At 42.1% G+C, this 143731-nt stretch overlaps 4 protein-coding genes across 13 annotated transcripts; 1 reads left to right on the top strand and 3 right to left on the bottom strand.

Moving 5' to 3' along the window:
* Positions 1–10991: 10991 nt before the first annotated feature.
* On the bottom strand, positions 10992–53114 carry UTP18 (UTP18 small subunit processome component). 2 transcript variants are annotated; one of them, XM_044248656.1, is made up of 14 exons: positions 52776–53114; positions 50406–50518; positions 48941–49039; positions 44567–44634; positions 40288–40376; positions 38057–38182; positions 37564–37738; positions 32889–32989; positions 32146–32236; positions 28640–28763; positions 19413–19587; positions 14033–14175; positions 11969–12007; positions 10992–11182 (listed from the first exon to the last, which is right to left on the bottom strand). In XM_044248656.1, the coding sequence occupies exons 1-13, from the start codon at positions 53112–53114 to the stop codon at positions 11983–11985; spliced, it is 1668 nt and encodes a 555-aa protein (XP_044104591.1). In that variant the 3' UTR covers positions 10992–11182; positions 11969–11982. The 2 variants fall into 2 exon arrangements, with proteins under 2 accessions (XP_044104591.1, XP_044104590.1); XM_044248655.1 differs by having other exon boundaries at positions 11954–12007.
* Positions 53115–53171: 57 nt separating this feature from the next.
* MBTD1 (mbt domain containing 1) lies at positions 53172–120409 on the top strand. 8 transcript variants are annotated; one of them, XM_044248652.1, is made up of 18 exons: positions 53668–53872; positions 54513–54576; positions 55809–55862; positions 78897–79098; positions 86673–86812; positions 88112–88226; positions 89288–89370; positions 98660–98777; positions 101654–101788; positions 102080–102168; positions 102373–102607; positions 103222–103277; positions 103620–103724; positions 108420–108567; positions 109446–109528; positions 110009–110243; positions 110739–110816; positions 119234–120408. In XM_044248652.1, exons 4-18 carry the CDS (start codon positions 78945–78947, stop codon positions 119350–119352), a joined length of 1893 nt encoding a protein of 630 aa, XP_044104587.1. In that variant the 5' UTR covers positions 53668–53872; positions 54513–54576; positions 55809–55862; positions 78897–78944; the 3' UTR covers positions 119353–120408. The 8 variants fall into 8 exon arrangements, with proteins under 8 accessions (XP_044104586.1, XP_044104588.1, XP_044104589.1 ...); XM_044248651.1 differs by lacking the exons at positions 53668–53872; positions 55809–55862 and adding an exon at positions 53172–53585; XM_044248650.1 differs by lacking the exon at positions 55809–55862.
* Positions 120410–126660: 6251 nt separating this feature from the next.
* Positions 126661–130815, bottom strand: LOC122906568 (nucleoside diphosphate kinase B). Its single transcript, XM_044248660.1, has 5 exons — positions 130730–130815; positions 130342–130470; positions 129439–129540; positions 128618–128730; positions 126661–126917 (listed from the first exon to the last, which is right to left on the bottom strand). The coding sequence occupies exons 2-5, from the start codon at positions 130465–130467 to the stop codon at positions 126800–126802; spliced, it is 459 nt and encodes a 152-aa protein (XP_044104595.1). The 5' UTR covers positions 130468–130470; positions 130730–130815; the 3' UTR covers positions 126661–126799.
* A 3799-nt stretch (positions 130816–134614) lies between these two features.
* LOC122906567 (nucleoside diphosphate kinase A) lies at positions 134615–142077 on the bottom strand. 2 transcript variants are annotated; one of them, XM_044248658.1, is made up of 5 exons: positions 141973–142077; positions 139762–139891; positions 136900–137001; positions 135766–135878; positions 134615–134925 (listed from the first exon to the last, which is right to left on the bottom strand). In XM_044248658.1, exons 2-5 carry the CDS (start codon positions 139885–139887, stop codon positions 134808–134810), a joined length of 459 nt encoding a protein of 152 aa, XP_044104593.1. In that variant the 5' UTR covers positions 139888–139891; positions 141973–142077; the 3' UTR covers positions 134615–134807. The 2 variants fall into 2 exon arrangements, with proteins under 2 accessions (XP_044104593.1, XP_044104594.1); XM_044248659.1 differs by having other exon boundaries at positions 139762–139905; positions 141973–142039.
* Between the last annotated feature and the right edge of the window lie 1654 nt (positions 142078–143731).

Below are 143731 nucleotides of genomic sequence, written 5' to 3' on the forward strand. Positions count from 1 at the left end.
CCTGAGAATATCGACCCAGAATGACCAGCAGCAAGACATTCTGTTACAATGACCCCGGACTTTTCAAGAAAAAAGAAAAACCTTGTACCATCTGGAAAATCAGAGCATTGGACTTCATAAGGGAAAGAAAATCAGATTATTATGAGACTTTCCAACAGCAACACTTTATGCCGAAAGGAAAAGGAGTGACGTCTTTAAGATACACGAGGAATGGAAGTAAGATGCCAAGACTTTGTGTCTGGTAAAACTAACCTTCAAGCGTTGACGGCTGTCAGCATGAGAGCTGAAACTGGGCCCCCAGACAGGGTGGGCAAGGAGAGTCAGAGGGAAAAGGCAGGCCGTCCCCCAGAGCCCGGTGCAGGGTTCCTAAGCAAGGTTAACTTCCTTCCTAGGCTGGTCTCAGGCAACTGCAAGACGAGCAGATCTCCACCTCCACCCACCAGAACCTGAAAAGCTTCTGTGGAGGCCTCCGCGGGGTTCAACCGTGTCTCTGGTCCAGATTGCAACAGACTTTGGTCTCAAGGCTGCGTCCTGCCGCCAGCTTCCAGGGTGGGCGAGGCCAGTGGGAGGCCCACTCCAAGGACAGCAGAGAGGGTGAGGGGCTTCTGTTGCCCCAGCTCACAGGTGGACCCATGATCACATCCTCTCAGTGACCTCTTCCAACAAAGACACAGACCAAACTTACTAACATGCACTAAATTCACCGCCCCACCGCCAGTTCTGTCTACGGAAAATGTTTAGGCACAGAAACCAACCTCAGTAGCAATAAGCAACACTAGCAACCAGAGTATAAGTTCCTAAAATACAATTACTCATTCGAAGAAAGCAGTGATTGTCAGAGATACAGCTCCCATGAGGTCTGGAGCAGGAAATATGCAGGATGAACCTGGGACATTCTGTCCTACCAAACAGCGAGAAAACAATTTAAAAAACCACTAGAACGGGCGCCTCGTGGTTCACTTCATTAAGCGTCTGCCTTCGGCTCAGGTCATGATCTTTGGGTCCTAGGATCGAGCCCCACATCTTCTCTCTCTCCTTCTGCTGCTCCCCCTGCTTATGCACTCTCTCCATCTGTCAAATCAATGAATAAAATCTTTAAAAATAAAATAATACAATAATAAAAAACCACTAGAGCAAAATTAACAACAACAAACCACTAGAGCTTATCGAAAGGACTCAGGAACAAATTTGAAGAAGCTTCCACTGGCCCAAGACAACAAATGCAATGGATTAAAACCCATCAAATATATTTAAATCTATAGGTTTATAATTATATATATGTTATACTATATATAATAATTAATATATTATATATAAATATATATTTATATATAAATATATATAAAATAATATATATATATAAAGATTGGAAACCATCAGAGGATGATAAGAAAATAACTAGTCTTAAAAACTGGTCAATAGGGGGAAATACCTCAGCATTTATCCTGACATTCCTATATGACTACTTACCAATACGTGATAACCAAATAATAAATGAGGGTATTGCTCTACAAAAGTTTTCCAATTAATAAATGAAAAAGAAATAATGGAATTAGAATATGACCATTTTGCAACTATTAATGAACTTGGGCATAAAAAGAAAGACCAGCAGACATCATGCATCTCCCATAGGCATGCCTAAGACTTCAGTCTAAGGCTAAAGAAACTGCCCCTGAGTTTTGATCCGAACTCTGATCTAGTTTACTGGGAATACGGTAAGTTTACTGAGGAATATGCTTAATTAACTATACTATGAGCACGCCATCAGCAAAGCCCAGACTGTGCAAAACTCTGCAAGCCAAATGGCTAGAATTTTTCAACAGATAATTCGTAAAGGAAAAAAAGAAGATGAAGGAGGAACTAACAGATTGAATGAAACTTGCAAGATATATCACATTTTAGGGGGATGCGTGGGTGGCTCAGTTGGTTAAGCGACTGCTTTCAGCTAAGGTCATGATTCCAGGGTCCTGGGATCGAGTCCCACATCAGTCTCCTAGCTCAGTGGGGAGCCTGCTTCTCCTTTTCCCCCTCCCTCTGCTGCTCCCCCCACAGCCCATGCTCTCTCTCACTCTCTCTCTCAAATAAAAATGAAATCTTAAAAATAACAAAAAAAAAAAAAAGAAATCACATTTTTTAATCAGGTAAGACTAACTGACATTGTCCATTGTCCAGGAGCACATATTTGCATAAGAAAATGAAAAAAATCAAAGTAGTAGCTACTATACAAATCAGGAGAGTGGTTATTTATGGGAAGAGAGGGTGTTGGATTGGGACAGTGCACGTGGAGGGGTTCTTGGTGCGGGAGCAGAATTTTATTTCTTGACCTGGGCGGTATTGACCTTATAATAATTCATTAAACCATGCATTCGTTACGTGTGGCTTTTTGTATGTGTTTTCTTTTTCCATAAAGAGCTACAATATGCTTTAGTAATGAGTCAGTTAGGGATTTTCACAAAGGTTCAATGAGGATATTAACCGATAAAGGTTTTTGTAAGGCAATATAGCCGTATCTATCTATATTTCAAATTAACACCGGTCCCATGGGCTTCACAGGGTCAGAAGAAAATAAAATAATGAATGTGGCTCTGGATGGATAAATGTGAAGGTCTACAGACATGCCCAGCTAAAGATGAACACAGGCTAATCAAGCCCCTACTTAATGTCAGGGACAGTACTTCGGGACACACTCTGGACACATCCACTCCCTGAGCCCTTTACACATCTCTGTGAGATAATTACCATCATTTCCAATGTGGCAACAAAGGCTCAGAGGGGTTCAGTGACTTACCCAGAGTCAAACAGTCAACTTGGCCAGGACTATAGTCATAGCCAAGGGAAAGAACTTCTCACTTCAGAAATTAGGTCTCCAGACATAAGGGAACAAGGAAACACTAGCATCTACCCTGTCAATTTATCAAACAATGAAGAAGGATGAAACCCAATGATTTACTGAACAAAATGTAATGCTCCTGGTGACATATACGAGCAAGAAGCCCAGAGGTCTTGCGTGAGAAATTATCCTTTGTAGAAAGTGCAATAGTGTTAAATTCATTAGTAGTATCTTTTCAGCAATACCATAAATATTTTTAGAACATCTAAGTATTAAATGATTCTGAAATTTTTAAATGCATGATCATATAGATAGGTCCTTGAAGGGACTCAAAGTAAATCCACTTGAAAGACAACCAAATGAACGCCCAGCTAAAGATTCAGTGCACCCTCTCTAGGGGTGAAGCTACCAGCCTTATAGCCTCCGAGCACACTTGCTGATCCCTCCTGAGAGAGACCTAGCATCCTCCATCCACAGGACCACCACGTCTTAGCAGTCTCTGAGCCACAGGCAGAAGTCTGGCTCTTGGGTTTCTGGAGATGAGCACCAGGCAAAATTCTGGCAGGAGGAGGAGAAGCCGAAAAGAGAATTCACAGACATGAAAGTGGGTCAGGCAGGTCCCCAAGGGAAATACCATTCATTCCAAAGGCCATTGTGAGAGCAGAAAGAGCACGGAACTCAGAGTCAGGACATCTGGGGTCCTGACACCCATTTACTGGATTTGTGACCTCAGATCAAGTCATTTAATCTTTCGGAAACTGAGCCTTCCCAGGGTATAAAAGGGTTAATAGCACCTGCCCTGCCTACCTTTCCAGGCTGCTGTAGAATCACAGGAGAAAATAATTATAACTTGCAGTTATTGGATGCTTGCCTTGTGCCCAGCAATGGGGCGTGGCTTTGTATACTGTCGTGCCTCTTAATTCTCCCCCACCCTCTGGAGTGGCTCTGTTGGCGTCCCTCTTTTCCAGGGAAAGAATCTGAAGCTTGGAGAGCGTCACGGATCTGGGCTATTTAAAAGCAAGTTCACGGACTCTGTGCTCTTGACAGTTAGGCTATACTGCCTCCTGGTGCCCATCCCAAAGAAGGCCCTGTGTCTTTAAAACCAGGCAACAGAAGACACTTGGGCTTCTTCACAAGCAAAGCAGAAGGGAGGCTTCAGAGACAGCTCCAAGCCAAGACTAAGGGGCACAGGGAGCTCTAGCAATGTTGGTCCTCCACACCGACATGACAGAACAGCTTTGCAAATAGCACAAGTGAGCACTGCGTCTTCTCTGTGTCCCACCCCTGCCCCCAGGGGCAGCCAGCGATGCTCTCTGGAGAGGAGAGAATTTCCAGGGCTGCACAAGACAGTCAGCTTTTTGCAGAGGAGACAAGAGGAGCTTCTCAGAGCACAGACTCAAGGCATTTGTCACCCTCTGGGTGATGAGACAGCAAGCCCCACCGATGGTCCCCACAGCGACTGTGGAGCACGGATACCACAGTAGAGAACGCATGACACGCAGGGGCAGTATGAAGACCTGGTCCAAGGTTGGCTCTGACATTAACAAGTTGTGTGACCTTAGGTATCCGCTGTTGGGACCCAATGAGCTCCAAGTGCCCTACTGAACATGTGACTCCCATAGTCCCATCTTCTCTGCCCCACCTGGGCCATGCGGTCCCACGACAGAGGAAGGGACTCCACTCTTACGATGTGTCTGTAATGTGCAATGTACTGTCTGTCTTTTAAAAATAATAATGGCAGGGGCACCTGGGTGGCTCAGTGGGTTAAAGCCTCTGCCTTCGGCTCGGGTCTTGATCCCATGGTCCTGGGATCGAGCCCTGCACTGGGCTCTCTGCTCAGCAGGGAAGCCTGCTTCCCTTCCTCTCTCTCTGCCTGCCTCTCTGCCTACTTGTGATCTCTGTCAAATAAATAAATAAACTCTTTAAAAATAATAATAATAATGGCAGTAATAGAAGTTTCCAAGGGCTTCCTCTGTGCTGGACTCAATACTGAAGTGTCTTATGAATGTTGTAAAGATAAGTTATCCAGAACTGGGAAATGAAACAAAATGATTTCTCTTTCCAAGTCATGTTGGGGCAAAGAAGGGGGGCGGGGTGGGGCAGAGCAATCAAAGAGGTTCAAGGGAGACCCAGGAGCTGCAGGGAGGACCCAGGCTGCCACAGAAAGAGAAGCAGTCAGGTGAATGCACAGGGATTCTTCACAAGAGGTTGGGGATCCCAGAGAGCATTCAGGGCATGCCTTGGGGAGAAGGGCAGTGAGGTGGCTGGAGGGCTGAGGGTGATATACTCCTGTCCTGGCCAACTCCTACTCACTCTTCCAAACCCAACTTCAACACAGCCTCCTAGGGGAACTGGGGGCCAAGTCAGGTTTCCCCCTCACGCCATGTTCCCAAAGTGCTCTGTCCATCCCCTGTGACTACACTCTTGGAACTTGTCATTATCGGTCTAAGGTGCAACTCATCCTCCAGGAGGGTGGGAGCTGTATCCGCCCAGGACTGCTGGGAATCCTGCATGAACAGAACGCCTCACACACATGGTGGCTCAGCTGAGATGCTCTGGGGCTTGAGATGGGGGTGGGGAGGGGAGGGGATAAATGATCTGAAAATCCACATGAGAAAGCAACAGGAGGAAGAAATTATGTTTGAAGAAGTAGGGGTGTGAGGGGAGAACAGCAGCGTATAAAATAACAGAATACCATTTTGCTGGAACTTCTGGAAATGTTATTTCATTTTACTATGCCAGGCTTTCTGATGGGGAGGCAGGACCTACAATGAGGGAATTTTATCACTGCTTAGCTGTCAATGAGAAAATGCCTTTGCCGGCTGCTGGCTGATTCAAAGTTTCACGGTTTATTCTCAACTCATCATCTATTTTAAAAACTACTGACTTGGGCTTTGCCTCTGGCTTCCTAATAGTTCATCTCTCCTTATGCCTCAGGATTCCCTCTTACCCTCTACTTTACAATTTAACCTCTCAAATAGTCCCAGTTCCAAATAGTCTCACCTGCTGCCTACACACACCATCAAAATACCTTAGCAGTTTCATCATTTCTAATTTCAGGTTATACCTTCAGATTTGGCTTCTCACATCCGAAAACAGCACAAAAACCCTTAGTCGAGCCATGTATCCTGATTGGGGATTCAGGAACCGTGCTTTTGGTCATTTCCCCACATTTACAGAATATGTTCTGTCCATAGTTAAGTCTGATTTTTTTTAAGCTCATAAAATTATACATCTAACATATGGAGCAAGCATCAAACCAAATGTTGGAGGGACAGAGATGAATTAAGTAGTAACAGGAGAGAAACGTCTTCGCAAATAGGAAGGAGGGAGGGGAGACTGCTCTGAGGAACTGGTATTAACTTCTCTTAGAGACTGTGTGAAGGAGAAAGCGCTCGTTGCCCTTTTTCAGTGGGTGAAATCAAAAATCACAGCACAAGCTAGAATGATAGCTATCATTTTTCACTCATTAGGTTATAATAATATCTCGTGATAACATTTTTACCACCACTTCACTGGGAATTCTCTCATTGACTGTCAGTGCGCATGTCACTGTCACTGACACTTGAGAGAAGAATTTCTATCAAAAATTTTAATCAAAATTTTAAACGTGTTTATCTGGCAATTTAACTTCAGGTATCTGTCCTGGAGAAATACCCATGCATACAAAGAGACCAGTATAAGAATGTTACTCTCCTCCTCAAAGATACAAAACCCATTAACTACCCCCTCTGCCAGATAAGTGAAATTAAAAGAAAATAGCTCTTGGAGAGTATTAAAATCTGGGACCATTCATGTTTAAAAATAAAACAAAAAATTTAAAAATTTTTTCTTAAATTATAAAATAAAAAGCACGCATGCGAGTACCCATGGCAAACAGTTTGTTTTCTCCCAAAAGTCATTTCCCTGCCCTCCTGCAAACAGATGCCTAGCGCTTCCCCCCCCCCCACCCAAGCAACAGGCAAATAGCTATGTGCTCAGGGACAGGAGGCCCCACTGCCAGCCCATGGGATGAAGCATGATCAGTTTTATGAAAATTCATCCTTTTTGATAGTAATTGGTCTAGAGCCTGTGACCCTATTCTGCCAAGGAAACATGAGGGAAAGTCTGCAGGGAGAGTTCTAGGAGAGACTTTCTCCTTTGATCAAAAGGAAGAGAGGTGCCTGAGGGGCTCAGTCAGTTAAGCATCTGACTTTGTCTCAGGTCATGGTCACGGCATCCTGGGATCGAGCCCCATGTTGGACTCCCTGCTCAGCAGGAAGCCTGCTTCTCCCTTGACTGTTTCCCCTGCTTGTGCTCTGTCAAATAAATAAACAAAAAAAATTTTTAAAAAGAGACCATAAAAGCAAAGAAACAAATACAACAAAGGGTGTAGGTACTGTGACAGAAGTCCATCTCCATCTTGCTAGATGCACCGTGTTTGAAAGGTAGAGAAAGAAAAGGCAAGGAGGAAGCATTGGCAAGAACAAAGGTATGGGGGAGAAAAATAGCTGGGCTTATTCAAGGAAATTTCAAGTAGCTCAAGATTTCTGGAGCACAGGGTAAGCGAGGATGCTGGAGAGATGGGAAGAGGCCAAGATAATGGGCCTCTCTACCAAGCAAAGGAGCTTGAGTGTCATCTTACAGGACTGCGGTTGTGATTACAATGGCAGCGTCTCACACTCACTGACAGCTCGCTCTGGGCCAGGGGCTGTTTGGAGCCTGGTAACTAGTCCTAGAAGGCACGTCTGTTATTACGCCTTTTCCATAGTTGGGGAAACTAAAGGGTTTGGGAGAAATGAGCTGTTTAGGATTTTAAGCAAAAGGAGAGTGTTAAGATTTGTATTTTTGAAACACATCTCTATACGTACTCAAATATTTACAGATGAAGTGATACATCTTGGCTGGGCTTCAAAATAACCAGAGAGCTTGTGGGCGGGACATGAAGATTTCCAGGAGCTGATTATTGTCGGAGTGGAGTGATCCTTCCAAAGAGATTTATATTAGTATCTCTCCTTTTGTATACATTTGAAGTTTTCCCTAATAATTTTTTTTTTTTAAATCGTTGATGGGGTGACTCATTTGGAGAAGTGGTTGCCTTCAGCTCAGATCACGATCCTAGGGTCCTGGGATCGAGTCCCACATTGGCCCCTGGCTTAGCAGGGAGCCTGCTTCTACCTCTTCCTGCTGCTCCCCCTGCTCATGCTCTCTCACTTTCCTGTGCTGACAAATAAAATCTTAAAAAAAAAAAAACAAAAAAATCACTGACTGAAGTATGAACATCCAATTGAAAACCATGAAGCAGGAAGTAATGACGCCCAGCCAGGGGATTAACAGATGAAAGCTGATCAGAGGTGGGGAAGCAGCAGGACAGAAAATTAAGAGGACTTTTGAGAGAAAAATTAAATTGCTTGGTAACTAGGGTTTGTGGTGGAAAATAGAGAAAAATCTCTGGTTTAAATCCAGTCTCATGTACCTAGCTTAAAAGTGACTGGGTTAATGGAGGAGCTGTTCACATTAAACGGAATACAAAAACAAGCTTGGGGAAGTGGAAGGAAGGGTGTGGAAATGTGTTCAGCTGGGGTGTGTCAAGTTTGCTGTGGCAATAGGTTGGGTCTCCAAACTAATGGCCCTTTTGTGGAAGACCCTTGAGTATATACCCCCCCAAAGAAACTATCTGTTTACAGATTATCCACATGATCTGCAGTATAAACACATTTTGCACAACACGGGAGCTCTATTTCCTTCCCACAATCATGCACCATATACTGTGAGTAGGCATGCTCTGTCTCAGTGATCAATGTAAGGATGATGGCTTTAGGGACTCAGATGTTCAACCTCTCTGAACCTCAATTTATTTCCCTATAGAAAGGAAGTATCGGGGTGCCTCAGTGGCTCAGTAGGTTAAGCATCGGACTCTTGGTTTCAGCTCAGGTCATGATCTCAGGGTCGTGAGATCGAGCCCTGTGTCAGGCTCTGGGCTCAGCGGGGAGTCTGCTTGAGATTCTCTCTCTCCTTCTGCCCTGCCCCCTGCTCAAGCACGAAAATAAATGAATAAAATCTAAAAAAAAAAAAAAAAAGTTGTGACTATTAAAAAAAAGTTATCACTTTCCTTAAGAGGAACTATGTGAATTTCATGAGATTACATGTATATACTGACATCAGCAAAAGTATAGCGCCAGGGGCTCCAAAACGCTGTTCCCACCCCACGTTCTACCTTCTCCCCACGCCTCTTGTCCCAGCCCCCATATCCTCATAAGGGAATAGATGATGCTTGTGTCTCATGCAATTTGTGATGATTTTGGAGATGTACATGGGAGGCCAAGTAACCAATCGGGAGCTGATTACAAGTGTGGCAAGCGCTTCCCTTCACGAGCATCCAGCCACACCCGCTGGCTGAAGCGCAGAGACGCTGGCTACAAGCCCTCCGGTGGGCCACACATTCTGTGCAGACTTGAAAAGGGCCCCATTATCCTCACCAGAGACACACGCATGCACACTTAGCACCTGCTGACTTCTCACCTTGATTTGTCCAAACACCACCACCGATTTCAACAGACTAATAATTCTTTAGTTAACTGACCATTAGTGGGGCTAGGGGAGAGAGGAGTAGGATACACCAAAGATCTCAACTCGTCATCACTCCAGATAAACGGAGCACATCCTGCGAGGCTCTGGATGGCAACATATCACCCCACAGCTCAAAACGTCTGCACCCGAACACACAGAAGGCACATCCATGCTATTGTAGCAAGTGCCAACAGAGAACTGTGTAAATGAGATCATGACGGTGGCTCTCCTCTCCTCGAGGACACAGCCCGGCACCAGCAACAAGAAACAATAAGAGCCTGACTCAAATTCCCAACTCCCTTCGAGGGTATATAAACATTAAAAGACAAGACGCAGATTCAGTGGCATATCTGTCTGGAGAACAAAGAGCACATTTATCTATCTTAGAGATTAGAACTGGGGATTCTTTGCTCTGCCCCTAAGAGAGTGTAAAAATGATCTAGAGGCATTAAAAAGTAGTTAAGATTTCAACTCCGACTTCCATCATTTTCTCTAGAATGATAAATTCCTGTAAATCTTTACACTCTTAGGAACTGAAAATCGTATGCAGAATAAGCACATATAAGGCTTGGTATCCACATGTGAAATAAACAATGATGTAGCTCAAGTTAAACACAAAGTGATGGTAAACAGCTTATAGAGAGCCTTGCCTTTGCAGACTCCCAGTCCAATGCTGCCCTCTAGCACTTCTCGAGAGGAGTAAACACTAAGAAGTCCACTTGTTTCAGGACTGAAATTTTTAGCACCAATATTTACTATGAAGTTGTTGCCAAGAAGAGGGGACAGGAGAGGGCCTCTACAATTACACACAATAGCCCACCTTAATAGAAAATGTCCTTTCAGAAAGATCCTGTCATTCCATAACATACCATCTAGGGCTGCTCTAGGTCACCTGGAAAGGCCTTGAAGATGCAGAAGATGCCCTTCCCTGAGCTGTTTGTTTGAATATAGTTAACTGGGATCCATTACTTCTTTGGGCAGAGTCAGAGCCATTCTTTGTCACTGGAAAAACTTCCTCCTCTAACTTGACTTTCTCAGGTGCTCACAAGGAGGTGGGGTGAAGGTTCGTAGCCCCTACTTGATACTTTTCACAACTAATACTCCTTAAATACATGGTCTAATATCAGTTTAAAGCAAGGTTATACTACAGCCAAATTGTGCAACCAAACTGCCAACCCCAGAACCTAAATTAAATGGAACATTTAAATTGATGTACTAAATATTTCCAGGAAATCGGTAGGACACATGTGCCAGGATTTCATGGGACCCCTCTCCAACAAATACCAATGATAACGATTTGAAGTAAAACGTCCAAAAGTCTTCTCATTTCCATTATCATCATTTCAAGAAAACCTGGAAGTTCAAAATTCATTCCATGCCATTTTCTCACTGCTCTCACATGAAGCCAAATGACCTTACTAGCTCAACAGAGGTTGTTAGCTGATACCCTGAAATACCCTGAAACATGGAGAGCTCTCTGCTGGGAAAGGGGGAAATAGCAATTAGGGTAAACTGAAACAGAAGAATATCTGTCTGTATTATTCCTGGCTACAGACAGGTGTTTCCAATCTCTCATGTTCAGTCTGAAAAGAAACGCATCCAAGACAGTGTGTTTGTGTGTAGGTGGGAAGGAAAGAACATACATTTATTTTCAAACAAAAGTTGCTATTTGTTTATAAGACACCTCTGTTGACTTAAATAAGCACAGCTGGCTCGATACATCATTATACACATGTTATCACACATTCAGAAAGCTTCTGAGAAGATATATTGAGACAGGTTTCTCTTGTGGCTCAACTGGATCTGAGAAAAGAACAGAAGAAATTACACACTTGATTTATGGCTGCTGGTCACCCACAAATGTACGTGCTGGCTGTGTAACTGGGGAGGCAGGACAGCTAGGCTGCTTTCCCCTCTTGGCTAATGTGGTTTGGCTCAATAACTAAGCCTGTATCACTCCAGAGTCTCCTCAATCTATAGAAAACGTTCACGAATTTCAGAAAAGAGACGAAAAGGCCAACTGCAAAGCTCAACCTCAGAACTATCACATCTCCAAGTCAAAGATCAAGCCACGGAAAGGGAAGCATGTCCCATTGTTTTAAATACTGGGCAGCAATACTAATGACCAGCCATCAACTAGCTCTGTGACAAGCTACCATTAACTAGCCACGGGGCAGGCTACTTTTAATCTCTCAAGAAACACACAAAATAAGGGGTTTTGAGCTCATGGAAGCTATAATTTTATCTGAAGATATCTCTCTTGTGATTATGTCTATCCTTTGTGGATTAAATGTTCAGTAATAACAATTCTGATGACCGTTACTGAACACCATATTAGAGATCAGACCTCAGAAAAACAGATCCAGACTGTTGTGATTTGGAATAAAATTGCCCAAGGAAGGTTCAAGTCCAACTGGGCTCTTCCTGATCTACTTCCATCCTACTCCCCTACCCGAAGATACAGCAACCCAGTGGCAAAGAAACAAAGACCAGACAATGTGGTCCCTCTGCCAAATGACAGCAACAGATGTGAACCCTAAAACCTGAAGAATCAATAAAAAAGGATTTTCTTACTTCAAATATTCTTACTTCAAATATTCTCTTCAGAATTCTGAGTAATGGTGCAACCTGAAAAAGTAAAAGACAAATTATCTAAATAACTTTGAAATGATTACCCAGAGTACTGTCAATGAAAATGACGTTAGAAAGATTTTGGGGGGAAAAATGTAATCATAATCATTCTCACGGGGCAGCTAGGTTAAGACTTCTCAACCTGACATCCTGAAGGATCCTAAGGCTAATTCCTCAGATTTCAGTAAAAGCATTAAGCTTACTGCAAAGCATCAAATGGACTGTATGAAATACCTGCTCAGCCATACCCAGCAGACGTGTCAGTCCAAGCCACTTGCTAGAAATAGTCTCACTAGACAGCAATGCTCTCGAGAAAACTCTAATGGCCTCTGGTGCTTAAACTTAGAGGAAAGAGGATTCAATTATAATAAAACCAAAGCTTTGGGAGAGAATTTCTAGGTGCAGTAGGAACCTGCATTCTTTTTATAAAACCTGAACTGAAAGAATCACTCCAAAAATGACTGGGACTGAGAATGATGGGATCTATCAATTTCCCAGTGTATCCATTTTCCTTTCAAAGTAGAACTTGAGACCATAATACTGTTTGCTATATCCTCTCTTCACAATTATCTCCTCAAACCCAATTTATAATCCTCCTTTTCTTCACACCTGATTTCAGTATTTTGAAAGCAGGCCTTCTCTGATACAAACATAAACACAGGGTCCTATGTAGCATTCACCACCAACACAAGGGAGCAAGGACAAGTGCTCTGAGTGAAGTCACAGGCTCCCAGCTCCTCAGCTCCCCGGGAAGAGCCGCCTTGTCACCTGCATCTTCTAGCAACCGTGCAACCAGGGTTGGTTTGTTCCTGCTTTATAGCCAAGCATGCGGAGTGCAGAAAAGAAATGGATAGAGCATAACTTTTAGACATCTCTGTGGCTGACACCCTTATTTACAGCCTACAGCTGGCAGGGAAGCAGGGAAAGCAGCACCTCTTTCCGAAAACAAATAAAACAAACAAAAAATCACTTAAATCCAATGGAGTAAATAGTGAATTGTCAAATCAGCAAAGGTTAATCTAAACAGAAACCACCAACATAGTGGCAATACTTTTAAAGTGGCTACTCTTCCTCAAACTGACATTCTCAAAACGCAGCTTACCACTCCCTAATAAATAAAATTTTTTTAAAGATTTTAATAATTTATTTGACAGACAGAGATCACAAATAGACAAAGAGGCAGGCAGAGAGAGAGAGAAGGGGAAGCAGGCTCCCTGCTGAGCAGAAAGCCCAATGCAGGGCTCGATCCCAGGACCCTGGGATCATGACCAGAGCTGAAAGCAGAGGTTTTAACCCACTGAGCCACCCAGGTGCCCCCCCCAAATAAATACATTTTTTAAAAAATTAATAAATCTCCAGGTGAACTTTTCTGCTAGTCACATTTTATGGTTAAAAAAAATGCATTTCAGGGGCGCCTTGGTGGCTCAGTGGGTTAAGCTTCTCCCTTCGGCTCAGGTCATGATCTCAGGATCCTGGGATCGAGTCCCGCATCGGGCCCTCTGCTCAGCAGGGAGCCTGCTTCTTCCTTTTTCTCTCTCTCTGCCTACTTGTAATCTCTCTCTGTCAAATAAATAAATAAAATCTTTCAAAAAAAACCAAACAAACAAAAAAAGAAAAATGCATTTCAGGGGCGCCTGGGTGGCTCAGTCAGTTAAGCATCTGCCTTTGGCTCAGGCCATAATCCCAGGGTCCTGGGATCGAGTCCCAAATCGGGGTCCCTTCTCCCTCTCCCATTCCGCCTGCTTGTGTTCCCTCTCTGTCTCTTTGTCTGTCAAATAAATAAATAAAAACTTTTAATAAATAAATAAACACAATTTGTTAGATAATTAAGACAGTCCACTTAAACACACTATAATTAATAATTTATCTGATTATTAATTAAATAATTAAAGTAGCTGATCAATAAACTATAGAATTAATAAACTACACGTAAACACAGAACTGGGAATGTAACAGCAGTATCTCTTCATATTTTCAGGAGGTGACAGGTATTTCTGATGTTTAAACACAAATAATACGTACCTATAGAGCAGAGCCTTGCCCTTTTCATTCCCCAAGGCAAAATACCCACTTCTGGGAGAAAAATCCATGGTATGAACAAGAGAAACAGTTTTCTTTTTAATGACTGGGAAGTTTGAAAATACTGTACAGGAGGGAAGGTGAACCTGTAGGAAAAAACACAAAGCTTTAAATCACAACAACTGTGAACTCATCTTTCTTAAATTTTAGGCTTCATCTATATTTCTGCTGGAACAAAAAGTTCATTTTCATTACAGTACACACAATGTACAATTATCTCAAAGAACCAAAGTGTCCTGAAATTAAAATTGGCTCTTCCATGTGCTATTGACTGAGAGGGAAAGGAGGTAAGAGAAGAAAGTATCTATCTCCTTGATCCTTCTAATCTAGCATCTAGTATGATGTTCTACGAGACTCTGGTGTTTGCTGAGTGAATTAAAAAAAAGAATACACTCAAGTAAAACGTCAACAGTGGTACCCATTAATGTTCTAACTTAACAACCACAGTGAACAACACTAAAATTTGGTCACAGGACACAGATACTTTAATTATGAAGAGTCTGATTTTACATAACTGAGGCCCAGGAAAGGCCTACCCTACTATTCCAATAGCATATGATTTCCTTTCTACAATTTTCCTTTCCAACCTCTGTTATGTATTCCTTGCCTTTTCCAATCTCCTCTGAAGGACAAACTCATGAGAAAACCTGGTTCATCGAGTGCAACTGTGTTCTGATTTAAACAGAGCCAAAAGCTGACTTCTGGGCCACGCCTACGCAAGAGGAGGCACAGTCTCTTTCTCCAAGAGAGTCTACTTCTGGGGAAAAGGAGCCCAAGCCCCAGCCCAAGGCTGACACAAGCCTTCATCCAATTTGTGGATAAACCAAACCCCGGCACGAAAACAGTCACCTGAAGGAGACTGGAAGGTCAACAACTCTAGCTTTCAAATACCCTCCACGTCTTCTAAAAAACACAGCCCCTGGGGCGCGTGGGTGCTCAATGGGCTAAGCCTCTGCCTTGGGCTCAGGTCATGATCCCAGGGTCCTAAGATCGAGCCCAACATCAGGCTCTCTGCTCAGTGGGGAGCCTGATTCCTCCTCGCTCTCTGCCTTCTTGTGATCTCTGTCTGTCAAATAAATAAATAAAATCTTAGAAGCAAAACAAAACAAAAAAAACCACAGCCCCTTCGTGTTCCGGCACATGCAGACAGCTAGCACCCAGCTGTTCACCCTGGTGGTCTGTCACCCGCCACACTTTCAGATGAAGCTTGAAGACATTCAACCAAGGTGATTTTCACAGACCAGCCCTGGATAAAACCCAGTGATATACACACCTAGTAAACAGGTTTTGATTACTCATTAGGCCCTCTTCCTTCTGGAAGAGACTTCCTTCTAGAAGGCCTTTCGTCAAGAAAGTACAGCGTACAGTGAATCTCCAAGCCATCTCGATTATTCTCGACTTTTTCAGAAGGCAGGTTCTTCATGCACGGCATGGCATCAAGGCAGAGGCATCAGTACTAACGAGAACTGTCTAGACCCATTAAAGCCACAGAGTTGGCAGTACCTAGACTTAATCTTCACTTTTTTTTTTTTTAAAGATTTTACTTATTTATATGACAGAGAGAGATCACAAGTAGGCAGAGAAGCAGGCAGAGAGAAAGGAGAGGGGGAAGCAGGCTCCCTGCTGAGCAGAGAGCCCGATGCAGGGCTCAATCCCAGGACCCTGAGATCATGACCTGAGCAGAGGGAGAGGCTTATTAACCCACTGAGCCACTCAGGCACCCTTGATCTTCACTTTTAAACTTCTTAAAAACCACTCTCTATAAAGGTTCCCTGAAAAATTCATTTAAAAAAAGAAGTACTTAATAAAGCAGAGTAGTTATTTTAGGAAAGAAGCCCCAATATAAATATTGCAGAATTTATTTACACTTAGTTTGGCAATGTGGAAATTATATGAATTTGGTAAGTGGTTGGCTTCTCAATTGTGTTCTGCTTAGACTAGCAGAAATCTGCATCCTCCAAGCATGTGCCAACTTTGAACAGGTGATCTGAGGCCTCATGGGAACAGACAATCAGGAAATCACCATTTCCTACAAGTGCCAACAAGAGGACTGTCCTATGTCCAACTTTTGCTTCCTCCCTATATGTCACCTGGTACTTGTACACTATGCCCCAGATATTTGCTCCTTAACTTTGCTGACGTGACTTTGAAGTCTGGAAGCCGCTTTTCTGACTCTTCCAAAACAAAACAAACCAGAACCACCTTTCCACTTGAACGATTTCCTAAAGATAATTAAACCACGCCCTTTATTTTCTAAACTAAATTAGAAAAAACAGTCTCCTAATTTGGATTCCTGTAACTTCATACTTGGGTCAACTGTTTATTACAACTAGGGAGCTCAATGTGAGGCAAAAATTGGGGCAAAAAACACATTTCAATTTTTTAAACCCCATTTTTACCAGAAGGTCACGGTGTTATTTTTGTAGCCAAATGAACAGAAGAGTATCAGAAATACTGTGGTAAATACACACACTTAATATTTAAGTATGTGATATAAATGGTGTCTCCTCACAACCCACACAACCGTACACAGCAGCCCCAGCTTCACACAACAGGCTAGGGTGCTCCTTCTGATGGAGGAGGAACCCCATCTCATCAACAACTTATTTTTACATTTTACCTCCTCTAGATTTGAATATCAAGAGCAAAAACATGTTTACAGTGGTCTTCCAAGAGACCCAGCTGTATCTATTTCTGAAGTTCCCCAGTGGAGTCTCCCCCTGAATCAGCACTTCTTCCCTCAGACAAACTCCCACCCACCTGCTGAGAGGAAATTCTCTTTATGGCCCTTGTATTAAAAGCTATTATTGAACTGTTAATTTAAAAAAAAAACCCACGGGCTCCTCAGTGGCTCAGTCGATTAAAAGGCCAACTCCTAATTTCAGGTCAGGTCATGATACCAGGGTTGTGGGATCGAGTCTCTCCCTCCCTCTGCCCGTACCCCCCACCCCTGCCCTGTGCTTATGCGCGCTCTCTAAAATAAATAAATCTTTAAAAGAAAGGGGGAAAAAAACATAAAAACCTAACTTCTTTACCTCAGAAAGTTCTCTTTCCCTCCAACACCGTATCTGTCATTACATTTAAGGGCCTAGGTATCAAAATTCAATAAGTAAAAAGCTCACTTATCCTTATTTAATGGATAAGAAGCTCCACAACTTCCTACTACATCAAAGACTGTAGATGCAGTAACAATTTAACTTCTGTGTCTCTTACCGGTGCAACGGCTCTCGGATTTACATTCACTGCTTTGTGCTGGGATAACAGAGCTGTTTGGATCATTCCGAGAGACTGCATTTAATGACACTAAGGCTGTTTCACTGAGGCATTCTGAGGCTGCCATGCCTGGCTTCTTTCCATTAGATATTATGGTTGACTACCATTTAAAAAATGGGATTTGGCTGTTACTAATGAATTCCTTGTGTGATTTTGCCACAGTAAAAAAACCATAAATGCTGCCGTGATCACTGAAGCAAACGAGGCAGAACTAACTACTAGGCGTCTCACAAAATGTATTATGTCAACAGGAGGTGGATCCCAAGGTTTTCTAAAACAATTTACTACCATTAAAATGACAAAAGGTTAATGTGTGCTAGTCCACTACTCCCATTAGAGGAACGGGTATTTTAAAACCGACTTGAATTAGAACCTTCTCATTCATCAAAGGACTCATTCAGCACAAAGGCAATGAAACACAGTACTGTACTTTCCACTCTTCCCAACAGAATCCTTCTTCCCTCCAAGAAAAGCTTATGGAGAATGCCAACAGATACCACAGACAACAGCGAAGCTGCTCGGTGTGCTACAGGTAGGACTTCACCTCCTCCTCTGTGCTACCTGCCATCAGAAGTTCTGCACACCTTCTAGGGAGCACAGGAATTCAGCTGGAAAACCACGGATGTCCCAGGAAGAATGGAGAACCTAGAAGCACATGCCCTTTACTGGCTGTTGACTCTGGGGGAGTTAATCCTCGGAGGACTGTTACTTGGCGCACAATTTTTTTGAAGACCTCTTTGTAAATCTTTGTGATCTATACACTACCACAAGAAGCTAATAAAGTATGCAAGACCCTCTGGCAAGTGAGCGAGATAAGGTAAGAGTGTCTGTAGGGTGCTTACAGTCTGGCGGCATACGCGTCATACCGCCACAGGCAGCACCACCATTCAGAGCTCCGGGTCATGTGGGTACCTGGTGTCTGCGGCAAAGAACGGTTCAGTAATGAAGAAACCGGTTCTGCCTACAGCATAGGAAGCTTCAGAGATGCAGGGACGTGTCAGCTGGGCTCTGAGGTTGGGCAGAAAGGAGTTCAGACAGACCTGAGGCTGCTATCCTCAGAAAGGCCTACCTGCAAGGGTGGCCCTTCGATCATGTTTGGCAACTTAACTGGCAAACAGTTCTCTGCACTGATATGACACTTTCCCTAATGGATAAGGATGGCTCACCAGGCCTGAAGGATTTGTACAATGTGGTTTCTGCTGAACACCTGCCTTTACTTCAGGGAGCCCATAGGCAGAGGGTAGCTCCATGATCAAGTGCCAATAAAGACCTTGAGCACAGCCCCTAATGAGGGACTGCCTGACAGAACACACCCCACCCACGTGATCACAACTTGCTGGAGGAATGAGACATGGCCTTGTGACTCCACTAGGAGGGGTCCTTTGGAAGCCGGTGCCTGGTCTCCTCCAGACTTTGCCCCCTGTACCTTCCCCTGGCTGATTCTACTCGCATCCTTTCCCTGGAATAACTCTCAGCCATGAACAAGACCATACACTGAATCCTGTCGAGTCCTAAAAAATCAACAAACCTGGGGGAGGTCTTAGGGACCGCTGGCAGGGAGGCAAACGCACAAGTACGAGCTAGTCGTTTAAAGTGTAATCTGCTTACACAATCTGCTTTCAAGCTCAATTTATGTTCAAAATCTAAGAACTGCCTCCCCTCCTCCATTATGACGGCAGGCCTTAAAAAAGGCAGGTATTAGTAAAGAAAATTGTAGAAAAATAAAGTTCTTGCCGTAAAAAAATTCCTTAAGGCAAATTTGGGGGCTACTGTGCATCACCACTTCTACAACCACACCCCCAAAAGCCCCAATACTTGTAATTTCTACATCAAAAGAAGCTACTCTTTTTAAAATAATCCAACACTCTACTCTCCTACTATCTTTCCATGTTTTCAACTTAGTTCTAAGATTTTGGGGGGAGGAAGGAAGCTAATACATATCCTTCAGTACATTTCAAATTTTTTTTTTTTAAATTAGGTTCCACATCCAGTGTGGAGCCAAAGGATTATAAATGATTTTTTTTTTTTTTTAAAGATAAAGATATATTACCAATCTGACCGCTTCTTTCATTTCTTCTGAAGCAATTGCCAAGATTTCTGTAGTAGGATTGAAGCTCAGAGAAGTAACACCTGTAACCAAGTTCATTATAGCTTTTATCGGCTTTGGATTTGTTTCTTGGAGACAAGAATCTTGATTGTATATGTTTACCACTCCACAATTAGAACTGCGAAAAGAAAAGGGAATACAACAAATTTAAAAAAAAGAAAATGGCTTTCGCAACCTAAATGAATAGACTGAACGCAACACACTGATACCTGTAGCAATCACAGCATATTGTGCTACAAAGGGACCAGGGCTGTAGGGTTTATCCCAAGGCAAAAAGCCAGACACATTCTACCAGTTCTACCGCAATCTTGCTCAACTCTTGTTAACTCCGATGGCTTTTCAACTGTGAGCTAGAGAATCCAAGAAAGCCTAGATTCTCCATTATTTATTCTTTCAATAAATATTTACTGAATGTCAACTTTATGCCAGGCACTAGATGCAAAGGTGAACAAGATTGAGACCAAAACTGCCACTCCCACGGTGTTTATGGCCAACCAAACATTTGAAAATGAGAATGAGAGCTGCCCTTTCCCTATTTGAGTTCCTCTTTTCTCTTTTTATTCTATATTTGTGAGAACTGCCAAAATGGTGTCCAGCAGCATCTGTAACAAATATCTAAGTTCCGCTCTCCTGCGAATATCCACAGTCAAGAATTACGGAGGCAACCATGCACTCTGTTTACAGCAACGAATTACATCCTGTGCTCATAAAAAGTAAATCCTGATGACCTGCCCATTAACAGAATCATTCACAGACAGGAACTTTCAGTAAATGTTCAGAAGACTCCTGTTATGGGCACCATTTATAAGGAACAGGGACTAGGTACTTGTAACTCAAATACTTAGATCAAACTTCATTAGCAAATGCAACACAAACCTGAAAGATGCAAGAGCTAAAGCCTCAAAGTCACAAGGGTGACACACGGACCTTCCACTAAATGTGCTCTCACTCCCTCTCAAACATCCTCATTTATTCTCTCGGTACATACCGCCTGCCTATAATGAGCCAGACACACTGCATTAACGAGACCAACTCAGGTCACACACAGAGTTCTACACCTGAATGACAGCCAACCACACAAACGAGATGTAAGTGCTTCGCAGTCCTCCAACTACTTACAGAGACATTTTCTCATTTGATTCTCAGAACCCTTTAAGAAGAGGTAACCATAAGCACTTGAGAGACACAACAAATATTCTTGGTTTATTTAATTTTGTTATGGACTGAATATCTGTGCCTCACTAAAATTCCTATGATGAAATTTAAGCCCTCCCGCCCTTATTAGGAGGTGGGGCCTCCGGGAGGAGGCCTCTCCTCTGGGAGGAGATTAAGGTCATGACGGTGGAGCCCTTATAAAAGTGACCCCAGAGACTCTCTCCCTCTTTCCACGTGAGGACACAAGAAGTCGATGGTCTGTAACCTGGGAGAGGGTCTCCACGGAACCCAGTTGTGCTGGTACCCTGATCAGTCTCCAGAAGGAAGAGAAATAAATTTCTGTTGTTTATAAGCTACCTTGTCTGTGGGTATTCATTACAGCAATCTGAAAGGACTAAGACAAATTTCCTCTTTTCCTTATTTGTATTTTTGACTTGGATCAAAATATCTACTGATTGTATTTATACCAAATCTTTTTTCTTGCTAAACACTGATTTATGGCTAAATCCATCTTAATTAAGGACAAAAAGTTATAATCCATATGGCTCTCTTCTAAACATCAATTTTTTTTTAAAGATTTTATTTATTTCTTTGAGAGAGAGAGGACAAGCAGGGTGATAGGCAGAGGGAGAAGCAGGCTTCCAGCTGAGCAGGGAGCCCAACATGGGGCTCAATCCCAGACCCTGGGATCATGACCTGAGCCAAAGGCAGATGCTTAACCGACTGAGCCACCCAGACACCCCTTATATCGAATCTTACCATCATGAATGTGAGAGGCTCCTTAAATGCCTACCCATTCTTATTTGACTATTGATTAAATTTATGGAAGAAAAATGGCACAAGTTGATCACTTTGATATATGGAAACTTATTCTATTAGTGATATTTCTGCTAACAAAATATAATTGATTCTTGGGCACCTGGGTGGCAGTTAGTCAAGCATCCAACTCTTGGTCTGGGCTCAGGTCATGATCTCAGGGTTGTGAGATCCAGTCCCACATCGGGCTCAGTGCTCAGGGCGGAGTTGGCTTGAATTTCTCTCCCCTTCCCTCTCCCTCTGCCCTCCCCACCACTCCTGCTCACTCTCGCTAAAATAAATTTTAAAATCTTTATTAAAAAATGGATATAACTGATTCTAATATGTCACTGAGAGTAATCAGTATTTATTGAATGTATTAATAGTTACTTATTAATATATATTATATATTTATGTAAATATAATGTAATATACATTACATGAATACAATCAGTATTTATTGAATGAGAACTGTATATCCAACACTATGTAATACAGGAATACAAAATATCAGAAAGAATTATCCCAGAAAAAAATATACCTCCATGAAATAGCCAGAAAAACAAGAGAATAGAATACAGCACACTAAGGTCTGTCTGGGACCTATAACATCAAAGAGAAGGAAATCAGTATGAGGTGAAGCTGGACCAGATGAAACTTTGTGGACAACACAGGACTCGAGATGTGGAAGGCAGACACTAAGTCAAAAAACAAACCAGGGACAGCGCCTGGGTGGCTCAGTTGGTTAAGCAACTGCCTTCAGCTCAGGTCATGATCCCCGGGGTCCTGGATTGAGCCCCACATCGGGCTAAGCCTGCTCTGCTGGGAGTCTGCTTCTCCTTCCCCCGTTGCCTGCCACTCCCCCTGCTTGTGCTCTGTCAAATAAATAAATAATCCTAAAAAACAAACGAAAAAACAAACAGGAGAACACCTAAGTGGCTCAGTCAGTTAAGTGTCTGCCTTGGGCTCAATTCATGATCCCAGGACATAACCTAAAGAAGCAGACATGACTGCTAACCTTCCACCCACAACCACAGCTGACTGGGCTAGAAGCAAGTTCCTGCGTCACAGGCAGTCAATCCATTAGCAGATCAGCAACCACAGAGTGTCCCAGTACACAAAAATCTTCACAAAGAGGAATGATGGCACTTAAGCTGAATCAGGGTCTGTCTTATGGATTAGGACTGGGAACCACAGTGGTGGTGGGTGTGAAAGCTAAAAAGGCATAAAGAAAGAGACACAGGGGCCACAAAGAAATTAATATTATGAGCAAGAAGAAACTATAAAGTAGAATAGTAGTCATCAATGAGCGACAATTCTGCCCCCGGGAGGACATTTTAATTGTCGCAACTAGGGGATCACCATAGCCATAGACAGCCTACAGAACTTAAAGCAAACAGGCTGAACACAGAACTCAAATCCTCTCCTCTGCTGAATAAGCTGAGACTGAACTCTACGGACTTTCTTCTTATACTCAGTCATCTCTTTCTCCATGGACTCTTGTCCCCAAAGTTTTATTTCCCATCTACCTCTACATCTAGCTTTCATTCACATCTCACTTACTCCTATGGACCACCTAGCTCCATCACATCTAAATTAGCACCTTTAGGGGCACTGGGTGGCTCAGCCCTTAAGCATCTGCCTTCGGGGTCCTGGGATCGAGCCCCGCACTGGACTCTCTGCTCAGCGGGAAGCCTGCTGTGTTCCCTCTCTCACTGCGTCTCTCTCTATCAAATAAATAAATACAATCTTTTTAATAAATAGATAAATAAATAAGTGCCTTTACTCAGACACACCGCACTTCTAACTCTTGTGGACACGAATGCACGTCTTCCCACACTCTTCCTCCTCCTCTTCCCCCCTCATGCAAGGACAAGCCCACCCTTCCAACTGCTCAAGCATAGAGCCTGAGAATGTCCCTGCTTCTCTCCCATCCCAATTCTCTAAGCAGCTTTGATCTACATCACAAACATCATTGCCTCTCTCATGTTCCCATTCCCACTGTCCTTAGCAATGGCCCCATTGCAATGACCTCAAAGCTCCCTGCACCTGTTGCCCCCCAAAAGCTGTCATGGCAATTATCTACTTCAAACCCTAAAATCTAGATATGATCATGACTCTCCTCTACTTAAAAACCCTTGATGTTTTCTCTTTCCACTCAATGTAATGTCCACACTCTTCGACACAGTGAGAAGACCTCTAGAAGTTGTCCCCCTCCTGCTTCCCTTTGTCACTGAAGCCCTCAGGAGTCATCCCATCTGCACTCCATTAAGAAATCAAATCTGAATCCTCTCCCCTCCATACCTTTCCTTTCCACTACCTGCAACACCTTTCTCTGAATCCTATCTGGCCCTCCAAAAGCTTAGCTCGAGTGCCAATACCTACAAAAATACTTTTCCAGGTGACCATTACAACAGCCTTCACCCAATCCTTACACTTTTAAGAGACACTGTATCTCAACCGCAGACCTCCTGATGACTTGTCTGGAAAGAGCCATATGGATCCATCTGTCCTCCCCATGGGACCATGAACTATGAGAATGCGACGGCACGCTGTCATTCTTCTGTCTCAAAATCCCTAGCTAAATGGTCATGTTTTTATAAGTGAGAAAACCAAGGCAGAAACACATCACCGAATAAAACAGGTTTTTCTGACACTGTAAAACATGTATGTCCTGAAGATTCTCTAGATGAACTAAAATGAAAATCATTTTATATGTTCAAGGAGAGAGTTAAAATTAAAGGACTATTAACTCCAGGCCCTAAATACTAATGAATTTCATATTTTCCCACAGCCCTGAATTACCCAGTATTTTCTGAATATAAAAATCAAAACCTTCGGGGGTGCAGTGTGGAAAGAACACAGAATTGGGAACCAGACAACCTGAGTTCCAGACCCAGCTCTGCCAATAATCAGTTTAATGAGTAACAACCAATAAAGAAAACTCAAATTACCCAATTCTTAGACCTCAGCTTCCCTATCAATAAAGGGATTGGACTGAACTAGCTTGATTCAACACACCTTCCTGTGATGACAGAAATGCGCTGCACCTGCACTGTTGACATGGGCGCCACCAGACACACGTGTGACTACCGAACATTTCAAATGGGGCACGTGTCACTAAGGAACACATTTTTATTTTGATTAATTTAAATTTAACTAGCCACATGTGGCCAGTGGCAACTGTGATGGACGTGCAGGATTAGATCAAGATGCCATCCAGAGGGGCACCTGGGTGGCTCAATGGGTTAAGATGCCATCCAGATACATACAAGGGAGGGAACAGAAACAGGACAATAAAAACACTGAAAATATCCTACAGCACAAAGATGAAAGAGACACTGGGTTATTAGCTTTAAGTTTCAGAAGACTAGCTCCCATATTTTCCAAACCCAGAGAGGTGACTGAAATCAAAAAAATCCTGAAGCAAAGTCTTAAGCTAAGGGCTTAAAACCCAGATGTAAGTAGGAGAAACAGCAATCCAAGGTACATTTAGAGATTTAGAGAGATAAAAGATAAAGCTATGGAAAAGCTGAAACACAGAATGCTTGAAGTAGATCTTCCAAAGGGATTATATACACAGCACAAAAGGATTCATACTCAAGACAAACTGTGGACTATAAATTCTCTGCTTCTTGTAAGATTTTTTAATTTACAAAACTCCTAGTACACTGTACCTTCACATATTTAAAAACACAAACACAGGGAGATGTACTTTCAAAACAGATGTAAAGGGGTTAAAAGCTCCGGCTTTGCCGCCAGACTATTTGGGCTGTAACAGCTGGCTTTCCCTTACTCTCTGCGATCTTAACCAAGTTACCTAATCACAGTGCCTCCACTTCCACACCTATGAGGCAGAGAGATTAGTACCTATATTGTGAAGCAGGAAATGAGAGTTACTTTATATGTAAAAAATATATATACACACCCACACACATATATAATCAAGATACACACACATATGCACATACATAGTTACATAAGAAAAACAACATGGTAAACGCTGGGGAAAATTTTGCTGCTAAATCTCTTTATTATAATTATGATTCAAAGTCTAAAACTACTTAGATGGGAACCACAATAAAAAGGTAATTTTATTTCTTTCATTTTTTTTTTAAAGAATTTAATTTATTTGAGAGCAAAAGAGATAGCGTGCACAAAGCAGGGGAGGGGCAGGGGAAGAAGGAGAAGCAGACTCTGCAGAAGCAGAGCGGGGAGCCTGATAAGGGGATTGATCCCAGGATCCTGGGATCATGACCTTAACCGAATGAGCCACCCAAGTGCCCCAAAAAGGAAATTTTAATTTGTGTATTTATAAGAAGCTGATGAAGACTACAGTCAACAAATCTCTCATCACTGATAAAACTTTGATTTGAAAATACAAAAATAGGTATATCTATGGCATTGGCCGAAAATCCTCACAATGCAAAGGCCCCAATGTGGTTTGCAACTTGCACCACTAGTAAAGGCAGGAGACTAATCTCGTGATCTGGGCCATGGCTGCAGCGGGAGACACTCCCAATCCCCCACTGTAAGCAGAGAGACTAGAACAATAAAACAAAACAAAAGAGATTCTCCAAGTTACCTTACATGGTCATCTGAATTTGGTGAGCTGCTGTCTGAGGTCCTACAGGCCCCTGCCCACAAAGCGCCATCACACACAACAGAGAACATGCCATGTCTCAATTCTTTTCCACTCTTCAATACACAGTGCTTTGTACCTAGTGGACAGTCACGTGTCTCTTTCTTTTTGAACTAACTGACTTCCAGACCAGCTAGGAAGTCACGAAACAAGACACCCTAAAGCACTGACACAAGATGCAGCAAAGGTACACTCTAACTACAGACTGCACCCCGCCCCTGAAACCGTGAGACCGCAGGGTTCCAGACAACTCTGTCAGTGACTCCAGTGGTCTCTTCCAGGACAATCCTGCCATCAGTGGATGTCTACAGAATGAAGGGTAGTCCAGAGATTTCCCAAGTACGTTCTAATTCTGACGTTGCAGGAATTAATATGAAAGCTTTCTAAAAGTACATAGCAATCCTTACATTAACAAATGGTATAAAAACAGTAACGTAGGGCACCTGGGTGGCTCAACTGGTTAAGCATCTGGCTTCGGCTCAGGTCATGGTCCCAGGGTCCTGGGATCGAGTCCCACATCAGGCTCCCTGCTCAGCACCAAGTTTGCTTCTCCCTCTGCCCCGCCCCTGCTCATGCACTTGCTCGCTCTCTCAAATTAATAAATATCTTTTAGAAAAAAACAATAACATAAATGAACAGAGCTCTCTATTTTCAACAGTTTCCCTACTCCCCTATCAGAGCAAAACTTCAAACAAAGCATCTACCTTATGTCAGGACACTGAATCAAAAGAATTACAATACAAAACATGAGTTTTTAGATCAAAGGCATCAACTCCTAAAAGCAGAGGCCAAGACAGAGGGGTTTCACAGCAGTACTAGAAGGAGAGCAGAGAGGGCAGCAGAGGGCAGAGAGAGGAGGCGCAGGGCAGAGATGGAAGAATGAGGAAGAAGGGGAGAGAACGCCAGCCAGCCCAGTGGGGTTCAGCTTCCCCTGCCCCTAGCTTCTGTACTACCAGTAACTCTTCCCCACCTCCCTAAAAACCTCAGAAATTCCTCTAACAAGGTTAAGGCCTTTCTCTACAGGTATAACAATAAAAAACTAATAATTTGACCAAGCACATCAGAACCAGAATTCCATTACACTGAGCACAATTAAAATCAAATGAATTTAAACTAGTATTAGATTCTTTCCTTTTTGGGTCCTTCAAAGGGCCCAAAGACTAAAATAATAAAAATAATTCAAAAAAGAAAGGCAAAGGATCAGAAAAAGACTAACTTCACAAATTTAAATGAAGGTCATTTGGGGGCAATTTTTGCTTAAAATTAGTTTCAAATCAGTCCTCATCTTAAAGGAGTTTTAGTTCCAGAGGGGGGAAAAAAACCCCCACAAAACAAAACAAAAAATAAAAAAATAAAGGAGCCTTAGAGCCAAAAGTTCTGCCAACCATGGGCTGCTGCCACAGTGCACACACTCTGGGCAAACACTGGGCTCCCCCCTCCTCCCCAAGATATCCCTCCCTCCAGGTCTGTAGCAGGTATGTTGACTAGGGAGAACACAGGACAGGAAGGGGTCTTTGTCAAGGCCTTGGTTTTGACCTGATCTCTAAACTCCATAGCCTGGTCCTACTATCCTTTCCCCCATACCCCAAAGGTAGGAGGTAACCAATTTTCAAATGGTGGTGGGGATGTTTATGAGGATTTGCCCCAATTTTAACCTTGAAGGAGGGAGTGAAGAAAAGAGTGGGGACTATGCTGTGCTTCCAGATGGCATCTCTCAAACAGGAAGATTCGACTGAAGTTGTGTCTAGTCTAAGAAAGTCATAAAAATCCACTGTTGGAAGCTCTAAAGCTACAGGGACTGGTAAGTGATTTGGTCGGTAAGATAATTCAGAAATCCAGGTAAGTCTCAGAGCCATCTTTCCCCCAGTGTAATAACCATTTTCTTCCAGTGGTAACACAGTAACATGTTCCAGATAATATTTTCAAAGTTTCCACAATACTAATGAACAGTATTTCTAAGGAACCTGTGTTTGATTTGTACCACTAACCAAAGAAAAACTGCTTAAGTACCTTTAAAACTTAAACCTAAGGCTTAAGTTATTCTGTTTCCTTGTCAATGGCAAGAAGCCAAAACAGCAATAAGAAAACTTGATGTGATCAAATGAATATGCCATATATAAGGAAAAAATATAATGACATAAGGCAGTCCTGTATTTCCTTGTCAAAAGTGCTCATATGCCACCATTAACATTATTAAACATTGCATTAAGATGATAAAATGCAAAACACCTGGGTGTACTACTAACTCTCTATTACTGAAGAGTTTATACACAGAACTACTTAGGCACTATTTAGTATATTTCTTTTTTTTTTTAATTTTACTTACGTATGTCTTTTAGAAAGAGAGAGAGTACAACCGTGGAGAAGAGCACCGGGAGAGGAAGAATGTTAAGCAGACTCCATGCCTAGCACAGAGCCTAATGTGCGGCTCGATCTCATGACCCCGAGATCATGACCTAAGCCAAAAATCAAGAGTCGAATGCTTAACTAAGGCACCCAGATGCCCCTAGTATATCTGATTGTTTAGCATTTTCTCACTAGCACATGATTAAGGTCACAGAAACCTCTTTATACTTACCCACAAGCCACATACTGCCCATTCCTAGATGTGGCAATGCTTAATCCATATAAACTGCCTTCATCAACAAATCTGTTAAGGCATTTTCTAGAGTTCACATCCCAAACATAAACTTCCCCATCGCCTGCATGAAAGAGCCAAGAAAGGGTTTGGTTAATTTCTTTTTTAAACTCGAAAGCCAAGTGAACTTACCATTCTTAGCCCCTCTTTAATACTAGAAGTGACTACAAACAAAAAGTCACTATAAATGTCCTAGATCTAAAAAACTGGCCTAAAAATATTTCTGGTAAACATTCCCATATATAGAAAACTGCACACTAATCAGTAGTTAATAAACAGTATCTTTTAGTTTAGAGTGAAAATCACAAACTCTTGGCTTGAGTTGAACTTCCAGAAAAAACTTTTACATTTCACTCAGATGAATTATGGGGAGAAAATCTGAAAAAACAAAAAAACAAAATACCCACCATAGTAAGTTCCAACCTCCATCAACAGGCACTAGAGCACCTCCACGTGAGGCCAGGATACTGACACCAAATTGATGATGTTAGTCATGATGAAGGGAGAATGAAGGGATCCAGACCACGAGGGAATTATAATTTAAGATACATACCACTTACCTACTATCAAGTAATTTAAACAATAATAAATGCCAACTGTGAGGGGCCCCTGGGTGGCACAGTCGGTTGAGTCTCCAACTCTTGATTTCAGCTCAGGTCATGATCTCAGGGCTGTGGAATGGAGCCCTGCTCTGGGCTCTGTGCTCAGAGGGGAGTCTGCTTGGGATTTTCTCTCTCTCTCTCCCTCTGCCCTCCCCTTGCCCCCCTCTCAAGTGCACGCACTCTCTCTCTAAATTAAATAAATAAATCTTTAAAAAAGTAATAAATGTCAGCTGTGACCAATAAGCACAAACAGTTTAGAGAAGGGAAAATGTGTGTAAGACTGAGGAGTATGTTAAATGTGAAGGGAACATGAATACTTTCATGACAGTAAAGACCATCGGGGAGCCTGGCTGGCTCAGTCAAAAAAGCATGCAACTCTTAATCTCGGGTGTCACGAGTTCGAGCCCCACACTGGGTAAAGAGATTACTAAAAAAATATAAACTTACAAAAGAGAAGAAAGAGATGACTATTGCCAAAATTCGCCCTCATTCTTTTTTCTCTCCTCTATATGCCCTGATACTGATGATCACTCTCTTCCTCACACGCCCATTTAAAGATTTCTTAATGACCCTACACTCACCACAAAGGTGTTCCTCACGCACCCATTTCATCTCTGCCTTTTCTGTGGATATTGCACTCTGGTTCACTTTTCTAAGATTTTATTTATTTATTTACTTATTGGGGGTGGTGTCAAAAGGAGAGAAACAAGCAGATTCCAAGCTGAGTGTGAGCTGATGCAGGACTTGACCCCAGGACCCTGAGATCATGACGGAGCCAAAACCAATAGTCGGTCACCCAATGAACTGAGCCACCCAGGCACCCCTAAAGTTCGCTTTTCTGTATTTTTATCCTCCCAATGAGAATTCAATTAAGCTCACTATTTCAACTATTTCCTTGACAAAGATTATTTCCCAGGCTGACATGAGGGTGTAGATTAAGTTGTAGTAAAATATATTTGAAAAAAATGAACAGGGTCAAATTTGAAAATCTTTCCATCTGTCTGTACAGTAATGTTACAATAAAAGAGGGCATTTTAGTTTTACTATCAGCCCAGCTGGCAATAGACTAAAGCAGGAAGAAAAGGGATCAACGGCGGGAAGGTCATCTAGATGTTACCAAAGCCAGACTTTGGGTTACTCTTACCTATGCTTTTAGGACCTTTATTATGGAAAATAAGACCTCCACAATAATGACCAAATCTGTAAATATTTTACATTTGCATCTAGTTCATACAGAAATTTTAGTATCTCTGACCCTCCATATCTCTTCTCTCCCACTCTGACCCTCCCAGGATCCGAGAGCCATTTCATTTGGAACACGGGACTCTGACTCTGAACCAGTTAAGTGTCCAACTCTTGGTTTCGGCTCAGGTCATGATCTCAGGGTCCTGGGATCAAGCCCCATGGCTGGCTCCCTACTCAGGAGGGAAGTTCCTCTCTCTCTCTCTCTCCCCCCCGCCCCTCCCCCCACTCGTGCACTCTCTAAAATAAATAAATAAATCTTTTTAAAAAAAACACATACACAACTTTTTAATCCAGTTATAAAATAAGTCACAGAGACAATGTACAACATGGCGACCACAGTTACTAATATAATAGCGCACATCTGAAAGTTGCTAAGAGAGTAGATTTTTTTTTTTTAAGATTTTTTATTTATTTATTTGACAGAGACATCACAAGTAGGCAGAGAGGTGGGCAGAGAGAGAGAGAGAGGAGGAAGCAGGCTCCCCGCTGAGCAGAGAGCCCGATGCGGGACTCGATCCCAGGACCCTGAGATCATGACCCGAGCCGAAGGCAGCGACTTAACCCACTGAGCCACCCAGGTGCCCAGAGAGAGAGTAGATCTTAAAAGTTCTCATCACAAGAAAAAAAATCCTAATTATGAGTAGTGACAGAAGATAACCAGACTTATCGTGGTGGTCATTTTTAATATACACCAATACTGAACGTTGTACACCTAATATGTTGTATGTCAGTTATACCTAAGAAAAAAAACTAACGCTATGTATTTTCAAGTGCTGCTAGCTGAGGTATAGCAAAAATTCTGCCAAAGAGCCCCATAGAGACTGGACAATAGTAGTCACAGGCAGAACCACTTTGATGTCTCCCACTACCAAGCATCATGAGCTATACTGAGATTACAATGGTCCCAAGATCCTATAGGAAAGAGACTAACAGCCCAAGAAGGCACAGGACAATCAGAAAGACAGGAGAGCAGAAAAGTGCCAGATTAGAGACTGTCAGGGGTGAAAGCGCTTCTACTGCACCACAGGAATGTCAGAGGGTGAAACCCGAATTGTTTTCAGTCAGTAACGAAGAACATTCCAAACACTATCCAAGTGCAAAGGTACTGCTAAAAGAAAAAGGTGACTTTCAAAAGGAAAGACTGAGCATGAATCATCTTTTAAATAACCATTTTCTTCCTGTCTTTTCCCCATACATGGTAACATGATTAACTAGTTAGTAAATAAGATGGCAAAAGGCAATGACAAAAATCTAAAAATAAAAATTACTTTCTAACACAAAAAAATCTAAACTCAAACACTGTTTTTGGTTAAATCTGAAATGTGAACACATCCAAAGCTTTTAAAAAGCTTTAGGTTAGGGATGCCTGGGTGGTTCAGTTGGTTAAGCCGTTGCCTTCGGCTCAGGTCATGATCCCAGAGTCCTGGGATCAAGCCCCACATCAGGCTCCTTGCTCAGCAGGGAGCCTGCTTCTTTCTCTGCCTCTGCCTGCCACTCTGCATGCTTGTGCTTCTCTCTCTCTCTGTCTCTCTGAAAAATAAATAAATAAATGAAATCTTTAAAAAAAAAAAGCTTTAGGTGATCATGTCATTAACCCACCTGAAGAGGCGTATAGTTTCTTGCTATCTGAAGAGAACGTGGATGCTGCAACCCTTCCATTAATTTTCATGCTACCAATCAGTTCTTTGGTCTGAAAGAATAACAAATATTACTTATCCAATTGTTAGCAGGTACATGGAAGAATCACACTGGGAATAAAAACAATCTAGTTCTGGGCGCCTGGGTGGCTCAGTGGGTTAAGCCGCTGCCTTCGGCTCAGGTCATGATCTCGGGGTCTTGGGATCGAGTCCCGCATCGGGCTCTCTGCCCAGCAGGGAGCCTGCTTCCTCCTCTCTCTCTGCCTGCCTCTGCCTGTTTGTGATCTCTGTCTGTCAAATAAATAAATAAAATCTTTAAAAAAAAAAAAAATCTAGTTCTGGTTTGTAGCACCTACTAAACTTTGTCCCTATACTCACAAGTTCTCCCCAAGTCCCACTGTGCCCCTCCACTCAGATGCAGATTTCGTTCAAGACTATCCCTACCCTGGGGCGCCTGGGTGGCTCAGTGAGTTAAAGCCTCTGCCTTTGGTTCGGGTCATGATCCCAGGGTCCTGGGATGGAGCCCTGCATCAGACTCTCTGCTCAGCAGGGAGCCTGCTTCCTCCTCTCTCTCTCTCTGCCTGCTTCTCTGCTTACTTGTGATCTCTGTCAAATAAATAAATAAAAATCTTTAAGAAAAAAAAAGACTATCCCTACACTAATGCCTTATCCTGGAAGAAAAAGCAGCCACTACTAATGGTTGACCTTCATTGACAGCAAATGAAGATATCCAGCAACACCATTTATCAGCAAGAAGGACCCATCTGGAGACACTTCGAAGCTCCTCACTATCTTCTCTTTCAAACCTGAGAGAAGAGACAAATTAATAAAGATTAATATGATTTTCAGTGATGTTATCTTTCACTGGCAATTGAGAATTTCTTTTAAAATATCTAACTGCCTTAAACTAAACCAAAAGTAGGCTCAGACTCTGAATAAGTCTGACCCTATGCATCACTGAGTATGACCCAAGTATAAGGTCATTACCAAGTGCTTCCTTTACCTGTCTTGGTTAACAGTCACCATCTGAACTGCGGCCAAAGATTCAGCTCTCTGAACAGTAAACATACCAACTAATTTTCCAAATGTGAACGGTGAAATCTGTAATTAACTAAAAGGATAAATTATAATTCTTTGTCACAAAGTTCATTACCAGGAGGGAAATGTACGGCCATCAGAAACAGCTAAAACATAGTAATATGTACAGACTAGTTGCTGGTCACCAACTAAACACCCCATGACGAAGGAGTCTAGTCTTAACTTCATGGATCCAAAAAGGAAAAAAAGAAAAAAAAACCCACAAAGTGTCAGTATATTCAAGAGCTGATTAGTTTCCCAAAATGTGACTCATGCAACCTAATCACATGACCTAAGAATATAAACCAGTCTATTTACTTACTTCCCAAAGGACACATTCCTTTCCATTCCTAAAAGGCTCATACTGACCATGCAGGAGACTCCTTCCATCAGGACTGCTTAGTGAGGAAACTTACTCATTACTAAACTGCCTGACAGAAAGGGTGCTGAAGGAATAGATACCACTGGCCCCCTGTAGGGAAGGGAAGCAGGTAGCCAGGGAAACGGAGCAGAGTCAAGTTTTCCCTCTTCACCCTTTTGTATGTATTGGATTTTTGCACCACATGAATGTACTGCTTGGTCAAAAAAAATTATTTCAAAAAATATTTAAGTTACTAAGTTAAAACATTCATCAGAATAAATAAACTGAGAAAACTCTAGTGAGAAATCCTTGTTCCCCTACAGGAAAATGCTGGCTAAGGCTGCCACAGACCGCCTCCATCCTACGAACAGTTTTCATCCAGATGGTTCACAATCCTACAAACCGGGCCTCCCACTCAAGTGCTGCCCACTAAGACTATACCCTAGGTCTCTGGAAGGAACTCAATCCAGACACGTATTTCCAGCTAATGGGGTTCACTCTGAACCTACTCCTCTCTAGGGTAATTTTCATCCCCCTTTCTGGGCAAGCCTTCCGCTTTGACTACAATATACAGAAACAGCTCCATGCATAAATAAAATCCCATCACATGATGAAGCAGGGAAGGGAGGCTAGATCTCAAAGTGTTGGGCTGCAGCCAGAAACCACACCCCACCCCCAACTTAACCCTACTGACACAGAACTGGACAGGAGGAATGCAAGAGAGAACTCAGAGGCCCACAGCTGGGGATCCCCACAGCCATGGAGGGCTACAGACTGTGTACATGGATTGTCAGAACAGCAGAGAAGAGTTCCCTCACACTGTGCACACAGACCCAGTGTGGCAACAATGAGACAACAGCCAGAGGGCTCGTTACATCAAGCCTGCTCTCTGGCACAGGTGGCTCGAAGATCTCCTGCTTGTAGCCTAAGGAATCCAGTTGTTCTGAGGGAATTCAGGAGAGGAGAGTGTCTTCCACAAGGAAATACGAGACTTGCGGCGAATAAAGACAGGAGGTTGATATAGAAAGTAAATGAAAAAGCCACCGCATTTTCATCCAAAACTTACAGAATACCAGTAATATGTATACAATTTTGCTTTTAACCTCGCAAAAAATAATAAACACTAATATCAATATCGTAATTGCTTTTTACAAACACTGAACCTTCCAAAATAGGAACCAGACAAAACGTATGACCTTGAGAAAGAAGATACTATGCTTTGAAGATGTCAGATATAAATCTTTCTGTAAATCTGTGAATGACATTTTTAGGTCAACTAAAGAGCAAGTGGTAAGAAAAAGAATGGCTGGGGTGCCTGGGTGGCTCAGTGGGTTAAGCCTCTGCCTTCAGCTCAGGTCATGATCTCAGGGTCCTGGGATCGAGCCCCGCATCAGGCTCTCTGTTCAGCAGGGAGCCTGCTTCCCAACACCCCCCACCCACTCCATCTGCCTGCCTCTCTGCCTATTTGTGATCTCTCTGTCAAATAAATAAATAAAATATTTTTTTAAAAAAGAGAGAGAAAAGGAAGAAAAAAAGAGAAAAAGAATGGACAATTTTATTACAACAATGCCAGGTTCCCCAAAACGGCAAGTGGATTTGCTGTGCTGGGATAGACCCTACGCTGCTTTTACTGTGGGAGCAGCCCCCACCAAGTGCCACAAGTGCTCAATTACCTCTTTTGAACAAACTAGAGGGAAGGAGAGTTGAGGGGCGGGGGGATGGGTGAACGAGGTGATGGGGATGAAGGAGGGCCCTTGTGATGAGCACCAGAATTGTTGAATCATTATATTGTACACCTGAAACTAACAAAACACTGTATGCTAACTAACTGGAATCAAAATAAAAACTAGAAAATAAAACTAAAAAAATTAAAAATGATCTCTTTTAATATTTAGGACCCTCGACTTTATAGAAAGAGAAAGCTGAAGCTCAGATATTACCAAACCATAAGGCCTATAAGCAAAATGGCAGCCTAACCAACTAATTTTATTCCCAAATGGTCAAATTCCTTATGTGTTTACCTAGAACAAGGTATCTCTCTTATGACTTGTCCTTCTAAATGATGCAGCAGAAATTGCTTCTGGAGTCTCAATTAGTAATCTGGGGTTCCCAACCTTTTCATGTGTCAGTCTGTGGTTGTTCAAAAACTTTTATAACCAGGGGTGCCTGAGTGGCTCAGTGGGTTAAGCCTCTGGCTTCAGCTCAGGTCATGATCCCAGGGTCCTGGGATCAAGCCCCGAGTCGGACTCTCTGCTCAGCGGGGACCCTGCTTCCTCCTCTCTCTCTGCATACTTTGTGATCTCTACCAAATAAATAAATAAAATCTTTAAAAAAAAAGAAAATTTTTATAACCAAAGGAAATGCTAAACTTCAGTTCTATGTTGGTGAAAATAGAGATGTAATGTTTTTCCCATATGACTTCACTGGCCTCTAAATTCTATCAGAGAATGTTGAAAATCCATGGACCCTATTATGAACCCCATTGGGTTAATGGGAAAAATCACCAATTCAGAATTCTTCAGAATGCATCAATTCTGCACTCCTCATTTTTCAAACTTACGTTTAAGACAAAGAGTTTACAAATGTGTAAGTTTGCATATTCTAACCAATGTCCTTAATTAATTTTGAGTGAGTTAGGAGTATTTCATAATGAGATTGAAAACAGCGTTCAACAACCAACCCCACAAAAAAAAAAAAATACATTTACTTTAGCATTATCATCATTACTGCCAAGCTATGCCTGTGGAGGAAAGAACACAGAGGGTAAGATAAATGCCACATCTTAGAAGAAGGTGGCGATCAGATGCACACTCCGGCGTACCTGCAGATCCACCGTCAACATCACTGACTATATCTTCACCAACCCCGGAGATCTGCTTTTCCCAAGAGGATGTAAGGCAAGGACAGACAAAAGCCCACTCCTTTTCATTAGTGGAATAATATGTGAAAACAGTTAACAACTACATACTGTTTTCTGCGTCAGTATGGGGAAACTGCACTTGAGCCAGATCCCCAGGGGACTCCTGTGCACAGTAATGTCTGAGAGGCCCTGCTGTAAAGCACACTTAAACTACGAATCCACTAGGAAAGGGTCACCGAAGTTGTCAGGAAACACAAGAAGCAGAAGACTGGAAACACTGATGATAAACCCCATAAATGTTTCTGAAGCTGAACTTGTTCACTTTGAACCATTAGCAGAAAAAAGGCTGTACAGAGCTACCCCTTTCCTTTACAGCCCCAAACATACACCCAGTTTAACAGGGAGACTGCCAGGGAGCCACAGCGCTGTTATCACCGCCTCCCAGGGCGTATAGCGCTAACCCAGCCAACCCACCACAGGGCTTTGGTCCACAGAGGGTTCCTGAAGGTATCACCGGATTTTGCGGTGATGCGGGGAGGGGCATGCAGGAGAAGAATGGGGAAGGCAGAGGAAGATAAATTTTCAAATAATAAAACATTTTCTTAAGCAGTCTTGAAAATACATTATGATCTCCAAAAGCAGTGCTTTATTTCCTTTAAACATAAACCAAATATCTATTATAATAGACACCAGAAGGACAAGAGAGAATCCAAATCTCCAGAAGACTAGAGAGGGGAGATACTCTGTCTGAGGACTTGGGACTCGGGTCTTCTAGCTCCCAGGCTCTTTCTGCAGCATCACCTGCCAATCTTACAGCCTTGTGTTTGCAACTGCTTTCCTGCTCAGGGAGATACAGATTCCCAAATTCCAGTTTTCCCAGAAGTGCTCAATAAAAAGTTTACTATTTTCATTCAAATGTATCATCTCAACACAGTGACATTTTCTGAATACTAAAACTAAAGAGATTCTTATTTTTAAGAATTCTGTGGGGGAAAAGTGGTCATAAACACTGTTAAATGAACTCAGCTGTGGGGCTGACAGGGCAGAGGGGTGATGGGCAGCATGTTCGATAGAAACCTTACCTCTCACTTGATGCACAGGAATTAGCTTTCCAGCCAGCATATCATAGACATAAAGAACCTTGCTGTGGATGCTCGTGGCTAAAACCTCTTCTCCAGTAGCACTAAAACAGGCCTTAAATATTGGAAACTTCTCCAAATAGATGCTCTGGATTTTAGGATTTGTTTTTCCATCAACCTATAAGGAGAGGCAAAACGTTCCTTTTGGTTATTTCCATAGACTGTACCCTGTGAGTAAGTACTTCTCACCACGAGTTTCCATTTAAAAAATGCACAGCACAGGGTGCCTGGGTGGCTCAGTGGCTTGGGGCCTCTGCCTTGGGCTCAGGTCGTGATCCCAGGGCCCTGGAATCAAGCCCCGCATCGGGCTCTCTGCTCAGCAGGAGGCCTGCTTCCCCTCCTCTCTCTCTCTGCCTGCCTCTCTGCCTACTTGTGATCTCTGTCAAATAAATAAATAAATAAATAAATAAATAAATAAATAAATAAAAATACACACCTGAAACAGCGACACAGCATTATCTCGCGCGGCAACCATCACAACCTGCGCACAAGGATGGAACTGCACGGACGAGATCCGAGCCGTAGTAGGACGTTCCGCATTAGCATGGAGACAATTCTTTACCTGTGGAAAAAGACAGTGACAACTCTATCAATTCAAATGAGTTAACATTCTTTTTTTTTTGAAGATTTTATTTATTTATTTGACAGGAAGAGAGAGACAGCACGTACAAGCAGGCAGAGCAGCAGGCAGAGGCAGATGGAGAAGCAGATTCCCCGTAGACCAGAGTGCCCAGATTCAGAGCTTGATCCCAGGCCCCTGGAATCATGACCTGAGCCGAGGGCAGATGCATAACTGAGCCACCCAGGAGCCCCAACATTCTTTTCTTTAAAGCATGAAGGAAAGAAATTCAACAGAGCTTATGCTGAGAAGGAAGTACACTGGTATTATAACCACAAGACCACAGCTCTACTACCAACTAGCAAGTCATTTTACTAAATAATAATCCATTTTTACCATCTTTCTAACAAGGGGATGAAATAGTTAAGGTCTTGGGGGGACCAGGACAGTCATTTCCTCATGATATACCATACAGATTAGGAGACTGACTTCAAGGATATTTTACATAAAATTGCTACTCTAGCATTTTTGCATTCATGGCACAAAATAAAAGGCACTCTGTAATCGTCCCCATGGTTCTGTGGTTGGCATGGACAGCTATGTTCTCCTCTCAGAATACATGGTTCCTAGCTTAAAGCAATGATGACCTCATACAACATGCATTAGGCTATTTTCAGTTATTTCCTAGTTTTTACAGGTTGCTCTCTCTCCGTTAAAAACTCAATTATAGGGCACCTGGGTGGCTCAGTTGGTTAAGCAACTGCCTTCGGCTCAGGTCATGATCCTGGGGTCCCGGGATCGAGTCCCGCATCGGGCTCCCAGCTCCACAGGGAGTCCGCTTCTCCCTCTGACCTTCTCTCCTCTCAGGCTCTCTCTCACTGTCTCTCTCTCAAATAAACAAATAAAATCTTAAAAAAAAAAAAACAAAACAAAAAAAAACTCAGGGGCACCTGGGTGGCTCAGTCGGGTAAGCCTCTAGCTTCCACTCAGGTCCTGATCTCAGGGTCCTGGGATCGAGCCCCACATCGGGCTCTCTGCTCAGCAGGGAGCCTGCTTCCCCTCCTCTCTGCCTGCCTCTCTGCCTACATATGATCTCTGTCAAATAAATAAATAAAGTCTTAAAAAAAAAAACTCAAAGGAAAAAACAGAGTACTAGGTTTAGGTTTTGTTTATAAGAAACGAACTTAGATTCTTACGATAACTGCATTATCAGTGGATGTGAATCTACCCTACGAAGAGCTGACTGAACTGTCTTCATAAGGTGGAGGAAACACAATCACTCTGTCTCCTAGTAATCTGCCCAAATAGGGTTCCCTCCCCCATCTAAAGGATGCTACCATTTTATAAAGGAGAAAAATATCTGTCAGAGATCTGTAACAGATATCTAACTGAAACACTGGGCTGGGCAGGTACTTATTACCACAATGAACAAGTCAGATACAGTCTCACTAGTGCAGACCACTTTAGACAAGAGAGCCAGGAAGAACCTTCCTAAGTGTCATCTGAGCAGAAGGGTACGGACAGGTTTGGCCATAAGCAGTGCTTGAAGGACAGACAGGCAGAAGCAAGAGCAAAAGCTCAGAGGCAAGAAAGGACTTGGTGTGCTCAAGAAACAAAAAGAAGGACTGAGGGAACCTGGGTCAGAAACAAAGGGGAAACTTCTGGGACGAAGCTCAGACATACGCAGACACCAGATTATGAAGAGCAGTGGAGACTGTGATAAAGAATTCAAAAGTTTTCAAAAAGCAATGAAAAGTGACATGACCTGATGTTTTAGAAGCCCATCCTAGCTACTACTAATGAAGAACAGGAAGAGGTGATTGGAAGTGGGAGATACCCACTTCCAAGTCACCAAGTGACTGCAGTGCATGAGCTAACAGAGAATGGCAGCATGAACCAGGCTAGTGCCCAAGGAAACGCAGGGAAACGCAAAAGGAGAAATCAAACAATTGGTAAAAGATCCCTGGGAACATAATTTAATCTTCTTGATCATTTCTGCAGAAGAGTAATAAATGACAACAACATGTTTAATCCCACAGAGAACACAAACCCACACACTAGGTGTCAGAGGTAGTCAGCTGGAGGGGCCTAACTTGGCTGACTCTCACCTTTAAGATTCCTTTAGGAAGAGAAGCTGATGTAGATATGAAATTCCCAGTCCTTTGCAACAAATCATCTTCATCCTCTTCACTTTCACCTAAGTCAAACAAACCCACAAGGCTGAGTTTTAGAATCAATGAGATGGCCATTACCTTCCCCAAACATCTCTATATTTCAAACTTCGACTCCCCCCATTCCAGCCTCCAATCTCAATCACTTTATTTCAACTGCAATTGGTAAAAGTAAAACAAACTAAATTTGAAAGGGAGGGGAAAATAACACAGAGTCCAATATATATGGTTAAATACAAGCTTGACTCTGGAATGAAAGATATACATTCACAGACAATGACTAAAACAGGATGAAAATAATAAAAGTTGAAGTCAGTATTTAATTTAAAAAGAACAACTCATAATTATGGCAAAATTGGCAATAAGGTGGACAGCAGATCTGGCTTAACCCACATGAACAAGGACTAGTACTTCTAGTTGACTGAGAGACCAAGATCAGCAAACTGTGTATCAGAACTTCAAAGAGAACAGGGCTGCTTTTCTCCTGAGGATTCTAGTAAAGAGGGCCAAGAAGCTGAGCAACATTTTTAAAACACCCACATGGGGGACATCTGGGTGGCTCAATAGTTAAGTGTCTGCCTTCAGCTCAGGTCACGATGCCAGAATCATGGGATCGGGCCCCAAACTAGGCTCCTTGCTCACCAGGGAGCCACTCCCCCTGCTTATACTCTCTCTGTCAAATAAATAAAATCTTTGGGGCGCCTGGGTGGCTCAGTGGGTTAAGCCACTGCCTTCGGCTCAGGTCATGGTCTCAGGGTCCTGGGATCAAGCCCCTCGTCGGGCTCTCTGCTCAGCAAGGAGCCTGCTTCCTCCTCTCTCTCTGCCTGCCTCTCTGCCTGCTTGTGATCTCTCTCTCTCTGTCATTAAATAAATAAAATCTTTAAAAAAAAATAAAATAAATAAGTAAATAAAATCTTTTAAAATTAACTAATTAATGAAATAAATAAAACACCCGCAGGAAGAAGAGGGTAAAAGCCAGCACTAAAAGCCCTCTAAGATTCTTAAGGGGGTCTGGTAAACCATCAGGCTTCTAATTAGAGCCACAGAAGTCTACACCAAGGATTAAGGGTGAAATCAAAAAATTTTAAGAATTATAGGAAAATCCTCCACAGGGGCACCTGGATGGCTCAGACAGTTAAGTGTCTGCCTTCTGGCTCAAGTCATGATCCCAGGGTCCTGGGATCAAGCCCCTGCTTCTCCCTCTCCCTCTGCTTGCTCTCTCTGTCGAATAAATTTTTTAAAAAAAGAAAAAGAAAAGAAAATCCTCCATAAACTGAAACCCAGCTTTGAATCCTTACCATCTCTCACTTGAGTAAGATGCTGTGGGACTGTAGTGCCCCTTACCCAGCGACTACCTAGAAACAAATGCACAAATTCTCTGGAGAAAGATATCCTTGTCCTCTTATTAAGCAGCACTATTTTTTATATACTGTGCTCAGCACCCAATGAAATATAACTAGGTTAATAATGACAAGGTAAGGTAACTTGACTGAAAAACCTAAGGAATAACAAACAATTTTCATAGGAGATCTAAATAACTGTGTTTTTCAGACTTAAGCTTTTAAAGTATTATGTTTAATATTTTCAAGAATAATGAATATTCAGATACTGAACCAGAGAACTATACCACTAAAAAAAGAACCATATGTTAATTCTAGAACTGAAAACTACAGTAGTTAAAATTAAAATCCCAGTGGTGTTTTTAACAGCATATAAAAATTAGCTAGAGAGACAATCAGTAGTCTGGAAAATAGATCAGAAAAAATATCCAGCCTATACTACAGAAAGCAAAAAGGATCAAAAATGCAGAAAAGAACACAAAATACATTTAAAAGAATAAATAAAAACATTCAACGCACACCAACTGGTGTTCCAGAAGAAAAGGAAGACTGAACAGAAACAGTATTTGAAGAAAATTAGTGAGATTTTCCAGAACTTAAAAAAGACATCACACTAGATTCAAAAGCACTGTGAAGACCAGGCAGAATACAAAGCAAGCTAGAAGGATCAAAGGTTGGGGGGTGAGGGGGAGGAGATAAATGAACAAAATAGCAATAATAAAAGAATCCATCATGTTAAGGAATTATTGTTAATTTCCAAAGGCCTATGATGATAGTATTCTAATTATGTTTAAAGTGGGGAATATTTCCCTTTTAAAGATACTGTGCAAAATATTTACCAATAAACATGTAAAGCTAGGGTTTGGTCAGCACTGTGCCAATAAGAAGTACACCTTGAACAAGTCACTTTTATCTTTTTGAGCCTCACTCCCTTGTCCTAGGTAGTACACCAGGATATCCTAATGGTAGCTGACTGGTTAATAAGTGACCTAATCCATTTCCTTTTTCTAATGAATACAAAGACAAACTTCATTTCCTGGGAGTCCATGAAGTTAACGTGGCCTTGTGACTGAACTCTGGCCAATAAATCTAAGTCAAAAGTCCATGTACCACTCCCAGGACAGGCCAATAAAAGTCTCTTTTGGGTGAGCCACTCACTCTTGCCCTATAAGCCACCTGGATGTCAACCTCGGGAAACTGAAAAATCCAGCATGAAGTTGGCAAAATCTCTTGGGTCCCTAAAGCACACCAACCCCTCCTCACCACAATTTTTACATGCATGAAAAAAATAACTTCTATTGGATTAATCCACTGGGACATGAAAGGTTTTCTGTTTCAACAGCCAACATAACCTTACCTATTAATTACAAAGATCCAAACCTTCCATGAAGGGGCACCTGGGTAGCTCAGTTGGTTAAATGTCTACCTTCAGCTCAGGTCATGATCCCAGTGTCCTGAGACAGAGCCCCGTGTTGGTCTCCCCGCTCAGCGGGGAGTCTGCCACTCTCCCTCTGTCCCCCACCACCCCTGCTCATGTTCTCTCTCAAAACAAGTAAAATCTTTAAAAATAAATAAATAAAATAAAATGGCCTACGAATGCAGCATTCTAAAATGGATAATAAAATTACACTTCATCGAGGAGGGCAAACTGGTAACTAAAGAGGTTAGAATCATATATATAAAAAAAGGTTAAAGGATCAGGGATGTTAAACTTGGTAAAAAAACAAACCTGGAAAGATATTTCTTCAACAACAGAGTTTTACATGAAACAAGAAGTAAAATAAACTGTACACTATTTTTAGTTTTTTTAAAACTGTATACTTTTAAAAGGTAGGACTACAGAGTGTAGGGAGGTAAAGCTTGAAACTGGAAAAAAATTCTAACAATTAATCCTTTAGAAACAGAGAAGAGGGAAAACCAGTCCAGTAAACAGCATTATTTGATATGTTTAAGCAGAGGCTGAATTACCATCTAACAGATGCTATAGAAAAAGATTCCTGCAGTGGATAAATTCAGGCTGTATCACTAAGATTCCTCCCACCTCTAAAAGCATCTGGCTGGAAACCAGAAGGTAAAATTTTGACTTAGTAACAGATTGGGTTTTCTAGCAGAATTGCAGAAAACAACTGGTTCTTTAAATGGGCTCCTTGTACTTGAATACCATGAGGCCTGGACTCAAAGGGCCGAGAAGAAGGGAGGGAGAGGTGGTAGAGATAATCAAACAGAGGCTCATCAGAAATCAAGGATGCTAAGAAGAGAGCTCCTACATCGTGTGGGAGGATATACTGCAGACTCCCTAAAGGATTTCAAAAATCAATTCCAAGTCTAAAATGTTTAACTGCAAGCACACAAATCAGATCTTGGGAAGCTATCCACATTTATAATACCCAAACTGAAGGATCTAAAAAGGAGAGAATAGTTATGGGACAAGCCAAACTTAAAATCTGGAGTTAAAGAATAGGTTTTTACAAAGTGACAGATCATCTGGGCCCGACTGGACATGTGCTCCCTAGATATCCCATTTCCCAGCAGACAGCCATACTAGCTGCCAATAACTTCAGAAGGAGCACTGGATGAAGAACCGTTATTTTTCTTTAACCCCATGTCATAATGCAACATAGCTCTATTATGAACCAAACAACATAAAATTCATGCATTATTGCCCATACAACAAAGAACATACTACAAAATAAATCTTACATATTGTAAAAGAGCTTCCCTCAGAGAACTGGTAGACTTTGAAACCAAACATTTAAAGGCGGGGGATGGAGGGACATATTTGAAACATCAGGTTTTAACAAGCCTCATGAGAAAGCTCATAGAACAGAACAGGAATAGAGATTCGTTTACTAACTTAAACAGGTATCAGCACTCACCATCTGAAGATGTCTTCCGCTTACCAGTCTCTGCCCAGGCAGGTACACCCCCCATGGCATGCTGGAATCTAAGAAAAAATACAAAAATGAAATTTTGTGTTGGCTAATAAATGTTCACCAAACTTCAAAGACTTAAAGGGTATAAATTAGCTCATCCTTGAAAGCATGTATACAATCTCTGCCAAAGAAATTATCATCTTGGGGCGCCTGCATGGCTCAGTGGGTTAAGCCTCTGCCTTTGGCTCAGGTCATGGTCTCAGGGTCCGGATCAAGCCCCGCATCAGGCTCTCTACTCAGCAGGGAGCCTGTTTCCCTCCTCTTTCTGTCTGCCTCTCTGCTTACTTGTGATCTCTGTCTGTCAAATAAATAAATAAAATCCTTAAGAAAAAATTATCAACTTTAACAGAAAAGCTACTCACAAAGAATAGTCCCAACTTGCCAATATGGGAAACTTTTGTGAACCTCTAACTGTATGAACTAGTCTTGGATATAGAACACCTGGATACATATTTGTTAATTATTTTTGTCTAGTTACAGGTCTACTTATTTGCTCATATCAACACATCTCAGATCTTGGAACTAAGTGAAGAACTCTATATGTGGTTATAAACCAATGCTACAGTAACAGAATAATCTTAAAACACATCTGAAAGACTGGTAAGAATATACAAAACACAATCACATATCCTTTGAATAAAATTGGGAGCATTTCACTCTGGAAAAAAGCTAGCTTTATGAGAAGCATACTCTGAAGTGCTGGTTTCTGGAAAAGTGCAGAGTCATTCTAATAGTTTATTACAGAAGTGCAGACAAAATCACCAAACTCAGCCCACTGGCCATAAACAACTAGAAAACGAGACAAAACATATGAAACTGTTTTCAAAAATTGGAAAAAAACATAAGATTGTGATCCCTGAGAGAAAGGAAATAATAAGGTGAGTGCTGCCATCCCAGGATCTCCCCCCGAAGGCAATTTTTTGAGACCCTGGCACAGAACCAGTGAGAAAAAGTCAGACTTGAAAGAGGCTGAGAGAACTGGAATTTGAGGGGCACTGAATAACAGAAGAAAAAAAGAAACAGCTCCAGGTGCCTGGGTGGCTCAGGTTGTGTGACTGACTCTCGATTTCAGCTCAGGTCTTGATCTCACGCTTTTTTGAGTTCAAGCCCCAAATTGGGGCTCCATGCTGGGTGTAGAGCCTACTTAAAAATAAGAAAAAAAATTTAAAAATTTTTAAAAAGGATTCGCCGTATTAAAATATACATGAAAGAAAAAAGAGTAAATTTTTTTGAAAAAGCAGGCACCTAGGAGGCTCAGTCAGTTAAGCATCCAACTCTTCATCTCAGCTCAGCTCTTGATCTCAGGGTCGTGAGTTCAAGCCCTCACATTGGGCTCCATGCGGGGCATGGAACCTACAAAAAGCTCCAAAATCTGCACTGGGGTCCACAGACATTTTTGCTGAATACTAAGCTGTACATTCACAGGATGAAACTCCATGAGACCAGGCAAAGAACTAGCAGGGAGCTGTAAGCTGAATAACAGCAGAGTTCAGACACTTGAGTTTCAACCAGTCATGGGAAGGTCCTTAATAAAAACGCAGGGCATTCAGAAGAAATGGCAAAAGAGTCTATCTTAGACATGGGGCTAAACCAGCCTAGAGCAAATGCTCCTCTACAACAAAACTAAAAACAAATCCTGAGAGGATCAAACTAATCTCCAAGCCAATCAACTGCTTGACTAGACAAAGTCACTAAAAGTACTCACTCGTTCAACATTCACTCATTAAACACTCATTAAAAGCCAAAATCAAAATCCAGACACTGATCAATTTACCATTCACACTGCCCAAAATCCAATCAAAATTTCTAGACATGCAGGGAAGCATAAAAATATGAACCACAACCAGAACAAAAATTCAGTCAACAGAAAGACACAGAAATGACAGACTTAAAAGAATTAGCATATAAGGACTCTGAGTTCAGAGCCAATACAAATGAGAAAATGCTCAACATCACTCATTATCAGGAAATACAAGTAAAAACCATGATGAGATACCATCTCATACCCATCAGATGGCTAAAATTAACACAGGAAACAACAAACATTGACAAGGATGCGGAGAAAGGGAAACCCTCTTGCACTATTGGTGGGAATGCAAACTGGTGCAGCCACTCTGGAAAACAGTATGGAGGTTCCTCAAAAAGTTAAAAATAGAGCTACCCTATGATCAAGAAATTGCACCACTACTACCCAAAGAATACAAAAATACAGATTTGAAGGGGTACATGCACACTGACGTTTACAGCAACATTATCAACAACAGCCGAACTATGGAAAGAGCCCAAGTGTTCACCAATTGATGAACAGATAAAGAAGATGTGCTATATATATGCATATACATGAAATATTACTCAGCCATCAAAGAATTAAATCTTACCATGTGTAAGAACGTGGATGGAGGTAGAACGCATTACGCTAAGTGAAATCGACAGAGAAAAACAAATTCCGTATCATTTCACTCATACGTGGAATTTAGGAAATAAGAGAGACAAATTTACAGGATGGGGGAAAAAAGAGAGAAGGAAACAAACTGTAAGAGATTCTTACCTATAGGAAACAAACTAAGGGTTGATGGAGGGAGATTGGTGGGGAATGCTCTAGATGGGTGATGGGCATTATGGAGGGCACTTGTTATGATGAGCGCTGAGTGTTATACGCAAGTGATGAATCACTAAATTTTGTTTCCGAAACTAATATCACACTGTGCGTTAAATAACTAGAATTTAAATAAAGGTTTAGAAGAAAAATAAATGAGGTTAAGTTAAAGTACCAAGTTTTCAAATACTCAATGTTCAAATACTTAAATGTTCTTGAAAGTTAAAACCAGTTACTTAATCAGTATAATGTAAAATTAAATTTTTAAAATTTCTATTTTTGATGGGAACTAAAATGTAGGACACTAAGTAAAGTAAGTCAGTCAGAGAAAGACAAATACGGTATGACTTCACTCATGTGGAATTTAAGAACTAAAACAAATGAACACTGGGGAAGGGAAGGAAAAATAAAGTATGCTAAAAACAGAAAGGGAAGGGCGCCTGTGTGGCTCAGTTGGTTGAGTGATGACTCTTGGTTTTGGCTTAGGTTATGATCGATCGATCCATCCTGGGATCGAGCCCCTCGTCAGACTCTGCACTCAGCACAGATTCTGCTCAGGATTCTCTCTCCCTCTGCCTCTCCTCTCCCCTGCTTGAGCTCTAAAATAAATAAATAAAATCTTAAGGAGAAAAAAAAAAAAAACAGAGAGGAAGGCAAAACACATGAAACTCTTAAGTACAGAAAACAAACTGAGGGTTGCTGGAGAGGAGGTGGTCGAGGAATGTGGTAAATGGGTGATGTGCATTAAGGACAGCACTCGCAATGAGCACTGGGTATTGTGTGCAAGTGACGAACCACTAAACTCTACCCCTGAAACTAATGCTACACTACACATTTACTAACTTGAATTTAAATAAAATATTGAAAGAAAAAATATTTCTGAAGATCTGTAAGTCTGAATTGGAAGAATCACAATGAAATCATCATTTTATTTATTTTACTTACCAAAATTTCTTAAAGAAAGAAAGACTTTTTTTTAAGATTTTATTTATCTGTTAATTTAAGAGAGAGAAAGAGAGAAAGGAGTGGGTGGCCAGGGAGGGAGAAGCAGGCTCCCTGCTGAGCCTGGTGCCCAATGCAGGGCTTGTTCCCAGGACCCTGAGACGACCTGAGCCTAACTCAGAAGCTCAACCAACTGAGCCACCTGGGCGCCCCATGAAGTCATTATTTTAAAATATACATATATTTCCCAGCTCTGCTTAACTAAAAGAACCTAAAAGTAATGGAAAAGAGATGGTTTACCACATACAAACAAACAAGCAAGTAAGCAATACCATCACTGATTATATGTGGGTGGTAGGATTACAAGATTTAAAAAAAAAAAAATTTTTTAAGATTTTATTTACTTATTTGACAGAAAGAGACACAGCAAGAAAGGGAACAGAAGCAGGGGTTGTGGGAGAGGGAGAAGCAGGCTTCGGGCTGAGCAGAGAGCCCAATGAGGGGCTCAGTCCCAGAACCCCGGGATCATGACCTGAGCCAAAGGCAGACGCTTAACGACAGAGCGACCCAGGCACCCCCCAAAAACTCTTTTGTACTTGTATTCCCTCTCCCTCCAAAATATTAAAACTTAAACCATTTCTTCCAGTAGCAATGTTCTTACTACTTCAAAATGGAAACTCACTACCCAAGAAATTGTTCTAGCCAAAGACTCAGTGAATCCAAATAAACCACTCATTGTAAGTTAAAGCTTGGTAAATCACAAAGAAAAGAACACTTACTCTTCCTTAAGTCTCTTTTGAAGCTTGTCTTTTGAAAGTTTACTTTCACTGGCATTTTTCATCATATCTTTCCGGAACCGATTGCTCAACATGTCAACCCTATTAAAAACAGAACAACGGTATGCTTTAAACAACCTTAAAAGATTTGTCGCAACTAGTTGTTGCCTTTAAAAATTTGAGAACACATGGGGGTTGGGAGAAGGGGGGTAGGGTTATGGACATTGGGGAGGGTATGTGCTTTTGGGTAAATTGGAAGGGGAGGTGAACCATGAGAGACTATGGACTCTGAAAAACACTCTGAGGGGTTTGAAGTGGCGAGGGGGTGGGAGGTTGGGGTACCAGGTGGTGGGTGTTATGGAGGGCACGGCTTGCATGGAGCACTGGGTGTGGTGAAAAAATAATGAATACTGTTTTTCTGAAAATAAATAAATTGGAAAAAAAAATTTGAGAACACATTTAACCAAATATAGGTCAAGACCTGTGAAGTGTGCAATATCAAATACACATTAATTTTTGAAAAAAGATAAACACATAATAGAGGATGCTCTGAAAAAATACCAATGACTAATGACAAAAATCACACAAATAAAGAAGTTACTTCCCGCCCATTAAACTGATGAAGTCTAAAAAAAAGATAAGCAGTGTTTTTAAGAATGGAGTGAAATGGACACCTTTCAATGGGAAGGTAAACTGGGAGAACCTCCTGGTCAGTCTGGCATTTTTATCAAGACTCTGACACATGCTCATGCCCTTTGATTAAGTAATTCCACCTCAGAAAATCCTTATAGAAGCAATTAGAAAGGAGAAAAAGGTTTATGCAGAAAAACATTTGTCTCAACATCAACTTATCAAAGGGAAAAATAGGAAAACCTATCTGACAATACCTACATAAACTGTAGTTAATTCATGTAATAGACTATAATACATTTAAAATCATTTATAAAAGTTTTTATTCTTAAGTGGGGATAAACGTTTGCAAGGCCATACAGTTTCATCTCTTAAAACCATAGTACTGAGTGTGTTAGCTTTTTTCCTAGCCTTTTCTCAGTTTCAGACATTGTGCTAAGAGCTCCATACACGTTATTTCACTTAATCTCAAGAACCTTCTGATATTACTATTATCATTATCTCTGTTTGAAAGAGAAAAGGCAGGTTTCAACCTTGCCCTTGATCACTCAGGAACAGGCCACATTAAAAGACAAACTCAGATGGGACACCAAACACTATGCTTTCTTTGCCATTCAATACAGCACACAAGAGAAGAGGGCAGGAGAGAAGAACACCAACACATTAACAGCGGTTCTCCCTCGATGTGTGTTTATGAATGACCTTTTCCTTTCTCTGCTTTACAGTATTTTTCAAATCTTCACGTAATCATGTATTTGTAACGAGAACTTCTTTAAAACTTACAAAATGTTATTTTAAATATCCAGAGGGAATCTGGAAGAAAAAATAGGCAACTTACATTTCATCATTCTCATCTTCTTCATCCACCCAAACTGGCTTCTTTTGAAACAGAAAATTATCTTTTGCTTCATTCTCCACTTCTGAGTCACCCGAGTCTTCCTGCACTTGAACCTAGAGAAGACAAATGCCCTCAAGCACTGAGTTTTTCAGCAGACGCACACATCTTACAGTTGGAATCCTTCTTAGGCCCGCTGATGGAGTAATGAGACAGAATGTTAACCACGGCAAATGCTGGAAGCAGAAGAGAAAATGCGGAGAGGAGAGAATGGCACCATATGCTGAATAGGCAGGCTGGATGAAAAGTCAAGGAGTGAAAGCTGACATGCTGAAAAGGATCAAATAAGATGAGAAAAACAAAAGGTAAGTTGAAAGAGGAAAATGAGCTGGAAAAATCCCAGAACTACAGAAAGCATGGGACCAGAGGCAGACTAACATCAAAAATTATGTGACTGGGGATGCCTGGGTGGCTCAGTTGGTTAAGCAGCTGCCTTCGGCTCAGGTCATGGTCCGTCCCAGGGTCCTGGGATCGAATCCCACATCGGGCTCCTTGCTCAGCGGGGAGCCTGCTTCCCCCTCTGCCTCTGCCTGCCATTCTGCCTGCCTGTGCTCGCTCTCTCTCCCTCTCTCTCTCTGATAAATAAATAAAATCTTTTTAAAAAAAAAATTAGTGGCGCCTGGGTGGCTCAGTGGGTTAAGCCACTGCCTTCGGCTCAGGTCATGATCTCAGGGTCCTGGGATTGAGCCCCGCATCGGGCTCTCTGCTCAGCAGGGAGCCTGCTTCCCTCTCTCTCTCCCTGCCTCTCTGCCTACTTGTGATCTCTCTCTGTCAAACAAATAAATAAAATCTTTAAAAAAAAATTTAAAAAAAAAAATTATGTGACTGAATAATATAAGTGGCATTTCATTATTCTTAGACATACTGCTTCTCCATTGTTCATAACAATTCTTGATCCTCTACCTTAAGAAAATTTACCCTAGACTATTAAATCTAATTCTACACCACAGAAAACTCCCAGAAGTTGAGCTCGAGCTTTCCCCAAAACCGCTAATAGACACGTACAAATATTTTCTCGCTCTTCTCTTACCAGCCTATGATCCTTCAAAGCCCAATAAATCCCACCTCACAAAGACTGTTCCTTTGTTCTCTACTATAAAAAGTCCCAAAGGTCAGTTTTCCAGTAACAGTTCTCTATCTGCCAAAGAGATTTCTGCAGGTTCCCTCATAAGCACCCAAAGGAGATACTGACAATCAAATGACACACTGGCCACTTGTGAGGTCAGTATTCATTCACCAAACAGTATTCTCGGTGAGGCTTTGCTTGGCCACGTCACGTAAAATTTCACTGGCCTCTACACACACTTGTCTTCCTTTCCCTAATGCTTTTTTTTTTTTTCTCTTCAGCACATGTCTCTGACATATTTGCATTTTACTTTATCTTCTTTTTGCAACACTAGTACACATGGTCTAAAACAGCAAGGGACTTTTGTGTTTTTCTCCATTGCTGTGCCTCCTCCATTGCCTAGAACAAGGCCTGGAACTCCCTATCTTGGAAGAAATATCAGGTATAGCTTAAAAGAGATAATTAAAAGTGGCTCCTAAAAAGTGACTTAAAATGTGCAAAGGAAGGGGGGGCGCTGGGTGGCTCAATGGGTTAAAGCCTCTGCCTTCGGCTCCGGTCATGATCCCAGGGTCCTGGGATCCAGCCCCAATCGGGCTCTCTGCTCAGCCAGGAGCCTGCTTCCCCCTCTCTCTCTGCCTGCCTCTCTGTCTACTTGTGATCTCTCACTGTCAAATAAATAAATAAAATCTCTTTTTAAAAATGTGCAAAGGGGGTAAAAAGGGACGATAAAAAAGCAAGCAGGGTTTTCATTGCCCGAAAAGATATGTGGCCCCCAACAAACGAACAATGATCTGGCGAACAGACAGATGCACGATGATTCTCAGAAGCTGGCGAGTCCATCACTTGGGAAGCTGTTAAAAACGCACATTCTGGTTCCGTAACTCCTGAATCCGGATAAGGTACTGAGGCAGGGAACTGAACGGCCACAAAGAAAGAAACACAGGGTTTCGATCTGAGCCGCGACAAAATGCTCACGACTGCCCTGCGCTACACAGACGTGTAGAGAGCCTGCTAGATACCCGGCACAGGGGCTTCCCCGCCCCCTCCACCCCGGGGGCGGAGAAAAGCAAGGTCTCCGCCCAGTGGAGACTTCCAGTCTGGCCCCCGTCGGCGCCCGCGTTCTCGGGCGCCCGCCGACCTGAGCGCTCCCGGCGCCGCAGGTCGCCCAGGCTCCGCCCCCGGAGGCTCACCGCCCACCGTGCGCCCCGCCGGAGCGCGCCCAGCCCGCGAGCCGCGGCCTCCCTCACCCGCGAGCCTTGCAGACGCCGCAGCAACGCGTCCTCGTTGTCCTCGACGTCGCCGAACACCAGCTCCTCCAGGCACCGTTCCACGGCCGGTTTGTCCTCCTCCAGCGTCAGGCGGTTCCGCTGTCGGAGCCGCCTCTCCTCCTCCGCCGCGACTGCGATCGCAGCGGCCGCTGCGCTCGGCCGGGCCGGCGGTTTCCGCTGGGATGAAGGAGCAGCCTTTCGGGGCGGCCCGCCCGGCCCTGCTCCGGCTCTCCGGCCTGGCTTCGTTCGGTTCTTCCGATCCAGACTCACTCCGGGTCTCCGGTCCGGTTTCGTTCGGCTTCTACGTTCTGGCGGCATCGTTGGGTTGGAGAAGAAACGCAGGCGCTCACGTGGAACCTCGCTGCGCGTGCGCCGAGGCAGTTCGCTGTCCGCGGCCGCTGAGGCCCCGCGGGGTCGGAAGGAGCCTGCGCGGCCTGTCAGCACGTGACCAACACTCTCTCCCTACGTAACGCCCACTCCCCTCAGCAACCCCTCCCCGTAGGGGAGTTCCTCCGGGAGGACCGATCTTCCGGGTGGAGGGGGAAGCGGCGTGACTGGAGTGGAAAATTTTTTCCAACACAACTTCGCAGCTGCAACTGATTGAAGGGAGCACAAGAAAGCAGGAGTATAGGCTGGGATGACTGAATGAAACTTCTGCTCTTCTTCCTGACTTTTTAACCACTCGACTTAACACGAGCCGCGGTTGCCTTTCCCACCCCCTCGTCTTGGTACGGCCCTTGGAGTACGGAGCCTGCAGAGGGTCCCACGCTGGAGGAGAGAGAGAGGAGGGTATGTAGGGAAGTGGGCCAATCGGGGCGCGGGTCACGGCGCAGGCGCGCTGGGGAGGGAGGGCTATGCTAATGTTGTTGATATCCTGGGGCCACCCGAGTTAAAGGGGGGAAATCCGGGGGCTGCCGCAGCCGCCGCCGGTCTGGGCACAGCGGGGCCCCCCCCCTGTAGTCGCCGTAGTCCCAGGGAGAGGCGCCTGCCCCCAGCTCGGGGAGGGGGCGCCGCGGGCCCGGGGAGCACGGACAACCCCTACCCATGAGGCCCTGATGGAAAACACAAAGGATCTGGTGAGAGCCGAGCGCGGCAGCCGCTTTGTGTGCCAGGTGGGGGGGACGCCTACAGCTCCCAGACCCCAGCAACCCCTGCAGCTCCCTGACCCCCGCTCCCAGGCCTGCTTCTCCATCCCACGCCCCCTCAACCTCCAGAGTCCCCCTCCCCCTACCGGCCGTTAAACGATTCGGGGGGTTCCCCTCCCCCCACCCCCTCAGCCCCGGGCTTGGCGGGGGTTCTCTCTACTCCCTCCACTCTTTGGGAGAAAAATTTTAGAAGAAAGTTTTTCTCTGCGTCCCGCCCCCCCTCTCCCTTCAGCTCTGGCTGGTGTGGGGGGAGAGGGAGGCTGGGTTGGAGACTTTTCCTTTTTTAGCCGTCCAGGGTGGTAGAGTGGAGTCGTCCCTTGCCCCAGAGGGGCCTGGTTTGGGTGCTTTGCGGGGGAAGGTGCCTATCGGCTCCGGGGCGAGTGCCGCGAGGCATTTCGCACGTGGAGGTGGAAATATTGAAAGGGGGCGGGGTGGGCACGTGTGGGAGGGAGAGGTGGGAGTGGTGTTTGGGCAGCAGCCACCTGGGCCGCAAATTGAGAAGGGGTCTAGGTCGGTGGGCTTTCGGGACCGTTGCGTTCTCTTTTGTGAAATGAGAATCCTAACATTTCAGAGTCGGAAGAGACATTAGAGGTCACCCAAAGCAGCCGTCCCCTCTGCAGCCTCTCTGACAAGTGGTAGGTAGTCTGGTCTCTGCTTAAACCTTTAACCAACACTGAACGCTCTCTGCTGCCCCGGAAAGCCCGTTCCTTTTGAATTGTTGTTTGCCTACCCTTATTAGACCCTCTAGTCTCATTCATGTCCTTGTTAAGTTGCTCCCTTTTTTACTTCTCAAATTTTCTCTCACATCCTCCTCACCCACCCACCGCTCATTGGCCTATATTTTGTGTGCCAGGAAAGAACAGCAGGGAAGTGGAGGAAGGAGGATTTGAGTGAGAGTGAGGGCCAGCTGAAAACTTTGCTGGGTCATTTTCAAATGCGCTGGCTTGTATGCCTGAGAATGGTTGATATTTTCTACAGGAAGCTTGGGAATTACAGTCTGGCTGTTTTCTCTCACTAGTGCATCTGTCCGAAGGCAAAAAAAAAAAAAAAAATCAGCAGCAACTCTGTATTTCTCCTCTCTCAAAGTGCATTTGTTTGTGCCTGAATTTTCTCTAAAGCTGTCTAAAATTGTCTTTGGGAAGTAGTACTGAGGCTGTTAGAAGCATCTCTTCGTACACGGTGGCCAGTACTGCGCCCCTCCCCCTTCCTTTTGACCTGTGTCTTCCTTTCAAACTGGACTTCCTTCTCAAGTCCCTCCTTCACAGTACTTTCATTTCTTTTTTATTACTTACTTCTGTGGTTCTTTGATGAGATTTGAATTTTTTGTAGCGCTTTTATTTGCATACAGTTTGCAATAGTTTTCATGGTCTTTACATTAGTATATGCCATTTATCACTCAGTCGTTGAGGTGGTTCCCTTTCTGCTGTTGTCAGTTAAGGTTTTTCTAATGTTCTTCATTTGGTGAGCTGTGCTGCCTCCAAAAGTAATCTTCATAAAATCTGCAGGGCACTTGTTTTTTCTCTTCCTAATAGAGTGAAGTGGAGTCAAGACGTAACAGATAAGATGTAGAAGTAATGATCTGGTCTAAAAGCCAGAGAATAAATTTCCTTTTAAAACTACCAGTACCCTGTTTAAAATACTGAAACATTTTTCTCTTTCCTCCTGTCATGACTTGAGACTCTTGTTCTGCTCTACCATACTTAGACTCTATTTTTTTGTTTCCTCAACACCAGTGAGTGTTTAGAAAGAAAATAGCTGGTTTTTTGTGGTTTTTTGGTGTTTTTGTTTTTTGGGTTTTTTTGTTTGTTTGTTTTGTTTTTTTGCACCATTTCTTTCTCTGAATAACAAGTACCTTCTATTTATATAGAACCCCATCTCAGGGTTTCTGGCTGCCTTGCAAATTACAGCAAAACTGTCTTGAGTAAGTATTTGTTCATAAGTATCTTATGTTGGGCCATGTTTTTCAACAATCCGGTTTTAATTTTATAGAGTTTGATGTCAGTTTCATCTTAATCTAGTGACTAGAATTTAACATGGAAATTAATAGTAGGTATAGAAAAAAAACTGATAGAGCTGTGTAATTCTGTCTTTAAAGTTCTAATTACCATGGAGTTCCAAGTTATTTTCCTGCTCACTTTAAACATGAACTGTCATGACTTAAGCTGACTGACTTTGGAGACATTTGCATTCTGATCATACTAGACAGGAACAACTGGTTTTATTTTTAAAGAAGACACTGTTGAATTTTTTGTGACTGGTTATATGTTGTCCTAGTTAGAGTCTAAACCTTCCTACACAGATGCTTCTAGGCCCTCAAATTGTTGAAAATATAATAGTCAAAAGAGGGTAGAGCTGTAGATTACAAGTGAAAACAACATATTAATGTCATAAATACAAAACCGCTAGATTACTGAAAGCCAGGAGTGCTCAGTGGTTTGAGTGATCACATTCTAAAATTAGTCTTCACTATTTTTTGGTTGCTCTTTCTCAGTTTTCATCTTTAAAATGTTTGCTGAATAAGATGTAACCTTTTCACATTTAAATATTAAGGTTAAGCCAGTTAAAATGAACATTAATTTCAGGGTTTCGATTCAAGAGAAAGATAAAAACATGAGGTCAGTAGAAGAGGAAGGAATTAAAATAAGCAAGATAAAATATGCCTCTTAACACTAGGGTATTGGTAACTGTCCAACACTACCTTTAGTTTTGTGCAAAAATTGCAGATTGGTTTACATTTAATCATTTTTTTTTTTTTAGATTTTTATTTATTTATTTGACAGACAGAGATCACAAGTAGGCAGAGAGAGAAAGAGAAGGGGAAGCAGGCCCCCGGCTGAGCAGAGAGCCCAATGTGGGGTTAGATCCCACGACCCTGAGATCATGACCTGAGGCATCCAAGCATCCCAGTTTACATTTAATCCTTTTTTTTTTTTTATACATTTAATCATTTTAATGACTTTTTTTTTTTTTTTTAAAGATACACACACATACTCTCTTAGACTTTTGCATCTTACTTTGCTGGAAATAGGAAAGGAAATAATTCCCATATGAAAAAGCCTGATTGAGGTGGGATGAGATGATACAGTAAGAGAGGTACTGGCAGACTAAGATAGTGTTTCAGTTCTGCCACTGACTAGCTTCATAGTACTTGTCAGATGAGATCCTGGGCCTCATTTTCTCATCCTCATAGTTGAAGGGCTGGTCTAGAAACAGCATTGTCCGATAGAGCTTTGTATGGTGATAGGAATGTCTTACGTGTGTGTTATCCAGTGTGGCAGCCACTAGCTAGCTACACATGGCTGTTGGACACTTAAAAGGTAGCTAGTACAACAGAAAGACCCGGTTTTTCCGTTTGATTTAACTGGTGTAAATTTAAATAGCCATAGGTCTGCAATGTTGGACATGGCAGATATACAAGAGCGTTTTCCATACTTAACTACTCATTAAAACAACCTCTTGGGGCTCTTGTAACCATACAAAACCTCTCTCCCGGTGATTATCATTCAGTAGGTGTATAGTGGGGCCTATAGATGCATGCCTGACAAAGTTTTTATCAGATTGCTTAGGGAGGTACTCCAGTTCTCACTTTAGTATTGATGACTTAAAATGTAATGTAGTGGAAATAAGCTCTGGACAAAGTTGGCAAACTGGCCAGGCTCTCTCTCTGCCACCTCCTGACCTCTGATCTTAAGTAAATTTTGTAACCTCTTCAGGCGTCATCTTTCTCACCTAACTCTGGATTGAGCTTCAATTCCCAGGGTTTCTGTAAGCCAATCAGATGTGATAACCAGCATACAAGAAATTGCGAGCGGCTGTAAAGTATCAAGATGTCTTCTCAAAATCCCTTTTTCTTTTCCCTTTTTCACAACTAACCTGTTACTACTTCTTATGGAATAGGTCCCATACAGTAACTCACTTAATTTAGTAATTTTTTTTTTTTTTTAAGATTTTTATGTATTCATTTGTCACAGAGAGATACACAAGCAGGCAGAGAGAGGGGGCCGGAAGCAGGCTGCCCGCTGAGCAGAGAGCCCGATGTCGGGCTCATTCCCAGGACCCTGAGATCATGACTCGAGCCGAAGGCAGAGGCCTAACCCACTGCGCCACCCAGGTGCCCCTAATTTAGTAATTTCTTGTTCCCCCCAACTAGAGTTTGTAATCTGTGTCGAGGACATGTACAGTAAATCTAACACTTTGTTGTATTTCTGTTGCTTAGCATAATGATCTGTCTGTATTGCTCAATAAATATTGGATGATATAGCCCATTGTTTTACTTTTAATTTTCAAAACTTCAGTTAGTTGGTTGCAAATAACCTCCTCCTGTACACACATGTGTTTAACCCTATTTTTAATTTTTTCATTATTAATACCCCATGGTTATTATTATCCAGTGAAAGTGTATCTTTTACACGACCAGCTCCAAATATATTTTCAAAAGATAAACACCATAGACACCTGGGTGGCTCAGTGGGTTAAGGTTAAGCCTCTGCCTTCGGCTCAGGTCATGATCTCAGGGTCCTGGGATCCAGCCCCGCATTGGGCTCTCTGCTCAGCGGGGAGCCTGCTTCCTCCTCTCTTTCTGCCTGCCTCTCTGCCTTCTCTCTCTCTCTGACAAATAAATAAATAAAATCTTAAAAAAAAAAAAAAAAAGATAAACACCAAGAGAATATCATCACCTTAGGTCAGTGTTTTTAGGTTATATCAAATCTGATTAACTTATTTTTTGCTGTGTTCACATACTAACAAATGAACTCATTTGATTGCTGAGCCTGCGTTTGCACTACAGCCCCAGCTTTAGCACGAATTCTGTTATTTATGGTAGAGAAGATAGCTAATGATGATCTTAAAGTCCCTCTCAGCTACTGCTTTTCAGACTTAATTTTGATGCGGTCATCTTTTTTTAATTAGCTCTTAGGTTCATAATTAAGGATTCATAGCTTTTTTCTGAAAAACTGAAAGCCCATTTATGTTAGTTATTTTATCAGACATCATTCCTGTTGTGGTATGTGATGTTTTCCTTATTTAGAAGAGAGGGGAAACTGATACCCAAGTAATTGTTACATCCAAAGTCATAGTGTGGAGTGATGGAACCAGAACTTGAACCCAGACAGAAATGTGTATTTCTTGTATATCCAAGAAAACCTTCCTTTTGCCCACTGTTGCTTTAAGCTATAGAATACTGTTGTGTAGAATATTGTCCTCTCCTGTCATTCCCTGGTTACTTTTCAGTTTCTTCAAGGTAGTTATTTAGTATATTACTGTTGTCAGTTTTCTCTTGATTCTATCATTGACATGAATTTATTCTTTCACATTGGTCTTGTGGAAAACAAAAACCCAGTAATCTCAAGTCCTCACCATTTACCATCCTCCTACTAGTAAGCTGGGAAAGAAGAAAAGCATTTCTCTTAAGGCCTGTGAGTTGTATCGCCATGCCAGGACTGCTTTTCATCCTGATGGTAGAATGACAAAAACCAGCAAGAGCTAAATAGCTCTCTAGCTCGTACTGAGTCCAGGTATCATAGATCCCTTAATTTCTTAGTTTTAACTTTGTGAGTTCACACATAGAACCTTCCCAAATTCAAGGGTTTAGGACACTTCATGACAAAATCCTGGGAAATTATGTGGGCTACTGAACCCTATTGGTTTGGATAATGGAGGGTTGATTAACTTAATGATGAGTTTATTCATGTTGAAATTATGCTCTTATTACTTTGTTGTATATTTATTTGTACTTGCATTTAGAATCTCAAATATTTTTTGTAAAATTTTGTTGAAGTTTTACCTTTCAACTCCTTTGTAGATTTTATAGGGTGGAAGGTTCATCAGGGTGATAATTACAGTAGGGAAATGAAATTTAACTGTGATCTGTGACTCTTCCTTACATTTTGTCACTATGAAAACCTTTTTATTTTTTCACTATAGAAGTACTACACATTTGCTGTTTAAAAAAAGAAAATGAAAACCATAGAAAAGTTAAAATCATCCTCTTATTCCATTGTCAGCCTGTTAATAGCTTAGCTGCTCCTTCTAGGATCTTCCTAAATGCATATGTGAACATAGATACATTAGTCTGTGCGTATACAGCATACGTTGTTTCTTTTAATAGAAAGTGAGTCATGCCATTTCTATTTTGCGATTTATTTTTTGCCCTCAGTATCTTGCCTGTTACTAATCATTACCCTACTGGTGGTTAGATGGCCTCCAGTTTCTCACTATTAAGTTATTGCTTTAAGAAACATCTTTCCATATAGATTTTTGTGTCCTGTGAGTATTTCTGAAGGACAGATTTGAAAAAGTAGAATTACATGTTCAAAAGGCATACTCCTTTTTTTTTTTTTTTTTAAAGATTTCACAAACAATGTCAGATTGCATTCCAAAAAGATGGCATAAGTTTTCCTTCCTATCAATATCTGGGCTATTTCACACTTATATTTGATCATACATACATATCATACAAGATATGCCAGATATCATCAATCTCTCCATCTTTATCAGCTTAATGAATTTTAGGAAGGTAATTTGTGCTTTGTAGAAATTGACCTTTGTTTTTATAAAAATAATAAATGTACTTAATAGTACAATGTTTTGGGGTTTGTTTGGTTTTTTTTTTTTTTAAGATTTTTATTTATTTATTTGACAGAGATCAGAAGTAGGCAGAGAGGCAGGCGGGGGCGGGGCGGGGGGAAGCAGGCTCCCTGCTGAGCAGAGAGCCCGATGCGGGGCTCTATCCCAGGACCCTGGGATCGCGACCTGAGCCAAAGGCAGGGGCTTAACCCACTGAGCCACCCAGGCGCCCGATAGTACAATGTTTAACAATGGTAAAAGTGCCCCCCAAACAGGATCCTTTGCAGCAGTCTCTTTCTCTTCCCTATACATCCCTCATAAAACAAGTACTTATAATTCTTGCAGTTTTTTCACCTAGAATATATCTCTATAATTCTAAATATTAGGCATACATCACTCAGCATATGAATCCTAGGAATTTTGACTTTCTCTGTGGTCCATATATGCCCATACCATATATACGCAAATATTAGGTGAGGTTTTTTCTCCTCCAATCATCCCATCATCATCTACTCAAGATCTTAAATAGTCACCTAACATGATTTTTCACTTTTATTTTGAAGAGCAAAGTGTTCAAAAAGGCACATTGCTTGAAATAGTTTTATTTGATCCTTATTACCTATGCTTATAGAAGGTAGCTGACAGAAAAATAATTAAGGAAAAAAAGAGAAAGGTTGAAATTAAACATAGATCTAAGATTATTTTCTTGACTCATATTGCTAGTATTCATTTTAGTTGTATGACCTTGGACAAGTTGCTTAGCCTATTTAAGCCTCTGCTTCCTCATCTATAAAATGGGAGTAAAAATAATTGTGAGGATTTAAATACATTACCATAGGGCGCCTGGGTGGCTCAATGGGTTAAGCTGCTGCCTTCGGCTCAGGTCATGATCTCAGGGTCCTGGGATCGAGTCCCACGTCGGGCTCTCTTCTCAGCAGGGGTCCTGCTTCCCTTCCTCTCTCTCTGCCTGCCTCTCTGCCTACTTGTGATCTCTCTCTGTCAAATAAATAAATAAAATCTTTTAAAAAAATAAATAAATACATTACCATACATTAAGTGCTTAGAATGTGCCTAGCACATACTGAGCATCCTACAAATATTAGTTATATTAATCATAAGAGACCTTTTACAAATCACTAGCAAAAATAGTCCAGTAAGACACTATTATGGGATTTATGAAAAAAACTCCCATAGAGCAAAATGTGTTTCTGAACCAAATTAGATGAAAATGTAGACGACTTACTCTAGGAAACTGTTAGGTGATACAAAAAGTGAATCTAATAATGATAGGTAAAGTGTTTCAGAAAATGGGAAAACCAATGTTTCTAAGATAGTAATACTTAAATATGTGTGTGTAGACTTAACAGTTTTGGAGAACAGTGGCAGCAGCCTGATCCTATTTTCCCATCCACCTTTCTGTAAACCTTTAAAGCCAACAGAGAGTGCATATCCATCACACATCAGGTTTCAGCATTATTAAGAAACAGGTTACCACGACCTTCAGATTACCTCTAAATAGAGATATAAATCAGATTCCAAGAACTTCTTCCCAATCCTGTGGACATGAAGAGGAAGAGAGAGAAGGCTTAACAGGTTCACTGATAGAATTTAGGGCCATGCAAGACTTCGATGTAGCCCAGAATATCACGTCCAAAAGAGAATCCGCCACTGAGGTCCAAAGTATTGAACACAGCTTTGAAATTTGGTAGTTTGCCCCTTTAGCCACAGCTAGGGGCTTGAAAGTTAGCAGTGCCCAGAATCGGTAACTTCAGTTACAAGCAGTACTTTATAGGGAAGGGGTGGACACATGGCAGTGAAGAGAAAGAGGGAAGAGGAGAAATTAATACTCTTTCAGAAAAAGAAAGAGAAAGTCAACTTAGGATTGTTCTTGAACCAGGAACTTGACCGTGAAATGAATGGCAATAGGAATGAATGGACTACATGTAGACAGAATACATAGGAATGATTACTGCAAGAAAAAATGTGAATCAGAACATCTCAACTGGCGAAAATCTTCCCCTTCACCACCCAAAAAACATAAGGCAGAAGAAAATTGACACAACACTCAAAATGAAATAAAATGTCCTCAAACCATTGTTTGGGGGGACGCCTGGGTGGCGCAGTTGGTTAAACGACTGCCTCCGGCTCAGGGCGTGATCCTGGAGTCCCGGGATCGAGTCCCACATCAGGCTCCCAGCTCCATGGGGAGTCTGCTTCTCCCTCTGACCTTCTCCTCGCTCATGCTCTCTCTCACTGTCTCTCTCTCTCAAATAAATAAAATAAAAAAAAAAAAAAAAAAAAAAAAACATTGTTTGGGGATATGGGGAAAAAAAGAAAACCTTGAGTCAGAAATCTAAAACTAAGAACAGAAACAGCAAGAAACAGGGAAAAGATCAGAGTATATTAAACTCAGAAAAACAGGGGGCACCTGGGTGGCTCAGTGGGTTAAGCCTCTGCCTTCGGCTCGGGTCATGATCTCAGGGTTCTGGGATCGGATCCCACGTCAGGCTCTCTGCTCAGCAGAGAGCCTACTTCCCCCTTTCTCTCTGCCTGCCTGTCTGCCTACTTGTGACTTCTCTCTCTGTGTGTCAAACAAATAAATAAAAATCTTTAAAAAAAAAAAATCAGAAAAACACGTATCAGAACTGAAGACTAAGTTGTAAGGTTCATACCAAACAGATTAAAATGCAGATGTAATAAATGACATGGAAGAGCAGCAGGAGGACGGTCAAGAGAATGAAAATGAGATTATTTTTTAGTTGACATTTTAAGTGGAAGATGGGTCCAAAAAGTCTAATGTGTAGTTGTTGCCTCTCAAGAAGGAAGAATAGTAAAGCCATAATATCCAAGAAAGCTTTCTGGAAATGAAGATCTGAATCTCTATATCAGAAGTTCATACCAGAAGGTAAACTGCAGGATACATTCCAGTAAAGCTGTAGGACTTTAAAGATACCGAAAAATTCTCCAGGCTTCCAGGTGAAAGATGAAGTACATTAAAAAAAGGCCGGGGAAGTGGACTGGTACTCGATTTCTCAAAAGCAACATACAAAGCAAGACAATAGTGGAGTAGCATAAGGAAAGAAAATGCTAAGCAAAGATTTTTTATATCCGCTCAGCTGTTTTTCAAGGGTTAAGACAATAGAAAAGGCTTTAAACATGCCAAGAATTCAGGGAATACTGCACTCACTAGCCCTTCCTGAGGAAACCGTATGGGAAATTTTCTGCAAAAAAGATGGATAGTGATTGCATGTGTATTTGCACTAAGGTTAAAATTAGGAATAGGGACATAAGTAGAATAGTACATAAATGTTACAGGTTCTGACAAAGTAGAAAGGGCAGCTAAAAAATGTGGGAGGGGAAAGGAAAAGAACTAAGACTAATAATTATAGATTAGTTATCACAAGGGACTCATGTGAAACTAAAAGCAAAGATTAGCTAAGGAAAATGATATATGGAAACAAAAGATTTAAAGGTGAGCTTTAGAAAAAAAAAAATACAAACCTTTAGAAACACTGAAATGGGGGCGCCTGGGTGGCTCAGCGGGTTGAGCCGCTGCCTTCGGCTCGGGTCATGATCTCGGGATCCTGGGATCGAGTCCCGCATCGGGCTCTCTGCTCTGCAGGGAGCCTGCTTCCTCCTCTCTCTCTCTCTGCCTGCCTCTCTGCCTACTTGTAATCTCTCTCTGTCAAATGAATAAATAAAATCTTTAAAAAAATTAAAAAAAACACTGAAATGTTTAAAAGGCCAAAGAAAACCATCATAGAGAATCATGATGCCCACGGTAATTATAACAAAATAATATGACAGAATTGAAGTCAAACCTATCAGTCACATCAGTGAGGATTCTCTCACCAATAAAAAGATTTTCAGATTGGCTCAAAAATCAAAATCCAATAAACTATTATTATATGTCAATTATATTTCAATAAAAATAAAAGAAGGAACAAAATCAGAATCCAACTTTAATATAAGAGGCCCTTAAAACGGTTAAAAAGACGGACAAAGATCAACAAAGCAAATAGAAATAATATGAAAGCAGGATTGGCAATGCTGAAACCAAAGTACTAAATCTTGGTTTGCTGAGGTGGCTTAGCCTGAACAACTTCATCTTGGACCTAATCTGGTTACTTTATTACAGTAAAAGTAATAGTAATAATATTAATTAATAAATCCCAACTCAGAAATGAAAAAAGAACCACAAAGTAAACCAAAAGAAAAAAAAAACCAACAACAACACAGAAAACTAAAGATAAAATTAGAAATATATGAGTTAACAGAAAATCTATACACCAAATTGATGAATCAGTCCTGGACCTTTAGGGGGAAATCCATAAAACTGGTAAGCTACTCGCTAGTTTAATCAAGGAGGAAGAGAAAGCCCAAAATATACAAAATAAATGACAAAGGAAAAAGAACTTGATACAGAAGAAATGGAGAAATTCATACGCAACCATTTTACACACTTAGACAAATAAATTTGAAAACTTAGATGAAATGGATTCTTAGGAAAATACAGTTTAAGAAAACCTCATTAGAGATTTTTTTAAAAACTTGGAATGCCAGGGTGACTCAGTTAAGTGTACAATTCTCAATCTCAGTTAAGTGTACAGGTCTTGATCTCAGGGTCGTGAGTTCAGGACCCACTTTGGGCTCCACGCTGGGCATGGATCCTGCCTAAAATTCTCTCTCTGCCTCACGCCCCTCCCCTACCCTCTGTGTACACATGCTCAGTCTCCGTCTCAAAAAATCAAAATTTTTTTAAATTATTTTCAACTTAATGGAAGAAACGTTTATCAAGGAGCTAGCCCACAAAACACCAAACCTATGTGATTTCACAAAGGAATTCTGTAAAACCTTTAGAGGCCATACATTCCAAACACTACATCAATTACTTCACAACATAGAAAATGCAGGAAAACTTTCAATTTTCTTTTTTACAGACTTTCCAATTTATTTATTTATTTATTTATTTGACAGAGAGATCACAAGTAGGTAGAGAGGCCCGGGGGGGGGGGGCAAGCCCCCTGCTGAGCAGAGAGCCCGATGTGGGGCTCAATCCCAGGAGATCACAACCCGAGCCAAAGGCAGAGGCCGAACCCACCAAGCCACCCAGGCGCCCCAGACTTTCCAATTTTTATGAAGCAAGAGTAATGGCAATTTCTAAACCTGTTAAAGATGGTACGAAAAGTATACAGAATATTAGAGATCTATTTATGAATATCAGTGCAGTATCCTAAATATTGTGCAATCTTTAACACTACGTCAAGAAATATATCATGGGGCGCCTGGGTGGCTCAGTGGGTTAAAGCCTCTGCCTTCGGCTCAGGTCGTGGTCCCAGGGTCCTGGGATCGAGCCCCGCATTGGGCTCTCTGCTCAGCGGGGAGCCTGCTTCCTCTCCCCCTCTCTCTCTGCCTGCCTCTCCACCTGCTTGTCATCTCTGCCTGTTAAATAAATAAATATATATATACACACACACACACATATATATATATATATATATATATATATATATATATATCATGATGAAGTGAGGTTTATAGTAGGAATACAAGGATGATTCAGTATTTGGAATACTTGATACAGTTCACCATATTAATGGATCTAAGGAGAAAAATCATTCTCTTTATAGTTGCTGAAAAAGTCTGTGGGAAAATTCAGCACCTACTCCTTTAAGAAAATGGGAATGGATAGATCCTTAACATGATTTTCATAAGTACACATGCACACATATATGCATACATTCACCTAAATCCTAAGGCCAGCATCTTAAGATAAACACTAAAATCAGAAACAAAGTAAGGATATGCATTGTCTCTGGTATATAACATTGTACTACAGATACGAAAAAGTGCAGCTAGGAAAGAGAAAACAATTGTAGGCAAAGTAATGGGAAAAGAAATAAAAGTCTCTTTGCAGATGACATGATAGTTCATCTGGAAAGCCCCAGAAAAGCAATGACAAAACTATTTCAAAGTAATTTAGCAAGATTGAAGGTTATAAAATAAATCTTCATGTACTCAGTAACCAGTTACACAATACAATGAGAGAAAATTCCTTTTATAAAGCAAAAAAAAAAAAGTTCCTAAGAATTTGGTTTTAACAATGAAAATCTACATAAAGCAAACTATAAAACATTTCTTAAAGACACAGTATACAATTGGGGAAACATTCCTTGTTTTTGGTTAAGACCTCAACCTCATGAGGTCACTTTCTTCCTGATTTAATAAATTTAATGAGATCCTAATAATATCAATGATTTTTTTAAAGGTTTTTATTTATTTATTTGAGAGAGAATGAGTGAGAGAGAACATGAGAGAGGAAAAGGTCAGAGGGAGAAGCAGACACCCCAAGGAGCTGGGAGCCCGATGCGGGACTCGATCCTGGAAGTCCAGGATCATGACCTGAGCCAAAGGCAGCTGCTCAACCAACAGAACCACCCAGGCGCCCAATATCAACGATTTTTGGTGTAGAACTAAACTAGTTAATACTAGAGTTCATTTGGAAAAATAAACATGCAAGAATATCAAAACATTAAGTGGGGAGATCTCTGAGTGGAGTATAGCCCTACCAAATACCGAAATATATTAGGAAGCCTCTATAATTTGAAAAGCAAGATACTGGCACATGAGTAGACCAGTAAAACACTGTTAAGTCCAGATATGGACACAGCTACATATGGAAACCTAGTGCTTTATTGAAGTGGTATTTCAAATCACTAAAACAAAAGGGACATTTTTTTCCCAAAGATTTTATTCATTTATTTTGACAGAGATCACAAGTAGGCAGAGAGGCAGGCAGAGAGAGAAGGGGAATCAGGCTCCCTGCTGAGCAGAGAGCGGGATGCGGGGCTCCATCCCAGGACCCTGAGGATCATGACCTGAGCTGAAGGCAGAGGCTTTAACCCACTGAGCCACCAAGGCGCCCCCAAAAGGGACATTTTAATAACATGGCAGCATTAGACAGCTACTTAGGAAAAGATGACGTAGGTCAGTTCTTCACACCATGCATAAGAAGAAACTCCCAAGTGGATCAGAGATCTACATATTAAAAAATGTACAGACAGCAAAATATCGGCGAACTTTTTTCTATACAGTGGTTATAAGGAAAAGTTTTCAGTGAGTCAAAATCAAGTTATAATAAAGAAATACTGATAAATTTTTACTACTTTTAAAATATTAATTACATGACAACTTTATAAGCAAAATCAAAACTTCCTATATATTACAAAGTTCCTAAATACACAGAACTTTGGGGAAAAAAAAAAACTCAGAGTCCTGGGATCGAGTCCCGCATCGGGTTCTCTGCCCCGCAGGGAGCCTGCTTCTCCCTCTCTCTCTCTTCCTGCCTCTCTGCCTACTTGTGACCTCTCTCTGTCAAATAAATAAATAAAATCTTTAAATTTAAAAAAAAAAAAAAAAAAAAAACCTAAGAGACTAAAAACCCTAAAGAAAAAAGAACAAAAGAACACACATTGTGGGGCGCCTGGGTGGCTCAGTGGGTTAAAGCCTCTGCCTTCGGCTCAGGTCATGATCCCAGGGTCCTGGGATCAAGCCCCGCATTGGGCTCTCCGCTCAGCAGGAAGTCTGCTTCCCTCTCTCCCTCTGCCTGCCTCTCTGCCTACTTGTGATATCTGTCTGTCAAATAAATAAATAAAATTAAAAAAAAAAAGAACACACATTGCATCAATATACAAAAAATAAAAAATGGCTCTGTGTAAAACAATAGTGAGCACATGTTGGTTTTTAATACCATTCCTCACTGAAAAGAATGAGAGCTCCTTGGAGAAATGGTTGAACAATGTAGATAGAAAATGATCCTGGGATATCTTGATATGCCAGAAAGTAAGTCAACACTTAATAGGTAATGATGGGAGCATGTCACAGGGATGTAGCAGCCAGTTTGAGGGAATCCAAGTAGCTGAATATGGGGTGATTTGAGCCCCAAAATAATTGAGGACAGTGATGGATTATAAACCATTGGGGTGAAAAAGAGGTGTGAATTCATACTGATAATAAAAGTAGATAGGTAGGCAAATACATGAGGATGGTGGAAGAATTTTGTGCTGACTGGTAAAAGAGTACTAGAATTAAAAAACTATTTTGTAGCCATCATAGTAATGTTTGGTTTGGCAGGAGTTACTGGATGCTAACTTTAGGGGTGGGGTGGAGTGAGATTTCAATGAGAAACAATATTTGCACATTTTAAAATATGTCTGCAAGATTTCTCATTAGTTGTAAAGAGAAATATAGTAAGTGTACAGTGGAAAACTGGAAAGCATCTTGAAATAATGATTAAAATTAACACCAGCAGAGAGGGCCGCATAGTTATCTTATGCCTCTGGATATAATGTGCTGAGAAGGTTATCTCACTTATATAGCATTATGGGGATATAACTTGATCTAATGCGAAAACAGGAGGAGCATCAAATGAGAAACATTCTATTAGGAAGGTGGAGAGAGAGCCTGCATTATTCAGAAGTAATCTTCCAGATTAAAAGAAGCTAAGGACACAAATAGGACATGGCATCCTGGATGGAATGGAAAAAGGCTATATAAGGACATTATTGGTCCATTGGACTATGGATGGTAAATTGGGGGAGAGTATCACATTAATGTTAAATTTCTTGAAACTGCTAACTCTGTGGTAGTTATGAGAGAACAATTTTATTTTTAGAAAATTCGTACTGAATTTGGGGTGGACAAATAGATATTAATTATACACCTTACTCTCAAACGGCTTAGCAAAATGTCTATGTATTTAGAGAGAAGAATAAAACAAATGAGGCAAAATGTTAATAATTAGCAAATCTCAGTGGAGTACACAGGATTTCATTGTACTATTGTCCAGCTTCCCTAGAAATTTGAAGTTTGTTCCAAGTAGAAAGTTTAAAAAAAAAAAAAAAAACTACACTAACATACCATTTTTCATCTGTCACATTGGCAGAAATAATCTCACTGTTGCTTATGCAAATGCAAAATGGTAAAATTTCTATGGAGGAAAATTTGGTAATACCTAAATAAATTATATGCGCATTCACTCTTCTACCCAAAGAATATACTCTGAAAGTTTACCTCTGGCAATAAATTTATATGTATACATAAATGCGTAAGTTTGTTCATTGAGGCAATGCTTGTAATAGCAAAACACTGATGTTTTGTCTGTCCAGAGGAGATTGATTGAGTAAACACACACACAGCAGAGTACTGTACCGCTGGAAAAAAAATGAAGATGTCTATGCACTGAAATGGAACAATTTCTAGGATATATTTCTGAATTGCTAAAAGCCAAGGACAGAAATTTAGTGTGTGGCCTTTTCTGTAAGAAAGAAGAAGAAAATAAATACACCTATTTACCTTTTCAAAATATACACATACAAGAAGGGTGAACCAGAAAGCAATAAAATTAGTTACTTGCCTGCAAAGGTGGATGGTTAGGCAGGAGATTTTTTCCAAGTTGGAACTTCTTATAGTTCTTTATATTTGGAAGCAGAACAGTGTTTTAGACAGGCCCCAGAAATGAAATTATTTCAGTAAGGATGGCAGGGAAGACTAAAAACCAAACTCAGTTTATTTCAAATCAGTAACATAACCACAGTAAAGGAGGGAGAAATAAACAATCCAAGCAACTCTTAAACTCAATACTCTGACCATTAATTTAAGGAGATGGGACTACAAAGAAATTCTGGACTCGTAAGTTTGTTTTTCGCAGCAGTATGGATGTAATCCTGCATCTACGAAAATGTATGGAAGGATTGAGCAAATGAGTACGTGTAATTTGGGTGGAAGCCAGGGTTTTCACTGTGGAGGATGAGAGCTCCAAATACAGATGTGGGAAGATAAGGGAAAGCCCTAAAGGATGGATTGGAATTGGATTAAAAATTGTGAACTCGTGATTTCCTAAGATAGCATACATGTATGTATATATTCCAGTTCCATCTACTGAAGGACCCAGAGACACAGACTTCAATAGTGCTGAGCACATGGAGTACCCACATCTTTATTTCCGATAGCCCCCACTAAAAGAAACTGGGGCTCTCTGAAGAAATGGTTGATTCTAGGGTTGGGACAGGAAAATGAGTGTCAGATAAACCTGGAATATCTTGTTATGCCAGAAAGTAAGGAGTTGCTCAAACAATGATACAGGCCTGTCAGAATGACATGACTCAGTTGGATGGGCTCCCATTGGCTAAATCTGGAACAGTTGGAGCTCCAGAAAACTAAGGACTATAATGAATTATAGGCCACTGAAAAGTAGGAATTCATGAGTGAATACCCATAATAAGAGAAAAAAAGAAGGATCTTCCCTACAGAAGAATGCCAACTAAGAATATGGAAGAAATTCTGAGGCTGGCAAATCCCAGTTATAGACTGGGCAAGATCCTCTTTGGATGCTACATCTGCAGTGAAATTTGGATGAACAGCATTTGTATAGACTATATAAGTGTCTCTCCATAGATTGCTTATTAAAAGAGGGAAAATAGGGCTGCAGTGGAAAACCAGACCACACCTAGACCAGGTCTTCAAACTTCTCATCACTGATAAGACGCAGGTGGAAATCCCATCACCTGACTTTGCTACCCTGAGAGACATTGTCAACTGGAGACGTACAACAGGAGAGAAAACCTCACATAAACCTGAAAGGAGGAAATCTGTGTGGAAGAACTCCGTATTATTTGTGTGGATGCACAGCTGTCAAGGAGAGGGAACCTAACTCCCCACTTCACAAGTGTAGATTTCACAAAGTTACTTCTGAAAAGTATAGTGTGTAGAGGGGTTAGGAGTAATTTTATAACAAAAAAACCTGAAAAATACGGCTTCAGGTAGAGGTGATCAAGGTCAATACCAACAGGGGTAAGTCATGTTAGTAGTAGGTTTCCTTATATGATTTGATGAAAAGGGTACTTCTCAGTACCGCAGATCTTTTTTCCAAAAAACCACCCTGGCCTAATCCTGGGGAAACCATGAGACAAATCTCAGGAGAGGATCATTGAACAAAATACCTGACCAGGGACTCCTCAAAACCTTCAAGGTCATCAAAAACCAGGAAAGGAAAACCTGGAAAATTGTCACAGCCAAAAGGAGCTTTAGGGGACACGGCAACTAAATGTTACTTGAGGCTTGGAAAAGAAATAGAACATTAAGTAAAAATGAAGGAAATGCAAAAATAGTTCACATTTTCTTAAGTTTTATATAAATGGAGTCCTACAGCATGTGCTCTTGTCTGGTTTTTCGCTCAGTGTAATTATTTTGAGACTCATCCATGTCATGTGTATCAGCTCATTCCTTTTTATTGCTGAGCAGCAATATGGAATCACTGTGTGGATATGCCATAATTTGTTTACTCATTCGCCTGTTGATATTTGGATTGTTTCCAATTTTGAGCCAGTATGACCATTCATGTATGTGTGTACACACACAGACACATGTCTGTGTGGATGTATCTTTTCATTTATTTTCGGTAAATAGGAACGAAATGGGTGATAGGTGGCATATATTTAACATTTTAACAAACTGCCTCTTTTACAAAATACTTTTGTACTATTTTACTTTCCCATCTGCAGTGTTTGAGAGTTCTGTTTGCTGCATAGACCATAGAGGGTTGGTATTTTTGTTTTTGTTTTTAATTTGGAGCAATCTAATAGATGTACAAGAGGGTCTCGTGGTTTTAATTTGCATTTTCCTAATGACCAGTGCTCTTGAGCATCTTTTCCTGACTTTGTTTTCCTTCCATGTATCTGTGAGTAGTTTATTATTGTGTTGTATCTGTTTTTTTAATTGGACTGTTTCAGTTGTTGAGTTTGGGTAATTCTTGGTATATCCTAGATACCAATCCTTTATCAGACATGTGATTTGCAAATAACTATTCTCCAGTCTGTGTCTTGCCTTATTCTCTTAATAGTATATTTCAAAGACCAGTTTTTAATTTTGATAAAGTCCAAATTGTCAACATTTTTCATTTATGTATCATACTTCCGATGTCATATCTAAAAATTTTATGCCTACCTAAGGTCATGAAGATTCTTTCCATTTTTTTTTTCTAGAAGTTTTATAGTTTCAGTTCTTTTAGGTTGGTGATCCATTTTGAGTTAATTTTTGTAGATAATGTGAAGTATAGGTAAGAATTGGGTTTTCTTTTTGTTTTTTTAATTTCGTAATCTATTTAGTTTTTTTATTTCATCATGTATTTAATTTCATAATCTATTCAATCCAGCACATTTTGTTGAAAAGACTATCTTTTTTTCCACCAGATTACCTTTTCTCTTTTTTTCTTTAATTTTTTTAGTTGGATGTGGTTGACACAATGTTAACATTGGTTTCAGGTGTACAACATAGAGGTTATCTTGCCCCTTCTGTTTTTATACTTAAAGATTTTGTTCAGGGATGGTGTTCTGTTCTTACATCCCTGAAGAATTTCATTTTTTTCTTAAAGTTTTTTAAAATTTATTTATGAGAGAGCGTATGCATGAGCAGGGGGTAGGGGTAAAGGGAGAAGCCGACTCCCCACAGAAAAGGAGCCTGATGGAGGGCTCTGTCCCAGGATCTCAGGATCATGATGACCTGAGCCAAAGGCAGATGTTTAACCAATGGAGCTACTCAGATGCCCCATTAATTTTATTTTTGAAGGTTTTGTTTTGTTTTGTCTTTTGCTCCTTTTATTGCTTCTGTTTCCTTATAGGTTGTTTTTTCCTGAAGATTTGTTTTGGTCTTTCACATTCTCAGAGGCCTTTGTTTTATTTTGTTTTAAGATTTTATCTATTCATTTGAGAAAGTGAGCGAGAGAGCCCAGGAGCAGGGGCAGAGGGAGAGGGAGAAGCAGGCTTCCCGCTGAGCAGAGAGCCCAATGCAGGGCTCCATCCCAGGACCCAGGAACATGACCAGAGCCGAAGGCAGATGCCCAACCCTCTGAACCACCCAGGTGCCCCTCAGAGGTTTCTCTCTCTCTCTCTCTTTTTTTGTTTTAAGATTTTATTTATTTATTTGACAGAGATCACAAGTAGGCAGAGAGGCAGGCAGAGGAAGAGGAGGAAGCAGGCTCCCCGCTGAGCAGAGAGCCCAATGCAGGGCTCGATCCCAGGACCCTGGGATCATGACCTGAGCCAAAGGCAGAGCCTTTAACCCACTGAGCCACCCAGGTGCCCCTCAGAGGCTTGTCTTAAATGATTGGTGATCCTTGCCTATCTGTCACTAAGCTGCTGATCGTACTGAATGAGCCTGAGGTTGGACTTTTTAAGGAATAAGAGTCACTGTGGTGATTGGTCCCTTTTTAAATCTTGAGTGCTTTGCACTGATGCTATGATCTGTTTAAATGTGTTTTTCTTTTTCTCGTGTTCTATTTGTTTTTAGTGTTATTGCAGAATTCTCAACCAGTCTTTCATTCAGCATCTCCATATTCTCTCCTCTGAGAATTCATATTAGACATTTATTAGATCTTTACATTTTATGCCCTTTTAACCTCTTTTTTATATTTCTGTTTTTCTTTCCTGTGTTTTGGTTGTTTTCTTAATCTTCCATTTCCTTATTTCTTTTTTAGCCATGTTTGATCTATCCATTGAGGTGTTTTGGTGGGGGGTGTTTTTTCCATTACAGCAGTTATATTTTTCATTCATAGAAGTTATATTTGATTCTTTTTAGGTCCGTCTGATGACTTTTTATTCTTTTCTTCATTTTTTAATAATAATTTTCCTTTTTTCAGATTTCTTTTTCTTTTTTTCTTAAGATTTTTTTCTTTAAGATTTTATTTATTTATTTGACACAGAGAGAGAGAGAGATCACAAGTAGGCAGAGAAGCAGGCAAAGAGAAAGGAAGAAACAGGCTCCCCGCTGAGCAGAGAGCCTGACATGTGGCTCGATCACAGGACCCTAGGATTACGACCCAAGCCGAAGGCAGAGGTTTTAACCCACTGAGCCACCCAGGCGCCCCTAAGATTTTTATTTAATTGAGAGATTAAGAGATCATGAGGGGGGAGAGGGTTCCAGGGAGAAGCAGACTCTCTGCCGAGCAGGGAGCCCAATTTAGGACTCGATCCTGAGACGCCAGGATCATGACCTGAGCCTAAGGCAGTTGCTCAACCTACTGAGCCACCCAGGCGCCCAAGATTTATTTATTTCGGAGAGAGAAGAGAGCATACACACACGTGTGTGGTGGGAGGGGGGGCGGGAGTGGCACAGAGGGAGAGGAAAGAGAATCTCAAGCGGACTCCCTGCTGAATGAGAAACCCAGTGCAGGTCTCGTCCCACAACCATGAGATCATGACCTGAGCCGAAATCAAGAGTCAGTCACTTAACAGACTAAGCCACCCAAGTGCCCCTTTTTATTTCATCTTAAACAGTTTTTGGGACCCCTGGGTGGCTCAGTCAGTTAAGTATCTGCTTTCGGCTCAGGTCATAATCCTAGGGTCCTGGAATCAACCCCCGCATTGGGCTCTCTGTTTAGCTGTGAGCCTCTTCTCCGTCTCACTCTTTCCTCCTCCCTCTCTCTGTCAAGTAAGTAAATCTTTTTAAAAAAAAAAAAAAAAAAAAAAACAGTTCTTGAATAGTTCTTTTATACTCTGTCTAGCAATTTCTGTGCCTACTTGGGATTCCTAATCTATTTCTACTGACACTTGTGATGGATTGCTTATTATATGTTTGATTCTTGATTGGGTACTCATACTTGGTCAGATCTGTGGGAATGCTGAAAGGCCTGAGTTGTAGGTGATTATTTCTTGCAATGATTGAGAATGCTTTTGCTGGGTTTCATGGGGCACTAGTGGCCTGAAACTACTTTAATGTCTTGAGCTGGGGATTCACTGACCATCTAGGGTAGTGTAAGTTATATCCTCAGAGGTACAGGAGAGCAGGCCTGTGATTATAAAATCCCAGAGTAGCCTCTCCACCCAGAACATGGGCAGAAAAGACTCACTTGTAGGTCCTCTTTTGCATGTAGTCAGATGTTTTTTTCCTACCTACCCTTTTATTGAAGTCGCAGCCCCCTTAGGGATTTTGGTCTCATTCAGGTTTTCCAATTAAGTTCCCCTGCAGTAAATGGTAAGTTTAACATAGAGTAAGTTGATTATAGCTCATATGTATAGTTCATTAGTATTCTTACCTAATCTAAGAAAATATACTCAAGGAACACCACTTCCCAAGTAGAATGTAGCTCCCCACCTAGTGTGTCCTGGATTTGTCAAGTTAATTCATCCCTGCAATGCTTGGGATATAGTCAGAGGCCTCAGACTTGGTACATTCAGGGGTTTATAACCCTTGCATTGTATAGCTGATCATTTTCTTTGTGTGCTGGAACTATGGAAAAGACTGCATATTCTATATCCCTGTTAAATTACCATAATGTTCATAAGCATATTAAAGGTTTAAAGAGGTCTTGAGGGGCACCTGGGTGGCTCAGTGGGTTAAAGGCTCTGCCTTTGGCTCAGGTCATGATCCCATCGTCCTGGAATCAAGCCCCACATTGGGCTCTCGGCTCAGCAGGGAGCCTGCTTCCTCCTCTTTCTCTGCCTGCTTCTCTGCCTGCTTGTGATCTCTGTCAAATAAATAAATAATCTTCTAATAAATAAATGGGCCATGAAATAAGGAAAATTTTCCAAATGTATTTGACCATAATATTTTTTTTAATACTTTTTTTTTTAAACGTTAACAGCCTGTAATGTTGATACCAAGATGTTTATCATTGTTGACTCCCTGAAACTACAAGGTTAAATTCGCTGGCAAGTAGAGTCCAAATAAGATACTCTGCACTGACATTTAGGGGTCAGTAAATATGCATTAGCTGCTAAATGGGCTGGCTGTAAAGTGGACTACCTTATATGACAACTTTGGGTATAAAAAATCCATCTCTGCTTGGATGTGAGCTGTGTGAATCTACTAGAACTTAAAATTCTAGCCAGTGTTTATTAAGTGTGCATTCCAGACACTGTGATAAATATTTCATAATGTCTTTCCATTCCCCTCAGGAAAAAAGAATGTATCACTTCTTTGCCCTGGCCTTCAAGGGTTCTCATGATGTGGCCTCTTTATCGTCCTGCAACCCCATCTTACAGACCTTTCACACGGCATAAGCCACACTGGCCTTTCAGTGTGCCACATATGTTCCAACCTTGTTCTTGTTCTTTGCTCTGCCTAGAATATCCCAGCACCAAATATTCAATTGACTGCCTTTTTTGGCATCAGGGTCTTATCTCACCAAGGCCTTTCCTCACCCCTGAATCTTAGCTGACCTCTCCTGCCTCAGTTTGACTCTGACTTCACGTGGCCTTGTTTGGATTCCTCCCTGCCAGTAGCCTCGTAGCCTGTGTGAAAAGCATGAGTCTTGTCTGCTTTATTACACGACTCTGTCTTTAGCTTCTGCCACTGTGAAACACACAAATGCTTGATAAACAGTTGTTGAATGTTGAGTGAATAGGGAAAGAAGCTCATAACTTGTTTCACAGCTGAGTTCACAGCCAATGAATGGCAGAGCCACGACCCAGACCTAGGCTGTTAGCACCACCCCTCACTCTAACAAGGACTATTCCATTCCTTACCACCTTATCAGTTCAAAATGTTGCTAGACTTTCTTTTGGCATTACCCTCAGAATCTTTTTTTTTTTTTTAAAGATTTTATTTATTTATTTGACAGAGAGAAATCACAAGTAGATGGAGAGGCAGGCAGAGAGAGAGAGAGGGAAGCAGGCTCCCTGCTGAGCAGAGAGCCCGACGCGGGACTCGATCCCAGGACCCTGAGATCATGACCTGAGCTGAAGGCAGCGGCTTAACCCACTGAGCCACCCAGGCGCCCCTACCCTCAGAATCTTACTCTTGAAATCTGGTGGTAGCAGATTTTGATTCTTTGAAAGTACATTTGATTTTTTTTTAAATACCTGCAAGTTATTCTGTGAGGTAGTCAAGCTAGGGAAAACTGTTGAGGGAAATGGAATTACAAAGTAGCCACATACAATACGGTTTTCTTCTTAAAACTGGATCTAGGGGCGCCTGGGTGGCTCAGTGGGTTAAGCCACTGCCTTCGGCTCGGGTCATGATCTCAGGGTCCTGGGATCGAGTCCCACGTCGGGCTCTCTGCTCAGCAGGGGGCCTGCTTCCCTTCCCCTCTCTCTGCCTGCCTCTCTGCCTACTGTGATCTCTCTCTGTCAAATAAATAAATAAAATCTTTAAAAAAAAAAAAACTGGATCTAAAAGAGAGTTCTAAAAGAAGGTTACTATAAGAAGAAGGGGCCTTCTTAAAAGAAAGTATTCATTTGGGTATAAAATATTTCCATTGTGTGGATTAAGAAACTGATTGGGTCACTTTCATAGTTATACCTGATACATGGGAAAATCAGTTTCCCATATCTGCGTACCTAAAAATAATTGCTCAGTAGCTCAGTATCTCAAACTTAAAGATGCATTTGCTTGGTTTTATTTTTGTCAGGCTTTGAATAACAGATTTCAGCTTTGTTATTGGTCATGGTAGGAAGTTAAACCAGCCTGGAAAGAAATTGAGCAAAAAGTATAAAATGATATCCAAAAAATACTAAGTGAAGCAAAAGAATAAGGATAGGTGCCAAACTCTAAAGATTGTTTGGTTGACACTTGGCCTTCTAGTTGTAACTCGCTATGTATGTTTATGTCATATTTTATTTTTGAAGTTTTCTTTTGTTGCCTATGTTGCTCCTATTTCCTTATAGATTATTGTTTCCTGAAGATTTTGTTTCTCTTTATTTTCCTGTTTTCTTTCTGCTTTCTTCTCACTAATCTCAAAGTTTTACGGTATATTATTATATTATTGTAGATATCTACAGTTCCAGAGCTGAAAGGCAAATTGAGAAATCATTTATCTGTTTATTATGTGTATTTCACCACAATTTTTAAAAAAAGACAAACCGTCTAACCTACTCTTTTTTTTTTAAGATTTTTTTTTTAATTTATTTATTTGCCAGAGATCACAAGTAGGTAGAGAGGCAGGCAGAGGGTGGGGGAAGCAGGCTCCCCGCCGAGCAGAGAGCCCAACACGGGGCTCGATCCCAGGACCCTGAGATCACAACCCGAGCCAAAGGCAGAGGCTTAACCCACTGAGCCACCCAGGCACCCCTAACCTACTCTTTTTTATAGAGAAGTGACCCACCTAGTTTATGGCAAAGCTTAAATTACATGGTGATCTTCTGATCCTACTCAGTGTTCTTGCTGTCACCATTGACGTTCTTGTTCGTTAACATGGTAGCTAATGAAGTTGCACCTTATAGAAAGGGAAGCCTCTGTTTTGAAACAAGCGTTTCATTACAAAATAAAAATTATCATTTCTGGGGGCTAGATCTTCATTTTTCAGATGCCACTTACCACAATTTGAACTAAGTTAATTGAGGGGGGAGGGAGCATATTCTTTCTGTGTCATGGATCATTGATTTCTTCTACTTTCAAGACCGAACATTCTTCACGCTCTGAAAGGAAAAGGAGAGACTCATTCGGGATGTTTGACGGTTATGATAGCTGCAGTGAGGACACGAGTAGCAGCTCCAGCTCTGAGGAGAGTGAAGAAGAAGTTGCTCCTTTACCTTCGAACCTCCCAATTATCAAAAACAATGGACAAGTGTACACGTACCCAGATGGTAAATCTGGCATGGGTGAGTATTTCCAGCTTTCCACTGTTACTTAGCTTCATGATGGGGGGTTATGTTCTAGTTTGATTTCTTCTGTCATTTCCCTTCCTTAGAATTTTTCAAGGAAAAAAGAAACACAGTCTGAAGCTTATAGTTGTAGATGAGAACCTAGATTTCGGTTCGAACTCTTTATCTTGCCTACCTGCCGTATTCTGGCCGAAGGCAAGGAGAACAAAATAAAAACAAAAGGCTATTGAGAAACATAATGTGGACATGAATTCAGTCATCAGATAGTAAATCCCCGTGTAACTGAAAGTGTGTAGGATCACAGGCTTGTAGAGTTAACAGACGCTTGCACGGTAAAGTCTCGTGTCTCTACCAAAATTCCACATGGGATGTTTTCTGTTAACACTTCCAGTGATAATGTATCTGTGATTACCAGAATATCCTTTATATTGCACCAAAATTATCCGTGCTCTGGATTTTGTTGTTGTCTTAATTTTGCCTTTTAGAGCTACACAGAATAATTCTAATCCTTGTTATAGTGGTCTCCTTTCCCACTAGAACACTCTGAGTAACTCTAGTTGCTTCAGTGATTTCTCATAATATTACAGTGTATTTTAATTCATCGGTATGTCCTGTTCACCATCTTCTAGGCATACTTCGAATTAGTGGTAATGGGGTAACAAACAGCCTGTCCTGCCTTGCCTAAGACTGTCCTCTTTTTAGAAGTCCTCTACCCTAGAAAGCACCTCAAGCAAATGTTTGGTCACCTATGTAATTAGGACAGAAGGTAGTTACGCCTTCATCTCCCTTTCTCAGGACTGTGTTTCCACTCATGCCCCAGAATTGCTCTAGCATTTTTTTTTTAAGATTTTATTTATTTATCTGACACAGGGAGAGAGATCACAAGTAGGCAGAGAGGGACACAGAGAGAAGAGAGGAAGCAGGCTCCCTGCCAAGCAGAGAGCCCGATGCAGAGCTCAATCCCAGGAGCCTGAGACTATGACCTGAGCCGAAGGCAGAGGCTTCATCCCACTGAGCCACCCAGGGGCCCCTGCTCTAGTTTTTTTGAAAGTAGCACTGATTTTGCATATAGCTGAAACTCTTTCATCTTTTCTACAACTTAACCAGTAAACCAATTAAACCAGTTTTGTGCATTTGCAGTTAACTTTTTTTTTAAGATTTTGAAGTAATCTCTCCACCCAGCACGGGGCTTGAATTTAGAACCCCAAGATCAAGAGTCACATGCTCCACCACTGAGCTAGCCAGGGACCCCAGCTTTCTGTTTTTTTAATAAGTGATATGAGGCTAATTTGAATATACTTTTAGGAAAGGCGCAAGCAAGGGCTATAGGAGCATGAAAGGCATGCTGAATCTTCACTGGGTCCAACCAGAGAAGGCTTCACAGGGCAGGCAGCCTTTGAGCCAGCTTTGAAGGACAAAGGTAGAAGGCGTGGGAGGAAGCCTGTGAAAGGAGGGAACTATACTAGCAAAGGTTGGGAGGTAGGACTTTGAAGGAATAATGCTGGGCCATTCAATTATGGCAGACACATGGGCGACTGACCACAAGAAACATCACTGAGAGATGAAAGACCTGGAAATACAACCATTTTGTGTCCTGCAGTGCCTGAAAACATATTTTTAAATCAGTCAGTGCTCACTGAGGGCCTCCCACAGGCTTCTGATACTTGCTGTCAGCAAAAAGGCTTCCTATTGGCAAGAGCTGAGGGACACACTCCCACTTCATTTGGGAGCCAGACAAGGTCATCTCCAAGGACATCACAAAGACTGGGGCACAGGGGAAAGAAGGTAGATTAAGCAGATTTGGAGTTAAATTTTTGGCCTTGGGCAGGGTTCTAACCCACTGAGCCTGTTTTTCTGTCTGTACAGTTGAGATGTGGTTACCTGCTAGGCAGAGTGGCCTGAAGGCAGGGGTGAGGGAAGTATCCCCAGAAGCCCCGTCTGGGGCTGCATACACCAGGGATGCCTGAGAACACTGAATGGGAATAGGATCCAGCCTTGTTTGATACCACTTAGATTCTGAAGTGAGTCCGCCATGATACCATTCTGATTTTAAAATTGAGGAATGATTCAGGGCCCGAAGAGGACCCAGGAATGATTTCAAACTTACTCCCAGGTTGAGGCTGTAGTGAAATCAGTTTCACATTTCTCTTAATGCCTCTCTTGATAAAGGGAAGCAGAGTAACAGTGATCAGAGCTTAAATAACTGTCATAGAACCTCAGCTGCCAAAAGCCAGGTTCTGAGGCCTCGCCATGGGTCTAAGGGCAAAAGACTGGCTCTGACCTCCGAAGCCTGTCCCATCAGGATGATGGGCAGCAAGTATATCTGCAGAAGTTTCCCCTTTGGATACTGGATGAGCTACACACTGTGCTGGTCCTCTGAGTGTGGCAGGATATCTGGTAAGAATTAGGCTTTTCCTCAGTCCCCAAAGGACAGGCTTTGGGTTTGGAAACAGAAAAGCTTCTGGGGGCTTTCCTTTTGAGACCTGCCAAGTTCTAGCCCCTTTCCAGCTACAGTTGATTTTTTTTTCTTTTTTAAGATATTATTTATTTATTTGAGAAAGAGAGCACACATGCACACCCAAGTCTGGGGAAGGGGGAGAAGCAGATGCCCCACTGAGCTGGGGGCCCGCCACTGGGTTAAATCTCAGGACCCTGGGATTGTGACCTACGTCGAAGGCAGCTGCTTAACCAGCTGAACCATCCAGGTGCCCCTGCAGTTGATATTTTAAATCCAGTGCTTAAGACTTTAAATTATTCTGGGAGCAACCGGGTGGCTCAGTTAAGCATCTGACTGTTGATTTCTGCTCAGGTCATGAGATCCAGCTCATCTTAAGCCTGCTTAAGATTCTCTCACCCTGTGGGCCTGGATGGCTCAGTGGGTTAAGCCTCTGCCTTCGGCTCAGGTCATGATCTCAGGGTCCTCGGATCGAGTCCCTCATCGGGCTCTCTGATTAGCAGGGAGCCTGCTTCCTCTTCTCTCTCTCTCTCTCTCTTCCTGCGTCTCTGCCTACTTGTAATCTCTCTCTGTCAAATAAATAAATAAAATCTTAAAAAAAAAAAAGATTCTCTCACCTTCTCCCCTCCCCGCTCCTAAATAAATAAATAAATAAATTTACATAACCTGTTTCTTACTAAATTTTGGTCTTTTTAGAAATTTTTTTATTTCCGATTCTGTCATTTAATGTTGAAGGTTGTGTTGTATAATATTCTAGTTTTGTGCCATTTTCAGATTTGATGATAATGCCCTACTGGTCATATTCTAGTTTTTCAATTAAAAAGCTGAACAGCACAGGGCCTGGTGCAGAGATGTAGGCCGTATCAAAAAATTTCCATTCACTGGGGCACCTGGCCGACTCACTTGGAAAAGCATGTGACTCTTCATCTCAGGGCCACCATGAGTTTGAGCTCCATGTTGAACGTAGAGATTACGAAAAAATAAATAAAATTTTTTAAAAATTGGGGTTGCCTGGCTGCCTCAGTCGGTAGAGCGTGCAACCTCCGATCTTGGGGTTGTGGGTTCACGTCCCACATTGGGTATAGAGATTACTTAAAAATAAAATCTTTAAAAAAAAAGAACTTCCTGTCATTTATCAGGACCAACTAGGTATGGTCATGTGGTCAGTTAAAACCTACTTGGATGTCTTCTACTTCACCTTAAATTTCTTGTTCACTATTGACAAAGCTGCATGAGATTTTATCAAAGTGTTAACTCTTTTTCCTCTTTTTAAGTTGGTTTTTGTTTTGGTTTTTTTGAGAGATAACGCAAGTAAGCAGAGCAGCAGGGAGAGGGAAAGGGTGAAGCAGGCTTCCCACCGAGCAGGGAGCCCAACGCGGGGCTCAGTCCCAGGACCCTGGGATCGTGACCTGAGCCAAAGGCAGACGCTTAACTCACTGAGCCACCGAGGCGCCCCTAAATGTGTTAACTCTTTAAAAAAAAAAAAAATGCTATTAATACATAAGTTGACCCTCGAACAACACGGGTTAGGAGCCCATCCCTCACACAAATATGTGTGAAACCTTTGACTCCCCAAAAACTTAATTACTAATAGCCTACTGTTGACCAGAAGCCTTATTGATAACTTTAACAGTCGACTAATGTGTTTTGTATGTTTTTTACATTATATAATGTATTCCTACAATAAAGTAAGCTAGAGAAAAGATTTTTAGGACAGTCATAAGGAGAGAATACATTTACAGTACCATATTTACTGAAAAAAAATCCACATACAGGTGGACCCACGCAGTTCAAACCCATGTTGTTCAAGGGTCAACTCTATACTCTTGTCATGGTTTAGTTTTACCAGTCCAGTACTAGTATCACCAAAGGAAATAAGGCTTATTGAGGCTTTATGTGTCCAGGTCTATTTTAAATACTAGAGATGCAGAGAGAAACAATACAGAATAGTCCCTGCCTTGGTGGCGCTTACAGACTTGTCCTGGGAATCATAGTTGGATATGTAGAATTCTTGACAAAGATTCACTGTCCCTTGGGATCACAACTTCTATACCTAGATGGTCACAGACCTTTTTACTTATCTGTTCTGTAATTTTTTCAACAGAGAACCGTTTTTTTCTCTCTTTAAACATCCTTTCTTCATCTCTAATCCTGTGGTACCTTATTTTTCTTTCATGATTTCGCAAGAGATTTTTAAGTACTGGTGGAACTACAGGTCCCTCCAGTTGAACTGGGTGGAGATTTAAACCCACTCAGGCATTTGTTTGCTGTGTTACTTTCTGGGTTTGTTTTTTTTTCCCCCCCCTCTTTTGAGGAATAAAGGACAAATATGGTTGTATGTATTTAATATGTACGTGATGATTCTGTATTTATACACATACATACATACATGTTGTTCAATGATTACCAAGATCAAGGTAAGTAACCTATCCATCGCTTCATATAGTTCTTCTGTGTGTAGGGTTGTAGAAAAGAACAGGATATCTACTCCCAGCAACTTAACAGTATGCAGTACAGTATTACTTTTTTTTCAAGATTTTTTTTTAAAGATTTTATTCATTTATTTGACAGAGAGAGATCACAAGTAGGCAGAGAGGCAGGCCGAGAGAGAGAGGAGGAAGCAGGCTCCCCGCTGAGCAGAGAGCCCGATGCGGAACTTGATCCCAGAACCCTGGGATTATGACCTGAGCTGAAGGCAGCGTCTTAACCCCCTAGCCACCCAGGCGCCCCTCAAGATTTTTTTTTATTTGCCAGAGACAGCGTGCACAAGCAAGGGTGAGCAGCAGGCAAAAAGAGAAGCAGGTTCCTTGCTGAACAAGGAGCCAGATGTGGGACTGGATCCCAGGACCCTGGGATTATCACCTGAGCCAAAGGCAGACAGACACTCAACCAAAAGGCATCCCCGCTGTACAGTATTATTAACTACACTTACCATGCTGTATGTTAGATCTTCACAATTTACTGTTCTTATAATTGAAACTTTGTACCCTTTAACCTACATGTTACCAACCCTCCAGAGGCTGGCAGTCACCATCCTATTTTCTATTTCTATGAAATCGGCCTTTTTTTTTTTTTTTTAAGGATTCCACGTGTAAATAATCCCACACACTATTTCATTTAGCATATTCCCTCCAGGTTTAACCCTGTTGTCATAAATGGTAGAATTTTCTTCTTTTTTTGCGAATGAATAGTATTTTATGTGTGTGTGTGTATATATATATATTTACACACCACATTTTATATCTCCATTCATCTTTCAGAGTACATGTAAATGTTTTCATTATCTTGGCTTTTGTGACTTATGCTGCGGTGAACACGGGAATGCAGATATCTGATTGAAATACTGATGATCAGTCAACTAATTATTGAAAAGGGCAACAAGAATACAGAGGAGGGCGAGGACAATCTCTTTAATGAATGGTGTTGGGAAAACTGGATATGCACATGCTAAGGAATGAAACTGGATCCTTGCACCAATCAACAGAAATTAACTTGAAATGGATTAGACTTTAACCTAAGACCTAAAACTAAAACACAGGAAAATAGGGGAAAGCTTTTTGACACTGGTCAAAACACTGGTGATTTCTTGGTTTAGACACAAAAGCAAAAACAAATGGGACGAGGCTCCTGTGTGGCTCAGTGGGTTAAAGCCTCTGCCTGGTCGGCCTCTCTGCTGAGCAGGGAGCCTGCTTCCTCTTCTCTCTCTCTCTGCCTGCCTCTCTGCCTACTGTCAAATTTTTTTAAAAATCTTAACTTAAAAAAAAAATGGGACTACATCAAACTAAGGAATTCTACCCAATAATGAAAGCAGTAAATTGAAAAGGCATCTTATAGGGGCACCTGGGTGGCTCAGTGGGTTAAAGCCTCTGCCTTCAGCTCAGGTCATGATCCCAGGGTCCTGGGATCGAGCCCCACATTGGGCTCTCTGCTCGGCGGGGAGCCTGCTTCCTCTTCTCTCTCTCTCTGCCTGCCTCTCTGCCTACTTATGATCTCTGTCTGTCAAATAAGTAAATAAAATCTTTAAAAAAAAAAAAAAAGAAAAAAGGCATCTTCTAGAATGGGAAAAAATATTTGCAAATCATATCTGATAACTCCTACAACTCAATAGCAAAAAAAACAAACAAAAATTCAAATGAAAAATGGACAAGGACCTGAATAGACATTTTTCCTACGAAGACATACAATTGGCCTACGGGTACATGAAACAAGTTCAACATCACTAATTATCAGGAAAATAACGATCAAAACCACAGTGAGATGCCACCTTACACCTGTTGGGATGACTGTTACCAAAATGGTAAGAGAGAACAAATGCTGGTGAGGATGTGGAAAAAAGGAAACACTTACACACTGCTGATGGGAATGTGAAGTTGTATATAGCCATTACAGAACAGTTGGGCAGTTCCTCCGAAAAGCTGAAACTAGAACTGTCCTGACCTAGCAGTCCCACTCCCCAGTTCATATCTGCTTACCTATTTTGAACTTCAGTTCTTGTGACCCTTCTTCTAATTCTGCCTTTCAGATTGTTGTCCAGTGTGCAAATTTACAAAAGAGGCACATTAGGAAGCAGAGTCTTGTTTTCCTCTTATCAGAGGGAATAATCAAGCATCTACCTCAAGCTTTGAGCCTGTCCTATCCTTCTTGTCCTCTGAACATAACGTGAAAGAATCTGTGTATTACCCTTAGTATTTTCCCGAGACTTGGCTCTTTCAAGGCCGTGCCTCATGTTAAACGTTGCATTGCACCACTTCTTATGTTTTGTTTATAATCCTCTCAAAAGGCTAGTGCTCTTAGTGTCTATGAAAATGCCTGGCACATGGTGAGCACTAAGGACATGTAAGTGGAATCTGCTTTATATTTGTTTGTGGGTTCGGACCCTTTGTAAAACCTGTTAGACTTTGAGCTATGGCCAAGACTTTCTGGAGCCGTAGCCATGGCATCATACCAGTCTTTTCTCTAACTTTCGTGGAGGATTCTCCATCATTTCTGTAACAGAAGACATTGTATGTCTCATGTTTAAAATAAAACCTTTAGGTAATAAGTTAATAAAACTGTGAGATAAAAAAACGGTTTTATTTTATGACCATGACACCAGTGTTCTCGTTTTCTTCATTAGCTACCTGCGAAATGTGTGGGATGGTTGGTGTGCGAGATGCTTTTTACTCCAAAACTAAGCGTTTCTGTAGCGTTTCATGTTCACGAAGCTATTCGTCAAACTCCAAGAAGGCAAGCATTTTGGCCAGACTTCAGGTAACGGTACAGAAACCTTCTTGTTCCTTATATCTGTTATTTCTATGGTTTTCACTGTTTACCTTTCATTTGATTGTGATTCACTGCACTCCACTCTACCCAGTTGGCCAGCTCCCACTTTATACCCCACTTTTTTTTTTTTTTGGAAATATATGGTCCCCAGAGTTTGCTCAGTCCATAAAATGGAGCAGCTGTTATAAATAGACAAGGCACACTATCCAAAGTAAACTATGAACTGTTTCTATAAGTGAATGAAAAATATGTCTTCTTTTTCTGAATAAGCATAAATACAATAAACACCTTGTTATGTACAGGAACTGAAGCCTTTCTTCCCCCTGTTTTCTTTTGAGTTAATATCAAGGTAGAATCATTCAGTATTTGGGGGGAAATGATTTACCCTTTGGTATTATTTCTCCATCATCTTTGCATTGTACTACAGATTGCAGCCTGTTTGATACCTTGAACAAATGTGTTTGGTTAATCCAACTAACCTTTTTGAGAACGTTCATGGTATAAAAAGAAATTCATCTTTCTTTAAATGTACAGCAATGCCTACAAAAACGGAGATTTGACCATTTAAGTTGTTACTATTTTAGCATATAAACAATGTTTTTACTTAACTGATTTCTGTAATATATTTTATTTTGATCACATTTTGCTTACTCTCCTTTAACTTAGCTGTGATCATTACATAGTACTGAAAGGATTATATAAATTCCCCAGATTAAGGAAATACATCACTTAGATGTATTTCTATATTTCAGATAGACATTACGTAAGATCCTGAGCAGTGGTCTGTACCCAAATGGATGGCAGTTTGTCACACTGTGAATTTGGCCCATGATCATTTTGTCATTGATCTTTTGCGTTAGCACTAAAGGTATAAACCTCAGTCACTTGCTCTTTAAACATTAAATTATCTTCTCTTACCATATAAATAGCAATGCTTGGCAACCTGCATGAGTGAATAACCACTGGTTTTATCTAGTATAAGAAGGAATCAAGTATCCACCACAGCCTATGTTTAACATCTTATGGGATATAATTTTTTATTAACATATTAATTTGCATATTGCTGTTTTAGTCTGTGCCAGCTCTGCTACCCATGTTAGATGTCTACATTGTAGCAGAACTCAAAAAAACATTTCTCATATTAAAATATCTTGTATGTTTCCTCTGCTTTAATAATTTTCTAAACCCTTGATGTTACTTAAGCAGAATGAGTAGTATGCAATCAGGTTAATTTTTTCGGTGGAGGGGGGTGGATGAGAAAGAATCCTATTTACTTAACTCTTCTTGTTTCAGGGTAAGCCTCCAACAAAGAAAGCGAAAGTTCTTCAGAAACAACCTTTAGTTGCTAAACTAGCCGCATATGCTCAGTATCAAGCTACCTTGCAAAATCAAGCAAAGACTAAAGCAGGTAATATCGGTGAATATAATAGAGGTGAAATATTTGATACTGATTCATTTAGTTTGAGTTAATGACATTTTAATTTTGCATTTTTGTTAACTAAGCTATTTCTAGGCCCAACTGGTATATTACAACATTAGGTTTCCTCATGGTTGTTTTGGTTTCAGTAAATTATTCTAAGAAGAGAGTAGTTGTATTCCCAAGTTCACAGTGCTTGGGGCAGTATCCTTAGCATTTTTTATTTGGCTTATTATTTTCTGTGTACAGGTTCTCTGTGCTGTGGATGGTGGGGAGCGTTGAGGATATAAAAAGAAAGAAGACATTTAGCAATATTTGCAGGGAGTGGGGAGAAGAGAATAGCAAGAAGAATAGATTGAGGAAAGCATCATTTCTAATAGAAGATTCTCGATAGGAGGGCGACTGAGTGGCTCAGTTGGTTAAGCAACTGCCTTCGGCTCAGGTCATGATCCCGGAGTCCTGGGATCAAGTCCCATATCAGGCTCCAGCTCGATGGAGAGTCTGCTTGTCCCTCTGACCCGATCCCCTCTCATTCTCTCTCTCACTGTCTCTCTCTCAAATAAATAAATAAATAAAAACCTTAAAAAAAGAAGAAGAAGAAGATTCTTGACAGGAAAGCAGAGAAGTAGGGAGATGTAACAGGGAGTAAAGCAATGAAAAACCCTCCTAAAGGTATCTGTGGCAGATACCGGATAGAGATCTCATTGAGGTGCCCAGTAAAAGCTGCTTGGGAATAAAAACCCAAAAGCAGTCATGGCATTCTTTGAACACTTCTGCTCTCAGCTGTTCTTCCCCGCTGATTACTGAAGAGCTCTTTCTTCTTCGCTTTCCAAACAGCTTATACTATGTATGGAAGACTTAAATTGCTATTTGTTTGCAGGTATGATCTATGCAAAAGTTCATGTTTATTCAGAAAAGTTTTTAAATCTTTACAGGAGAAAAAGAAAACTTTCTTTCAAGGTGATAAGTTAATTTTGTATCATTTCATATTGTCTTGTAAATAAAAGGTTTGAGAATTGTAATACATCTACATGTATTTTTTTTCCCCACAGCAGTATCCATGGAGGGCTTCAGCTGGGGTAACTACATCAATAGCAATAGCTTTATAGCAGCTCCGGTTACCTGCTTTAAACATGTGAGTATGGAATTTCTCACCTATTGAAATGCTTAGTCATTGTTTAAAGCCGAAGATACAATAACATCCGAAGTATCTTGTCTTTAGAAGGTCTTTATTTTATATTTTGTCATAAAAATGTTACTTTTTATTATACTTATTTAGTAATAAAAACAATTTCTAGAAGATGTGCAAGTGTTCTTTAAAGAAGTTATCATTTGTGGGCAACCCTCTCAGGTCCCAGGACCTCCCTGTTGGGGAGCTTTGTGCTATCACTTTGCTATTGCTCAATAAACCTTGCTTTCCTGCCCACCAAAAAGAATAAAATAAAAAGTAAATTACAACTTGAAATTACTCAAATAGGGAAAAGTACTAGTCTTCTCTAATTTTCATATTAAGCTGAACCATACACAGTTGCTGCTTTTGTATGTCGTGTGTATTGGCAGTGTCGTATGGTTCAGCGTAACACAAACCTCCATCATGCATGTTACCTAAATCTTTGTGAGCTGACCTGATATTTCAGAAAAGGAAGGATCTTTCTTCCAGTTATGTTTTTGTCTCCAAAGGTAAAATCACAAAAACAGAGAAGGAACTGTTAGTAATATAGCATTGTGGGCTGAAATATGTGACGCATACCAGAAAACCCTTTGCAGGATGTCCTTTTTGGCAAGTAGATTCTTATAGAGTATATGAAGTAATTCAGAATTAAGTTAAAAACATTATCCAAAGATAACTTTGTTCCTTTTGCTCCTCTTCCTTCTTGTTAAATGATCTGTGATTACTTCTCTCCAGTTTTTTTTTTTTTACCTTACTACAAGTTTAATTTATATTTAAAGATTCTATCTATTTAAAAAAAAAAAAGACAACTTTGCTACTATGTACAAAAAGAAAAGAGAATTTAGAAAATTAATGAATGAAATTTTGCTTACACTAAACGTTTTCTTAAGTTAGGACTTCACTTTCAAATAGCAGCATGTGGGCAAAACTGAGCTTGAATTCTTGCTGTGGAAACTCAAATGAATTTTAGTTCACAGCCAATACAGACTCTTGGTCAAGGCAGAGCATATGAAAGCTGTGGTAGAAATATAAACTAAAGCTGAGTCCTTAATTTGCTAGTTTTCTTTCCTGAAAGTACAGGTGTTCAGCCTTAGTGGGTGGTATAAGTGGGATCCTAGATAACTTTATCCAGTGCAAAGTAGGTGACATCCTTCACCGTAGGGTGAATAGTAGTGTCACATTTGTGAAATAGATTAAATAAATATATAGCAACAGCAACAGAAAAGAACGGCAAAGCAGATCTTTCTCTTTCTCTCTACAGTTCTTTGTGCTTTTGAGAAACTCAAACTCAGCCTAAGTTCTCAATTACAATTTAACTCCTTCATCTCAGATATCTGGAAATTTGTTGTCTCTTTTGAGTAGCCTTTATCTCTTTTCCTGTCTTTAGTATTCTGAGGTTCATTTATATTTTGATACCACAAATCATGTAAAGCTGTGTTATGTAAATAGTCAAGGCATTTTTTTAAAAAAGCATTTCAAAATCCCAGAAGCACATTTTATTTGTGTCCATGTCTATTAAAGTTCTTTGTAAGAAAAATTTCTACTATAATAATGAAACTGGTTTTGTTTTCAACTTGGCTTTTTTAAGATTAAAGTGTTCTATCATATAGATTAAAGCAGCTAGCCTTATTGTATTATTGTGTGCACTCCCATTTCTCACTCAGGAGCAAAGCATCTGTCACCCAGTGTCTTCCTTCTCCACTCATCTTTCTTTACTGCCTTTTTCTCATTGAGTAGGAAAGCGACTGATAACGATAATTTCTTAGTTTATTTTAGTACAAATGAGTTTGCTTTGTTTTCTTAACCAGTATCTTCACTTGAATCCCTTTGGTTTTAGTCAGACCTCACGCTGCACTTGATTTTATCCCTCAGAGCTGGTTCTGACCCCAGGTAGTTTTCTAGGTCTCCAAGGAGAGTTACTGGCTTTAGCTTTAGGAAGTCTGTTGTCAGGAGCTGCTGGGGAACGCAAGTCCCTGCCTTGTTTCGTCCATCTCCTAGTGTTCTAAGACTCAAACTGCCTGCCCTAACACTGGTTGATCAGTAAGGCCAACTTCTTCTAGGTTCCACTTCTGCCTTATCCCCAACTTGAGCACAGGTTGGGGGCCATTTCCTGCTCATAGGGGATTATTTTCCAAACATAATTTTAAGAAACATCCAGTGTGTAAGATGGAAGCAGAACTATTCTGATTGAACCAAAAATTGGGGCTGGGAGCAGTGTCCAAGCCCTGAGTTGAGTGCCTTGCTACTTTAAGGTAACCCAACCTCTTCTGGAGTAAGGATCATAGGGAAACAAACACTTTATATTTCCTGGCACTTAAGTGTGATTGTGATTAGTTTTAAAATCATGGGATTTCAGCAGCGGATCTCTTTTTTTCCACAGTCTATCGTTAAACTTCTGGGAATAAAGTTTCTACGAAGTATATCGTAAGACTATGTCCTCTTTGATAGTTGCTGTAATTATTCACAGTGCTTCACTGAGTTACTCAGTTACAGCAATGTTGACATTTTTATAATTAGCAAAGGAAATTGAGCCTCAACCGTTATTAAATATACCTGCTGTGTATCATGATTGCCATGTACCTAGTATATCTTTCATCCTGTGTAGGTCGTAGTTTGGTAGTTTTGAGACTTTTTCTTTTTTCTGGTTTTTGATTTTTGGGGGTTTGTTTGTGTAAGCTTCAGAATTATTACTCTTTTCCCTAATAGACATAGTCAGGTTAAGAGGAAGCTGCACTGACTGCCCTGGCAAGGATGGGGTGGGGTGGCCAAAACCTTGGCCCCTGACCCTTGGCTTCCCCTTTTCTGGCGGTCTCAGGAGTTGGAAACCACGGAATTAGGTAATAACACTTTTAATTAATCATAAATCATGTGGTCACAAAACTGTAATGTATCTTAAAAATCATCTAGTTCATCTAATCTGTCTCTTATTGTAGATGAAACTCTTGCTACTTTTTTCAGTAGCTGGATTATATTTCAGTTTTAGGCTTTGACCTTCTTTCCAGAATTTAAATTTTTTTGTTTTGGGGTTTTTTTTGTTTTTTTTTTTTCATAGTTTTTAATTAAGCCTCTATAGGGAAAACGTTCCTGTGCTTCTTTTACTCATACACTGCTACCACACAGTATTTCTGACACCAGATGTGTAGGCTTTCCATACATCAGGTAATTCTCCAACACCAGCTGGGTGTCTGACAAGTCAACTCGGTTCTGACACTGTCTACCTGGAGTTAATCATATCCCTCAGTCCCACAAGACTAGCCCCTCTTCAGTTACCAATCTGAAGTCCCAGCTGTTACCTGTGCTTATGACCAACTGGCTGCAAATAAGGGTTCCCATGACCTGTTCCTTGAGTTTGGTAACTTGCTGGAATGGCTTACAGGGAAATGAATCCTTGCATTTGCCAGTTGATTATAAAGGAGATAACAGGTGAACAGCCAGATGAAAAGATACATGAGGCAAGGTTATGAGAAGGCACATGGAACTTCCTGCTCTCTCTGGGTTATGCCACTTCCTACCAGCCCCATGTAATCAGCAACCCAGAAGCTCTCTGGGCCCCATCTTACAGATTCCCTCACTATCCAAATGTCTGCTGTAGACTACTCCACTTTTACAAAAGGCCTGCATTAGTACTTGCTGTCACCAACCAAAAGAAACCAGAAGGATTTTTGCTTTCAGGAAACAAAAAGCATTTCCTCACCTTATGCTGTTTTGGCTTACAAGAGGTTTAACAGTTATAGTTACGATTGATTTTATCTACTTCCGGATGGCAGGGGAAGCCTGTATTTTAGGATTCTGATGAAGGCTTTCATTGTATAGGCAGGATCAGTCATGAGCTCAGTCTCCACACCCTTACCCTTTCCCAGGGGATGGGGACTGAGACTGAGAGTTCTGAGCTTCTACTCATAGGCTGGTCTTCATGGTGACCAGTCCCATCCTGAGGCTATCTAGGAGCCCACCCATTAGAACAAAAGGTGCTTCTATCGCTTAAGAAATTACAAACCATTGAGGAGCTCTATGTCAGGACCCGGGTCAGAAACCAAATGTAAGAACAAAAGATGCTCTTAGTGCTCTTATCGCTTAGAAAATTACAAGGGTTTTAAAGGCTCTGTGCCAGGTACAGGAGCAGAGACTGATTATACACACACAGATACACATATATATGTATCTACATCTATTTCTATTTTTTTCAATATATATTTCCTGTTTTTTCACAGCCTCTAAAAGCAGTATCCATATCTATCCTAACTGTGGAAAAATCCACTATATTACTGCAGTACCAATGCCAGTTAGGTGTACGGTATATATTCATGAAATTCACAGGTGATTTTCTTCTAGTAATTTATGTTTGAACCCAAGAGAGCCTCCAGTTGATCAGTGTGTATGCAAAACATTGAATTTTAAAGCAATCTCAATTTTTTTTTTAAAGACTGTGGTCCTTTTTTTTAAGTTGTTTTTTGGTTTTTTTGGTTTTTTTTGGACAAAGGGATAGAGAGTACATGTAGGCAGAGGGAGAGGGAGAAGCAGGCTTCCCCCTGAGCGGGGAGTCTGATGTGGGACTCACTCCGAGGACCCCAGGATCATGACCTGAGCCGAAGGCAGCTACTTAATGACTGAGCCACCCAATGACCTGAGCTGAAGGCAGCTACTTTTTTTTTTTTTAAAGAATCTATTTATTTGACAGAGAAAGATCACAAGTAGACAGAGAGGCAGGCAGAGAGCAGAGAGCCTGATTTGGGACTCGATCCCAGGACCCTGAGATCATGACCCGAGCTGAAGGCAGAGGTTTAGCCCTCTGAGCCACCCAGGCGCCCCCATAAGAGTGTAGTCTTTTAAATTGAAGCAGTCCTTTTCCCATGACTCACCTTTTAAAATTAAGTAAAACATTTCTCTCTAGATGTTACAGCACAGGCCAAAATGTGCTACTATCAAGTGGATGTGAAACATATAAACCAAACCTTTAGTCTGTACTTACAGATTTGAAATTTCTTTCATTTGATACTGGACTCTATACTCTGGTATCTTTGCTAAGACCAGAAATCATCTTTCTTTTTTCTCCCTTGGTAATAGTTGTAGTTTTGTTAGTTTTTTTTAAAAAGGCCCTTTGTACACATGTATACTATAACTTTAAAGCTGACTTTAGGGGCACGTGGATGGCTCAGTGGGTTAAGCCTCTGCCTTTGGCTCAGGTCATGATCCTTAGGGTCCTGGGATTGAGCCCAACATCGGGCGCTCTGCTTGGCGGAGAACTTGCGTCCCCCCCTCTCTCTGTCTGCCTCTCTGCTTACTTGTGATCTCTCTGTCAAATAGATAAACAAAATCTTTAAAAAATAAAAAATTTAAAATTTTAAAAAATAAAGCTGACTTTACTGCCTCCACAAATATATCTGGTATCACTTACATGATACATTCTAATCCTCTCTTAGACACCTGAACTACATGCCAGGTGTTTTGAGAAGGTAAGGTTATTTGCACTTCTTTGCAACACATATCACAAGTATGTTTTGGATTTTAAGGTCAAAAACACAAGTACTTTTGTTGGTGTACATACAGTAACAGTAGTTTCTCTTTATAGTAAAACTTACGATCCATTTCTCAAGTATATGTTTATTAGTAAAGTAATGCATTTCAAGTAAAATTATTTTTTTAGCTTTTTTCCCTTAGCCTAGATTACACATACACAGGACTCCACTAAAAGTTGAGGTACTCACGTCCTTTCTCACTGAAGTCAGAACCTCCAAGATGTCATCCTAGATTGCAGAATTTCTTTCTAATGGAAATAAAGCTTTAGTTAGTTCCTGGCACTCGTTAGTGCTCCAGCTGAGTTAGCTGTCACGGGTCTCACCGTGCAGTAGAATTTGTACAGGAAAAGAGTGGACTCTAGAATAAGAGAAATCACCTATCATGTTTTTTTGTTTTAAAGAAAGCCTAAATAGTCGAGGTTATTTTAACTTGAGTCTGTTTTCTAAAGTGGTTCTTGATTTGATCTCCTGATTGTTCAACAGTATCGACTTAATACATTGTTGTTGGTTTTTTTAATGGTGGGCTATTTTACGCCTTTCAAATTAGTAGTCCCTGCTTCCTATCCCTTTTTACACACACATAGCCTTCTCCCATTCTTAATCTTGCTTCCACCCCACGCATCCCGTTTTCCTTTTATGCTCTCCTCACACTCCCCCTCATCCTGCTGCCACCACCTCAAAAAGTAGATTTTGGTCTCAAATCAAAAGGTGAGTGGACTTTCCGGAGAAGAAACATTTTTTTTCCTATGTCAACCAACCATTTCCACTGAGTAGCATTTAGGAGTTCTCCTTTCTGTCTAGTTAATTTCCTGTAATGCTTTTTTCCCTTTTTGGCCAAAAAGTATTTCATCTTTCTCTACTGGATGAACCTTAATACTCATATGCCTGTTAGTCTTTCATTGGTGGCTTTTTGTACAGTTGTCATACCATCGCTGGGGTAGATTCTTTCTTGGTTACCTCTGTGCAGCTTTAGGCCTAACTTCTGCCCACTTGTTGAAGATTGTGGGTGGTTATCAGAATAGGTTGGCAGTTCTGTGGAGGGAAATTTGTATTTCTGCCATGAGGCATCATGTGTACAGTGTATCAGCCCTCTGAGAGTCTAGCCATCTGGGCTGTTGGACTATCTGGGAATGTTGTTGAAGTGTAGGAAATAAGACTTCCCACCCAGTTATTTTTTTATAGACGACAGTCAGGTGGAGGTGGTCATTCATTTGTGCTGGGGAGCCCTCAGTGTTTGGATCTGGCCATGTCCTGCAGGACCTGATGACAGCTTACCTTGCAGGGAAGGAGAGTCGCTCCCAGATAGCCCTCACGAGTGGCCCTGGAGCAGGAAGTGGTGAAGCAGATCTTCCTGATTTGGGAGGAGCCTGAGGTGGACCTCTCGTCCTGAGTCTGGAAGGTAAATTTGTTGTTACCTGTAAATTATGGTTCTGCTAGTTCATGCTATGCCAATCCAGACTTTCAGAGGTATCCCTCCTGCCAGCAAGAGAAGACAGATGACTTGGATGAAGATGGCTGTCAAGCCCTGGGTCATTTCGTCTTCCACAATTAAGAGTATTCATTTTAAACAAAAGGGCAGATATATCTGTGAAATTACCTTATTATTTCAACACATTGAGCACGTGCTATGTAGAAACTACGGTGCTCTTTTTGGTTGTTTTTGTTTCTTCATTTTTTATTTCTTAGAGTGAACCATATGGATTGGTTTAAGAGGGCCTAGCAGAACCACAACCTTACAGGCAAGAACAAATGTCACTTTCTGCTACTTTCTCCTATACCAATCCAGACTGTAGGGACAAAAACATAATATCCCCCAATAAAGTGAATATTATCCTTATTTTTTAATAAGCCTATTGACCCTTTATTTTCTTTAATAAAATGTGACTAAAAACTATTTTCTGCAAATAATTGTTAAGGCCCAAAAAAAAAAAGTTGGTGAAATTGTCCTATCTAGTTCTGAGAGGAGTGCTCTATGCCAAATCCACTTAGCAGTATGCCAACCTAACCCCCAATTTATCAGCATAACCAGGCTTCTTTCTTCTCGACAAAAAATAAACCCATTCCACAAGATTTGGCAGCCAAACAAAGAGGGGTGGATACCCTGCCTTATTGTAGCATAAATTCAGCTGCATCTGTCTGCTCTAATTGGTTCATCCTCACAGAAATGAAAACATGGTCTTTATGTTAATACATCTTAGTTTAACCTATGTTATCTATCATCTTTCCAGCCTCTCCTTTTCTGATCGTATCTGCTGGCAATAGGGATGGCCCTACAGTCTAGAGTGATATAGGGGGAGATAGCAGAACCTGAAGAGTCCAGTCTTTCAATTCAAAAAGAGCAGAAAGGGGTAGTCATAACAGATGTATTGTTTTTTTGCAGAGTTCAGGGAGATAGTTACGTGGACCCTTCCAGTATCACAAATATTTGAGATAGGCCGCTGTCTCCAAGTACTTTGTTGCTTGTGCTACTTAAAGTGATAGCCATAATTTGATTCTGTCTTTGGTGCCCCGATGTACTCTAGTTCAGGATTATTTGACCTTTTCTTCCTCTCCTTCAGAAATGTCATGAACTGTTGAGAGGATAGGGGTTGAGTACTATTTTAGGCTAACCCTTCTGTTGGGTTGGCATCCACCGAAGTATGAGAAGCCTTGCATGGAAGACATTTACCCAATGTTCAAATTGGCTAGATCGTGTAACTCCTAGATGTCTTTGTTTGGTCATCTTTGAGCTCTGAAGCTGTTTTGTCTTTTCCTGATTTGTTCATATGATCAGGTCTTTGATATCCTTTTCTCTATGTTCAAGGTTCTAAATTATTTTTAACGAGGAGCTGATTGTCAGAGCCACAGAGACTGTTTAGTATTACCAGCATTCCTAAATTCACTTACTTGATTTAATTAACTGTTGCCTAAACTTCAAATAATTATAAATGGCCTCAAGTTTTAAGGATGAAAATGTAATGGAAATTGTAATTTGGTCATGTTAGACTTGGGAAAATCTCTTCATGATACTCATTTAATCAGTTTTCTGAGTCCGCATCCTAACAAGTAGTGTGGAGGCTAGTGATTATCAGTTCTAACATTGAATGTTTCCTCTTTGTTTATAAGTAATAAATTATGTAACAGTTTGCCCCATGATATGCATCTCCAGAAACTCTTTAACTCTACTTTTTTAATAACTTTAGCTGGTGCTTTTGCCACATGTCCATTTAACAGACTGTATTTCTGTTTTATGAATTTATCTTAATTTGAAAATACGGATAACTAAGTTTTGTTTCTCCTGTTACTGGAAACCCCATTGCTGATTGGAAGTATTTTTCTTTCTGCTCTTTGGACAGACCCTTTAAAATTAGAGGTTAAGGTAAAGTGCATTCATTAAGCATATATTTTAAAAGTAATAAGTTTCTCTGCTTTCTCCTGTGAAATCTATTGAGTTTGTGATAGCTTTAACAAATATTGCTGCTCGGGTCTTGTATTAGGACAGTATTGAATTTCAAAGCTGGCATGGATCTATTCTAATATATTTGAAATTCTGTTCATCTTAAGCTTGCCCCTCACACCGGCTTTTTCCAAATAGAATTCTGTGAAAAGGGAAATAACTCTATTTTTAGAGAAAAATGAATGAATTAAATGGCATTTTTAATTTAATATTTCTGTTACTGATGGGAATGCTTATTTTACAAAATGTGTTTTGGGCTTTATGTTAATAAGATGATAACTTAATAATTTTTATATGACAGGCACCTATGGGGACCTGCTGGGGTGATATCTCAGAAAATGTGAGAGTAGAAGTTCCCAATACAGACTGCAGCCTACCTACCAAAGTCTTCTGGATTGCTGGAATTGTAAAATTAGCAGGTGAAAGCACACGTAATAATTTACCAGAAAATGCCAGTTATGTTTTTATTAACTTGTAAGAAAGCATATTTGTAAATTTCACAAATATTGCCAAGTAAATAAGAAATGCGGTAATAGGGTAGAGGGTAGCAAATTTTTTTTTTTTTTTTTAATAGAAAACTGAACAGGAAATAATTTTAGTTTTGGCAGTACAAGCTCTGTCATGGTTCCTCAGCTTGACATCATATCATGAAAGCAGCCATGGCAAGACATAAATGAATAGGCCTGGCTATGTGCTAGTGACAACTTTATTTACGAGCACTGAAGTTTCAGTTTTATATCTAACTGTCACGTGTCATGAAATGTTATTCTGTGTTTGATTTTTTTTTCAGCCATTTAAAAATGTAAGACCGGGGCGCCTGGGTGGCTCAGTGGGTTAAGCCACTGCCTTCGGCTCAGGTCATGATCCCAGGGTCCTGGGATCGAGCCCCGCATTGGGCTCTCTGCTCAGCAGGGAGCCTGCTTCCTCCTCTCTCTCTCTGCCTGCCTCTCTGCCCACTTGTGATCTCTCTCTGTCAAATTAATAAATAAATTCTTTAAAAATAAATAAATAAATAAATAAAAATGTAAAACCATTCTGAAATGCATACTGTAAGAAACATCAGGCAGTAGGCCAGACTGCGGGCCACTATATAGTGTGCCACACCCTGGTGTAGGGAAATACTTGGAAAAGTAACAAAAATTTGAGGTGCTAAGAAGAGTGATGAGGTCCGTAATACCAAAAGTAAACTAGTGTTGATAATTTCCTCTATGTTGGGTTCTTTTTCTTCACTGCCACTGCTTTCCATGTCCCCTAGGCCTTTGCTACCTTATTGCTTATCACATAAATGCATTAGGTATGTCCTGTGTTCGACACTGTGGGCAGGTGATATGCAGAAGTATAACACCTCGTTTATTCCATGAGCTGCCATCTGCCAAATGCTCCCTGCATTTATGACGAGGCGCTCAGTGAGTGGTGCAGTAGGGCACTGGAGTCCTTCATCGGGACGCAGGGATGGGGCCTACAACCACTCAGCTAAGTTGTCCTTCAGTTAGTCAGAGGTCTGATGCATCCTACTCTTTCTAGTCCTCTTTCCAGCCATCCTCCCCCAAACACCCTGCTCACTACGTACTGTAGACAAACTTGATTTACTAAAGATGATCTTGTATTTTTTTGCTTAGGCGTCTTTTTTTTTTTTTTTTTTCCTGCTCAAGCATCTTTAATCACTTCTTTGTCCTTAAAGGATCGAAGTGGTTGGCATTTATAGTTATTGATGAGTTTCTCCGTAGACCCCTGGCCAAAGTTTGGTTGCTTCCCAGCAGAAATGCTATCTCTGTTCTGATAAGGCGAGTTCTCCCTCCTCCCTCACAGAGCCTATTAGCACCTCCGTGCCTTTGCACAGACATTTTACCCAATTCGGTTCCCAGCTTTTCCTTGAAACGTTCCCCCAGCTATACAAGTATTCACTAAATGCTTGTGTTGTTCTCTGCACTGTAATTTAAAACAACATAGTCTTTCTGTCCTAGGTGTTTAAGGCAGTTATATTTAAATAGATCTAAGGATCAGTGTGCTTAATATCCAAGAATTATTTACAACTTCATCTCCAGTTTTATATTTCTGTTTTATCTAATTATATCATGTATCATTTTTAAGCCACTTTAATGACATTTTAGAATTGAGCCTGATGTTAATCATGAACTAGAACTCAAGAACAGTTGTCAAACTCATAATTTAGTCCATGAATTACTGAATTTTAAAACTTAAGGTTTAATGCTGTAAATTTTCATCATAGCTTTTAACACATGAAAATGCTGACTGAACTTAGCTCCCTGCTCGAAATATAAATTTGTTGGGCCTTTTTTATTCCCCTGAAGGCCTTAAATAAAATTGAAATCTGTTACCAACAGAAGGTTTATTATAAACAGTATATATCATACACTTTTTGTTCTTTCTAAGAAGTAAGGCTTCCCGTTTGCTTAGTATGTACAGTCTTTAAGTCCTTTCATATACATTTATTTGTGTTTTTTGAACTTTTTTACCTAACATTTTCACATTTTATTTCCAAATAAATAGGACAGAAAAAATTAGGCACTTGAGGTAGCCACAACCAAATTACCAAATTATCCAAAATATTTATTCATCTAAGCAAAGCAGTTTCTTTTTTTCTTTTTTTTTTCTTTTTTTTTTTTTTTTTAAATTAAAGGTGTGTGTGTGAGAGAGAGACAGAAAGATAAAGAGCACAAGTAGGCAGGGAGACAGGGAGAAGGAGACTTCTCTGCTAAGCAGGGAGCCTGATGCAGGACTCAATCCCAGGACTCTGGCATCACAACTCGAGCCAAAGGCAGCCACCCAACAGACTGAGCCATCCAGGCACCCCAACCAAGCAGTTTCTTTGAGATGTTACTTTACCTGGATTTCTGTGACTTACCATAACCTTCTTTCTTTTATTTTCAAAACTACACATTCTAGTAGGACTTTACCACCCCCATTTCCACTAAGAATTTCTTTTCTAGAATTTAAGAAACTCTGGTTAAAATTAAAATACATTAAAAGGGAAGAAGCCGTGCTCTAAAAACAGTTAAACTAATGACATTACACAAACAGCTCTCAAAGTTTGATCAGTACACCAGTAGCAGCAGCTTCTCCTGGGGACTGGTTAGCAGGGCCTGTTCTCACTCGGCCCCCAGCTCTGTGGAGTGTCAGAGTTTGGGGATGGGCAGCCATCTGTCTGCCCACACACCCTGCATGGGGTTCTGCTGCGGGGACAGCTAACATCTGACACCCACTGCCAGCAGCTAGGTCGTGTTCTGTTTCATCGCATTTTCTTATTATGTGGTGATTGGTTTGTTGGTTTCAGGTTACAATGCCCTTTTAAGATATGAAGGATTTGAAAATGACCCTGGGCTGGACTTCTGGTGCAATGTCTGTGGCTCTGACATCCATCCAGTTGGCTGGTGTGCAGCCAGTGGAAAGCCTCTTGTCCCTCCTAGAAGTAAGTGGCCTCTTGACCCCTACTGTAATTGAATATTTGTACTTCAATGCAGTGTCACACATAGTAATATTCAAGGGATATCAAAATTACAATAATACTTTTTGGTTTCACATCTTATATGCTCGCAAGATATACTTGTGGTTTTTCTGTTTGTTTTTTGGGTTTTTTTGTTACTCTTCTCCAGAACCTTAATACTCTAAACATAGGGGAAATTGTTGTGGTTTGAAAAAATAGTTTATGAAGCAATTCTGCTCTTTGCTAAAGTGTAACTGGTTATTTCTTTTGTTTTAGCTATTCAGCATAAGTATACAAACTGGAAAGCTTTTCTAGTGAAACGACTTACTGGTGCCAAAACACTTCCTCCCGATTTCTCACAGAAGGTAAAGACAGGATCTTAGAAAGGACTGAAGTGTCAATTGAGAGCTCTAAAAAAGGAATAGCCTGAAGTTTTTTTAAGGAATTATTTTAATTTAGTGAGCCAGATGATCTAGCTAAATGTCGAGTGCACTCAGTATTACAATATTGAGATTATCTGTAGACCTTTGTCATGAATTCTGAACAGTCTTCGTTTGCTTTTGTTTAAGGTTTCAGAGAGTATGCAGTATCCTTTCAAACCTTGCATGAGAGTAGAAGTGGTTGACAAGAGGCATTTGTGTCGCACGCGAGTGGCAGTGGTGGAAAGTGTAATTGGAGGAAGATTAAGACTAGTGTATGAAGAGAGTGAAGATAGAACAGATGACTTCTGGTGCCATATGCACAGCCCGTTAATCCATCATATCGGTTGGTCTCGAAGCATAGGCCATCGATTCAAAAGATCTGGTAAGCACCTGTCACAGGACCACCTGTTGAAAACATCATTGAGGCTAAATTGTACTACCTGGTTATTTTTTCTCTACAGAATAGCAGAGATCAGAAATAGCATTCTAGTTGTCTGGGCTGCTCATTCTGCCTTAATTAGGGAAGGTTCACACCAGAATAGGAGTGTCCTGACTCCTTTATATTCCTTCCACTTGTTCTCAGTTCAAATATAATGCACTTCTGGTCACAACTACACTTGTTGTCTTAACACTTTTCCTAGCCAGCCCATTTGAAAGATCTAAAGGTAGTCTTTCCCTTTGCATTCAGTTCTAATCAAAAGAACAAGATTAAATGTGGTTAGACTTAGTACTAAACACATTAAAGCATACCTCCAAAGTTGTGATTCCCTAACTAGGGAATTACCAGCATTCTGACTGGCTGAATGTATTTAATAGCACATGTACTCTGAAGAGAGAAGGACTATTAGAAGATATTTTTCACCATAAATGTAGAAGGCATGTATTTCTGCCATGTTTTAGAGTATACATACCTTGTGAGTTTGAAACCTTCAAAGAAACGTGGTTTTTGGTCTTCTCACAAATGCTGACAGATTAGTATGTAACTTTTCCTTGTAGATATTACAAAGAAACAGGATGGACATTTTGATACACCACCACATTTATTTGCTAAGGTAAGAAGTTTTTATAAGAACCCTCATTTGTAAATTAGGTTTGAAAGAGGGTTGTGGGTTTTTTCCTAACATTATGGAAATCACAATTACATTTGTTCACGTAAAAGGAATTAAGACCTTGTGATCCATAGGTGTCACAACTATTGATTATAATTTTTCTTAAATTCTGTCTATTTGCCTGAGTTCTCTCTATTCTCGAACGGAAGTTTGAGTTATAATATTAGGTAGGTAGGAGAAGGCATTTGGTATTTTCATCTGATAAGTGTTTTCAAATTGGTAATATTTTAATTGTTAGAATGATAATATTTGTAACGGTGGCTGTGCTTTCATGTAATTCTTTAGGTAAAAGAAGTAGACCAGAGTGGGGAATGGTTCAAGGAAGGAATGAAATTGGAAGCTATAGACCCATTAAATCTTTCCACAATATGTGTCGCGACTATTAGAAAGGTAAGACTATAGGTTTTCAAATTCAGAAATGCAACTGTAAGAATTGGGTTTAAGGTAATAGGAGAAGGAGGCCCTTAACATATTCATTCGATTCCCGTGCCTGGGTGGCTCAGTTGGCTAAAGCCTCTGCCCCAGGGTCTTGGGATCGAGCACCACATTGGGCTCTCTGCTCAGCAGGGAGCCTGCTTTCCTCTCTCTCTCTCTGCCTGCCTCTCTACCTACTTGTGATCTCTGTCTGTCAAATAAATAAACAAAATCTTTAAAAAAAAAAAAATACTCATTCTGACATAAAAGTATGTATCTTGATCTTCACCAGGGGGAAGGATACTGGTAAAATAAATTTCAGTTTTCATATCAGTGTTTTTTATAGCTTGTCAAGATTTTCATCGAGTCTGCTGCCTTTATTTATGGAGCTGTATATCCTGCGTTAGAGAATATTTGAGTTACTTCCTGGTCAAAGCTAATCTAATACAGAATTGTAACAAGGCCAAGTTTATCTTCAGCTTCCTGGTTTTTTTCCTTTTGTGCCTTTTTTCTTCTTTTGATAATACTTTATCTCTTCCTTTTTTCCTCTCTCCTGAAGCTCCATTTATTAAAGGTTCTAGAAGAGTTGTTCTTGGGGTGCCTGGGTGGTTGTGTCATTAGGTGTCCGCCTTCAGCTTGGGTCATGATCCTAGGGTCCTGGGATCTAGCCCCACGTCGGGCTTCCTCCTGGGTGGGAAGCCTGCTTCTCCCTCTCCCACTTCCCCTGCTTGTATTTCTGCCCTCACGGTCTCTCTCTCTGCCAAATAAGTAAATAAAATATTTTAAAAAAAGAAGAAGACTGGTTCTCAATTCAAGTAAGCATAAGAATATGAATACCCTGGGAAACTTAAAAAAAAATAAAAGTGACTAGACCTTTTAAGTGCCTACCCATCCCTGTTCTCATTTCATCAGTCTGCTGGGGGGCCCTAGTATTGACTTTTTTTTTTTTTTTTGAGTCCCCAGGTAATTGTCCATTATAGCCATGGTTAAGAAGCACCTATCAGAATCTGCTTATATAAGAGTATAGCTCGAATTGTTATTTGCATTTCAACCCAGTTTAAAGCCTTGAGCCAAAAGAACTAAAAACAGTAATGATTGCTGCCATGTCCCAGGCTCAAGATCACACAGCTAGAGGAGACCTGCTCCGAGCTTTTGTTCTTCTCTTTACCTGACTAGTGATCAGAATCACCCAGTATTATTTAGAACAGATCTCTGGGGCACCTGGGTGGCTTAGTTGGTTAAGTATCCAACTCTTGGTTTCAGACCATGATCTCAAGGTCATGAGATTCAGAGATCGTGATCTCTGGGTCGCATCAGGCTCCATGCTCAGCATGGAACCTGCTTGAGGTTCTTCGCCTCTGCCCCGCCCCCACACGCATGCACTCTTGCTCTCAAAATCTTTAAAAAAAAAAAAAAAAAAAAAGATTACCTTTAAAAATAAATAAATAAATAATAGATTTCCATGACCTACTCCAGACTACTCAGTCAGAATCACAAGAAGTATTACACACAATAATGTATTTGTTTTAAAAAGATACAGTTCTTGGGGCGCCTGGGTGGCTCAGTGGGTTAAGCCTCTGCCTTCGGCTCAGGTCATGATCCCAGGGTCCTGGGATCGAGCCCCGCAACGGGCTCTCTGCTCAGCAGGGAGCCTGCCTCCACCTCTGTCTCTGCCTACCTCTCTGCCCACTAGTGATTTCTGTCTGTCAAATAAATAAATAAAATCTTTAAAAATATATATATATACAGTTCTCTAGGTGATTCTGTTAATCAGGTTTGGGAACCAGTGCCATTGTACCATGCTCTGTTGCGTGAAATGAGAATGAAGTGTCCAATGAGTATAGCATCAGACTTCACTCAGGAATTGCTTAGTTAATACTCAGCTGTGCTAGGTTTGGTCTGGGCTCTAAAAAGCTTACAGTCTTGTAAAATAAGGTAAGATACATGAAGAGAAGTTTGTTTGAGGATCTACTCTAACTTAAGAAAGGTACACAGTACTGATGGAATTCAAATAAAGGAGAGATCACATAGTCTCAGAGGAATCAGGGAAAACTCTATAGAAGAGGTGAAAACATCACCTTGAGCGTTGGGAGAAACAGCCCTGCAGAGATGCAGGGAGGAAACTGTTGTGGAAAGAGGATGTGACCAAAAGCATCAAGATAGGAAAGCACAAGCCAGGTTTGGAAGAGACAGGTCATTCACACGGTACACATCAAATGAGTTGCACTGAGGTGCGCCTGAGTGGCTGAGTAGGTTGAGCGTCCGACTCTTGATTCTGGCTCAGGTCGTGATCCTCAGGATCATGAGATCAAGGCTCGTGTTGGGCTCCACAGGCGGAACCTGCTTAAGATTCTCCCTCTCCCTCTGTTCCTTTCCTCCCCTGTGAACCTGCTGCTCTGCCTGCCCCCTCCCCCAAAAATACAGGTTGTGCTGAGTATTCTGGCTGAAGCTTCTGTTTCATAAGGAACAGAAACCCACTCAAGTTAGCTTTAGGAAAGTTACCCTGAGGCCAGGGCAGTCTCATAGACATGCAAGGATGCAGGATGAGAACTGGAAAGCCATAAACCCAGTGCAGTTCTCTCCACCTCTCAGGGCCTCTGTCCCACCTCTTCTCTGCTCTTTCACTTTTGTGGGTGGCTTCTGCCCACTCAGTCCCATGTGTGGCTGCTGGCTCCACTCTCTGTGACAGGCTTCCAGCTCCAGCTCCAGCCCATGACTTGACAGTAGTTTGATCCTAATCCCCAGAGAGAGTCTAGCTGAGCCCAGCTTGGTCCTCTAAGGTTAGGTACTAGTCCCCACTCTGGTCAGCTGTAGTTAGAAAAGGGGAAAGGAATCCTATGGGAGTGAGGGTAGCCCTTTCCAAAGGTGTAGGCAAGGCTGTTAAACTCAAAGAGGAAGTTCACTGGGTACATATCCAACATAGTAGAAACAACTAGGAAAAAGGGCACTTTGGGATAGAAACTAAAAGATAATGTGGAACCAGGAGAGGCAGGCTTTGTTTTGGTTTTTCTTTTTTTTAAGATTTTATTTATTTATTTGAGAGAGGGATAGACATGAGCCGGTAGGGGAGCGGGGGTGCCATGGCCATGGGAGACAGAGAAGAAGGCTCTGCATTGAACAGGGAGCTCAGTGCAGGGCTCAGTCCTGATGCAGGGCTCGATCCCAGGATGCTGGGATCACTACTTGAGCTGAAGGCAGACACTTAACCAACTGAGCCACCCAGACACCCAGTCATGCAGGCTTTGAATGTGTGGTCAGGCTCTCTGAGCTTTCTCTGGTGAACAGCTATGTTGGAAGAGCTTCCTGATGTGAACAGAGGTCATGCCAATGAAATGTTAAACTGTGTAAGACGGGAACTGACAAAGAGGAAGGCTGAAAGCAATTCTCATACCGTGTAGTGGAAAGAGAGTTGATGGCACAGATAGAAGAACTAACTTTAGGAGGAGTCATGAGACCTGGTGCTTGCTCACCTTTAAAGCTGGTTTTGACACCCTGCATGGACCCTCAGAGGGTGTGTTTAGCACACAGGGAAAAGGCAGGACTAAGACCCTGCAAAGGACACAAACTTCCAGCAGACCTGGAGAGGAGTTGTGGACGTGGAGGTTGATTACTGAAACAATGTGTGTAGGTGACATCGCCAAAACAGAAAAGGTCCAAGATCAGAAATGTAAGGGTTGGAGGTAAAAGGACAGCACCAACAGGAACAGGTAGTAGACTGTATGTAATGAGAGTCTGGGAGAAAACGTTTCAGAAAGTTGATAGTAGTCAGCAGGTGAGGGAAAATACGTCAGGGACACTGAGGTTTGAGGAGGGTGCGAGTTGGAGGAAAGGTACTTGGTCATCCTCTGGTCAGACTTGGTCACTGGTGATTTTAGCATTTTAGTAGGATCAGGACAAACCAGACTGCAAAGACACATAGTATTTACCTGCAAGTGGGTCTTTAGGTGAAGTGTCTAGGAGTTCATCTTACTATTCTTGTACCTTTTCCGTGTTTCAAAACAAAGTATCTTTAATAGCTTAAGTGTAATGGAAATTGGGAGACATTAGAAGATAAGAAATAGTGTTTTTGGAGCAAAGTACCAGCAGTAATAGGACAAGATGGAAAAGTTTGTCTTGGGGTGTAGGGTACCACGTCTTAAAAGAGAGGTGCAAAAAAAGGAATATGGGAACCCTTGCACAGGGTGACCTTAGCTTCTGTTAGAAAGGAACATGAGTGTGTGTAGCATAAGAGAGTTGAGCAGAGGCTTGACGAAGCTGGAAAAGGTTTGGGAAAACTCCTTTGTGTGCTAAATCAGAAGAAAGAAGTAAAGCTATGATGAATGGGACTTCAAAGCTCACCGAGACAGGACAGTTAAATTGGAGACGAACACTCAGCCCTGTTTCATGGGGCCACAGCAGCCAGCACTTTAGCCACTGGCAAAGGCACAATTTGTCCTAGACCTCTGAAGTCACTTCTATGTAACCCTGCTTTTGTTCTGGTACACACTGCAATCTACAGAGGTTTTTCATTATCATTTCAGTTAGTAACATAATTCAGTGAAGAAGCGTTTTTCACTTTGAAGAGACCATTATGTAATAGATTTTCCTTTCTCTTAGAATGTCAGTTTAAAGGGTTGCTTTTATAATAGTAGTACCTAATTTCACATACTTGGAATTCTCTTAATTTGAAAGGTGCTGGCTGATGGATTCCTGATGATTGGGATCGATGGCTCAGAAGCAGCAGATGGATCTGACTGGTTCTGTTATCATGCAACCTCCCCTTCTATTTTCCCTGTTGGTTTCTGTGAAATTAACATGATTGAACTTACTCCACCTAGAGGTACTTCATCCTAATATGTACACTGGGTCTTCATCCTTGCCTTCTTTTTACATGGTATCTATTGACGTCATTTAACCCAGCCCTGGATTTGGTGCTGTGTGAACCTATGATACGTGTTATGTGTAGATAAACATGCATATACGCAAGAGGTGTGGGGTGCTCTGAAAATTTAAAGCACTGTATTCTAGCTAGCTTTAATAAATTATATTAGTATAGAATTTTTCCTGAACATCTATACATTTTATAATATGAATTGGTATTCTCCAAGCCCTATTGAGATGATGAGATAGGTAATTGCACACATAAACTTTTGTTAAAAATAGCTACAGGCTAAAGCCTTTGAGGGAAAGCAAGTTTCCATCTTTAGAGTATCATGTGACTCTGGGAAAAAAAAAAAAAAAGAGGCATACCCTTAAATATCTCTCAAGGCTTAACCAGTGTCTTTCCTAATTTCAGTATCAGAGCCTTGGGTTTTTCTCTTAAGAAAAGAAGGGGGGAAAACTAAAACAGAGGTCTGTAAAAATAGTATTTCCCCAACCAATTTTCTTTCTTGGAAAGACAGAAAAGTATGACTGTGAAGTATGAAATGCTAGATTGTCCTAAGTCTAGGATTTTAAATGCAAAATTCTGGAACTCTTGTGGTAGACAGGAGAGAGACACTTTTGAATTAGGTGAGAAGGTGCACCTATGTCTGTCTAGAAATGAAAGAAAATCCTTATAACATGGAGGAATGGTTGCATTTGAATATATTAGAGCAAGAGTTTATTATATAATCTAAAATCTGAGCTCTCAGTGTATACTAAGTTAACTTTTTATCTACATTTTAATCTTTCGCTAATTTTAAATGAACTGCTAGTTAAATGAGGTATGTTTTTCAGGTTACACAAAACTTCCTTTTAAATGGTTTGACTACCTCAGGGAAACTGGCTCCATTGCAGCACCAGTAAAACTATTTAATAAGGTAAGTTGAAATAATGGCATAATAATTATGTGGAGTTTTTTTGATGCCTCGCAAATGCAAATCACTGTTGATCAAAGTGTCTTTGCTTTGTATTAGAATTTATTAATGGAGATTAACATAAACAAATATACAGTAATAAAACAATATATTTTCTTTACCTAGGATATGAAGCTCGTTTTCAAAGTTGACTTCATTTTTAATCTGAGTAAAACAGAAATGAATACGTTTTCCAACTAGTTTCTTATGTAACTTCACCTTCATGTGTTTTTTTTTTTAATTTTAAATTTTTTTATTAACATATAATGGATTATTCACCTTCATATGTTTTAATAATTAAAGAATTTTTTAGGATTTTTTTGTTTGTTTAAATTGGGTTATTTGGTTACGTTGCTTTCCCCCCCCAACCCCCATTTCTTGGTGATAGTGGACTCATGCTGCCTTCTTTTCACCGGTGGTAATGTTTTGCTTCTTCTATGTCAGGATGTTCCAAATCACGGATTTCGTGTAGGAATGAAATTAGAAGCAGTAGATCTCATGGAGCCACGGTTAATATGTGTAGCCACAGTAACTCGAATTATTCATCGTCTCTTGAGGATACACTTTGACGGATGGGAAGAAGAGTACGATCAGTGGGTAGACTGTGAGTCCCCTGACCTCTATCCTGTAGGGTGGTGTCAGTTAACTGGATATCAGCTACAGCCTCCGGCTTCACAGTGTAAGTTGGTATACAGAAAAGGTGTCCTTTTGTAAAAATCAGCAATTCTCCAGAGGACTGTTTCACATAAGTCATCTTGTGAGCTCACAGGACAAGAATATACCTTTGTCTGATTGGTTGCCAGGTAAGATCTTAAGACGGAACAACGCTATCACTCAGACCATGGGTACCACAGCAGTGTGAACCCAGTAGCCAGTTAAATAATGACTCTAGACAGAAAGACCATAGTAAGAGCAGCCGCCAATTGCAGCTGGACTTGTGTTAACGAGTTTGAAATGATGGGCTACGGTGTATTTTACAGAATAAGTGCTTACTGAATCAGTAATGGAATCTCTCTGGTATCATGGGTTTTACAGGAACATGCACCCTTATTTTCTAAGCATCATGTACTTTTATAAGCATAATGGTTTTGGTAAAGATAATTCGTCTAAGTTGCATCTAGAGATGTGTGCTCGGAGTGCTTATCTGGTACCAATTTTCCCTTTTATTTTTCAGCGTCAAGAGAAAGCCAATCAGGTTCTTCAAAACAGAAGAAAAAGGCTAAGTCCCAGCAATACAAAGGACATAAGAAAAGTGGGTCACCACATGGTGTTTATATACATTTCCTAAGCTGTTAACCAGTTGGGGTCACAGCATTCTCACACAGAAACTAACATCCCTTGTGAGAGCCGGTGACTGTGCATTATGTATTTTGCTTAAAGGTGCAGTATGCCATAAAAGGCAAACCTCAGTAATGAGAAACACTTCTATTTTAGTGGGCAGGAAAAATGATAAGGGGAGCACTTGAGATTTACAGTGACTTAGAGCCTAAGAAGCCCATCCTTACAAATCAAAACTCTCCTTCTAGAATAAGATTTTATAAGAAATTCAAGTTGGTGGCTAGCAAAGTCCTAAATTTTTTTTTCTAAATATGCTATCTGTATTATTTTTTACCTTACGATGAATGGTTATTGGCATTAATAGTCAAAATAATATAGACTCTATTGATAGCCCTTAATTTTTACTCTTTTAACATCTTTTCTCCCCCCACATAGGAAGCCACAGGTTTTTCTCTTCATGACACACCTCATGGACTGTTTCATTCTGAGATAAGATTTTTTTTTTTTTTAGATTATTTTTATATAAAGATACTTTCGAAAGCAAAGAGTACATTTGAGGGTTAAAATTAAAACATATTTTTCCAGCTGACTTGCCATATGTTCAGATAAGTTTTAATCTGTCTCATTAACCACCAAGAGACTGAAGCAGCATGAAGAATGAAACATACCCTTACTTTCTGATTATAGTCACTTGTTTTATAGTTGCTGTTTTTTTTCCCACTGGGGGACAAAAAACTTCTGCCAGCCACTACCATGGTGCTCTCGTGTCCTTCCAGCATGAAATTACGTCCACCTCAACCCTGATAACCTCCAGGCCTTTCTCTCACTCTTTCTTTTATATCAGAGATACAGGCCTCCCATTTGTCCAGTTGCTTTTCCCACTAGCTGCTTGTCAGGTTCGATACTCACCTGAAAGAACTCTAGAGAACATTGCCAGGCAGGCAGATCGAAGCAATCCCCATGCCTCCAGAAACAAGGAGGAAGAATTCACATGGAGACTTTGTCAGTGAACTAACCATAGCACACATGGTCACTGAGCTTTCTTTGAGGTTGGATAGCACAGACTGTGTTAGCCCGCCTTTTCACTTTCTGTTGGGCAAGACCGAGATTCAGAATTTTCTTTCCAAGATGTTGAATTAAGAACATTATTATTATATGACATATTCTTTAGAAATAATTTCTGAGCATTGGGTACACATGCCTCCCTGACATTCACATGCCTCCCTCAGTGTGACTTTTGTGGGTTTGTTTCCACCTTAAGGGGTTTAATGATTTTGAATTCATTGGGCCAGGGACATGGGAAGAAGTATGAAACTAAAGAAATGATAGTATCAATATGCCAGTTTATAGGGACATTTAATGGTACCACATTTCTTGATAAGCTGGGGAAATGAATTTATGTGTAAATATACTGTGTTCTTTAACTGTAATGTTTTGTAAGAGCTCTTAATATTATGGCATCATCTCGTGCCTTTAAATAGTCCTTTGGGCATAGGAAGGAAAAGGACAGTAAGCCCACAGTCCCTTATTAGAAACCCTTGGGACCAGATGTGTTTTGGAATTCAGAATTCTTCAGATTTTAGGAAAGTACAGCGTAGCATATATTACATAACACCCCTTCCAGACTCTGGCACATTTTCTGAAGCAAAATATATGTAAATGTTTACATTAAATGGGCCAAATAAAGATTAAAAAGAGTATCACCAAGTGAGGTCTGGTTTTGTTGCCAGAGTTTTATAGGAAAACTGAATTTTAGAATTGAGGTTAAGGAATTCCAGTGCCATATGAGTGAAGAAGCAGCAGTCTGCATTGTAACTCCCTGTTTCCTTTATTGTTTTTGTATAACTCACCAGGTAGTTCATTAGACATTTTTCCTGCAAAACTTGACTTGCCCAAATAGGAAAGAATTTGGGGTCCATAAATGTAATTTAACCATTGCATGCAGTATCATTAGCAGATCAGCCACAGACTCTTCTCTTTTTAAGTTTGCTCACAGATTATTGTATTCGGGCTCTTTGGTTTCATCTTCTGGCTCCTCAGTCTTTTTGTACTCAAAATCATCCATTGGTGTGTTCTTTGGTAGTGTTGCTTTTTGTTTAGTTGTTTTGCATTTTGTTTTGTTTTATTTTGTTTTAGCAGAAATAGTTGATTGGCTTCATTGTTCTAGCTTGTTTTGCAGTGATCTGTGTTCATGCTACAAAGGGATAATCATTGACCAGTGCTTTTGAATAACGATAGTGTTCTGCCAAGAGAATCAGATAGACAGTTGCGTGCGTGTGTCTGTTCAATATGAAAAGCCTTATTTTTTTCAAGGTTTGGTAATTCTAGAGCCAGAAACCCAGCACACTAATTTCTGAACCATCTTTAGGGGACTGTCAGAAGCAGTAGAGAGCTGGAGATCCTTCTTGGAGTTTTACCTCTGAGTGTGTCATACATTAGGAAAAGTCTAAATGATTTGCTGCATGTGATTTTGGTTCAGCAGTTGAGTGTTGAATGTATACTCACTACTGGCTTTAGTCTCCAGACCATTTTACAGAAGAATACTGTCTGACTTAGATTTATCTTTTAGTCCTGATTTCGTGAAGCTTAATTTCTGATTGCTCTTGCTTTGATCGTTCATATACTCTGGAAGAAAACAGATACAATTTATAGTCCCAGAGGTATGTAAGTATCCTTCAGCTTTCAGCCTGACTAACGCAATATGTTGGCTCAGTATTTGCAAAGTTTAGAATATTTTTTGCTGGTGAAAGCATTGTATAAATCTTCAAAGGCTTATATTTGCTTATGAAACTATGACCAAAAGGTGTTTCAAAAGAAATTAGATTGCTTAAGTACTTGCAGGCAACAAGCTTTAAATTTTAGAAATGCTTTTCAGAGTAAGAATTGTGTTTTCTAAAAGACTGGATTGTAATCCGAAAGGTAGAAGAGCACATTTCATATCAGTAAATCCTGCCACCTAGATAATACATTTATTCAGCCATTTAATTCTCCCCAAAAGCCAATCCTTTCACCTTATATGGCAGTGAAATGCAACCCAACAAGTAGGGTTTTAAAACTTTCTCTCTCTCCCATTGGATTTTCAGCCTCCTTCAAGGTAAAATTTTCTTGAAGGAAGTTAGCCTGCTATTCTCCACACCAAATGTTCTAGGTGATTCATTTTGCTTTGTTGTATTTTATTTCATTTTATTTTTTTAAGATTTTGTTTTTAAGTAAAAAAACTTAAACTGCGAGTTCAGCCCTACATGCGGCCAGAACTCAACAGCCCTGAGGTCAAGGTGGTTGCTACCTGAAGTCATGGTGTGCTCCACGGACTGGACCAGCCAGGTGCCCCACTTCGTTGTATTTTAAGTTGATGTAAGAGTCGGGAGCCAGGATCCCCAGGCTCTCAGAGACCAGAAGTAATCTCCCCCATCATTCACCCTGAACATACACCCCCACATGTACACACCCTCACAGTCCTTGTTTCCAGAAATACAGACCTTGCATAGTCGGTTCTCTTTCCAGAGTATCCTATGCAACACAGTCTTTCCTAGTTATAATGCACTTTTCTTACCACACATGTAAGTAAAAGCTTACTTTAGTTTGACTTGATATTTAGAGAGGAAGATGCCAGTTGGGAAGAAGCCTGTCAGTTTGTCGAGCCTGCCCATGACAGGTGGGGTGCGGAGGAGCTTCTCTGGTGACGAAGAGTTGACTCCTCCTCCATATCGAACCCTTCCAGCACAGACAGCCCCAGAGGCCTTCCCACCTCCCAGCACTAGCCGAGAGTTCAGTCCCAGCCTCAAAACAGGTAATAGTCCCCTCCGCACCACAGGTACTACAGGGGTTGAAAGTCTGGGCAGGGCGGTGGGAGACAAAGCATGGTCTGGCATGACAGATGCTGACTCATTAAATTTTTCTTTTTTTTTCTTTTTTTTTTTTCTTTTTTTCCAACTAAAAACTTCATCTTCACTAGTCCTTGGGAGTCACTTCACTGAAGGTGAATCATCAGGGAGGGATTTTTATTTTCTTTTAAACCACTTCTTGAGCCTCACATGAAGGTAAAGCTCATCGTTTCAGTTGGTGGAATTGTGAGACAACTTGTACTGTTCATGGTTTCATTAAAATAGTTGAACATTTTCCATTGCAGAATTCCGTGTGGTGTGCCCTGGGGGAGAAGGACACCATGAGGGATCAGCCTGATTAATCAGACTCAAAGATGAGGCTTTTCATCTCTCACTCACTAGGAAGGGTGTGTTTTGTGTTCCTGTGGAATTTGGGGTCTGGTGGTAACACTGTGACCACCACTATAGTTGAATAACATGAACTTGGACCTAAATTCTTGTATAATTTTGGTGTTGAATTTGAGTAAAATTTATTCCCATAACTTCATGTTTCTGTATTTACACCGATTCAGTAAGTGACATTTAATTTGAATTTAATTGATCTGGCCAAGCTAGTACATTGTAAGGAAAACTGCAAAAGGTTTAGCCCTTCGTAGTTGCTGAGAGCAAATGTGTTTATCATAGAGTACCCGAGAGGCTTCACTTGCTTGTGATGAACTTCAGGAGTGAGTCGGGAGAGACGGCTTCGTTGCCTGAGTCCTACAGGCCTTGGCATGTGTTCTGCTGTATCCTACCTGTTGCTACTCCGTGGTTTTATTCAGTCGGCGGTCTTCACAATGCCTTTGTGTGTTGGAAACCCTGATGGGACTTGATACCTAGCTCTGTTTTCTTCTTCTTCCTCTGTTTGATAATGCCTTTATGTCTGAAGTTTGTGGGGGTTTTGGCTTTTGTGGGGTGTTTTTGGCTTTTTTTTGTGGGTGTGGATTTTGGTTTTGTTTTATTTTGTGGGAGGAGGTGGGGGGGGGGCTTTTGCCTTTTGTTGTTTAGCTTTTGCCTCCCTACCAGTGTATTGGGTCATCTTCATCCTTCCTAGTCTGTCTCTCTGAAGATCACTCTGATATCCTTATATCTAGAGGAAATTACTATGCCTTTTTTGTATTTAAAAAAATAGACTAGGACTGCAAACTTAAGTTTATCTGCTCCTCAATGGAAAAACGTTCAAAGTCTAAAGAACATTTCAGTTTCTCTTGTTTGTCTCTCTGACTTTGTTTTTGTACTTGTTATTTATGACATACTCTTCTTCAACCTAAGTCATTAACTATAGATATTGTGAGCTCTGAATATGTTTGAATTTTTATTGGGTGTTAGGTGTTTTCTTTAAGCATTGGACTAACTTAGGTGTGTGTCAGGTTCTGTGAGAGGTTACTGATTCATGTAAAATAGAACTTCTAGGATTGGCAAGACCCAAGAACTCAGAGTAGACGCGTGGGATGGAAACCAGGGGGTCTCCTACTTGATGCCCTTCTTCCACCAGTGTCTGTAGTGCCGCCTCAGCTGGGGGCACATCTCTTGGGACATGGTGTGATCTTTCTCTGCTGAAAGTGTGTGGGGACTACATTCCTGTCTTAACTACCTGAAAGCTGTAGTTTGATTAACCACTGAGACTTTATTATTTCTGGACTTCCCTAGCTAGGAAAATATGATTTCCATTAGCTTCTCTCTTGAGATGTTAGTGAGTAGAGCCCACAAAGTGACTTCCTTTTAAAAAACGGCGCTCGGGAGATGCACTTGCATGGAAGTTGGCATCTGGCCACAGGGTCTATTTTATTTCATCCATCATTCATTGAGAATAAGGCCTGGAAAAGAGAAATGATTAGCCTGAAGACACCAGACAGGCTTTATTTTAGGTTCCATGAAAACAGTGAAACTTTGCATGAAAGCATTCTACATCTGAGTGAACGGTTTCACCTTTATCTTAAGTTACTTTATTTTAAGCACATTGTTTCCATATTTTAACATGTATAGAAGCATAATCCAGAAATTCATTGTTAATAGTAAATGCAAATAGTTTCAGAACTGTTTAGAATCTCAGCTTACCTTTCTTACATTTCAAAAAAACAAAAAACAAAGTAACATCGGTTTGAATGGAACGCGTTTGGTCTTGAAGCACCCAAGTTCTTTTCTCATTCATGTAGCCATCTGACCATCCTATAATAAGATACTGTTTCAACCAACCTTTTATCGTGGGTACTGCACCTTTAATGAACTTGGGGTTTTTCTTTCCCATGTTTTTATTTTCACAGCATTGCTCAAATGTCCTTAACAATTAATGTGTGTTGGTTAGATTTGAAAGATAACTAGTATATACTTGATACTCTCCATAAAAGTATTTTTAATTTTTTTTTTTTTTTTACAAAGAAAAGAACTGCACAGTCTTGTTTGCTTTGAGTTTCAACAGTCTGATTCGTGTTTGTTTTGTTGTTATTATAGGCATAGTGTATTCGCTTTTCTGTCTTTGGGCTATGAAGTTTCTTAACACCATTACCAAAACAAGTACCAAAGTAAAATGAAATGAATTGACATCTCTCAAAAGAGTATTATTTAAATTATTGAGTAAGGTGTCAAAGACCTTAAGATTTCTTTTTAAAGTAACCTCTACAGCCACTGTGGGGCTTGAACTCACAACCCTGAGATTAAGAGTTGCATGCTCTGCGGACTGAGCTGGCCAGGCACCCCAGAAACCACTATTTTTGGAACTAATCTTTTATAACTAAGATCAGGACGGAAAATATTTTTCCATGACCGTACTGTTTAACTCTAAAAGTGTAACCATTTTAGGGTACCTGGGGGGCTCAGTTGGTCAAGTGTCTGCCTTTGGCTCAGGTCATGATCAAGGGTCCTGGCATGGAGTCCCACATCGGGCTCCCTGCTCTGCAGTGGGTCTGTTTCTCCCTCTCCCCCTCACTTGTGTGTGCATGAGCCACGCTCTCACTTTCTCGGAAAAGTAAGTAAAATCTTTAAAAATAAGAAAGTGAAACTGTAACCATTTTAATATGGTTCCACATGGTGACACTGTCTAGTTAGTACTTCATGAAAACTTAGCTCACTATTTATCTAAATACTCTGAGTCCTAATTCTTCTCATAAATTGAACTTTTTTCTGTATAAGCAGTTCCCAGTTTACATCCCGTGTATGTGCTCATCCTGTCTTTCCAATTTCCAAGAAATTGGAAAAGGAAACTAGCCCTGCTCACCACGGGATTAGATTCCAATCAGCGTCACTGTTAGCGTGCTGGATCACCCATCCTTTCAATTATTTGGAATTTGACCAGCTCAGTTTTGGTTAAACAGTAACATTTTTAAGAAACCTGGACACGTCTCTGAGAGGTTGGTAGTTAGATAATTTTTTATTTAAAAAGTAGGGACGTAGATAGGAAAATCTCAGAATTAAACAGCCTGAAGTTTTTGCCCAAGTCTACTGCTGGGCCCCCCAAAGAAGAAATTTCTCTTTCTCATCATCTTTGCCCTCCCTCCTCTCCCTAAGGATTCTGACTAACTAGCATGACTTCAGTGGCTGCAAAGAAATCTAAGCCCCACTGAAAATATTAGAAACTGAGAAACTGGAGAAGAAAAAAAAAGAAGGAAACTAGAAAACAGTTGTCCACAGAAGACCCCCTGATACATGACCTGTTTATAAATTGAGGACTGCCTATACTGTTGGGTTTGTGCTCAGTGGGTGAAGCATGCTATTCTTAATCTCAGGGTCAAGAGTTCAAGCCCCCTGTGGGGTGTGGAACCTACTTAAAATTTGGGGGAAAAAAAGAAAAAAGGAAGTCCTCAGATAAGGACTCCGGCAGTACTGCTATTAGGTGATGCCATTGGCAGTGTTCACTGTTTTGCACCAGTGATTTTCTCATTGCCAATGTCAGACAAGTTTCGTTTTGCCTAAAATGATTACTCAATTTTTCCAATGATTTTAGTTTTAATACAGGTGATCTAATATCAGTTATCATTTGTCTTTATAAATATGTAAATTATATATATACATAATACCCATCTTATAGATGATAGAAATCTTTGTATTATTTATAAGTACTATTTTAATATTATCAAATTTATATCTTTTTTTCTATAGGGAGTCTTTTTAGTAAAGGTACTCCTTGGAAATAATAAGACTGCATTGAAGTCCTATTTATTGGGTTGTTACTCATTTTAAATATTATAATTCAGAATAATGTGAGAAATTTATCATTGCTGTATAGACCTTGACATAAAAGTGAATACTACACTGTAAGAGAAATTCTAATTGTTCTCGCCAAATTAGTGCTATGATCTTGACTATTTCATTGAAGATGTCTGTCGTGCAGTATCTTATAGTTCCTTTATGGAACTTTCCTTAACTGCTGATATACTTTGAAAATTGAAATGAATTAAATGTTCCTACTTTGGGGGGTTAATTTTTAGAGCTATCGAAGACATGTAAAGTTGGTGGAACCTGAAGACTGAAAGTAATCTGCATTTTCTAGAAAAGCTTAATAACATCACATACATTTATCCCTTTCATGCAGTGACTACATTGCAGCTGAAGGAGGAGTTGATAGACGGAGAGGATTATAATTTCCTCCAAGGAGCATCTGATCAGGAAAGCAATGGCTCTGCCAACTTCTACATCAAACAAGAGCCCTGAGAGGGCTCCAAAACTGAGGGCGGGAGGGGAAGAATTTTACACAGGACTGATTTATAATCCCTCGAGCTGTACAGCGGGGCTATTCTACTGGGACATTTTGCTAAACATAGAAAATTTCAGTTCCAGATTTTTCAGGTGGGTGGGGAAACTATTTTAGTCGTGGGGGGAAATTTTTCAATTTATAAAGATGGACAATTTTTGTGTTGTATTTGAAGCTTTTGAAAGAATTTTGTAATATTTTCCAAGTTTGGATTTATGTGCATTGTTAACAACTGAAATTCTAACTTTTTGGTAAGATTAAAGTTTAGGTAGCAGGATTGAAGGAAATGATTTAAGAAGGATATAGTTGTAAATGCAAATGAACTGTCATTACAAATGAACCTTTTTTGGTACCTGTTGGGAAATTTTTGGGATTTTAGAAGTTAGGCCAGTCACATCTCCAGCTTCCTTTGCTGCAGAAATATGCAACTGAGCCCCCCTCTCGTGGAGGGTTCATCACCACATAGATCATGGAAGGGGAATTAAATCCGCTTGGTGGCATTTTGTTGTAGCCCATTTTAAATGTTTGTACAGAAATGTTTTTCATTCTGTGAAAATTTATTTGGAGTTCTATATGAAACTGGAAGAACTCTGATACTTTTATATGTTCTCTTTTAATTAAAAAATGATTAAAATTATCCTAACACTAAAGTGTTAAACTGGAATGGTTAACCAGATGAACAGGATCTCAGTGTACACGTTGAGGGGTTGGGGAAAGTATAATATTGTCCTTCGTTCGTTTTCTTTTCCTTACTAAAAGGCACCCCACAAGAGGGATTCTAATCCGTTCTCTGCCATTTCCCTCCATCTGTTAGATAATACTTAATATAACCACACCCCAAAACAGATGTTCTTCTGTATAACCAGTAGAATCAAATCAAAAATTGTTTAAAGCCAAAAATCAGTTTAGAATTCAAAATCATTCCAGCTCTGCTTTTAACTATCCTGGCTTTGTTTAAAAAAAAAAAAAAAAACTAATTTGAAAGAGAATTTAATTTTCTTAAAATTCCATATATATATAGGTATATATATATATTATGTATATAATATATATATATAATGAATTGTCTTTTAATTGTATTCAAAATTAATTTTAACAGTAATAACTGATTTGGACCATTTCAAACATTCCCTACTTTAAAATTCACATGGCTTCCTTTAAAAAACAAAAGGATACAAGGGTAAATTGGTGAAAGGTTTGCTCTCTGCATTTTTCTAACTTTCTGAGTTGTGACTGAATGAGAGAGCTCTAGCGTTTACCAGTGAGGTTCATAAACTAAACTCTCAGGAATTAATTGCATCTGTTCTAGAAGTGCTTCTGGGTCTTAGCCTGGCCTCTTCAGAGTGGTAACATTGACCATCTCCTCTGGAATATAGGTAGGGCTAATTAGAAATTAATCAAAATGATTAACCTCTAAAGTCCTTCAGCCTATGGAATGCTTTAAAAAAAATGGTAATGGAAAGCCCCAGGAGACCATTTTAGGTAAGATTTTTGTTTGAATTTTAAAATGCATAGAACATTAAAAACCAGCAATTTATTTTCTAAAATATTGCTCTACTTTTGGGAATAATAGCATTGGTAATACGCACAGGTTTACCTCATTCTATGCAAGAGGGGTTAATAACATAAGGTTTTGTAGTTGCTACTGGAAGTAAAATTTGTTACTTTATAGTGTAAGAATGTATGGAATCGCATGTCAACATTTCTTAATACTGACTCTTTAGGGGCATAAATGCAGATCATATCAACGCCAAGTTGATTCTCATGTGTCAAATATATGTGAATTCAGCTGTTAAATTACTGGATATTTATCTTAAACAACCTTACTGAGAGGGACCTACTGTAAATGTGACATCCTCACACTTCCCAAATCTTTAACTTTTAAGAATCTTCCCATAAACATAAAGCCTAGAAGAAGACTTCCACAGCAGGGCTTAACCATGGTCTTCATTCTCAGGCTCTGGTTCCGTGACAGGAGCTGCAGGGCGTGCCTGGCCATACCTGGGGCTTAGGGGCCCTCTGGGGAACTGGGGAAAACCAGGAGGGATTTGATTTGGAGCCTGGTAATTAGTTCTGTGCGCAATGCTCATTTGTTAGCCAGGTCTTAGAAGCTTCCAGTCATACAGCAAAACCAGGCTCTGAGTGTCTTTGAATGTCCCACCTGTTCGTGAAATGTTCCTTGTCTTGATCCCATGATCAACAGTTAAAGGTTGGCAAGGACTTCCTGTGGTCTCAACACAGTCTGAAGCCCTCCTCGTTGTTCAGGCTCTAACTCCTGCTGCTGATAAACAGAAAACAAGTTAGTGCAGAGGAGAGTGATGTCTTAGCCATAACTCCAGTCGTATGACCCAATAGCCCCATTCTCTTTTACGGTTCAAAATGTACTGCTGACCTTGGGTTTGTTTTCATTTTTCTCCTCTTAGAATTATTTGGGGATTTTTGGTAGTTTAAACTCTTTAACCTTTTCCTTGCTGTGTATGAGGAAAGCTACAGCTGTTATCAACTTCTTATTCTACGGATACTAACACGGGTTTTCAGTGTTTGTTTGTTTTTATTATATTAATTTTGCGTGATGTGAATACCCTCTCCCATCAATACTTGTATTATGGTGCTATATATTTGGTAATGATCCTTTACTATTGGGAAGGGATTTTAAAAATACTGTGATGAAACTGGGTTGCTTCCTTTGATTTTCATATTTTAAATAAAGCCACAGTCATTTATACAAAAGAAAAGCATCTGTCCCTGGGCAAATCTTTTGAGGACAGAGGTCAAAGTAAACTGCATAAGGTTTTTACATCATTTCTGTATGTATTTGATATATAGATCAATATCTGTACAAATTTAATCTTTTATTTTCTTGGTAACTTGTGATCACTGAGGAAGTATTTGAGACTTTCTCATGAAGTGTATATAATGGCGTGAAAAATTCCTTCGGAGAAACTTATGTTCCTTTCATTTTTACCAAACTGCAAATTTTCAGCATGGATGTGAAAAGCATTAAAATTATAACTTTGTGTACAAGATGAAAATAATTCACTAAATTGCCCTTTTTTACACAAAATAAAACGTTAAAGTTAAGTTGTATTGGAGCAATTCTTTAATATACTTTGGTCTTTGAGGGGTTTCCTTTTTTCTTCAAGATACTGAGTGGCCTTCTGCAGGCAAGCCAGGTGCCTGCCTTCCTCACAGAACCTGTGACCCAATGAGGGGAAAGCAGGCACATTTACTCCTGGCTGGCAGGGGAGGAACAGTATGCAGGGAGCTGTGTGGACGTGGCTGCGTTTGAGCCAGGATTGCACAAAGGTACATGGCCAAGCCATGGCACGGCAGAGGGGGTGCGGACTGCTGATGGGGGGAGTCTCACTGTCGCTAGAACATGGGGGCACAGGGTTGGTGTGCTTGCTGGGGAACTTTTTTTTTTTTTTTTTTTAAGATTTTATTTATTTATTTATTTGACAGAGAGAGATCACAAGTAGGCAGAGAGGCAAGCAGAGAGAGAGAGGAGGAAGCAGGCTCCCTGCTGAGCAGAGAGCCCGATGTGGGACTCAATCCCAGGACCCTGAGATCATGACCAAGCCAAAGGCAGCGGCCTAACCCACTGAGCCACCCAGGCACCCTTTTTTTTAAGCTCTATTAACCTCAACAGCAGACAAAATTCATAGGATGTAAATAAGTGACCCCAGCTGGCTCTGGCTGTTTCCATGAGGAAGAAATGCAAGACACCCTCCTTTACCAACAACTAAGTCATTAGTAAATTATCCAACTTTACTAAAAAATAAAGCAGTTTATAGATAATTTTACGGATGTTAAGATAACAGATGGATTGGGACTTCCGGGGTTAATTCCATCATCACACTTCAGAAAAATTTAACACACTGCAAGAAAAAAGTAGGTCTTAATTTCTGCCCTGCTTTCTCCCTTAAATGGCTTCCACAGTTGCCTAGTACATTGGAATTCCCAGCTTGGCTCACATTTACAGTCCCATGAGCTTTGAGATACACGTACTATTCCTGAAACCATTACATGCCCATTGGGAAAACTAGGTTCCTGGTATGCTTTATGCCGAACATACACTCTGAGAGAACCAAGTGTTTCCCCGAAACTAACTTTACCCTTGTGGTGTTACCCAGCCTTGTGAGATCCGGGGACAACAGTAAAGGATTTCTTATTGCAGACTGTTACTGAGGCCAGTGCGTTTAATATGCGTTCCTTAAAAAGTCTCCTGGAACGCATAAAAGGTTCTGAAGGAGGTGTCTGCTCTCACACACTTAGCTGGGTGATAGGATGAGGTCCAAAATCCAAACTTACTCCAGAGGCAGTAACTTTAATCTCACCACAGTCCACCCTTTCTCGCTCAGTAATTGTTCCAAAGTTACACCATTCCTCTCAACTTGCCCACGCCAAGTTAGATTTCAGTTACCCTCCAAACTCAGAATTTTCACTAAAGGTAAAGGTAGTGAGGGACAATGACCAAGAGCGTGGGGTCCGAAGCCAGCCGCTTTCACTGAAACCATCCTTGTTGATTCTGTAACTTGACTCCCATTTCCTCAGCTGTAAAATGGGGCTACTAGGCCCAATGGCCGAGGAGTTGTGAGGATTATAAATAAATTCGTATGTGTAGCCTTAGAACAGCCTTGACACAGAGTAAGCCCATAATTGCTGTCCATCCAAGTATCTCAGCCCATGAGTCACTGCAAGACTTCCAGACACATTAAAATACAGATCTGGGGATGTCTGAGTGGCTCAGGTGGTTAAGCATCTGCTTTGGGCTCAGGTCATGATCCCAGGGTGCTGGGATCGAATCCCACATCAGGCTCCTTGGTCAGCAGGGAGTCTTGCTGCTTCCTCTGCCTGCTGCTCTGCCTGCTTGTGTGCTCTCTCACAAACAGGTAAAATATTAAATAATTAATTTAATACAGATCCAGGGACACCTGGGTGGCACAGTCAGTTAAGTGTCTACCTTCAGCTCAAGTCCTGTGATCGGACCCTGCATATACTTAGCGGGGAATCTGCTTCTCTCTTTCCCTCTGCTCCTCCCTCCCTTCCTCTCCCTCTCTCTCTCTGAAATAAAGTCTTTTTTAAAAAATGCAGAGGACCTGGGTGGTTCAGTCAGTTAAAAGTTTGCCTTGGGCTCACAGGTCATGATCCCAGGGTTCTGGGATCGAGCCTCATGTCTGGCTCCCGGCTCTGCAGGAAGCCTTCTTCTCCCTCGGCCTCTGTCTGTTGCTCCCTCTACTTGTGCTATGTGTCAAGTAAATAAATAAAATCTTTAAAAAAAAAAAAAAATGCAGATCCGATGGGGCACCTGGGTGGCTCAGTCAGTTGAGTGTCCAACTCTTAGTTGTGGCTCGGGTCGTGATCTTGGGGGTCCTGGAATCAAGCCCCAAGACCAGCTTAGCAGGAAGTCAGCTTGAGAGTCTGACTTCAGACTCTCAAGCTGAAGAGAGTCAGCTTCTCTCTGAAACCCCTCCTCCCCACTCATTCTCTCTTTCTCTAAAATAATTTTTAAAATGCAGGTCCGGGGATGCCTGGGTGGCTCAGTCGGTTAAGCGTCTGCCTTCGGCTCAGGTCATGATCCCAGTGTCCTGGGATCGAGTCCCACATCGGGCTCCTTGCTCTGCAGGGAGCCTGCTTCTCCCTCTGCCTCTGCCTGCCTCTCTACCTGTCTGAACTCTATCTTTCTGACAAATAAATAAAGTCTTAAAAAAATAATAAAAATAAAAAATAAAATAAAATGCAGATCCGTGAGCCTGCTCCATCCATAACTGTAATAATCAAACTACTTAATGTGGTAAGAGAATGTAACATGTACAAATATATTAAATGCGAAGTTGAAAAATAATTTAGAAAATGTTAAAACTTGTGAACTGTTGACTTAAAGCTATAATCCTGACAGTTTTTGCACCAAACTGTCAATGTATTTTTGTCATTGTCTTGTCTAACCCATATGCATAAAAAAAAGTAATATTGTGTCTTTTGAGTCTTTTATGTGCCACTAGCATATGAAGCTTTCTCCAGATGCCTAGCAGAAAACAGCTATTCATAAACCCACATATTTCTATCATCTCCATTTTTTTTTTTAAGATTTTATTTATTTATTTGACAGAGAGAGATCACAAGCAGGCAGAGAGGCAGGCAGAGAGAGAGGAGGAAGCAGGCTCCCTGCTGAGCAGAGAGCCCGATGCGGGCCTCGATCCCAGGACCCTGAGATCATGACCTGAGCCGAAGGCAGCGGCTTAACCCACTGAGCCACCCAGGCGCCCTCCATTTTTTTTTAAAAGGGCAGAGGCAGGGCGCCTAGATGGCTCATGATCTCAGGGTCCTGGGATAGAGTCCTGAATTGGGCTCTCTGCTCAGTGGGGAGCCTGCTTCCCTCTCTCTGCCTGCCTCTCTGCCTACTTGTGATTTCTGTCAAATAAATAAACAAAATCTTAAAAAAAAAAAAAAGGGGGCAGAGGCAGAGGGAGAGAGAATCTCAAGCAGGCTCCATGCCCAGTCCAGAGTCCAACCCGAGGCTCGATCTCACAACCCTGAGACCATGCCTTAAGCTGAAATCAAGAGTCAGACACTTAAAACCAATTGAGCCAGGTGGCCTATAAAACTCAAATTTTTAAACCAGACTCCAGTCTGACAAACCTGATAGTAATCATTTATCGTAAGGGGTACTATTTGGTGTTACCATACAACTGTGCCATCCAGGGAAACTAACCTTAAAAGCAGGCAGTAAGAATCTTGTAGCCACTCACTGCATATAGCCCAGAAAACAGGTGTAAGTATCTCACCCCAGGGAAGAGTAAGAAGTAGGGCAGGATTGCAAGGCACACGTTACCTGGGGCCAGGCACTACATACGTTCTTTCTCTTAAACCTGCAGTGCAGCAGTGATTCTCATGTTACAGATGTCATTATAACTTCCTCATAACTTGCGCAGTGATCAGTCAACAAAGATGTAAATCTGGACAACTTGACTACTCTGTGTTCTCCCGGGCTTCAACAAATTCACTGTACAAAAATACGCATTTCTACATCCTCTAAGGTGGTCGGGATATTTTCATTATCTCCTTTTTAGTTTGGACACACGGTCAGTGCCATGCTTGTCCTCTTCAGCCTCTCTACTCTACCTCCCAGAGTCTAGCACTTTGCTGAGAAGGGTCAGATCATTCTTCCACAGCAAGCAGCAAGCATTATCGTTCTGGATAATGCTATGAAAGCCAAGGAACCAAGTCATTTCTTCTAGGGTAATATCAAGTAAGCACAGGAAGTTGCACCAGTTTCCAAAGGCTTTATTGGTAAGTAGGTTTTAGAAAAGAAAGATTGATTCTATTATTTCCAAGTCACTGGAATGAAGAGCTGTGTCCAGGGACACGTCAAGTGGGGCCAAAGGGGACTGAGGCTTTGTCCGCCTTTTATTCATAGATCCAGTCAAAAGCACAAGACTTGTAATCCACCAACTCTTCAGGCTTGAACCAGAGGCTGATTTCTTTCTCCGCACTTTTCACTGAATCACTGCCATGAATGATGTTCCTAAGAAAAACAACAATTACTAGTTACCACGTTTTTATTTTTTTTTAAAGTAGGCTCCACACCCAGCATGGAACCCAACATGGGCTTGAAATCACAACCCTGGGATCAAGACCTGAGCTGAGGTCAAGAGTCAAGACGTTTCGGGGCCCATGGGTGGCTCAGTGGGTTAAAGCCTCTGCCTTAGGCTTAGGTCATGATCCCAGAGTCCTGGGATCAAGCCCCGCATCTGACTCTCTGTTCAGCAGGGAGCCTGCTTCCCTTCCTCTCTCTCTGCCTGCCTCTCTGCCTACTTGTGATCTCTGTCAAATTTAAAAAAAAAAAAATGAGTCAAGACGTTTCATTGGCCACCCAGGCACCCAGGTTACCACATTTTTTTTAAGATTTTATTTATTTGACAGACAGATCACAAGCAGGCAGAGAGGCAGACAGAGAGAGAGAGGAGGAAGCAGACTCCCCGCTGAGCAGAGAGCGGGATGCAGGACTCCATCCCAGGCTCCTGGGATCATGACCTGAGCCGAAGACAGAGGCTTTAACCCACTGAGCCACCCAGGCGCCCCGAGGTTACCACATTTTAAAGTGCCAAAATCTGTTTATGGCTAAGGCAAAGGATGGTCACTACAGACCTTTTTGGCCAAATTGCCACTTGAATTACCCCCAAAGTATTTCCTCTTAAAATCAACTATAATATTAGGTTGAGGAGGGTTGGGTGGCTCAGTCAGTTGAGCATCTGACTCTTGATTTCGGCTTGGAGGGTCGTGAGATCGAGCCCCGTGACAGGAGTTGGGCAGTCAGCAGAGTCAGCTTGGGATTCTCTCTCTCCCTCTTCCCCTCCCCCACCCACTCCCCAAACCACTGCACACATGCTATCTCTTAAAATAAGGAAATAGATAAAATTATATATGTATTCGATCAAAAGTATGCCCTGACTCAACTTTATTATACTCCCAAATTTCCAAAACAGGGCTTGTACCCCAAGACTGCTCTGCCACAAAACAATACTTCTTGAATTTTGAAACACAGGGATAACCAGACCAATAACCAAACTAGACAGAATCAAGGGCCATTTCTGCTGCGTTTTCTTGCAACACTCATTTGCAAAGCCCAGCCCAAAAATTCACGCTCCCTGAAATCCCTTTTTTCCATTTGGATCTTAAAACTCTGTACCAAGTGTTTGTACAAATTTTTTTTAAAGATTTTATTTATTATGTGACAGAGATCACAAGTAGGCAGACCAGCAGGCAGAGAAAGAGGGGGAAGAAGGCTCCCCACTGAGCAGAGAGCCCAATGCAGGGCTCGATCCCAAGACCCTAAGATCATAACATGAGCCAAAGGCAGAGGCTTAACCCACTGAGCCACCCAGGCGCCCCATGTTTGCACAAATTTTATACAGTGAGGAAACCAAAAAGTTAAGTGGCCCACCCACGGCCACTGTACCACTAGGAGCAGGGCCGAGGCCCTCCCCACACGCCTCGGCTTCTGCTGTGTCCCACGGGACCTACTGCACGCAGATCCCTTGTGCAAGGCCTTAGGTAAAATTTTAGGTAGCCTAGGGAAGTAACTATGGAAGAATCTTCCACCAGTGATCACCACCATCTAATTTTAGAAGTCCCAATGTTCCTAAATCTGGGATACACCAATCATGCTTCATACCCCCACTGAAGTGTCTTTGAGAAAAAGTCATCCGCGCCCCTAGGGCTTACCTGCCAACTTGAATGCAGAAATCCCCACGAATGGTGCCTGGCTTAGAATCCGCTGGGTTGGTCTCCCCAAGCATCATCCGCCCCGTCTTTACCACATTCAGTCCCTCCCAGACCTGGGAACAGTCGGAAAGAGGAACGGCATCAGATCTGTCACTTGGGACCCCTCGGTACAAACCTTCACTGCCCGCCTCAGGGCTTGCTTCCGGCAGACCCATCCATGACCCATTAAGCAGGTCGCCCCAGCACTAGACAGCAGAGGCCTGTAGTGATGCTCCGGGCTCCATGCCCAGTATACTACTCCCATACAGAGAACCCCACTACCCAACTTGGGGACTTCCCACCCGAGAGGAAGATGAACAGGACGGAAGAACCTAAGGCAGCCACCAGCAGGAGAACAAACAGTAATGAAGAGGTAGAGGCCAGTGATCGGGCTGAAAGAGTCAGGGGACATTAGTACAGGACATGGTGAGGATTCCCACGGAAGTCTAGGTGCAGTCCAGGGAGAACAGGAAGAATCAAGAGCCGTCCTCTAAGAATCGGGGCCCGACTTCAGTGCCTCCCTCCTGAACTTTCTACTCCTCTTCATTCCCAGCTGGACATGAATGCCAGAGGAGGAAAAAGAGACTCCTCCATTTCTACCACGGGGCCATAGAGAACTTTCTCTAAGGTCTGATTCTGCTTCTCCTAGTTGTTCTGTTCACTGAGTAACTCCAGCAGGCTCCATTTGTAAAACAAGGAATTTGGAGTGGCTGGGGAAGACGACCGGCTCTGTACCACCCCTTGTTCCCGGCCCCCCAGTCCAGGCCCCCACAAGCACTTGCCATGGCCACAACCGGCCCAGAGTTCATGTACTTCACCAGCCCTGGGAAGAAGGGACGGTCCTTCAGGTCAATGTAGTGCTGCTTCAGGAGCTCCTGAGAGGCCTGGCATGCAACAGGAGGTCGCCGTTAGGAAGTACGCTGGAAAGGCTGAAGTACAACTGTCCCATCCAAAGAACCCCCCATCCCCAAGACAGGTTCGCCAAGTCCTGTACCATACGTTAGCTCACATTCATAAGGTGTATATCGAAATCCCACCCAAACCCCGACACTGACACTCCTGTAGCCGGAACACTGGTCTGATCATGAAGACAGCCTCAAAATGTCCATGCTGTTAGGGGGGATATTATCATCCTAAGAAGCATGTGGTTTGAGAATCTGGATGTGGAGTGTTAAGCTTTGGCTGCCTTTGAGGAAGATGCGTCTGAGGGAGATCATGTCAACTCTTCTGGCCCATTTCTAAGCTACCTTTCCAACATTTCACACGCTAACCGAGAATGTTCTCCTCATCCCAGATGGGCTTGGTTAAGATTTTAATACCTCTCCCAAAAGGTCCAGATTTGTGGCCCACATGTAAAGTGTGGGAATAGCGGGCTCTGCCCTAAACCGGAGGGAGCTCCGTCTGCCCGCACCGTGGGCACGTGTGGCCCGTGTGGCCCGCGTGGCCGGGCCGGGGGACAGTTTCCTCCGCTCCCTCCTGCTCCCTCCTGCTCCCTCCTGCTCCCTCCTGCTCCCCGGGCCGTCATGTCACCTCCGCTTAACCTTGCGAGGGCGCCTGTGCCCGCTGGCCCCAGGGCCGCGATCGCTGCTGGGGCCGCGAGGGGGAGGAGGGGAGGTCCTCGGGGCGCGGGAGGCGACGGTGGGAAGCCGGTGGAGGAGCGGGGTATTGGGGGGGGCCCGCGTTACCTGCAGGAACTTCATGGCCACGAGGCGGAACCCCTTCTGCTCGAAGCGCTTGATGATCTCGCCCACCAGGCCGCGCTGCACGCCGTCCGGCTTGATGGCGATGAACGTGCGCTCCTGGTGGGCCATGGCCTGCGGGCGACAGGTCGGCTCAGGGCCCGCGGCCTCGGGGACACAGGACCCCGGCCGCCCTCCCCCGGCCCCAACCCCGCGGGCGCTCCGGCCCCTCCGTCCGCTCCTCGGGAACACGAGCCCGCCGGCCACCGCCCCGCGGAAGGGGACCCGGCGCAGGGCCCGGGGGAGGGAGAGCGGGTGGAGGCGAGCGCGTCCGCTGGGGGCGGGGGAGGGGGTTCCGGGGGGTCGGCGAGGAAAAGCGCCCCCAGCGCCTTACCGGGAAGCAGGCTGCGCGGCGGGGCGGGAGGCGAGACGTGGAGCGAGCGGCGGGCCGGGAGCCGATCGGGAGGAGGGACGCGCGACGGCCACACCCCGGACGCCCCGCCGCCCAACCCGCGAGGCCGACGCGGCCCGAGACCGCTGTCCACGCCCCGGGCAGGCGAGGAGGAGAGGGGCCTCGGGAGCAGGAAGTGGCTTCCTCTCCCGGTTGGGTGAGGGGTGTCCTGGAGGGGTAGTGTCGGGAGGGGGCGCTGCCCCGCGGCGGGAACTCAGCCCGTCCCGGCCGCAGGCCTCCCCGCAGTCCCTCCCGCCACACGCGCACGGGCCCGCGCGCACACACTCATACTCCCTGTGCGGTGAGCTGCCCCAGCCCGAGACTCATCCTGACACGGTTCTAGATGGTCTCCCAGCAATCAGACCTGGCGCGTCCGCCCACAGTTCCCCACCCCCGGACGGTGCTCAGCTTCGGTGCGGAGGCAGCGAGTCCCTCCTTACCGCCGGCGCGGACAGCAGTCCAGCAATGCTTGTCCCTGAGATGGTCCCAGGCCTCGTGTCTGTCCCTGCTCGGGACCGTGAGCTGACGGTGGGCCCCGCGGGCCTCTCCCGACTGCTGGCAGTGACCGCCCTGATAACCAGTACCCGCCAGGTAGAGAGACTTCAGCTACCTCCATTTTGACCTCAGACCCTCCAGGTGACTAAATTCTTCCTAGTTTATCACTTAACTCTGGGAGAAGCCCTGCAGGCAAAGGATTCCCTGATGGGAACCGATACTACCCCCTCAAGCAGCAGGGAGAACTCTGCAGGACCAACCCCAAGACACTGATGGACTTGACCTTCAGTGCCCACCTGCAGGTACACACTGACCTTTGTCCGTTTCCATATGGAAACCTGGAAGTATTTTCAGCACTTTGGAGACAGTCTTTGAGAGAGATGTTGGTCTAGTCTTTCCAGTGTCGGCCTCCCAGAAATAAATTCTCTTCTTGTTCTGCCTCAACTGGTCTGCCTTTGGGTTTTGTTAGTGCGGAGTGTGGAACCTGGTCTGTTTGCCCCACCACCCCCACCCCCAGCCAACCTGCAAACCTGGCCTCGGCTGCAAGGGACCAATCTAGCCCTCTGTAACACCTTCTTGCCTTCCCACACTGCTAGGTGCAAAGTATTAAAATGCAATTCTTCTGGAGAAGAGACAGCCAATGTTCCCTTTGGCTTCAAGGTAGAACCCTAATTTGGGCTTCCTTTTCAGAGTTATCCAATGTCAACTGTGGGACAGGGTCTGGGAATTTCACTGGAGATTTCTCTGGAGAGCTGTTTGCCCCATTGGTCCAGTCACTCTAGCTCCTGCAGTATGGTCCATAGCAGCCTTCTGCCTTTCACATTCCCTGCCCTTCCTGAAAAGACAGCCCTTAAATGGGCAAGGTGTGACCCCGCTGCCTCACTGCACACACAATCATTCCCCAAAGGTGCGAGTACTTTCCCCCAACAAGGAAACAGAAATGCATCTAGTTCTCAGCTCCCTGGAAGGAAAGTAGCCCCCCCACACCACCCATACCACTGCCCCCCCCCACCATGGAGAAAATCCTTTCACAATGTAACTGTCCCTTAGAACCTCAGAATAGGGGCGCCTGCGTGGCTCAGTGGGTTAAGCCGCTGCCTTTGGCTCAGGTCATGATCTCAGGGTCCTGGGATCGAGTCCCGCATCGGGCTCTCTGCTCAGCAGGGAGCCTGCTTCCCTCTCTCTCTCTCTGCCTGCCTCTCCGACTACTTGTGATTTCTCTCTGTCAAATAAATAAATAAAATCTTTAAACAAAAAAAAAAAAAAAAAAAAAAAAGAACCTCAGAATAATATACTGCTTAAAATACAACTGAGGGGAGCGCCTGGGTGGCTCAGTGGGTTAAGCCGCTGCCTTCGGCTCAGGTCATGATCTCTTCGGCTCAGGTCATGATCTCTTCGGCTCAGGTCATGATCTCGGGGTCCCGGGATCAAGTCCCATGGCGGGCTCTCTGCTCAGCGGGGAGCCTGCTTCCTCCTCTCTCTCTCTCTCTGCCTGCCTCTCTGCCTACTTGTGATCTCTGTCTGTCAAATAAATAAATAAAATCTTTAAAAAAAAAACAATACAACTAATAAGGAATTGTACTGGTCACGATCTGGTCACGCAAGCATGCTTAAAGATGACCTTGAGAAAAATATGTATTAGCAGCGGGCCTCTGGTGGAGAGGATGATACACATCCCTGAAGCAGAGCAGCCAGGGATGACCCTCTCGCTCAGGGCAGACCACCACCTGCTTCCGTGCCTGCATCCCTTTATCGTAGCCTCCCCTGCCTCAGAGAAAGCCTCTGCGCTTGCTCAATAAATTCCATGCTGCGGGACCAGACACACCTCTCCTCTTCTTGTTGACCTGTAAGACTTGTGATCAACATATGACTCACATTCCTTCTTGTTTACCTACAAGACCTATGGCTAATTATAACCACCTTCTCCTTTGTTGGTCATCTTATATCTTATAAATAGGGGACGGAGTTGTTGAGTTGTTCCGGGTGACAGTCCTTCCAGCTGTCGTCCTGGCTCCCTCTCTCTTACAGCTGCCTTGTTTGTGCCTCATTCTTCTCCCACGCACCGTCAGGAAGCGTGTACATCTGTCACCTCTTGCTGCACCCTTCAAGTAATCTTACGATTTGGTCAGGTGCACCCCAGTGAAGGTGGAGAAACACAGCAGCCCCCAACCCATTTCCCCTCAGCTCCCCTGCCTCTACCAAAGCCAGGTGAAAAGGGAAAATAGCAGGAAAGAAACCTTGATGTTTGTAGCAAAAGTAATTGTCCCCAAGATGTATTCTTAGCTTCCCCCTTCTCATAGGCGAGCTCTAAAGTATTCTCTAGCCACGAGGGTGCCCAGATAAAAACTTTTCCACGTTCTCTTGCAGCAGGAGGCTCGCACGTGAAGTTCTGGCCAATGAGATGGGAGGGGGAATGAAGGTGGTAGATTCACGGTGATGCCCTTCAAAGAAAGGAACAATCCACTTTCCTTACCAACCTGCCATTAGGCACACATAGGGGACAAGGTGTGGTTAGAATCAGCCTCCAGACAACCTCAAGGATCAGAACCTCACTGCCATCCCAACCCTTACTTAGTCACTTGAACTTCTTGCAGTTTTATTGAGGTATAACTGAAAAAACGTGTTCTGTATTTAAGGTATATAACCTGTTTTAATTTACATATACTGTGCATTGATCACAATTAAGCTATGGAACGTTAACAATTCACATTGTTACCATGTTCATTTGTGTGTGTGTGTGAGCACATTTAAGATCTATCCTCTTTGCAAATTTCAAGTACACGACACAGCACTGAGAGCAACGGACCCAGGGCTGTACATTAGATTTCTAATTTAGATTTTTAAATAAAGAGAAGGAAATTTCCATCTTGCCTCTATTAAAGCAACCAAATCAGCGCCCTAACAAATCAAAGCTACTCACAAGATTTCACCTGCTTTTTCCTGACATTTTTCCAGGGCCAGGCCCACTATCCGGCTTTTCTGTTTTGGGAGTAGTTACAACTTCTCACACTCCCCTATCCGCTGAGGCCCTGAAAGCTTCTCAAGAGCAGGAAGGATATCTCTTATTTCCAAGGAATCCTCTGCCCCCAGTACAATCTTGGCAACTAGCAGATGTTCCTAGATGACTACGGACTGGCTCGGTGCCAAGAGCGGATGGGATACAGGAGTAAAAGGAAGGATGGGCAAAGAGAAAAAGAGAGAGAAAAAGATCTCAGGCCAAGAAAAATAATTTACATAGTATTTACACTCTGTCCCCTCAGATTACCCAGCATAAATGGGAAAGAAAAAAGAATACAAAGCAATAGGGCATTACAAAGTAACCAACTCGATGAATCCTATGTTGGGATGAAATATTTTAATTAGACAGCAGCACATAATACTGTACAGTGAGCACACCCAGCTCCAGGAGATGCCCTCCAGGTTAGAAGGAAGGTCTCAAAATTAAGTGAATTTGTGAGAGCCTGGCCCCCTGCTCAGGGGAGGGAGAGGGAACGGAATGAACAAAGCATGGAGGTCTGCTCTCCGGTCACTCGTAGATCCAGCTCTGAGCACAGCTCTTGTAATCCACCAGCTCTTCAGGCTGGAACCACAAGCCAATCTCCTTCTCCGCACTCTCCACAGAGTCGCTGCCGTGGATAATGTTCCTGGATGGGGGAGAGAGAAGGCCCCGTTACCGAGACCCAAAGGATTGAACAGCGCGGAAGCCCCCCGGCTCCCAGTGCCAGAAAGCTGACAGCCCCCTACAGCAGAAAAAGCCAGAGCCCCCTGCACCTGAGTCCACAGTAAAAGAAAAAGCCCACCGCCGTGGTTCAGGTGGGGGTGAAGAATGCCCTCCCTGTGTTCCAGTCCTCAGAGCAACACCAACGTGAGCAGAGAGGGGACTCTCTGGCCAGCATTCGGTGCTGTAACCGGTTCTACCCTCTGAAGCCAGGCGCAACCACATGGATGCTGACGGTCGAGGGCAGAGAACTCACCAAACCAAACACCAAATTCAGAGAGAAAGAAACAAAAGAACTGATTTTAAATTGATCTGCTTATGGTTATCATGTCCATCCCAGCCTCAGGAACCCAATTTTTTTTTTTAAAGATCTTTTTTTCTTTTCTTTTCTTTTCTTTTTTTTTTTAATTTGACAGACAGAGATCACAGGTAGGCAGAGAGGCAGGCAGAGAGAGAGGGAAGCAGACTCCCCACTGAGCAGAGATCCCGATTCGGGGCTCGATCCCAGGACCCTGGGATCATGACCCAAGCTGAAGGCAGAGACTTTAACCCACCGAGCCACCCAGGTGCCCCTCTTTTCTTTTTCTTTTTTTTTTTTTTTTAAGTAATCTGTACACCCAAAGTAGGGCTGGGCTCGAACTTACAACCCCAAGATCTACAATCACATGCTCTACTTCTACCAACTGAGCCAGCCAAGAGCCTGAGGAACCCAAATGCTTGTCATCTAATTCAGATTTTGGAAAATGGCAAAAGCACCCACTCCCACCTGCCAACTTGGATGCAGAAGTCCCCACGGATGGTCCCAGGCTTGGAGTCTGCAGGGTTGGTCTCCCCGAGCATCACTCGGCCCGTCTTCACCACGTTCAGGCCCTCCCAGACCTGCAAGGATAAAAGAACATATGGTCAAGGAAGAAAACCCACCTCAGCAGAAAATCTGGAATCTATCAATTCAAAAAAAGAAAAAAAAAAAAAGCCCCTTTAACACTGAAGGAATAATTATGGAGCAGCTACTTATTCCAGCACTGGGAATAGTAGTCTCCCTGCTCCCACTCCTGTTTTTCTACAATCCATTCCCAACACAGCAGCCAGAGCAGCCTTTTAGAAATACCTCGTTAGACCTCCCCTAACGTCCGTCCGGGAGCTCAGGAAGTGCATGGCCAGCACAGCCTTGCCTGATCTGGCCCAGGCCCAGGCCTCTGAACTCTTGTCATCTGACCCTCTCTTTCACCTACCAGGCTCCAACTGCTCCAGCCTTCTTTCTGTACTTCAGAAAGTTCAGGCCCTTTGCACATGCTGTTTTCTTGTTGAGACTGTTCTTCAGCGTGACTTTGTGTAAGTCTGGCTCTTTCTTCTCACTCCGATTTCAGCTCATAAAGCATGCTCCTTAACCACCCAATCTAAAGTGGCTACTGCTGTCCCATCACCCTGTTTCATTTCTGTGCATATCACTAATCATTAGCACGTACATTTTTTTCTTCATTATGTGCCTTCAAGATGTGTAAGTGAGCAAAGCTATGAAAATAAGTACTTATTTGCCTCATTCATGACTGTATTCCTGGTGTCTGGAAGAGAGCCTGGCACAATGATAACCAATACATACTTGGAGGAAAATTACTGCAGGAAGCAAGAGACAATCTCGTTGCCCTCCTAAAGTGTAGAATCAGGCCGACCTCTCCTGATTGCTCCCCGCTCTGAGTCGCTGTGGGTCCTCAGTTTAGCAAACAAATGCATTGTGCCTTCAGTGGGTCAGAGACCTAACTCACATCCTAACTGCCCAATCCTCCCAGCCCCCATCTCCTCTGTATCAGTAAGGACCTGACGTCAGAGGCAGGAATCACACGCCTCACACTCGGCTCCCAGTGGAGTCGTTCACATCGATATCTCACCCATGCACACTCACCATGGCAACCACGGGCCCTGACTGCATGTACTTGACCAAGCCGGCAAAGAAGGGACGGTCCTTCAGGTCGATGTAGTGCTCCTTGAGAAGGTCTTCAGAAGCCTATTGTGCAGGATAAAGAATGAGAAATGGCCCCCCAAGCCTTCTAAGAACTAACAATCTAGTTATTTCCCATTCACTGCTGTCTAAAACGTGAGCACTTGGGACCTGTAGGTGGCTCAGTCGTTAAGCGTCTGCCTTGGGCTCAGGTCATAATCCCAGGGTCCTGGGATCAAGCCCCACATCAGGCTCCCTGCTCAGCGGAGAACCTGCTTTTCCCTCTCCCACTTCCCCTGCTTGTGTTCCCTCTCTCGCAGTGTCTCTGTCAAATAAATAAAATCTTAAAAATAAATCAGTAAAATAAAATGTGAGCTCTTTGCTGATTCTGTTGTAATGCAATCCACTCCCACCAGTACCAGAGGCAAGTGATGCCAGAGAGACTCAAAGGGCTTCAGCTTTGTGCCAATTCCCCCCTATTGGCCTTGATTGATGGGAATAAAACCACAGAACATTAGAATCAGATCCAGCCATGCCACCGTAGACAGTAAAACAATACGATGAATTTCCATTCATTGAGAGCAAGCCTCAACTCAAAAGTCAGAGGGAAGTTGGGGGTGGTGGGGTCTTGGCATTCGACAGGAAGCAAACTGAACCCAGCCATGTCCCAGGGAGATGGCACGTTTACCCAGGAAAGGAAGGCCAGGGGCCAGGTGGGACAATTATGTGATCCCCACAAGTATTTCACAAACCACTCAAAAGTACATGACATCCAGCAATAAAGAAGTTTGCTGAAGAAGGACTTAGAAACTCTCCCTCTGCGAGGCTGGTGTGTGGGGACAAAACAAGTCAGCCAGAGAGCAAACCACCTGCTTGGCAATTCCGACTCCCTCAGCCAGGCTCTCTCAAGGCACACAGGCTTGTTCAGGGTCTGACAAGGACGCTTCCTTCTCCCAGTTCTGTACCCTGCGCACTGCACTCATACCCACAACTGAGGACAGCCACTGCCAGAAAGCACAACCAGAGCGACCCCTCACTCTGCCTCCGGTTGGCAGTTCCTTGCGGAAAAGGACACAGCCAAGTGACCACGCCCCCTCAGCAATTCACTCTTGGCCACGCCCCAGTCCCAACGGAAGACTGGTAGTGGTGGTCTCCCGACACACGCTCACTGGACCTGTCCTTCCCTCAACACTCTTTCAATTCTACTAATTGGTTCAAACTGTTTTGGGGGGGAAGGAGTGGTTCTGGTTATCTTTACTGTTTTTTTAAGATTTTTTTAACTTATTTAGAAAGAGAGAGAAAGAGAGAGAGAGCATAAGCAGGGGGGAGGGATAGAGGGAAAAGCAGACTCCCTGCTGAGCAGGGAGCCCAATGCGGGGCAGGACCCTGGGATCATGACCTGAGCTGAAGGCAGATGCTTAACCAACTGAGCCACCCAGGTGCCCCGGGGGCTGGTTATCTTTAGTCTGCGGAACAGATTACAGGGTTTTTTTGGAGGGGGGACATCAAGTTTTCCCTTGCCTCCCTCCCCCATGTCAGATATAAACAACCGGCAAACTCCTGGCAGCTGTCCCTCCTCCCATTCTTCCTCAAGCCCACAACCTTTTTATTTTTTTAATTTTTTTTTTAAGATTTTATTTATTTATTTGACAGACAAAGATCACAAGTACGCAGAGAGGCAGGCAGAGAGAAAGGAGCAGGCTCCCTGCTGAGCAGAGAGCCCAACGCGGGGCTCGATCCCAGGACTCTGGGATCATGCCCTGAGCCAAAGGCAGAAGCTTTAACCCAATGAGCCACACAGGCGCCCCTATTTTTTTAATTTTTAAAAAATATTTTAGGGGCACCCCTAAATAGTACAGATAGTACAGAGTCTATCACGGGGCTCCATCCCATGACCCTGAGATCACCACCTGAGCTGAAACCAAGAGTCTGACGCTTAACCAACTGTGTCACCCAGGTGCCCCCTCCTTTTCACTTTTTGAACTATTGCCTTGCAGGTAGGTGTCTTGCAAGAGTTTCTGCTCTCTGCTGTTTTCAGGCAGGCCTCCCAAGGGCAAAACCACAGCTTTCCCCCCAACATGCCCTGATGGTGCCTACTAGACATTAGATACTAAGTGGACAGTAAATAAGGATGGAAAGATCTCCTTGCTGAAGATCAACCTGGCTCAGCGAAGGGGGTGCAGGAGGGGGGAGAAGTTCTCTGAAATTTTCTCAGGAAGCTCAAACACACCCACCAGGACTCTGAATCAAAAAGCACAGTGCTCTCCTGAAAACAGTATCGCAACTACAAGTGAACTAACTAGAATTTAAATAAAAATTTGAAGGGCGGGGCGCCTGGGTGGCACAGTGGGTTAAGCCTCTGCCTTCAGCTCAGGTCATGATCCCGGAGTCCTGGGACTGAGCCCCGAATCAGGCTCCCTGATCCTCAGGAAGCTTGCTTCCCCTTCTCCCTCTGCTGCGCCTCACTGCTTGTGCTCTCTCTCTGTCTCTGTCAAATAAATAAATAAAATCTTAAAAAAAAATAAATTAAATTAAATAGAAAAATAAAAATCTTAAAAAATAAAAAGAAAGAAATCACAGTGCTGCAGTAATATGCAGAACTCTGCATTGCTAAGGGAAAAGGGAGGCTATTTCCCAAAGTCCCAGTAGCTTGGTTTGTTGTAGGATTCCTACTGGGCACCAAGGAGTTTCCAGGTTTCTGGACTTATGTTTTGCGGAGAAAGCTTAAAAAAAAAAAAATAGGGAAGGGGAAAAACAGGGAGGCTAACCTACAATCATCCTCTGACCTCCAAGAGAACAGAAATATGAAGAATGAAGCCCACTTACCTGAATTAATTTCATAGCAACGAGGCGGAATCCCTTTTGCTCAAAACGCTTGATGATTTCTCCCACCAGGCTGCGCTGGACCCCATCAGGCTTGATGGCAATGAAGGTGCGTTCACAGTTGGCCATGGTCCTGAGGGTAGACAGCTGGGAGGATGAAACAGCACTGACTATCCTGCCTACACCATCATCCTTCTCAAGCGGATTACCCCATAAAGCTGGTTTAAATCTGTCGTGCCAACTCCAAGCCTCCCTGGTAAGAACCCAGTTCCTAGTGTGTTCACCATACTGTGCTACTTTGAAGGCCCATTTTAAAGAAATAGGTATAAACAACGTTCCTACAATGGTAGTTGTATTTGCCAATAATAATAGTGTGCTATAGGGGCGACTGGGGGTGGCTCATCGGTCCAGTGTCCAACTCTTGATTTCAGCTCAGGTTATGTCTCAGGGTCAGGGATCAAGCCCTGCAAATGGTTCTGCGCTCAGGGCAGAGTCTGCTTCAGATTCTTTATCCCTCCTCCTCTGCCCCTCCCTGCTCAGGCGTGCCAGCTCTGTTTCCCTAAAATACATAAATAAAACCTGAAAAAAAAGAAAGAAAAAAAAGGAATAGTGCACTATTGCACAGTATGAATGTGTTCGCCACAAGGAGCAGCACTGAAAAAACTCTGGACTAGCACATGTGTAAAAAAATGTTCCTAAGGAGGAAAAAAAAAATTTCTCTAAGCAAAAAACAAACAAACAAACAAAAAACAAAGCAAAAACAAAAAACCAGGGACTATTAATTCTATCCCATTTGACTTAAAAGCTACTATTAAACATCTATTTTGTACTCAATACTATGGCAGAACTAAGGGAGGAGACATGAAAAAAAAAAAAAAGACACTTTCTGAATTATCCAGAGAATGGAAACTACAACGATAAAGCGGTAGTTGGGTGCCAGGCAGAATGAAACAGTTTGACCCACTGCCACAGTCATGGTATTAGAAATGGAAGAGGTTTGAGAGATGATTTGGTTATAATCCCCTTAATTTTACAACCAAACAAATCTAGAGCACCAGAATGAGGTCCAAAATCCCAATTTCCCAAACCGATACAGTATATGCTACATCATAAGGTATAATGAATATTCCGGCTGGTAAAAGGGGAATGATGGGAGAACTAGAGACGTTGGTAATATCTGAGATGGGACATCAAGCAGGAAAGAGGCCCAGACCCTGCCTTTTTTTTTTTTTCTAAGATTTTATTTTTTATTTATTTGACAGAGATCACAAGTAGGCAGAGAGGCAGGCAGAGGGGGGTGGGGGGGAAACAGTCTCCCTGCTGAGCAGAGCGGGGCTCGATTCCTGGACCCTGGGATCATGACCTGAGCCGAAAGCAGAGGCTTTAACCCACTGAGCCACCCAGGCGCCCCCAGACCCTGCCTTTTACAGAGAAGATTGGGCTCATGACCTGCTGTGATTCCACAAGATGGGAAAGGAGGAGGCCCCTGACCTTGAAAGACAATCCCTAATGAGGATAGCTACACCACCTCCTGGCTCTATCTTCCTGTACTTCAGTTAATCTCTTTTTATAGCACCTTAATATATTTTAATTTGTTCGTGTTGCTGTCTCCCCACTGGCCTGCGGCCTGCATACGGGGCTGGTTTGTGCCTGTGTCTCTCTCCCTGGTACCCAGCCACATGGCCTGGCAGTCGACACGAGCAAGGAAAATGTCTTACTTAAGTCGTAATCGCCCTGCCCCTCCAAGAAAAAGGGACAAAACCCAAGGACTGGCAGGAACTGCCAATGCAAGCTCGAGACCAGCGTGGATTCAGGCTACCGAGCCACAAATCGGCTCTATACCCATACCTTGGACACCTATAAATGTCCTCCACACCCTGAGTCACACGCACACACATTCATTCATTCATTCATTCAGGAAGAACTCGCTGAGCCCCAACTCCGAGCCCAGCACTGCACGCGACAGAGACAAATAAGGCACAACCCGGGTGGTCGCGGCCCGACGGGAAAGTCAGCCACGGACAAAGGCAAGTCCACGTGGCGTGGGACGTGTGCTGACAGGTCTGCCCCTGCCCACCCGCGCTGCCCTGCCTTGCCCTCCCATCCGATCCCTCTGGCCACGTCTCAGGACCGAATTCATGCGATGCCGTCGCCTTCCTCCCTCCCCCGATCCCAGGATCCCTCCTCCTTCTCAGGACCCCATACCCCTCTCACCCCTCCAGCTGCTCCGGCGGCAACTCCTTCTGGGGACGCCGGCACCGGAAACACGCCCCAGCCCCACGTGGTTCCTGGCACCCACAGGCGCGGAACGCTTCTTTCCGGATAGGCTGCCGGGGAGCTCGTTTTTGCAGAACACCACTCGGCCACGCTTCCTCTCGAGAGTCGGATGTCATTCTAGAGAGCAACATCCCGACGTTTAACTTCCGGCACTGCTTTTTCTTGCTCTTCCGGCACGCCGCCCTTCCTCGCCTCCCCACGCCCAAGCTTCTCTGACTCACTTCCTTCGCTCTCGAGTCAGTCGGCTTCCCGAGAGGTGGCGCTCCCACTTTGCGCCAAGTCCGAACGGGCACGTGACCTAGAAGTGGGTCTTTCTCACTTTTCCGTGTGCTCCTTCTCCCCAGCCCATCAGGCACTGCATTATTGAGTACCTACTGTGTGCGGGACACTATTCCAGGGCCCGAGGTGATGGCAGGATACTAGGAGGCTTTGGTGGGGTTGGGAATGAGGACAAAGAATAAGCAAGCAAACTGATACCTAATACACTGCATTATGTTAGTGCCCTTAAAAAAAAGCAAGGCAGGGGCGCCTGGGTGGCTCAGTGGGTTAAGCCCCTGCTATCCGCTTGGGTCATGGTCCCGGGGTCCCGGGGTCCTGGGGTCGAGCCCCGCATCGGGCTCTTTGCTCAGCGGGGAGCCTGCTTCCTCCTCTCTCTCTGCCTGCTGCTCTGCCTACTTGTGATCCCTGAAGGTCAAATAAATAAAACCTTTAAAAAAAGAAAAAGCAGGGTAAGGGAGAAAAAGGGAAGGAGTAAACAATTTTCAAAGTTTAGTTGGGAAAAGGCTGAGGAAGCCACAGTGGAACAGGAGGTCTGGTGTTCATCTGACCGCGGAATATTATTACAGTGGACGGCCAGTGGTAGAGATTGCCATCGGGGAGCGGCCGGGTTATGTGGTCGTGCCACTGGAAGGTTTTGAACAAGGAATGACATTATATGATACACATTTTAAAAAAAAAAAATTCTGACTGCCATAGAATAAATGGGTGGGGTAAGATAACAGAGCGGAAGCAAGCGCCTTTTCAACAACTGGTCCTGGGACGCCTGACTGGCTCCGTCCCTAGAGCTCAGGAGTCCTGATCTTGAGGTTGTGAGTTTAAGCCCCAGGTTGGCTGTACAGATTACTTAAAAAAAAAAAAAAAAAAAGGTGCTGAGGCATTGGACATATGCAGGCAAAGAAAGAAAAGAACCTCTACCTACACCTACACCTTAAACAAAAATTCGTTCAGAATGGATCATAGAAGAGCGCCTGGGTGACTCAGTCCGTCAAGCTCTTACTCTCGATTTGGCTCTGGTCCTGATCTCTCCGGAGATGGAGCCAAGTGTGGGGCTCTGCCTCTGCCCCTTCCCCCACTCATGTGTAAGTGCTCGCTCTCTATCTCTCTCTCTCAAATAATAAATACATATTTTTAAATGTATCATAGATTTAAATATAAAGCAATAATAGTTTAGAAAAAACATGGTTAAAAAAAAATCTTCATGGGCGCCTGGGTGGCTCAATGGATTAAGCCTCTGCCTTCAGCTCAGTTCATGATGGCAGGGGCATGGGATGGAGTCCTGCTTGGGGCTACCCTGGAAGCCCGGAGTCAGTTTCTCCCTCGGCCCCTTCCCCTGGGAGCGCACATGGGCTCTCTCAGAATAACAAAGCAAAACAAAAACTTCAGGTCCAAGGGCCAGGCAAAGAGTTTTTAGACTTGC

Source organism: Neovison vison, chromosome 5 (assembly GCF_020171115.1).
Source record: "Neovison vison isolate M4711 chromosome 5, ASM_NN_V1, whole genome shotgun sequence".
In the NCBI taxonomy this organism is placed as follows: Eukaryota; Metazoa; Chordata; class Mammalia; order Carnivora; family Mustelidae; genus Neogale; species Neogale vison.

Coding starts and splice junctions, on each gene's coding strand:
- LOC122906568 (XM_044248660.1), bottom strand. CDS start 130,467: ATGGCCCACCAGGAGCGCACGTTCATCGCCATCAAGCCGGACGGCGTG. Junction 128,731..129,438: donor CTGGGCCGGTTGTGGCCATG/GCAAGTGCTTGT, acceptor GACTGTTCCCAG/GTCTGGGAGGGACTGAATGT. Junction 126,918..128,617: donor TTCTGCATTCAAGTTGGCAG/GTAAGCCCTAGG, acceptor TGTTTTTCTTAG/GAACATCATTCATGGCAGTG.
- UTP18 (XM_044248656.1), bottom strand. CDS start 53,114: ATGCCGCCAGAACGTAGAAGCCGAACGAAACCGGACCGGAGACCCGGA. Junction 40,377..44,566: donor GCGGAAGACATCTTCAGATG/GTGAGTGCTGAT, acceptor TGTTTGACTTAG/GTGAAAGTGAAGAGGATGAA. Junction 28,764..32,145: donor GAAACTATACGCCTCTTCAG/GTGGGTTAATGA, acceptor TCTTTCATGCAG/GCGATGGGGAAGTTTATGTT.
- MBTD1 (XM_044248646.1), top strand. CDS start 53,852: ATGGAAAACACAAAGGATCTG. Junction 101,789..102,079: donor GCCTCTTGTCCCTCCTAGAA/GTAAGTGGCCTC, acceptor CTTTTGTTTTAG/CTATTCAGCATAAGTATACA. Junction 108,568..109,445: donor TGAACTTACTCCACCTAGAG/GTACTTCATCCT, acceptor TATGTTTTTCAG/GTTACACAAAACTTCCTTTT.
- LOC122906567 (XM_044248658.1), bottom strand. CDS start 139,887: ATGGCCAACTGTGAACGCACCTTCATTGCCATCAAGCCTGATGGGGTC. Junction 135,879..136,899: donor CAGGGCCCGTGGTTGCCATG/GTGAGTGTGCAT, acceptor TTATCCTTGCAG/GTCTGGGAGGGCCTGAACGT. Junction 134,926..135,765: donor TTCTGCATCCAAGTTGGCAG/GTGGGAGTGGGT, acceptor TCCCCCATCCAG/GAACATTATCCACGGCAGCG.